At 37.2% G+C, this 120,582-nt stretch overlaps 2 protein-coding genes, 1 long non-coding RNA gene and 1 pseudogene across 3 annotated transcripts; 3 read left to right on the top strand and 1 right to left on the bottom strand.

The window, feature by feature from the left end:
* Nucleotides 1–918: 918 nt before the first annotated feature.
* Nucleotides 919–5,091, top strand: LOC140846766 (uncharacterized). Its single transcript, XR_012126166.1, has 3 exons — nt 919–1,143; nt 4,565–4,783; nt 5,011–5,091. It is a non-coding gene; the product is annotated as an uncharacterized lncRNA (long non-coding RNA).
* A 5,670-nt stretch (nt 5,092–10,761) lies between these two features.
* Nucleotides 10,762–97,010, bottom strand: LOC108388041 (SUMO specific peptidase 6). The gene is given in 24 exon segments (XM_073224299.1): nt 10,762–11,429; nt 12,969–13,119; nt 13,220–13,288; nt 14,467–14,555; nt 15,748–15,842; nt 20,435–20,865; nt 23,933–24,025; nt 24,982–25,104; nt 32,874–32,990; nt 33,119–33,228; nt 34,542–34,765; nt 35,717–35,911; nt 36,315–36,348; nt 40,300–40,470; nt 43,240–43,472; nt 50,252–50,549; nt 63,742–63,890; nt 71,827–71,897; nt 85,426–85,530; nt 86,536–86,592; nt 86,594–86,676; nt 94,691–94,751; nt 96,679–96,784; nt 97,004–97,010. Coding segments are annotated over 24 exon segments (3,315 nt in total). The 3' UTR covers nt 10,762–11,186.
* A 2,861-nt stretch (nt 97,011–99,871) lies between these two features.
* Nucleotides 99,872–101,687, top strand: LOC118970121 (small ribosomal subunit protein uS14 pseudogene; annotated as a pseudogene).
* Nucleotides 101,688–105,592: 3,905 nt separating this feature from the next.
* On the top strand, nt 105,593–112,420 carry SRSF3 (serine and arginine rich splicing factor 3). Its single transcript, XM_017643529.3, has 6 exons — nt 105,593–105,745; nt 107,425–107,632; nt 108,808–108,942; nt 111,093–111,131; nt 111,357–111,443; nt 111,621–112,420. Exons 2-6 carry the CDS (start codon nt 107,427–107,429, stop codon nt 111,646–111,648), a joined length of 495 nt encoding a protein of 164 aa, XP_017499018.1. The 5' UTR covers nt 105,593–105,745; nt 107,425–107,426; the 3' UTR covers nt 111,649–112,420.
* Nucleotides 112,421–120,582: the final 8,162 nt, after the last annotated feature.

Raw genomic sequence — 120,582 nt, 5'->3', positions numbered from 1 at the left:
CCATGTGGAAGATTCACTTTAGCATGCTAAAAGGCCCAGGCCTACGTGCTGTCTTTCCGCCTTCGGATCTGACCAGGTGATTCTGCAAACTGAGCAGCTTAGCATGCAGACCCAGCTGTAAACGGCATAGTAAAGGGCAGGAAGAATTCCATCTTGAAGATAAGATTGTATTTTAACACCCAGGAAGCTCAAGAGGCAAGATTCTTTAACAAGTAGACAATACCTCAGCCCACCTTGGGGGCTGGGCAGGCAGCCTTTTCATATACCCCCAGACCAAGATGCTGGTATCCCAAGGAGAAATCATCAGAGGAAGTTGCTTGTGTTAAGTTAATTCTAAATATTCAGAGACCACTTAACAAGTCCACACCCCTAAGCTTTTTTCACGTCCCCAAATATCCTCAGCTGCCTATAAAACCCCCTAGACAACGCACCACTACGGACTCTCTTGTCCCCTCCTGGTGTGAGCCGGGAGCTCTGTTCTTTTACTGTATCTCTAAATAAAAGCCTGTACCTTGCTCTCCTACCTTGACTGTTTGTGAAGCTCATTCTTCGGTTCCGCAAACAAGAACCCCGGCATCAGTATTATTCAAACTGTGGATGATACTATCAATGTAGTGGATTTTAGAGAGCATTTTTTAAAAAGAATAAAGCAAATTAATGCATCTTTTTAGAAAGTGTTAAGAATTTCTGAAACTTTTCTGTTGTGTGTCTGTGTGTGTGACAGAGAGAAAGTCACGCGTGCTGGGAGGGGAGAAGAGGGAGGGGGGCTGTACTCTATACAGAGAACTGGATTCTATACGGGAGAAAATCAAAAATACATTTATCAGTGACGTCACTGTCAGAGAGCGTGACGGAGAAAGGTCTGACAGCCGCTGCCCTGCCCAGGCGGAACGGGATCTGGCAGTCCAGGAACCTAGGCTTACTCTGGGCTTTTGGGGGTTGCTTGGTAACTTGAAGAAATCAGTCTGGAGAATAATTTCTCCCCAGGAGTCCTGTAGTTAGCCTATTTATAGCCAAGTCTACAATGATTTAAGAACAAAAACAACTCAAGGACTGTTATTATAATACGTTAATTAGTACCTGAAATACTGCTGGTAACAAGCAGCAATTTATTCCAAAGTCCACGACCTAAATGAGCAGCAGGTGAGGCGATGCTGAAGAGGAGGCGCGCTGGCTTCCTTCGTGTTTGCTGTTCTTTTCTCCCTCTGAGGACTGTAGGTGTCCCCCTCTGCGTGTCGTCTCCTCTGCCGCCCTCCGCCTCAGTCCTTGTCCTGGAACATACCTCGTTTTATATAACTTCCTCCCCAGGTCCCATATTTTTTGTTTACAGTAACTTTGTCACCCATTCTGATACTGCTTAGCCTGGCTCCTCAGAGGCATTCTTTTTGTATAAACATGGAAATTAAAAAATCTAAAACCACCACCCTATGGTATTATAAAATTGAATTATAATTATGTAACATTAGGAAGGAATCAGTGTTTTCACAGTATTATGCCTTCCCATCCAAGAACATGTTGTTTATGTTCTTGCATTCCTGCAGGTCCGATTTCATTTTGTCTTAGTACAAGAAAGCTTAAGTGCAAAAACAATGGTGAATAGTGCGAGAGCCTATTCATGATATTCATTTAATTAGTTTTAAGTATTTCAGCATTTAATACATACATATATATATATATGTATATGCTTTGAATAATAAATTTTATTCTTCTAAATCCCACAATGAAATAAAGTGCTCCATTTAAAAAATTATAGAATGTTGACTCAGGTAAACATTTTTCCCAACAAATAACGTTCTGGGAAAGTACCCTTATACAGGCCTCTCCCTGCCTGTGACTAGCACTTTTCCCCTTGCCATATGCATGCAAATCATAATCTGAGGATATTCTTTGTATAAACCTGTTGCCCATTCGAATGCACTTTACTTCCTTTACTGCTAAACTATTCAACAGAAGGCATGTCTCCTACCTACAATTACTTTCCATTCTTTTCCCCATTGACTTTTTCAACTCAAATTCTTTCTCCATCACATAGCATTTAGTACACTATTTACTAAGAAGTTATAGCCTGTATTTTAACAGATTCCTCCATTCTCATTTAAAGATTGTGTTATGAATAACTGAATTTTTTATATGATCATTAAATCTCCTTCAATATCTTTGACATAACAATTAAGCTAATCTATTTTCTGATATTGAACATCCTTGACTTCGGTTATAGGGCATTATTTATTTGCTATTACTAGATTCCTATTAGCAATACTTTGTCTTGTCAATCTTGAATCATAAATTACATAATCCTTAATTTTTTATCTGACATCACCTTTACTAGACTTTTTTATTAAAGTTACACTGGCCTCATAAATAAATTGAGGTTTTTTTCACTCATTTTTATGGCCTGGAATAGTTAAGCTCAGATTTAACTGTTCAAAAGTTCACATCCAAGAACTGATATGGTCTTTGTGTACTTGCAGGGGTAACTCTGTAACACCTTGCCGGTATCTAAGTACACACAGTGTGATAGTTGTCTGCTGCTTGAATTGGTTGTTATTTTCCAATGTCACCTACATCCTTCAAGCTTTCCAATTTGTGGTATTGGGTTTACATGTTAAAAAGACTCTTTTAAAGCCTTTCTGTATCTATGATATGTCTCCTTTCCCCTTTCTATTCTCCGATTTTTTCTTTTTTCCTTGATCAGACTCAAGAGTTTTTCTAATTTATGTTTTTCGAAACAGTTTTGTGAGGGTTTTATATGACAGGGTATGATAGTGTCGTGGAGTAAATTCTAGTTCATTAGCTTTTATTTCCTTTAACTTCCTCTTCCTAGTTTTTTGAAAAATTTTCATTTTATTATTCTGTTAATTTTTTAATTTGAGGTTATTTTTTGGGGGGGGCTTAAACCTATAAACTTTGGGTACAGCTTTCACAATCTTATAGTTACCAAGTATAATGAAGTAATGAGAGACCAGTTAAAGAAATAAATTATAACTTCAGAAATAAATAATAGGAATATAATAATTTAATATATGACAAAGATGGGAATTGATTTTAATGCCAAAAAGGAGTTAAATAAGTGATGTATAAAAAGAATACTTTCTATACAGATTTCTTCAGGAGAAAAGATATAAAGTTCTTAAGACTATAAAACCCATATCTTTTGCTGTACACAGAAGTAAATGTCATATGGTTTCATTAAGTTTTTTAAAAAATCTTGCAAGAAACACAACTATATGCACTATCATGAATTAAGAAGGAACTTTTTAGCCAAGAATGAAAATACAGAAAATACATAAAAATAAAATTTGAGCTATGGGAAATACACTATACACAAAGTCTAAGGCAAATAAATAGTAGATTATGAAAAGATACACTTACAGATGACAATGTAGTATGCAGAAGACTCAAATAGAAAAAAGAGACAACGGCTAATCCAATGGAAAAATGGGCTTATGATCAGCACAGCATCCACAAAAACATGCTCAGATTGAAACTTAGAATTCAGGGAAGTGCAAAACAGGTAATAGTGAAAACAGCAAGATATGCACAAGGCTTGCAAAATTAAAAATAATTGTAATACCTATTGCTGGTGGGGAGACAGGAAAATTATATTTTAAATAAATTGATGGAGGAAATGTAAATTCTTAAATCCTTTTGGAAAACGAGCTTGTAACACCTATAAAAATTAACAACACATGGGCTCTTTGATCCAGTCCCTGGGAATCTATTCCAAAAAAATAAAATGGCCAGCCTATAAAGAAATAAAATAGAGAAATATACTACATGCTCATGGTTGCAAAAACCTGGACAAAAGTGAATGCCCATTAATAGTGTGGCAGTCACTTACGCTGCTGAAAAATATTCCTGTCTACAATATGCTAAGAGCGCCCGACCTTGTTCCGTGTGAAACCAGCGTCACCTAACCAGGGCAAGCCGTGCGGTGCAGGGATGGGACGCACCAGCCCTGGGGGGAGGCTCGGGGTGCCCAGAGCCTCCCCCCAGGCCCCCTTCCTGTTCTGCCCTGGACATGGATGCTTGTGTCAACATAGAGTGCCCATCTGGGCAGCCAGGAGCTTGGGGGCAGAGCTGTTTGGACATGCATGCAGCATGGCTAAAGACAACTTTTTTGGGAGAGTAAGCCGTGGAGATTTTCAAATTGTTACTGTATACAAGACTGACAGAGTAGGAGAATGGCTAAATAAGTTATTGCTTATTATATCATTATTGTATTACTGACTGACTTTCATTATACCAGATAACTCACACTGATGTTCACAGGCTCTTGCTGAGGGATAAAAGATGCTGAAAAACGTTTATATTATTACCCCAGTTTTTATAAGAAAAGCAATTAATACCTCTTTATACATATATTACTATAGAGAAATTATATGAACATGGGGAAAACTATGAAAGAGTACAAAGTTGAAAAATAGGTGATAAAGGAAAAATAAATCCAGACTATATTTTTTAAAAAAGCAAAGCTGTATGATGTGATCACATGTCTGTTATGTTTAACTGTATTACAAATAAAGTATTAACTGAGTGTATTTGATCAAATAATTTCATTTAGTATTTCACTGGATCCAAGACTCTCCGATACTTCGTGGTTTCTCGGCCTTATCTGCACGGAGAGGTTTTCACACCCCCGGCTGGAAGAACTGCGAAGAAGGAATACATCAGAGTAGTTCTCAAAATGTGGTCATGCCTGGGAACTAGTTAGAAATACACATTTGCTGGCCCAACTGAAGACCATCGAGTCAGAACGGGGTAGCGGCCAGTATCTTATCAGGTGATTCTGATGGGAATGAATTCCTTATTTGATGTGTCCTTTAGAGGTTAAATTGTTAAAAAAAGAATCCATTATCAGAAATTTAGACATCTAAAATTGCTTATTAGATTGTTATTTTTAACATACTGTCCTCGCTCTGCAACTTCCAATGTGCAAATTCTTTTACTTTCAGTATAAATTCCCAATGATCAGATCTGATGGGCTTTGTTTTGCTTTTTATCTGCTAGGTCATATCACTCACTACAAACTGATGTTCCTTGAGATCAAGTGTCCATCCTACGACCAATCGGCTGCGACCCGACACGGAGGCAGGTGGGACAGCGCGGGCAACGGATGTTAACAGTTACAGGCACCCTGGGCAGCTCCCCAAGGGGCGTGAGACTGGCACTGCCCAACACACACCTCAACTAGTAGTAGTAACTTCACAGCCATAAAGTGCTTTTCTTGTGAAGATAATGGAATGCTGATATTTCATGCTAATTTTATTTTTATTGTTATATTTTAAAACTATAACTTTGATATTTGAAACTTCAAAGCTTTTTGATAGTTTCACATACTTCATAAGTAATTTTGTCTGCAAAGTCAGTTTTTTGTCATAACGTCTTTAGTTAATCATCTTCTGTCTGCTCTTCAGCTGCATATTTCATTTATATTTAGGTATCCTTGATAATCATTTGTTCATAAAGAAAAAAACACGCTCTGACTGGGACAAAGGGAACGAACACCTTCCTGTTTCCAAAGCTTGCCTCTGAAAGGGTCGTTTCATGAACGAAATACCCAAACTGCCGTACTATTTTAGCGTTCCCAGGACGTGGGCATGGCCGTGTCCTTTGCCCCGGCGGTAGGGCCTCGCACTGAGTGACTGTAGGGCAGCCTCCCACCCCTTCTTGCCCCCCTGCAGTGCTGTCACTACCGCCATCACGATCTTCTCAACGTTTCCTAGTCAGTCCTGTTTTTCCTTTGCTTGAAGTGTTTCAGCGATGTTTTAGGGGAATGGCCAAGATGCTGAACAGGGCTTCAGGGCCTCGGTCGGCCTTCTTGCCTCCCCTGAGCTCCACTTACAGGCCTTCCTTAAGGTTATTTTAAAATTTATGAAAATAAACTTACTAAAAGCATAGTTTGACAAATCTCCATACCAGTTTCCCTAATAATCAAGAACTGGCCACACTGCATCTCCATAAAAATATGCCCATCTTATTTATTTTCATCTCTTGTCTAGCCAAGTTAACATATCTTCTAGGGTAAGGCGGTGTGTTCAAAGCCCAGCCTTGCTTGGGCCAGTATTTCTTTCTTTGGATTTCAGTTTGTTCTTCTGTAACTGGAAGTAGTAACAGTGAATATATCATACAGCCATTGTGAATAATAAATGTATTTGTACATTAAAAACACTTAAAAATTGTATGGCACATAGTGTATGCTTAATAAACGAGGTCATTGTCACTTAGCACAAGTCACTCAAACCTTTGCGCAGCCTACAGGCACTATTCTTTTCTTGCCCTCTCAGACATTGTTTGGTGCATGTCTACCAACAGTTTAAATGTCACATCTTCAGGGAAGACTTGCCCAACCTCCCCAGAATAGGCTAAACTGTCTTACTACACTTTATGCTTTTTCAGCATGGCACTGATTTCAAATTATTAATTCGTGAGGTTGAGTAACACATGTCTCTCCAGTACAATAAAAAGACCCATGACGAGAGAATGGTATCTGTTTGGCTCCATTTTAAATTCCCAACACCTATGACATCGTAGGTACTCAAAACATTCATTCTATATTTCAGGATCAGTTTCTTTTCACCTTACTTGTCTGGGTAAAATTCTCTGCTGTCAACATGTATAAACTAATTATGACAATTTTAAGTTTTGTAACAGGTTTAAACAACTTGTTTTTTGAGGGGTTAAAAATATACTGAAAGTATATTAAGTTTATTAAGAATACTTTTTATACAGATTTCTTCAGGAGAAAAAAAATGCCCCAAGGTATGAAGGTTGTCTGCTGCACTTTAATTCTAAAGAAAAAGATGATGGAGTGGAAGTTGGGGGAGGTGTAAGCTAGCAGCTAAGGGATTCAGATATAAACAGAAGGAAAAGCCCCAGATAGTCTTTCAATTCACTTTCATATTTTCATACAATTTCTATTTTCATATGAGCTTAGGGGATTTGATGGCCGTACAAAAGATTAGTATCAAGTCTTTTTTCTGAGAATCCACTTGCATACAAGAATTTTTTTCATTACAATATAGAAAAATGTTTCCCATGAATTTCCCCCAGACACTAGTCACTTATTTTCAAATTTCCAAATCATATAGCCAACTCTTGTAAAATAAAATGTAAAAAAACCAACCTCAGGTAAGTTTCAAAAGCATCTTCTCTTAAAAGTTCAGTTCACAAACACCCCCATCAGTTAGCTCTGCTTCCTGATGGGCTGTATTCTAAGGAAGTTTAGACAATCAGCGTCAGGAGAGGATACGCCAAAGTCTACGTCTAGCATACCGTATCTTTATTTTCACTCATTTAATCATTCTGCCTTTTAGCACACTAAAATCCCCCAAATCTGTTTAACTTGGTTTAAATGTTTTCCAAACTTATGTGGCCACAGATATTATAAATATCCCTCAAAACTGGTTGTCAAATGCACTTTGAGTATTGCTAGTCTGGCTGCATTCTAAGCCAGAATTCTATTAAAAGAATCAAACAACCTTCACTGTTGTGGTCCCACAACTCCTGGTGACCACGGAGAGTTCAGAAACCACCCATTTAATGAATTCATTTCAGAACTGTACCGAGATGTCGTTTCATTTCGGAAGCAGGATGGCTGCCAGTCTCTGACCTTTCAGTGATGATTCTCTTCTTGACAGCGATTCAATAACCAGGTCACCTACCAAGCTCATAAGAGGAATTTGGAGGGAATGGGGGTTAAGTGGTATCGTAAAGCATTTGAGAGAAGAAAATGTAGACAAGCTTTATTACCTTCTTCATCAGCAACTTAAAAGCTTTCAGGGACAAATAGCAATCCCTTTCAATCAGTGGCTTACTACAGATAGATACAGAATTACTTATGGAATTACCCGAAAATACACAGCACCGCTGGGCGTGAGGCCCTAGGTGTATATAGTTTGAAAAGCTCACCAGGTGATTTTGATGCACATTTTAGATAAAAGTCCTTGTTTTTGATAATATGCTCCTCTACCCAATTCATTTGCAATAAGGACAATTTAACTATTGTTTGCAACAAACAGTAAAGACTTTTAAGCTTTCAACTTTTTTCTGTGTCTCAGGCCATGGGTCTGTGGTATTTTTTGGAGGGAAAAAAGCCACTGCACTCTGGTTCCCTTGCAGTGGTTTGGGGCACTGCACCATTATCCCTGGTCTGGCATTAGAGTCAGGATGGTGGGACTACCTTTCTCCAAGGGACACATTTCTTCCACTTGATCAACCAATTACTTCCTCTGTGGTTAAACTTAAGTTTTGAAGAGTAGTTTTCATCACCCTTTTTCTTCTTCCTGGGAGTAGGAAAAAGACAAAATGTACAAGAAGGCCTGCTAGGGCGTTTCAGAGATTTCCTGATACAGTCTGGTTTTGCCTTTTGTGAGTTCTGTTTTCTTACTGGTAAAGCATCCCCGTGTACTCACTCGGCTAGACAATCTGCAGTGTGCCCCAGTTCCCCTCTCCCTCTCCTTTTGGCCTCAAAGCCAAGCACAGAGCAGCCTTGTTATCCGTCTCTTCTCGGCACACAGCACACCACCACCTCATCTCTTAAAGGCTCTGCTCCTTCTCACCAAGTTAAGCAAGCCATCGTTACATTCCAAGAGCTTTATTCCACTAACTCTTGATCAAAAATACTAAAAAACATTATTTATTATTCCTGTTCAGTGAATTGTCTGAGACTTTAAACAACTTCTGATTTCTGGGAAATTAAAACTTACTCTCTTAATATCTCACATCTACAGGGATCATAGTTTTCTTAAAAAAAATACTGATTTGCTAACTTAAAACAAGATATAATTTAGGTTATATGATCCCTTCAAATAAAACCTCCGGTATTTAACTGACTAGTAGTTTAAGCACAAACTACTATGCTGAGCTGATTCAGGTTTATGTGAATTTGAAATGATACCACTAAGTTCTCAGCTGCATGAGCGACATCAAAGGGAGAGGACAGCGAGACGCCGCCCTCGCGCCTGGACTGCCGAGAGCTCAGACACATACACATTTTATGGCAAGTAATCTGAAACTCTTCTAAAAATGATCAACTGTTATTCTATCCAAGAAGAAAACAAATACAGCAGATCTATCTAATTAGTTAAGACACCAGATACTCTCCATACAGTTTCAATGTCTAGTAACAAACCTCTTAACTTTAAAATTCTGTTTCATGACTTCTAAGTACTCATAACACAGTTTAAAAGGTTGATATCCACTTTAAACTACACATAAAAGTGGCAGAGCACACAATCACCAAGCACATGGGCACATGCACCAAAGGTTCTCCAGTCTGGGAGGACAACGGGCAGTCTCCAAAGACAGATGCACACACACACTTTCAAACATAGACTTCTACATGACGCGAAAGAAATATGATCAAACAACTAGATACTCTCTCTCTAGAAGTTGACAGAAATCTGTTTTTCATGTCAAAACGTGACTGACTTTAGTGAGCCCAAGGGACAAGTTATCTTTTTATCTTACCAAAAACTAAATGTGTAAAGTATGACCATTAGAAATTAAAACAAAACAAACAAGCATTTCAGAATAGTTTTTTTGGTACCTTCAAATTCTGACAAAACACAGCACAAAGAAAGTCAAATAAGTCACTTTTGCTCACTGTTAACAGGGTTTTCTCTTAAAAAACAATTTCCATGTTTTTGGGTCCATACTCAATAAATAATAAGCTCTTATTTCTTCATATCTGAGCTAACAGACCTAGAGTATTCCTTTAAAAAAGAAATAATTCTATCAAAAATAGGAAATGTTACAATAATTCAATGAAGTAACAAATCTATAATTGATACCACTTCTGGTGACCTTAAGTTTACACTTCATTGTTTACCTTGATGAGTATGTCTCAATAGACTTTTTCTGGTTGCTGTTAACAACACCCCATCCATCCCATATTCCCACATAGACTTTATATTAAACTCAAGAAAATACCCTAAAATGTTGTGTGCAATGCTAGACTAAAAATATAACATAATTTTTGCTGCTGATAAAAATAACCTTCCTTTTATTCTCCACTTGTTACAAGTGCATTTTAAAATTCATTATTTAAATGAAATTTTAAAAATAATGACTTTCAAAAATATATTTCAAGTCTCAAAGTTTCTTTGAAAGGGTGTAAAACATTTGAAAAGAATAGTTTCAGCAGACATAAGCAAGATCCCTATGCAGTTCTACATCCGTCATCAAAACCATCATGTCTTAGTAATTTTAAAGGGGAGTTCAAAAGGCAGATTTTTTTATGCATTGTGCAATACAGTACTTTCACACGTAAAAATAATTTACACTAAAAAACTTAAGCCCCAAAAGTCTGTTTATCAAAATAACAAGAACAAATGAGCAATGAAAAAATAGCAAAAGCCATTATAAAAAATAGTAAATTCCTATTTCAATTCCTGTGTTCACAGATTAAAAATGTTTATCAGCTGACTCTACCACACAGGTTGTAGCATACTTCAAGCTATGATACAGAAAGATAATGTGGGATATTTGAAATTCAAACCACACTTACCAAAACAGTTTTAACCTGAGTCTTTGACGTCTTCAGAAACACCCTTGACAACATGTGATAAACACTTAGCAGTGTTTATGTGATAAAGTATAGTTATCACTTAGCAGGATAATTCAAGGTTAGTTTTCTTTGAATTGCTCTGAATAGTGCTTCTTAAATATTTGTGTAGAATTATAAATATTTTTTTACCTTTTTGGGGTCTCTGAACACAAAGGAGTTTATGAATTAAAAATCTGTCATTTTTTTCTGGCTACACAAGCATGATGTCTTTCTTGTTCAAAATGCCTTAGATTTAATCTTACTTTCCTATTTTGAGTAATTTTAGAATAAATGCAAGAGGTCAAAAGGGTTATCATAGATACTCAAATATCCCCATGAAATATATCATACCCACTGAGGAATTTAATACAAGTTCACTGAAGAATATCAAATTAATCATTTCCTCCTATAAATATTTTCTTTTCATTTTGTGTTTAGAAGTTGCAGTTTTAAAGTACTATTAACAGAAAATACATAACAAAAGCTTCCTAACAAGTGAAAAAAATAATTATAAATGCTGGAAAAATTGGCCTCATTAACATATTTACAGACTTTTATTTAATGCATACTCCATTGGAAATTAATTACATGACATTTATACAAGCATTAACATTTCCAGATCACTGAGTAGTGAGCGCTACCGTTCTTCACTATCTACAGCCCACGCTGGAGTTCGCAGCTTCTGGAGGAAACTGACGAGCCCCGGAAGCGGGTCAGTCGGAGATGCTGAGTGCGGGTCCTTACGCTGCTGCTTCTCTCGGCTCTGATCCTCCTGCAGCTTTAGAATTATGTTTCTGATTTCTTCTCTTTTTGTTCTCATTCTTGAGGGAGGAAACCAGTTTGCCAAATTCATAGGTAGGTCAAAATTGAGAACTGGATTCTGCAGAGAAAAACATCAAATGCAGATTAGAAAATTACGGCAAGTAATATTTTAGTTTCAATCATAAAAGCATTCCAGAGTTAAAAATGAAAAATCAAAATCTGATTTAGTATTTTACTCATTATCTATCACAAGCCAGGGCATTGTGCTGGACACTGGTGATGTGAGGCAGTTTCTGCCTACGGACCTTATCATCTAAATCAGGGATAAGTGAACTACGGCTGACCAGTGGGCCAAGTACGCCCACTACCTGCTTTTGTAAATAAAACCCTACTGGAACACAGCCACACTAACTCATTTACATGGCGTCTGTGGAGGCTTACATGCCATAATAGTGGAACTGAAGAGGACCAGAGACCACACGGCTGCAGAGTAAAATATTTACTACCTGGCCCTTGATAAAAAGGTTTGTCAAAAAAAAAAAAAAAAGTTTGCTGATCCGAGTCTAGATAAACAGGTAACGACTAAAACAATCTGATACTTTTTTTTATGAGGGGAAGCATGGAGTCCTTCAAGAACACATGTCTGGGGGCTTCACACAGTCCCTAGAAGAAGGCTGTTTGCACTAAGACCTGACCGAGTAGGAGGCAGCCAAATACGGAATGACAGGAGAAGGGTGCTGCAGGCCCGGAAATGGCTCTCCAGGCCTGGAGGCAGGAGGGGCAGCACAGCGTGGGACTGCGCGGCACGCAGGGGACAGAACGCAGAGCCGCGACGCTGGGCACGAGGCTGGAGCTGGATCGATCGCGCGGCCCACGCTCTGGAGTTTGGTCTTCCCCCAACAGCGGCAGGAGTTAAAGCAGAAGAGCAACACGACCGGGTCTGGGTTTGTGAAAACCGGAAGGCAGCAGGCGCAGCTGGAGGCTGGGGGGCGCTGCTTGGCGTTGGCAGTGGCGTACTGGGCCTGGACCGGGGCCACAGGGGTGGACATGGGAGATAGCAGACGGGGCTTGGTGGTACACGGGTTGTGGACGAAGAAGAGGATGCTGTCGCACAACCGTAAAGAGCACCCAGGACAGGGATGCGTGGTGCTGCGCCTCCCAAGTCAGAGAAGAGAGTGCAGAGGAGGGGGTGGCCAGTGGTGTCAGGAGGCCCTGGGGGCACAGCCCAGTGTCAGTGTAAGGGCGAGAGTGAAGCCAGACTACAGAGATCTGAGGGGAAAGTGGGGTCTGTGGAAATGGACAGCGAATAGAAACACCTCCAGAAATAAATGTATCTGTGAAGGGGAAAAACGAGGGGGAAGGAGGCAGTCCAAATGAGGGGACGGGTTTCTTAAAGTCAAAAGAACCAGCGGACAGGGAGACCCGATCAGTGGTGAGGAGTGAGGTCAACAAGCCTTGGATCTGATGAAGCACAAACACAGTCTTTCTATGCCTTAAAAATTCTCTGTTTTGGGAGTTTTTGCTCCCTAGGATAATTTCTGAAATGGTAATTTCTAGACTCTTTAAAATACTTGGTTACGGTATTTTTTACACTAACATCAAGTCAAATACACTACTTTGTTATTTATTATATCTGATCCAACACACTGAAACCCACCTCAAAAAAGCTCTCCACGTACTGCAGGATGTACACGCCGCAGTCACTGAAGTTGTCTTGCTGGGGGACCTTCAGATTCGAGCCTTTCATGGCATCTTTGGAAAAGCTTCGTTTGCTTCCTTTTTTAACGTCCCACTCCACCTCTAAATACCTGTAAGAATGCATGTTAGTAAGAATACACATACATAAAAACAGACCGAGCCTCTCATTCCCAGCAGAATATGAAGTATGGGGTATGGTTTTGAACTTACTCTCTTAGAATTTTTACAACATTTGACCGAGAAGGGCCTCTGAGTGAGTCCATCAGTAGAATACAAGGTCTGCAGGGTACAAATGTCCAAATATTAGTACTTCATAGTGTTAAAAGGCATAAAAAGATGTACATTAACAAAAAATTTAAAGCCTTCAAAATTCCCTTTGTATGCCTCAGTGAAACTCAGGGGAAAGAGTAAATAAACCTCACAGACACCCCCCACCAATATTTAAAAATCTAAGGTTATGTTAAACACTAAACTATAAAATATTAATTTACATTTCACTAAAGTTCTATAGTTGGTTCCTAAAAACACTTTAAAATTTAGGAGAAAGTCAAAACAATTATGAAAATTTGAACATCACCATATTCCAAATCACCAAAAGTGGGACCATGGAGAAGTAAAAGAAAAATAACCCTAGTTTTAACTAAAACCCATTACAGGTAACAAAACAGGTAATCATAACATAAAAGAGTTAGGTTAGAATACAGTGTGTTTTGCAAGACTACTTTAGAAAACTCAATATAAATAATATTCAACCTTCAAAATTTTGTTGTAAACCCATATAAGTGAGGAAATCTAATACAGTGCAAAGGGTCTTGGAATGTTTAAAGATCTAGCTTCTTCCTGCCTACAATTTTATACAATTTAGAGATCTCTTTATAAATGAAGTTTGCTTCTCAAAAGCTATTAATGGAATTTCACCCAACATTTTCTACCAAAAAAGTTCAAAGAGATGAAGTCTAGAAATAGGTAATACTTCATCATGTAAGAAGTTTGGAGATCCTGGAAAGATGTCAGAACATGTAATTCTGAGAACCAAGAAAACAGACTCCCTTACTAGGGGTTCCCACCTCATCATGCCCTGTCAGGACTGCCTCGGGTCACTCCCCAGCCCCACACAGGAGCTGTGGACCCAGTATAAGCTCTGATTCCCTTGTTATGGATTGGAAGGCAAATGATAACTCTTTGTCCTTTTCTGCTCCAAATCACCATATATCCAAAAGGAAATGGTTCTCTGTGGAGATGTATGTGTGCACGCATGCACATACATGAACCAAAACGACTGTCTGATCTCCCCAATCTGATCCCTGGACAGCGGGCATGACTCAATTTTCCTTACCAACCCTGACTTTTGCTTAAGTACTTGTTTGAATAAACACTGTTCCAATTATGCTTTATCCTGTGAGAGTACATAAATAAAAATTATCACATAGTTTGCAAGATATACAGTTAATGCTTACTGTTTACAGATAGTAGGCTTTAAATGCCACTGTCCTATTTCTGAATTGCAGTTGTTGTCAGCAAGGAATCCATCATCACTGCTGTCATCCTATGAAGAGTCTACTGTCAGTGCTGAAAACAGTGTGAACGACTGACAACCTAACAGAGCAGCACTACTGAGGTGATGAGACATTAGAACACGTGGTATGTCACTTGATTCCTATTATCTATGCTACACACTGACATTTTAATGAAAAGAAACTTCTGGTAAGAAGTATACGAAAAATTGGTACATCTATTTACTCAGCCTCAAATAAACTTTTAAATACTGAATATACTGTCGCTGATTCTTCTACAGTCAAATATTACTGCTCTTTTAGGTATTTTTATAGAAATACAGTTTACTGGCTAAGATAGCTGCTTCATAATAGGACATTAACGAATTACAGTTATTACTCTTTTATGTAAATAATTTTTTCAAATAAAATATTTAAAGGGATTTTGAAAACAGTTTTCCTTGACAAAACCATATATCCACTTCACTTGAGAGACGACAGGTTAATGATACTGCATCTTATCTACTATCCTGAATGTAAAACAAAGAGTTGTTTTTTATTCCCTGAGAAAGCTGTGGCAACCTTAGAAATGAAATAATCCATAGTAGAAATAACGATAATTAAGGCTAATAATACTACATATTGTTAGATGAGCTGGTCCGCACAACTGTTCTGATCAAGGACAGGCAAGTAAGTGCTCATTGAAGACCTTGACCACAATCTGTGTATTGCGTCTGTGCATGTTGGGAAAAAACTCTCTTATTTCACGGCTCCTGCCATGATACATGTACCTTAAACTGGGCAAAAGAGAAAGAACCACTGGAAAAGTGAAAAATATATATAGTTTTGCTCAGTCATGCACTACATAATAAAAAATTTAAACATCTGCCTCTTGAAGGTTAAGTGAGACCAAAGTGTGGCCCATAAATGCTTTAAAGGAGCTGAGAAACGGGTGCTGGGGGTGGGGGTGGCTATGCTGGGGTAAGATGATTAGTTCTATATTAAAATTTTCTGAGGTAATATCAGTTTAGCCCACAGTGACCCAAACCAAACCAGACACCCCAAAACAACACTAACACATTTATCCTGGCAACTTCTGAGTCGAAAACTGAATTTGTACTTTGAGATGAGATACGTATCTAGAAGGCATGAGCTACTGGTTGAAAGGAATCACCTATAGAACTCACAAGAAAAACTCTTCATTAGATAAACTATCAGATCTTTTTGCCAAGCATTAGGTTTTACCTGGTTATCTTGATCCTCTGAGAGGTCGATGAGCTCATCTTCAAGCATTTTACTGCCTTCGGCTGACTCGTTCAGTCTAATTTTGCTCAAGCCATCTGCATCAGTAAGAAACATGTCATTCAGGAAAGGACATGTATATACCTTACAGCATGTGGTGTGAAAATTAGTGCTAGCAGTCAAGTACTTAGTCATTATGGATACAAAATCTGTCTTAGCATGCAGTATCACAAATGTAAGCTACTTTTAATAAAAACCTGGATGACAATGTCAATTATGGAGCTGTTTCTGCTACTGAGACTCTAAAATTCATTACGATTTAAAAACTGGTACCAATTGTTTTAGTGGCTATAGATATTTTTGTATAAGATATGCCAGATATTTAACTAATAACAAAAGCTACAGTAGTCTGAAAACAACCTCAATGTCCAATAACAGGAATAGTTAGCAAACTGTAGAATATAAAATGGAAATAGTGTACATTTCAAAAATCAAAATTGGAAAATATGGAAAACTATACAATACAGGGTAAAAAAAAGTAAACATGATTACAATTAAGCAAAACAGGCTTGCTTTTGGACAAATAATAAAAAGAAGCTAATCACACAAAATGTTTCCAAAAAACGTTAAGACTTACATGAAAATAAAGAAACCTGAATCAGGGACTTCAATTCCAAACATACTGTTTACTATAGATCATACCACTTCCAAGTTTTAAAAAGCACAACTTTAAGGTATTTTAGGCAGGATGAAATTAAGTTTGGTATATAAGTTATTAAAAGGGAATAAAGAATATTAATATAAGATGGGATGGGAAGACAGCAAAATAAAATGTGCTCCTGAAAGTGTACATATATACAACTAAATGCTGTAATCTGCAACATACCACATAAAATAATCAATAAAATACTACAGCAAATCCTCTTGTTATGCACAGAATAGCCTTTTCAATTTATCTTTTTCAAAAAGCTGTATTTTTATGTTTGTTTGATGCTACAATACGTAGATTTGAATAAATTTGTCCAAATCATCAGGCAACTCAGAAAGGGTCAATTACAAACAAGTTTTTCTAGCGGCAAGTGTTCCGATCTATAGAAACTTTGTCATGTAAATATGAACGTTATACATATTAATGTATGTACATTTCAAAAAAGGGAGAAAAATAATGCAAAGGGTGTAGTCAATTCCTTCAATTATTTTAGTTCAGTAAAGGAATGTCCTGGTGCAAACTGAAAAGGAATCAGTCCCAGTTCCCGAGAGCCTCTACTACAGTGACATCATGTGGAGGTGCTGAGTGGGGTTCTAGAGTTTACACACACACACAGTTTTCGTGTACCACAGCAAAGTGGCTCTTTCTATGATGCCCAGCTGAGAAAACAGCAAATGAAAGTAGTGATACCACACATTAGTATTTTCCTACTGATGACCTTAAAAACCGAATCACTGGGATATAAGTCCATCTCTTGACAACAGCATGTTATTTGACATGAGTGGTCAACACTGCGAGTTATGTGTTCAATGGCTAAAATAAATCCTGTCAACTCTAACCCACACCAAACAAATAATTATTGAGATATGAATCGTAATCGAAACTCTTACATGCTCTTCTGGTCCTGAGTGTTAGTGTCATCACCTTGCACAGGACAGCCTGCTCACCCGAGGCAGTAACAACACCTCTGGGAGCACTCTGACTGAGCGTGCATTTAGGGGAGTGACCCCTTGGAAATCTGAGGACAGCCTGGGGCCTCATTCCTGAGAAATGTGCAGGCCTACTCTGAGCACTGCTTGTCCATCTGTGGGATGCTGTCATTACTGGGTTAAGACAAGCATTAAAAATAATAGAAAATATCAGTGTATCACACACAATAAAGATAAATTAATTTCCTTTAAGGAGATATAGTGGATATGGTTACACACACACTGAAAACAAAAACAAAACTATGTTTTTAAAAGAACCATCTGTTTTATGTGATTTAAATCACATAAAACAGATGGTTCTTTCCTTTCATCTCCACTAGGATCTGTGAGGGTATCTACTCCAATCTAACTGACTACTCGTTGACTAGAACATTACCTTGCAGGAGAGGGCCACTAGGAGTCCCTAGGGTTTGGATATACAAAGCCTTAGGCTTTGTCCCATTGCTTTAAGTCATGCACTTCAATCGGAATTCACATTAAAGTGTATGAGATTACTGATCAAAGGAGAACTTTAAAAAATAGTTCTATGGAGATACAATTCACATACTATACAATTCACCCATTTAAAGTGTACAATTCAGTGGTTTTTGGTATATATGCACATATGTGCAACTATCTTCAAGATGTTTTAAACCTTAAAAGCAAGCCCTGTGCCCTCCAGCCATCACGCCCTTCTCCCCACATTTCTGCCCTCCAACACCCTGCCAGCCCTAAATAGCCACTAATGTACTCTATAGATTTTCCTGTCTAGGAAATTTCAGACAAAGGGAATCATATAATATGTGGTTTGGGGGATGCCTTCCACCTAGTATACTGCTTTTGAGATCCATCCACCTTGTAGCACATGTCAGTCCTTTGTCTCTTTTCACTGCCTAATAATATCCCACGGGATGAATATACATTTGATTATCCATTTGTCATTTGATGGATATTTGGGTTGTTTCTATCTTTCGGCTATTACAAATAACACTGCTATGAACATTCATGTATATGTTCTTGTATGAACATATGTTTTTATTTCTCCTGGGTGTACATCTAAAAACAGTTTCTAGGTCACATGCTGACTTTGTGTTCACCTTCTGAGGAGCTGTCAAACTGCCCTCACAGCGGCCGCACCATTTTGCGTTCCCACTAATAATATACAGGGGCTCCGATTTCTCCACATCCTCATCAATACTGACCAGGTTAGTGCCTGACTTAGTGGTTCCAGCCACGCTACTACAGGATTGAGAAGAATCTCGCTGTGGTTCTGTTTACACTTCCCTCATGACTAGTAATGTCCAGCATCTTCTCATACACTACCTGGCAGGGCTGTTTCAAAGGGAATGAGAAAATGGTGTACACCGCCTTGAAGGCTGAGTCTTCAGAATGCCCAAAGTAGTAATTAATCCCTATCATGACTGTTTACTGCCTCTTTTAACTTCTTTCTACTCAAGTACTAAAATACTAAAACTGAGAAAGAATTGCTACTTTGCCTATCTTCATTTCATATCCTGCTTGAAGAAACAGACTGGAAAAGAAAGTGAGCTGGAAAAGAGGAGGTATTTCTCTGCTTGTTTTTTGGTGCACTTTTTTGTACCATCTGCTAAATCTCCCCTTCCAGCCTCTTACCATGTGCCTCCCTCAGAGGGGCAAAGATCAGCCCTCCAGGACTCATGGCAGCTTCTCAAGAGCTTTCTGACTTACTGAGCTGGCAGAGGTATCAGAAGTGTGTTCAGCAGTTACAAGTTTTGATAAAGGTTCTTTCTGAATTCCTGATTTTTCAAGCTTTATACTGATTTTGAACTCCAAAGAAAATGTATTAGACTTATTCACTTTTTAATAAGTTTATAAAGCACATATTATAGCATGTTATGGGTGTTACAAGACCATTTTACTTTGGGTTGGAGAGATAACTATACAATTGATTAGATATGAAATTTAAGTATTTGAAGAGAAACCTGAGATATCTGTAACTAGTGCTGGGAATGTTGAACTCACTCAAAGAAAAAAAGCAGTATATTAGAACTCAAGGTGAATAAAAAAGCAGAGGTTGGACCAGTATCCTTCTTTACACTAAAAAATCCCAAGGAAGAGGGCAGAATAAGTAACTAACATTTAATTTGAATGTTAACAACTATTTTGGAAGAGAAACTTTAATTTCTGCTTATTGCCACTTGATCTCAATTTGCCCATCTGTAAATTGAGAAGACTGAACTAATTTGTCTTACTTATCTAAGATTGTCCAACTACTATTTATAATTTCCTGTGAAATAAAAAATAGATTGAGGTTCTTATAAATGGGAAATGTAGACCTTGTGGTACAATTTTAGAACTGTGCTCTAGAGGAGGTGGGGAAGGAGATGGACTGTAAGAAGGCACAAGGGAATTTCTGGAGTGATGGGAAGTTCTAAATCTTGATTGTTGTAGTAATTACATGACTGTATGCATTTATCAAAGCTCACTGAGCTAATCTTATAAAATGAGAGAATGTTACTGTAAGTAAATTATACCTCAATCAATCTGGCTTTAAAAAAACCTGCACCCTGAGAGCCAGGAAGGACGTGTGAAGCAGTGGTGACGGGGTGCCAGCCTCCCCTTCCATGCTGGAAGGCGATGGATGTCACCCAAAAATGAAACATCAGAATCAAGGAGCAGCAATATGTCACTTAGAAATGTGGACAGAAATACCCAGGAATCCAGTTGAAAGTGTTTGCTTCAGGGGAGAAGTGGAGAAGCTTTTAGAGCTTTTTAAGGCTTTGGATGTATTTGACTCTGTAATCTATGTACCTATATGTAACTATGATTTTTAAATCTTTAAGTTATTTTTTACAGTAGCATTTGTTCACACCTATTGGGCTGTCTTGAGTTTTTTTAATTGTGGTAAAATACACATTAAAATTTATCTTCTTAAACATTTAAAAAAAACTGCACCCTGAAATCTTAATCCTGTTTATAAAAATATCCAACTTATTTGGAATTCCTTGATTTTTTCAAAGTATTAGAAACATACCTGTATGGTGCATAGAACTTAAATATTCATTCTGTAGACCATTCTCACTTTTACTCCTATTAATAACTTTCTGGCATGCAGATTCTTCTTTATTCGATTCTTCATTTTCACTTGCAGTATGATTTATCTTTTCCAGACTACATTTCACACTGCACATGTTTCTCTGATAAGGAGGGTCACTTTCTTCCTGTTCAGCACTTAAATCAATTACATCTATGCAATGCTTTCTCTTTAGCATCTTCTTAAATACAGGCTTGACAGAAGAGTTTTGTGAACAACTGTCCGTTTCACTGGCTGAAGGAGAATAAATACAACTATCCTCTACAGTTGGACATTTTGGCATGACTGTATTTTCATGGTAATGAGGATTAGGTTCATACTTTGGTTTTTCCAAACCAGGGAAACATATAACAGCCAAAAACCAGTGTGCACTGTAAAAAACAAATGAAACTACTGAATACATTATTAGAAAAGTTTATTCTATTTGGCAACAAATATCAATTGAAATGTTTTTTCTAAAACTTTTGTGAACAAATTAAAAATGCCCAATATTTTCAATTCTGAAATTAATCCATTAAAAAAACACTGTTTATATGGTCATTGATTTATTAACAGAATACAATGTCTACTCAAAAATAACATAATTTTTGTTAAGAATTATGTATCCTGCATCCACTTTTGGAAGTGATCCTTTGAACCTTTTCTTGCTTTCCCAGTGAAAAATTCATCATTTTTTTCAGGCAACTTAACAACATGTAAATTATATCACTCTAATTCATCATTCCCATTTACCTTCCCTCTGGCTTATTCATGTCAAAGGACAGAAAATTAGCCTCAAGACCAAATTAGTCTAATTAGACTGTATAATAGTAAACATTTTGTGAATCTATTATATATAATATATAGCTTTTTCATCACATCTGTGTTTTTATTAATAAAGTAGGAATTGCTTAATACTGAAGATATGAAATCCTTCCTTGTCCAAACAGTAGGCCATGGGCCATGAGTAAGACACTGCACCACTGAAGTCGGCTACTGCCCACTAACCCAGGAAGAACTGCGTAAGGGCTCACTACCTGCTCGGCACGGTGTTATGTGCTAGGACAGGTCGTCAGAGAACTTCCTAACTGAGTGTATTTGTCATATAGAAGGGTGTCCAGTAGGTATTTGCTGATTGGAAAAACGAGTATCTTGACATGGATAAAAGTCATTCTGTGTTCTCATTTCTGCAAAACGCTAACTTCCCTGAGGTAATACTAAAACACAGCATTGGGTCTTCAGCAGACAGCCCAGGCTGAAAGGTCCGAGGCTGGCTTCAGGGCTGTGAGGCCAGAGGGAGGAGGCCTCTCTCTGTCAAGGGGTCAGCGTGAGCGGGCTCAAGGGGGGCCGGGCAGTGGGCGGGGCAACACCAGCTGCCTCCGCTTCTCATGGGAATACAAGGAGACGGAGCCACACCTCTATTTCAGAATACTAAAATGTGGAAAAGCGTGTTTTAAAAATTGATTGAATACAGTATAATACAGGGACTTTGTACCTACAGCTGTAACCTAAGTCTAACATATTTAACATTTCCGAGTTACGACAGACAATATGGATAAGCCATACATTTTCTGCTGCCTCACCTAAAAACCAGGGAAACTCTACCTTCACCCAGCTGAGAGGAGAAAGCTGCATTAGAGCCACTGAGGCCAGTTCAGCCTCTGAGAGCCAGAGCTTATATTTTGAGTCCTTTAAACAGCAGCTACACTGACCTTGAATCAACAATGAGAGGAGAGGCTAAAACAGGTAATTTCACTTATCTTATGATGTGGATTAGATTTAAATGTTATATTTCTGCTCCTTGTCAATTACTGGGACAATTTTTTAACAATAGCTTATAATCTTTCAAGTTTAAAGAAGTTAATGCCACCAAGAAAATTGAAAATAAAATAGATGACTAGTATATGGCAGCCTATCTAATATAATTATTAGTGTCTATGAATATTTATGGCTTTACCTCTTCAAAAAAAAGAGCCCTCATGCCTCATGCTGGAAGGTGACCCTTCTGTCTAGAAAGGGCACAGGTCTCCTCCTAGTCCTTCACAGGACAGTACACCTTTGTTCGCCACCTGTCACCAAGGTGAGAGAAGCAACATCGGCAGCTTCCGTCTGTGTGAGATACAGCGACCAAGTGGGGCGCACCTGGGCTGCCCTGAATTCTATTTCTATTGTGAATTTTCACAGTTCATTTCTGACAAATGCTGTGTATATCCTCCCTCTCACCTAGCAAGCAGCTCACACGTTGCTTTGTATGACAGATTAGTGTCAAAAAACCTTATTCTAAGGAGCATGAAGAAATCAAAGGTTAGTTTTAAACTTTATTATGATACTATGTTTGACTTAAATATATAGCTTTGAAGAAATTGGGCTTTTTAGCCATAACCAAATGTTTTAACCTAGCTCACCTATCTTTGGCTGGGCTTATTAGCACAGATTTTATGATAAAAGCATGATTTTTAAATAAACAGACTTTGATTATACTACAGAACAAATTTGCTTTTGGTAGTAAGAATAAAAAAAGAGCACATTCAGAAGCAAGCCTGGCATGGCTAGGCTTATCAGACATAAACAATCTTACAGAAACCAACCTCAGACAAGGTTACTCTGCACCCATGATAAAATGAGAAAAAGAAGGCCATTTTCCAATTTGTCTAAGCAGAGACAAACATGAGGTCACCGTGGAACCCCCAAAATACCAGCTATCTCCCTTTTTCGCTAAGTGAGTGAGTGCTGGCTCTTTACCCAAGTAACCACTGCTTCCTTACACCTTCCCCCAAATCTTCAAACCAAAGCCCACAGTCTGCTGTATGTTTTTCAAACACACTTTCCTGAGGGGCTCCGCGGTTGCCCATGGTGTGTGTTCTCCCCTGAATAAGTAATAAACCAAAGTTATCTTTGGCTGGAGGGCATGAGAAACAAAACCAAAATGAAATAGGACAACTCTCAACTCTAAATTATATAATAATACTATTCTACATATCATTGTGTCTCTAATCACTGAGGGAGAATAACAAAATGTTTATCCCATTTACTCCTAAAATCGTTTCAAGAAATCAGCTTTCTGGTTTTCAACTTGAGCAAAGGACAGAAATCCTTTGGTTTCTTCTTTTTGTTTAAGAGCCAAAATATATTTTAGAGATTCAAATACTGTGACCTAATCATCTTTTTTGTATAGTCTCTATAGGTTGTTTGCCAGGCCACAGAAACACCATTTTTAAAAAGTGACATTATTCCACACTGAATGAATACAATGGATTAGAAAGATCTGGCCCAGTGTTGTAAAATTCAGTACTGTACATGAGTCACTGCAGAACTCCATTAATTTTCATAAATAAGCAGCACACATACAGAACTATACAAATTTCAGACATAGGTTTAAAGATGGATGAATTCTTCACCTCATACACACATTTTCTAAAAACTGCCATCACATTCAACATAAAGGAAATTATGACTCACTCTTCATTAATGGGTACAAAAATAAAATCCTTCTCAAATATATCTACATGCCGGGTCCACGTTTTAACTCTCCCATGTCGCTTTTGCTGGATTCTGCAAGACAAGAGAAAAACTATCAAGCCTCTGAGATGTGCTACTGCTTGGGTTTATATGCAGCAATTTGTAAATACGAAGATTTAGATGTTAACAGAGCAAACAGTTGCATAACATGATTTAACAAGTTGCGGGAAGGAAACCGAACATCTGAGATGGAGCTAGGAGGCGCGAAACTGCTCATGACCGAATCTGGAAGAGAGAGACTGAGTTCCTGCTCCTACTCACTCGGTGGCCCGGCGGAGCCGGCACTCAGCTGTACCACATAGTGCACAGCACCCCACCCTGCTGGGGGCACATCAGATGTGCACCCTGGGATGACTGAGGGAAGAGCGCTGGAAAAGCAGGCATAATTGCACATTACAGAGGAGGACCAACTAACCCTGAGAGGCGCAATTAGCAATCTGTGAAATAGTAGAAAATATTAGTTATATTACACAGAGCTGCCATCAGTTCAAGACATTTAACAGCACATTACGACAAAAGAATGTACCAACTCTGTGCCTTTGACCAATCACCATCGAGCATCAGAGCCAGACACAGTCACTGCAATGACAGGTCATCAACAAAGCAGCTCAGGTCTAACACACAGAGTATTTTTTCCTAACAGGTCTTATAAGAATTATCCCAAGACCTTATTAAAAGTACAAATTCACAGGTTCCACTCTTAGGTATTATAGATGGAATACCCAGAGGAAAACAGACTAACCTGTATTAATTGAGTATCTAAGTAACTGTTTTTAAACTATCAGGCATATTTGGAAAATACTGATCTAGATATTAGATCTAAAACCTTTATGAATTCAAGGTATTCTTGAGGTTTTATAATAGTATGAATTATATTGATTTTGCTAATTGATTATAGAATTTAAAAACTGCCTAAATACAAACAATTTTACTAAGTTGAACTCGAGTGTCTTATTACATCTGTTGAATATTCAAAGAGATTGACTTACGACAGATTAGTTGTTTCATGAAGATTTCTCCTCTCTCTCTGATTAAGGTGTTTATAGAAAAAAGAACTGAATATATGTATTCGGTCAGCCTCTTCTTTCTTCAGTTTTTCAAGCACCAAGTATCTATTTTATAAAAAATAACTCTAAATATAGTATATTTAATAGTTTATACTAAAAATAGTCAAAATGATCAAGTGTCTCTTATGCACATCAATTTATTCCTTACAACTGAAGTTATTAGCAAAGTTTACTTCATATTCTTGACAACAATAATTACCAGATTACTCTCAAGTAATGAAAAGTGGTATCTGAGAGTAAAACTATGATCTGAAAGAGCCAATCTTTTAAAACAAGGGTACATTCATCAAACACTCATAGCAACATTATAACAACCAAAAATGTAAATGACAGAAATGCTCATCAACTGATGAAAGAAAAAATAAAACGTAATTTATCCAGAAAATGGAATATTATTCAGTAATCAAAAGGAATGAAATGCTGATCATGCTATTACAACAGAACCCTGAAAATATTATGCTAAGTGAAGGAAGCTCGTCACAAAGGCCCATAAACTGTAAGACTTTACACATAACATGAAATATTCAGAATATGCAAATCCACACAGACAGAAAGGAGAAATAATTGCCTGAAGTTGGAGAGCTACTGCTAATGGATTCTGGGGTTCTTCTGGGGGAGGAAAATGTTCTAATATTGACTGTGGTGATGGCGGTACAACTGTCTGAATATACTAAAACCCACTAAATTATAAACTTTACATAGGTGAATTGTATGGTATGTGCATTGCATCTCAAGCTATTATCTTTGTGTAATGTTTAGTTTTAAACAGTTAATAAATGATGCATATTCTGGTTTTTACAAAAAAGAAGAAGAAATAGAACCTGCACAGTGGTAAGGTTGTAACAATGACTCATGATAGGGACCTCGCATGAGTTCTAGTTTTCCCTTGCCTTAGTTGTTCCTCTATAGGTCTATATCAGAACAAACAGCACTGGTTCTTTACATCACAAAAGTAAACTATGATATGGTAAATTTGTCTATGTCCCAAACTCCCACAAAGGAGTTATGCAAATTCATGCTTATAACCATATTTTTTATTAAAGTGAGGACAGTCTGAGAGCCTTGTGATATCTGCACAGAAACAGCAAATGTCCCAAAGAGCACATCTTCGAGATGTGTCACTTTTATCATATTTGTTAATTATAAAGCTCAAGTGCTGATGAAAAAGATGTAACTTGCAGACTTCTTGCTTTAAGACAACTCAGTGTGGCCCCACAAATGATATTATAAGGCAATGAATCAGCTCATGACAGTTTAACACAAACTGCTGACTTCTACAATAGTATCTTCAAATCAGAGCATGTAGTGAACAGATCAGATTTGAATTTAGGGAGACCGATACCATAATGGAATAACCATGCAGCTTTTACCAGCCCAAATTACAATGGCCCCTTTGTAAAACTAAAATAAATAAACAAAGTGCTAATTCAACTTAAAAAGTTATTTGTGATTTAAGAAAACCAACTTTCTACTTTCTACATAAACAAATCCATGAATGTTAAAGTAATTTGTTTTGTCTTTCTGTTCTGATAAACATACATAAACCTTTCTGTGACTATTTATAGGGGTTTAAATATATATAGTTCTGGATTTTTTATATATGTGTGTCAGAACTACTGATTTTAATTAGAATAGCTATAACTCTCAATTTAGAACTAAAGGGAAAATCCAAATTTATTACAAAAAACTTGTGGGAATTTCTCCCATTTATGAGCATTTTTTCTTCCAGTGTATAAATCACTTAAATAATGATGTCATGGTAAAGCTGTTCATTTGCCATTTCATAAAAGTAGACAATCTAACAATCAAATCATGACTTCTTTAAATGTAGGATGAAAAGATGACTTTAAGGTAATTTGCAACCATATGTAATTTAGAAAGTAATTTTTACTAAGATAATTTTCTTCTTTGCATTTTGTTAACATTCTCCAGATGCAAAGCCCTTCTACTTCTTGCAATTTAGGCATTTATTTAAATGTCTGTTCCTGCCTTGTCAAAAAGGAGGAGCAGTTCTGGTAGCAGCCATCTTACTTATTTTTAAAATGAAGTTTTAAAAAAAGTTTCCTCTTTTTAACTTCTAACAAATATAACAGATTTCTTTCTAAATGACAGATTTTGTTAGGTTTTCTTCTTTATTTGGAATACTAATTTGCATCAGAAAGGCAAAACTTGCAGACAGTGTAATTTTATTGAAAGAAATTTGTTTTAAAGTATAACTATAAAATGTCAAGAGGCCTCCTGAAAATATAAAGAATTTCAAGAGTATAAACAAATGACTATAAAATATCTACTGCAAAAAAAAGTGTAGATTATTTAAGTATGAAATAGAATAAACTAAAATGTAAACAAAATACAGGAGTTTAACCTGTTTTGTAGATTCAACTATGATTTTGAAAGCAAAAAGAAATTTTTTAATGTAAAGACATTAAACAGGTTCAAAATAAAGGGGTGAAGAAATACACATTGTGCAAACAAATCAAAAGAAAGTTAGAATAGCTACATTCATTTGGAAGTAGGCTTATGAACTAGGATATTGTCAAGGATAAAAAGAAATACTACATGATAAAAGGATCGACTCTGCAAGACACAAACCTATATGTGCCTAACAACAAAGCTTAAGAATACATAAAGCAAAAACTGCTAAGATTTGAAAGGAGAAATAGATGTATCCACAATTATTGTTGGAAATCAATAACCTTCTCAAAAGCTGACAGAACAAGTAGGCAGAAAATCAGTGAGGACAAAGGGACCCAAACAGTACTATCAAAAAATTTGACATAAATGATATTCACAGAGCAACACTTCATCCAACAAGTTTTGTTCACTACATTTGAACTTTTCAGTAGCTTGGCTTGTTAAGGTAGTATACATTAGAATTAAGAGAGAAGACCATTTTTAAAAATTATGGGAAAAAAAGCATTAACATAAAATTTCCAACTGGACCATTTTTAAATCTAGTTCAATATTGTTAAATATATACAAGTTGTTGTGAAACCGATCTCCAGAATTTTATCTTGCAAAACTGGAACTTGGTTATTAAACTACAATTTTCTTTTCCACTGTCCCTCAGCTACCAGGTAACCACTATTTATTTTCTTTTTCTATGAATTTGACTACTTGAGATACCTCATTAAGTGAATTCAGTATTTGTCTTTTTGTGACTTATTTCACTTTGCATCATCTTCCAGATTAATCCATGTTGTAGCATGTGACAGGTTTCCTTCCTTTTAAGGTGAGTATATGCTGTATTTATATATATGCCACATTTTCCTTATCCACTCTTCCATCAGTAAACATTTGGGTTGTTTCCATCAAGTATGAACAGTGCTACTGTGAATATGAGTGTGCAAATATCTCTGAGACTCTACTTTAAATTCTTTTGGATATATACTCAGAAGTGGGATTGCTGGATCATATGATAGTTCTAGTTTTAACTTTTTGAAGACCCATTATATTGTTTTCCATAGACTCTAGACCATTTTACATTCCCACCAGCAGTGCACAAGGGTTTCATTTTGTCCACATTTTCGCCAACACTAGCTTAGTTAGTTAGTTAGTTAGTTAGTTAGTTAGTTAGTTAACATAGTAGTCATCCTAATGGTATGTGGTGCTCAATGTGGTTTTCATTTGTATTTCTCTGATGACTTATAATGTCAAGGATCTTTTCATATGCTTGTTGGCCATTTGTATGAAGTAACATCTTTTGACTGAGCTATCAAGAACTGTTTGAACTTGTCCTTGAATGTGTCTCTTAGGTCTCAAAGGTGTCTACATCTGCAAAGTTAGGCAATTAAAGTCTAGAAAAGTTTTTCTTGCCAGCAAATCTTTGACACATTTTATAACATACTAAACTTATTCCATTACCATTAAATTTTGTAAAAGGAAAAGCAGTGCCTTTGAGAAGGGGATAAGTAGAGTTACATAAATAAGAATATATTACCCCCTGATGTTAAGTAGACCCTGTTGATGGTGGTATTGAGTTCTTCTATATGCCCTTGATGATTCTGTCTAGTTATTCTATCAACTGTTCAGAGAGAGGCATTGAAGTCTCCAGATATATTATGGATTTTCCCATTTCTCCTTTTAGCTCTATCAGTTTTTGTTTCATATATTTTGCAGCTCTGTTGTATGGCACATATCAGTTTAGGATTGCTAAGTCTTCTTGATGGATTCATATCTTCATCATTGTATAATGTCCCTTTCTATCCCTGGTAATTGTCTGTTTTGATGTTTACTTTATCTGATACTAAAATAGTACCTCCTGCTTTCTTTTAATATTTACATGGTATATCTTTTTCTACAATTTTCCTTTCAACTTGCATATATCATTATCTTTCAAATGAGTTTTCTGTAGACAGGACATAGTGGGGTTATGCTATTTAATCCTTTCAGCCAATTTCAGTCTTTTAATTGATATATTCAGTGCATTTAAATGGGATGTAGTTAGTGATGCACATACTATTTTCTAGTTCACTTTCTCTTTCCTCTGTACTCTTCATTCTTTGTTGAGCTTATTCATTAAAGTTTTTGTTATTATAGTTTCAGTTCTTAAATTTCCTATTCTTTTGTCTTTATATCCTTCTAATTTTCCACATTTCACACATGTTCATAATTTTTCACTGAAGAGTTTTTATTTTTTTTATGATGGATATCTTACAACATTGTCAGGTAATTCTAACATCTGTCCCATCTCAGTGGAGACTGTCTATTGATTGTCTTTTATCATTCAGTTTGAGAGCTCTCTGGTTCTTGGGTGAGACAAATACTTTTCAGTGGAAATCAAGACATTTTGAATATTAGGAGACACTGGGATGTCACTTAATTCTTGTGTTCCAGTAGGCCTCCTCTGGCACCACACCCCAGCGGCTGCAGTGAGCACCACCTCATTACTGTCAGGTGGGAGGAGAAGTTCAGTCCACCATTCCTATGAGAGGTGGAGAGGCTCCAGGCTACTGGCGGTGCAAATGGGAGGTTCCCCAGTAGGCCTGATGGGGGAGGGAGGGAGGGAGGGATCTCTCAGTATCCCCTAGGGACCAGGGTGTAAGTCCAGCTTTACTCAACCCTAACTAGCTTAAGGCCACTGTGACCTCACAGCTCCCCTCCGCCCTCACCTGCCTGTGCCTCTGCCGTGTTGATACCCCTGGACGTGCCCTCCTTTAACACCTCACCTGCCCTCAACAGCACGCTGTCACTTTCTGGCCTCTTCCTCTTGCCTCTCAAACACCTTCAGGATTCATTCATGGGGGCAGCTTTCCTCCCTGTCTCTCTCTTAAAATCTACTCTCTAGGTTCTGTCTATAGCTCTTTTTCTCATTCTGTGTCTGTACCTAAGTAATTTCATCCATCCTCATAATTAAAGTACCACTTCGAAAGTAAAGACTCCCAGCTCTGTATGTCACCAGACCAGAACTCAAGTGACCTCCAGAACCACAGAGTCAACTGTCCCTTTTGCAGAAGCACTGACATTTAAAGGGTAACTTGTCTCCCCCTCACCCAAACCTGTTCTGCTTCTGCAGTCACTGCTTCACTAGAGGCAAAATCACTTTGCAGGTCTCACTCATCAGAAAAGCAGGAGTTATTTGGCAGCCATTTCCCTCCTTAATATCCATTCAATTAGCCCTGGAGTTTTGTTAAACAACTCTGTTAAAACACTTCATTATTTCTTCTTCACTCCAAGTAAAATGTCTTAGACTTCTTATATCACCTTAAATTTCCTTAAATCATATTTCATCTAGACATCCACAATGAACATGCTTCTCAAAATTATCTTGAAGAAACCCAATTATGATATCATTTCTCTGATCAAAACCTCTCGCTCCTTATAACAAGGTTTTCTTTTCCCAGACTGTGGGTTGCAACCATTAGTAGACTATACAATCAATTAAACAGCTTTTAATAACTACGTTTTTAAAAAGTACTTGTTTTATGAAATATGTTTGAATAATCTAGAAAACCTGGAGAGCACTAGACACCGACAGTTGTTTTGTTTCATGTACACACCCATTATATATCACAAACCAGTAAACACATACAACTTTATACATGTATAAACACACTGCACATACATGTATATGCATGTGTACACTGGGTCATGATGGAAGCTCTTCCAGGAAGGCCTCTTGGTCCCTCACATTTCCCACCACCCCCGCAGAGAATAAAACATTACACTTCTGCTGTGTCTCTACCATGTTAATGCTTGTCAAAGCTTTACTCTCATGTTTGTGTTCCCTGTAAGAACATAAACTGCTAACACAGGAGCTGGCACACAGCTGCAACTTGGTGAACAATTTATTGAAGGAAATGACTGAAATCATACTTCTTTGCTTGCTCAGCAAACTAATATCTAATCTAGGACAGCAATTTTTTTTTATTTTGGTATCATTAATCTACAGTTACATGAAGGACATTATGTTTACTAGGCTCCCCCCTTCACCAAGTCCCCCCCACATCCCCATTCACAGTCACTGTCCATCAACATAGTAAGATGCTGTAAAATCACTACTTGTCACCAAGTTCACAGTCACTGTCCTTCAACATAGTAAGATGCTGTAGAATCACTACTTGTCTTCTCTGTGTTGCACAGCCCTCCCCGTGCCCCCCCTACACTATACATGCTAATCGTAATGCCCCCTTTCTTTTCTTCCTGCCTTTATCCCTCCCTTCCCACCCGTCCTCCCCAGTCTCTTTCCCTTTGGTAACTATTAGTCCATTCTTGGGTTCTGTGCTTCTGCTGCTGTTTTGTTCCTTCAGTTTTCTTTTGTTCTTATACTCCACATATGAGTGAGATCATTTGGTACTTGTCTTTCTCCACCTGGCTTATTTCACTGAGCATAATACCCTCTAGCTCTATCCATGTTGTTTGTGAATGGTAGGATTTGTTTTTTTCTTAGGGCTGCATAATATTCCATTGTGTATATGTACCACATCTTCTTTATCCAATCATCTACTGATGGACATTTAGGTTACTTCCATATCTTAGCTATTGTAAATAGTGCAGCGATAAACATAGGGGTGCATCTGTCTTTTTCAAACAGGAGTGCTGCATTCTTAGGGTAAATTCCTAGAAGTGGAATTCCTGAGTCAAATGGTATTTCTATTTTGAGCATTTTGAGGAACCTCCATACTGCTTTCCATAATGGTTGAACTAATTTACATTCCCACCAGCAGTGTAGGAGGGTTCCCCTTTCTCTACAATCTCACCAACATTGTTGTTTGTCTTTTGGATGGTGGCGATCCTTACTGATGTGAGATGATATCTCGTTGTGGTTTTAATTTGCATTTCTCTGATGACAAGTGATGTGGAGCATCTTTTCATGTGTCTATTGGCCATCTGAATTTCTTCTTTAGAGAACTGTCTATTCAGCTCCTCTGCCCATTTTTTAATTGGATTATTTGCTTTTTGTTCGTTGAGGTATGTGAGCTCTTTATATATTTTGGATGTCAACCCTTTATTGGATCTGTCATTTTCGAATATATTCTCCCATACTATAGGATACCTTTTTGTTCTATTGATGGTGTAGGACAGTAATTTTTAAAAGGCTTAAAACACTCTGACAATAACAACACAATAAGCTATCATTTATGGTCACTTTTCCTGGTACTTGACATGTGTTGTTATTTCATTCTCACAATTCTATTAGATACTGTTATTATTACCATTTTTAAAATGAGGAAACACAGAGACATAAATTACTTCCCAAATGTCACACAGTAAGTAGCAACAATGAATTAAAACCAATTTTTTACTCTAGAAAACAAAATTATACATTACAGAATGTTAAAGATATGCTAAAAGTTAGTAGAAAATTAACTTACTTCAAATAAAAGTCTATAATAATATCATTTAAAAATTCTCCTTCACTTAGACAGTACAGGTCCTCATTAGTAACAGAGATACCTCCCTTAGCTGGAGGTGGTGGGTAGACTATCAATCTGCAAAAAAATTTAAAAACACAAGCAAATAAATAAGTAAATATATATGCAAACACACGTGTGTATAACTGAAGTATAATAAAACAGACAAGAAATTCAGAGCATTCCAAACATGGAGCAACTCTCACTTCTCTACAGGGCCCATGAAGATGGTGTGAGTCTCTCCGGTTTCTTCTTCCTCATCAAAAAACTGGAATTCTTGTTTGTTTTTAAGTTGTATTTTAGATTCAAGGGACACCTGGTGAAATTCAAATCATCAATTCACAAAGTCAACTGAGAAAATTTAAATAGAGCAAGCACAAGGCAAGGAAAATGAAAATATGAATCTAAAAAGTACATGTGCTTTTTAACAATTACAAACAGCAAACAGGCAAAACCGGGGCCCACTCCCTTGGCACCCACAGCTTCTAAAACAGCAGCACTCTTCCCACTTTTTAACAATGGTTTTCTGGGTTTTGTCTAAGATCTCTACTATCAATATTAAATGAGATCATGTGAATAAAATCCAAAGAGCAGATACCCTGTTTTTTCTCCCAGGGGTGGAGGTCTGTCTAAACTCAGTGGCGCAGCCACCCATGGGGTACAGAGCTGAGGCCCGGGGAGCCCAGGCCCACGAACGCCTCCTCCAGACACAAAAACAAGTCTGTGGGCGCCGGTCACTGGCATCTGCACCCACCGCAGCCTCAGGCTCCAGCCACTCTTTTCTCTCCCTGGAACCACCTCCTGAGGCCGGTTCTGCCAGTGAAGGGGAACACCTCCCCTCCCTTCCTCTGCTCTTCTCCTTGACCCCCTAACTGTGTCAACAGCTTTTTTTCTGGTGAGGCCTTGCTCAACACCAACATGCACCTGATTTCCAAGTCTGTGCATAGGTTGAAAGATTTTAAGTATTTCTAAAAGTGAGCAAAATTCACCTGCTGTAAAGTGGCACAGAAATTTAGAGTATTTAAGTCACATTTGTGTCACTTAACATTATACTACGTGTTACAGTGGTACTGAAGCCCTTGGTTCAGATGGATTCGAGTTACCTATTGGATACATATATTGACAGTCAAGATCAAACCGTATATATTCTTCACTTGCCAAGCTTTCAAACACATATATGCATGTTATATATAAATGTACAATGAATGCACTGGGGACCAAAATTCCTGTATTTATATTGAAGCTGATGGCATCACTGATAACAACTAGCAAATTTAGGAAACAATAATAATCGGTTTGAATATAACCCTGTTTGTAAATGTAGGCTGAGAGTTGGAGGTAAAGAGAAAAGGATGAGAGAAAAAGAGACAGAAATTAAAGATAAGAATAGAGTGTGGGAAGAAAACTAAAAATGCCTATACCAAGTTCTATTTGCGACACAAATCACCTACCCACCATTCGTGTTTTGACAAAAGTAGTTTACAAATGACATATAAAAAGCAAGTAATTCTGAAATGGAATTATTAAAAAGATCTAATTCCAAAATGAGAGGTAAAATAATGTAACATATTTCCCTTTCATGCTGTCCATCGTTTAAAAGTACATTGAAAAATTTAAAAACATAATTACATTGTTTTGGTTTTCCTCTTGTACACAACTTTCTTTGATGCTCTCTTCATACGTCCTTGTACAGGCAACAAGCTTGCTACTGGCTTCTTCAAAGGGAATTTTCGCAAAAAAATTGGACACATTATTCTTTATACCAATTTCAGTAATGATATTTTCAAACACCATGTTGGCCTGAGGATCTAGGCCATTTTGAAAAATTAAAATGATGTACTGTTCTTCCAAATCTGAAAAGAAATCAATATAACTTACAAGTTTAGAAGGAAAAAATAAGCAGACATTAGAAAAAGAGTAACAACTAGGTATTTCCAAGAGTATCACGAGAAAACCCAGTGTACGTGCTCCAAGCAATGGTGGCACACAGTGGACGCACACAAGCACTGGACCGAGGACCGGCCAGTTTCCCCTGACAGTGTCCCCGAGTTCTGAAAGGGGAGGAATTGCAACACCCACTAGCGGCAGCTCAAGAGCCAGTCTATTCGTGGATGTAACTAATTCACCTCATCTACCAGAATGCAAATAGAATTATGGTTTTAAAAACACATCAATTAACATTTTTGTCAAAAACAAATAAGAAACTGCCTTTTTGTTCCATCACCTCAGAAATTAACTGCAAACACTGCTGTCACTGACGCGCCAGCTGTAGCGATCATCCTTGATCCATCAGGAAGCGGAAGCAGCAACTACCGCTGAGCATTTATTTCACAGCTAGTCGCGCGGGGCCATAAATGGTAAGAAGGGAAGGGAAACAAACTAGAGAACCACATCTGTTGGTGACAGAGGATGAAGACCCATTCTTTGAACTTGCAAACTTCCTATTCAAGCCAAGTTTCAAGGCCTCCAGATTTGTATGGTTGATTTATACTTGGCACTCTTTATCAGTTCATTTTTAAAAAATTCATTTTACTCTGATTATATAGTGTTCAAAAAAAGAGTGCAAATCTTTTCAGTTTTAACCTGTTTTGAAAACTTTCTAAATGGATTAAGTTGGTTTTATTTTCAGAGCTCCCAAAACTTGTGGACTTTTCTCCATCTGTTAATGGGGGCAGTAATATCTACCTTACAAGGTCCCTGTAAGGACTGTAGTAACACGCACCAAAGCATCTATCAAGTGCACACTCACGTTCTGCTATTCAGTGTATTCTATGGATTACTATAATCTGTTCTACATGACTTACTTGCCATCTTATTCACTCCTTTAAGATCACTCCACATATGATCCTCCGCGTTCACTGGCAGCTGCATGATCAGCTTCTTATAAACTGCTGGTATTGTCTGGAGAAACACTACTGGTAATTTTCGGACATTACACCATTCACATTTAGTTAGATCAGAGGTATTTAAAGTAATCGCTACACGATCACTTTCTGGTTCTGGGGGAAAACAAATGGAAATGGAACGGAGTCAATTATTAAGAGGGCAAAATGACAAATGCAGGAAACTGAGAAAATACAAGTTTAAAGTTAAGCACATATTCATTATGCTCTGTAAATAGTAACTCTAGCGGGAAATGTAGAAAAATCTTTTTAACTATTTCAAAGAAGCTTCTATTTTTTTTCCAAATTAAAAGAAGATTCCAGAGAAGTATACTTATAAAATTAAACATAGGTTTTATGATGTTACAGAATGAAATTATACAGATACACACCCTTTGTTAAGATAAATGTAATAACAAATCACCTCAATGAATTCTATGAATATCATTTTAATTTCTATTCCTGTAAAGTGTTTAGTGTAAACAAAGCTTTAGTGAATAAAAAGACATAAAAAGCTTACCTTCTATCTGTATCTTGATAAAATCTAAACAAAACTAAAAATAAGATATATTAGTACCGATCATATACTTGTGAAGATTTTGCTGCCAACTCCTAAATGGCATGTTATTTCAGTCTTAAGACTACAGAAGGCAGAAATGGAACATCTACCATGTGCTTAAATATGAGCTATTCCCCCCTCCTAATTCTCTCTCAAAAAACATGGGCTTCCCCTTTTGTATTCAAGTACTTAGAACATTTTTATTACTGCTTCCCTTTCAACTTCAAAGAGATGTTGAGAGAATATTACAACAACCTGAATATTCCATACCTAGATTTCCTGTTAGTATCTCACCATACCTACTCTATCATTCTTTCTATGTATGTATATGTACATACTCCCTTTTGCTAAATCAATACACACATATCTCAAGAACAAGGGAATTCTCCTTTGCAGCCCAAATATCTTCACCACATCTAAGAAAATCAAGATTAACCTCACCTGACATAGAGTTCCATATTGAAATTTCCCAGCTGCCAAAAATTGTCCTTTATTGCTGTTTTAACTTTTCCCCAATCCTTAATTCTATCAAGATTATACTACATTTGCCTCTTTTGTCTACTCCAGTCTAGATCAGAAACCTGCCTCCCTCTTTTCTTCATGACATGGCCTCTGAAGAGTTCAGTTTAGGGTCTACAAAATGTACAACATCCTAGACTTGCGTTTCCTCAATTTTAAACTCAGGTCACTCTTTTCCAGCAAAAACCATCACATCAGTGACAATTTTGTACCTCCTACTTTATCACACTGGAAGGCAAAAGATGTCAGGCTGTCTCACTATCGATACAAGTTTAATCACTCGGCAAGACAGTGTGCCAGGACTTTCCACTGTAAAATACACTTTTCCCTTTGTAATTAAATAATAATCCATGGAGAGATACTCGAAAGATTGTTACTTTTCTTAGTAATACTCTGTCCAAATGTTTTAGCATCAATTGAAGATCTTGTGGTCTGAACTGGCTATTGCTGATGATTATAAAATGTTGATTTTCAAACTTTTTTAATATGGAGAAGACATAATTAGGCCTAATATATCCTGAGCTTATTATACTCATTTTGTGTCTACATAAGAGAACTGAATAAAGAGATAAGAGCTTCAAAATGCATTAAAAAAAGTAAGTTGGACACAATAATTCGCAATCACAATATAAGTCAGTCACAGGGACGGTAGTACAGCATGGAGAATACAGTCAATGATCCCGTAACATCTTACTGCATAGATAGTAACCGCACTAGAGGGGGTGAGGGTTTAGTAATATGAGTAACTGTAGAACCACTGTGTTGTGTATTTGAAATCAACATAAGATTATATATCAATGATACTTTAATAAAACAAAGGTAATTTGGATTATCAAAAAAAAGTAAGTTGGATTAGTATGTAGTGGGATGAACAGATATATGAAAAGCAAGTCTAGGAAAATGGTAATGGCAGAAAGTAGCTGGGATTTTATGAGTGCTTACTTTAAAATTTTTTTCAACTCTGTTTGAAAATCTTCACAATGTAAAAAAAGGAAGCAAGAAAATACATAATAAATTTTAGTAATTATTACAATAATTGCAAATTCTAGAATGTCACTAAACGCAATTTCTAAAGATTGTGTTTGAAAGTAATATGTTACTTGGTATTACTGGAAAGTAACATTAATTGGGGATATCAAGAAAGGTACTGTAGCCTGGGAAACACTCAACACACACAGGAGCAGAAGTTACATGCTTTAAAAGGTCTATTAGATAACTCAAAATATGGCAATAAGGATGACTTAAAAACTAACATGGAAGCATTTTAATAAAATTGTTGCAGGAAATGTAGCGGCACAAGATGTAGGAATAAAAAGAAGCATGTCTAAGTATTTGTCATTCTAACATTTGTGTATACCTAAGTGATACCCCCAAGAGCTTCTCGACTTAAGCTGCCATAAACCTTGATTTTTTATCTTCTCAATTTTCTCATTGGAAAAATGAGGAACTGCATTATATTCCTAATAATGGAAGCCATTTTCCTATTAAACATAAGTATTTAGTTTTAAATAACATTAGCTTTTCTAGATACTGCCAAATTCTAATGCTGAGGGGATTTAAAATAATTCACCTAGTAATAATGATACATTTAAAATAGTAAATGATTAAAAAATGTCTCAGATTAATCATGACAAAGCAGATAAATTATTTCACTACCAAATGTAAGTATGTTATGCTAAACAAGGAACTGTCAAATCATTTTTTAGCACACTATCTGCAGAATGTACAGATCCACTATTCTTCTCTTCCTTCATCAAAGAATGTTCTTTTGGAAAATCCTATAGAACAAGGAAGGTTAATACCACAGACTGAAAACTTCTACACTGTAAGCACAACTATTTTTTGGCTGAGATATTTCATTTAGCATTTTTAACAATAAAAAATCTGTATCAACACATTTATATTTTACATACTGTCCTTTAAAGTAAGTTCACAGTTTTCTTCACTAGATTATATAAAACCTAACTGGTAACTGTCATGTAAAAAGCATTATGTTCAAACACTAATATAGTTCTTGATAGGTAGCCTTGAGACTAAATACTCAGCTTTTAGCTAAATGTCTAAATTACCAGCAAAATCTTGATCATACTAAAAAGTCCTGAATAACTGTTAATTTGGGAAAAAGCCATAAAACTTACATTTTTGAGATATAGTGACACAGAATGACATTTTTGTTCATTGACAGAAGCTAGGAAAAATAATCTCTACTATGAAGGTTTGTAACAAAACACAAACTTCATAAATTCCTGACAATACTGACAATATGTTGCAATGTTACCAGGCAATTAATGGATAGACATTCTATGCATAATTTGCTCTGAGTCTCTGGAGTACTTCTGAAATGCTCTAGCTCTAGGGTTTAAGTTGTGAGTAGGTTGAGTTTTTGATGAAAAAAGAAAAAAATGCTAGTTTCTCACACAACTTTCCTGATAAGAAATCATGCCCACATTTCATTTTCTCCTAAAAACTAACATATAAAGTTCCCCCCCCCTTCTGATCATATTGTATCCTAGAACCATGATTCCTAGAAAAGAAGTACTACTTATCAAGATTGAAACAATAATAATAAAACCACCGTTTAACTTTCCTAATGTGACACAATGTGCTTTCTGGAAGACAGTGTTTTATGTATAAAGGATAATACTAGGAGACAGAGTGTGGGAAAATAATTGACAACAGTCAGGGAAGTCAAGTAAAGGCATTTAAAAATAAAGCTTATAAAATAAACTCAGTGCTACAGGGAGACTGACCTACCAACAACGTACAGATACTCTGGGAGGAGGAAAAATGATGACTAAGAAGGCTGGGTGATGACATCATGTAACTAAGAGGACATTACATTAAATCTCCTCTACAAGAAGCATTAAAATTTCAGTCAGGAAATCCACATTTGAATTGAATTGGGGGCAGCAGACTAGTAAGTATGACAGGTAAGAAAAAAGGATCACAGAAGTGCAGTGCCTCTTGGGTGGCCATTGTAGTTCAATCATCTGTTTCTAGGAGTCTTAGAAGACATTTTCCAGCAGACCCCAAAGCTTCGGGATCCTCTTTCTCCCATTACAGTTCTTTAAGATACTCTCTTCATGCACTGAATTGGTCTAAGAATGACACAGTCACACACTAGGGGGATTTCTAACCCAGGAGAACAGCATCTTCCTAGGATGAATTTGTCACTAATTTGAACATTGCATTTTGATTAATTTTTTTACCCACTGATTTTTATAGTGAGGAACTATTTATAACTTTATATTACCCTTTTATCATTCATACTTGTTTATACTTTTAAAGCAATTTGAAACCTTGAAATAATTTTGATCTATTACATTAAGTATTTCAGCTTACAATTTAAGAATATTACACATTAGCTTTAGCCATGGAATTTTGCCTCTTATAACTGGGACAGTAGAGACCTTGAGAATGTACTTACAATCACAGGCTCTATCAATAGCCGGAAGAGTGTTCCCACTTGTATGCTCCGACAATTCAAAACGATGCTCTCAAAGGAACTCGGGCAGTTTAAAGTTACAGGATCAAGTGAAGCTTCTTGAGAAGTCACCTTGCGACGTTTTAGAGGTGTGTTGACAATAGAATTACCAAACTGAAAAGGGAAATGTTCACGGAATAAGTCACTAAAACAAGGCCGCCAACTAAGCATACACAACGCAAGAAGACCCGCCACAGAGAAGTGTGGTCATCAGGACGTCACACAGATTCACTGTAGCACGTCAGATGGGGTACACCCCCTTTAATGATCTAATCATTTTGAACATTAGTAACAACTCCTTAGGTTCTGGTGTCCGACACTGTAAAGCCAAAGAAAGGCAAGAGTGGCTGCCCAGTGAGCCACCGCAGAGCAGCAGGGCCGCACCAGGCCCCACACAGGGGCGCGCGGCGGGAAAGCTGGCGAGTAACTGGCACTGCGGGTGCCTTGAATTAAATCAGCAATTCTTTAGAGAACAGGTAATTTAGGGGAATGGTCATTTACATTACAAAAGAATGCTTCTTTATATATTTAAGGATGTTAAACTACTTTATCTGTTAAATTAAGCTTTCAGTCACTTCCAAATGTAAAGTAATCATAATATGATATTTCTCTAAGTATGTAATTTAAGCGTAACTAAAAGTAATTGTTAAAAGCTTTATTATTACAAGGATAAAACATACTCCTGTCAGAAAACAAGTGGAAAATCATCCACTACATCGAAATGGGCACTTATCCTATTCTCCCATTAGAGACAAGGCTGTGATCTATAACCCTGCAAAAAAACAGGTATTAAAACAAAATGCTATATATATCACACACACAAATATTTATTTCTGTAAACTGCTTTTTCAGGTTTAAAAGTTTATTATGAACGTTTTCTCAGATTATTAACAGAAACCTATTAGAAAGGTTTAAAAACTTTTTTTAGCTTTGGAATTAGTTCTTCACATGAGACATTATTTAGCTCAACACAACACAGATAACTGGGGAGCTGCTCCAGGGGACCCCACAGCGGAGGGGCCGAGTCTAGAACCGGGCAGCCCGCACCGTCCTGGGGAGCCTTAAGGGCTCTTCCGCGGGCCAACATGAAAACTCCTTCCCACACGTGCATTGTGGAAATCCCTTAGTTGGGTAGCACCCCCGGAGGAGGAGGGCTGGCCCCCTGAGACCTTTCTGACCTCCCCCCAGGAAACACTATTCTCCAAGTAGCATTTCTGCAGCTAAATCCTGGTGTATATAATTACTGCCAAATTGCACTCCAGCATAGTTATGCCAGTGTACTTACCCAGTATTCCATTTCTCCAAACACTAACCAAGATGAGATATTATACTTTTGAAAATTTCAGCTAATAAAATAGTAATGTAAATGAAATTCTTTAACTCCACTGGCAGGTCTTTACTTTTTTTAATTCTATCGTTTGCTTTACTCATTTTTCTACAGTTTGCGTCTATAAAGGACCGACGCACACTGTGTCACATAGTTCGCTCTTTATTCCCATTTGCACTTACATCAAATTTCCGTTGATGGTGTTTTGTGCACTATTCTACACTTTCCTTTTAATCAAATATATTTATCACTTCATTTACTACTTCTGCTTGTGCCGCAATGTCTGGAAAGGCATTCCCCAAGATTATAGTAAAAACAGTAAGCAATCTTTTTTCTATGATAATTAAAGTTACTTTTTGTTTTTCATTTCTTATGGTTCTCTTTTTAGCAACAAAGTATGTATGTTTCTATATTTTTATCAATATTCCAAAATTCCTGACATATATATGCACATATATACATGTATATATACTTCTTCACAACTTTTTTCTTAAAAGTTTTTACAAATTTAAGAAAAATATGCATGTATTTCCGCATCTGGGTATTCTGATTCAATAGAACTGTATAAAAATCTTAAAACATTGACAGAGCTCTAATTTTTATTGTCAATGGCTGCAAAATAGTTCACCATATGGATGTGCCGTATTTCTTCAGCCATTTCCACACTAACGGGCAATTACTTTTCCTGCAGCTGTTCTGCCAATAATCATGTTTATAGACACAGTCTTACAAACTGGAGGGGGATGATTTCTTTGAGATTGAGTCCAGGGAATGAATTATTTGGTCATTCGGTATACATTCAAAAAAATTTAATACACGCCATTACACTGTTTTCTCAAAAGGCCATTAACAACTTTCTTTTCCATCAGCAAATTAGCAAAGTACCCTTTCCCTTGGATTCTTGCCAGCAGTACATTTTAATTGATTTTATATTGATTTGGAAGTCTGTCAAGCATATGGTTGTATCTCATTTTCTCTAACTTGCACTTCCTTACTTATCTGCACTTTTCATGTGGGAGTTTATTATCTGAATTTTCTCCTCTTTTTGACTATTTCTTTTTTCATTTCTTTTTCCCTCCAACTTTTAAGAGTTGTCTATTTAGAGTTATTAAAGCAGTTATAATACTTGCATTACAAATAGCCCTCTCTAGATCTATTATCTGTTATATAGTTTCTGTTCTTTTGCCATCTAACAATTTGAAATTTTCATATAGTAAAATATAAAACAGAACATAGTCAAACATCATAGTAAAATACATCCAAGGTAAAATGACTTCTCCCTGTCCACTAGATTATATGAGTACACTTTATAGTTGTAGTTTGCTGTAAGGATGATGGAGTTTCTTCTTGGTGAATTTTTTACACTTTAAGTCTTTAACTGAAAATTATTCTCATGCATTTTTTAATGTTCTTTCAAATAATCTTCCAAGTGGAATTTTAAGCCCCACTTAAAGAACTACTCATCTTTTTCTCCTATGGATGCTGCCTATCGACAAAAAAATTATATTCCCAAAGGGAGACTTCATATGAACAATGTCAACCAACATGAAAAGCACCTGGTCTCTCATCCTTGCTTTCCATGGCAGCAGGACTAAGTTTGCCTCTGCGTCCGCAGGGCGACCCCCCAGCTCCTGCTCCGCTCCGCAGGGGTTCTCCTTTAGGGCTGCTTCTGCTTGCCCAGTGGACGGTGCAGGGGAAGAACATGCTGAATCAGCAGGTTGGGGAGACACGCTTTTTCTTCCCTTAGTCCTGTCATTGTCATCATCATCATCATCACTGGACAAAATGACTATAAAGAAAATGTTAAATACTTCAGGTGTTTCGTTTCTGTCAGTTAAATACGTAAATACATTACCAAGGTGGAAGGTAGACCAAATTTGCTTTGGATCTCCTCCAGATATGAGACTAATAAAAATGAATGAAGATAAAATAAGTTCTCTCTAATGAAAAGTTAAACTTTGAGGACAGTTAAAAATGAAGAAAGCATAAGAACTGGCTTTTTTTTTTAACAATATGCAAATATGAAATTGATTCTTAGTCCATCACCATCATCCACACAAAACACAAAACATACAGCAGAAACTAAATGTTCATTAGTAGGTCTATTTTAGAGTTCCAAAAATCTAAAATATGAAGATAATTTGCATACACACTGTTCACAAAATAGCACTTCAAGTGTATATGAAACTCCATGTGACCAAGTAATTTTATCTCACCCAGGAAATCACTAAAATCATCAGGCCTTGGGAGAACTTAGACCAGTGCCTAATGTTAACTAGATATTGAGAAAATGCATGCGGGCAAGACATCACAAAGGTATTTGCTCGTACACCTCAGTCATTACTGAATCTTACCAAACCTGCAGAGCCACCCTTGAGCCAAATCTTAAACCCTTACCCTGGTTTATAACGTACAAAATCCTGACCCTGCCTACTACTCCATTCTCTCATTCTACTCCATTTTCCTCTCTTTATGCTCCAGACACTCTAGCTATTTATTCTGTTCCTCAAACAGCACAAGCTTATTCCTGCCTTGACTGCAACTCCCCTAACACTTTGTAGTTCTGTCATAGTATCAGCTTAAATACCACTTTTTGACTGACTAATCAATCTGAATGTAAGCACACAGGTTCTTGCTTATTCACATCATCTGATTTAAATCTTGTGTTGTTTTTTGTTGTGGACATTTATTTGCTCTTTTGTCTCTCCCCACTGCATATACACTGTAAGGGATCACCTGGTTCACTGCTCCATTCCCAGTCTAAACTGTGCCTCGTAAAGAGAAAGCATTCAAAGATCACATGCTGTGGAATGCATGAACTCATAGGAGTGGTTTTCTTTTTTAGTATCCCAAACATAAATGCCTAATTGATAAGTTCTGAGTAATTACATACCCCAGAGAGGCTTCATTGCCACATAATTCCACCTGTCTTATTTTGCTAAGCAGTCTCAAAAGCAAATGCTAAAACTGGATCTTTCTTAAAACTGGTACTTTATTATTTTATTAACAGAAAACCTAAAAGGCCAGATTAGAAGGTCTAAGCAAATTTGTACATATTTGAAAGTGAGGGCTTTGCCACTTGCTAGCTGTCTGCCTCGGTTTCCTCTCTCTGAAACTGGGGACTATAGTGGTACCTAGTCAAAGGACTGTTGCAAGAACAAATGACTTAATAGGTAAATAAATTAATAACTTATTTTGCACAGTGCCTGACATATGTAAGTTTTTAAAAAGTCCAAGAACTGCTTATGTTGTTTATGAAAAACCACAGAAATAAGCGAGGCTTAGTGTTCTATCTACAACTACTTTCATGGAAAGCAGTTATGCTTCAAGGGCATTAAACCTTCTGTATCTACTGTATCAAAAGTTATTCTAAAACCCCAACTGCTGCAACAGACAGCACCGTACTACATGATTGTTTTATTAACTTAAAATAAATGAGGGTTGTGCTCAATGTCACCAGAATTGCAAAGCAAACGGAGTGTGAAAGATGACATTATATAGTTTAAAAAGTTAACTATAGCTGCTTTAATTCTATGTAAAACACACATTTTTCTCTATATATATCTAAGATTTAGGTCAGGGTCTGCTAAGAACTGAATTGTGTCCCCCCCTCAAAATTCCTCTGTTGAAACCCTAATCCCAATGTGACTACATTTGGAGACAGGGCCTAAGAAGAGTAATAAACGTTAGATGAGGTCATAAAGGTGAGGCCTCAAGGTGACAGCACTGGTGTCCCTGTAAGAAAAGAGAAGAAACCAAGAGATCATGCTTTTCCTTGCTGTGAAAGGACAGTGACAGGGAAGCCATCTGCAAGCCAGGAAGAGAGGCCTCACCAGACACCAATCCTGATGACACCTTGATCTTGGATTTCCAGACTCCAGGACTATAAGAAAATACATTTTTGTTGTTTAAGCCACTCAGTCTGGGGTATTCTGTTACAGCGGCCTGAGCAGAATACAGGGTATCTTTGTACTTAGATTCCAAACTTGTCCCCAGAGACACCAGCATGTCTTCCTCCTCACTAATTCACTGTTCAGAAGCTCCTTTATCAAGAATGCCAGATCTACCACCTAAAAAGTACCCTTTCTCACTGTGATGCCAACAACTGCTGCTCCCTATCCCCGGGTGGGCCTCACTTTCCACTTGAAATTCATGACTCCTTGAGACACTGCATATTTCACTTACTATTTAACCACCCAGGACAGAATAAAAGCTTCATGATAATAAACTATTTTAATGGGAATACAAATTTAAAAATTATTAAGTATATTAAAAAAACAGACTTTGGAAGCAGAAAAATCTGTTCATTCTAAACTCCAATAGTCCTATGCATAAAATATTTAGAAGTCACTCAATGTCCTTAGGCCTGGGTTGCCTCATTTATAAAATGCAGTGTATTAGTACCTACCTCACATGATTGTAAAAATAAATTGGTTAGTGTAGAAACCTTTATCACAAAGTACATAGCATGCAATAAATGATATTCCTATCATATCCATACTACTAATATGAAATGTTCTTAAAACAGAACATATTTTTTCATATACTTTAATTAGATGTACTTACTTATACTTTTTAGTTTTGTTTTTGAGCAGGGGAGGGGAGTAAACCTAGGTTTTATGGTTTTAATTCATTGTTGATATGGTTGGTGCTAGGTTAAGCTCTGAATAAATTACCACCTCAGAACCACATGAATTTATCTTTGTTTTATTATCAACTTAACCCCCAATCCTGGAAACCTCCTCAGGATGTTAAAAATTTGGCTCAGTAATAATGCTCAGTAACTGCCTAATAAATAGATTTTTCATCATTATCTTACCATTAAAATACAAAAACCTCACCATTATGAACAATTCAAATGATATTAACAGTATTTAATATTGCATTGGTACAACACTAAAATGTATAATAAAATATCCATTAAATACCAACATCATCATAACATAATGCTGGCTGGACAGCTATCATACAGTAATTCTTTTTTTAATCAAGTTCTTTTCAGAAAATAAGCTAATGTACTGGTATGGGCTAAGGTTTTTATATTCAATTGAATTAAAATAGAACTTGAAATGTTTCTGAAGTTTAAAAAAATCTTAATTTTACTCCCTTTATTTGCCAGTTTTCAGAGTAATGATTTAGAACCTTAAGCAACCTCTAAGGGTAATCAATGGAGAGCCTTTTTCTTTTGGGGTTAGTATGGGGATATTGTTATTAATTAATTTCAATGTATTTGATGTATTTCAATGAACAGTAGTTATGATTCCTTTTGTGACCTGAATAGACATATTACTGGTCAGTGGGGGCCCTTTCATTTTAGTGCCTGTGCCCTTCAGACATGCCCATAGTACTTTCTGGCAGCCTCTATGCTTGTGAAAAGGCGAGATGATCTAGGTTATTCTCATCTGTTTGTGCCCCAGACCTGGAGTCAGTCATTTCTCTGAGAAGCTTGGGTTATTTTTAGTTGAAACTGTTTTTAAAAAGTACCAGTATTGTCAACAGGGCTGTTCATGTATAGACCAGGGTTGCTTAGCTCTCTAGGCATGTGCTGTGGAGAAAATCAGGAAATTATTCTCTATATAAGAGAAAATATATAACAATTTTGCAGTATTTCCAATTCAAATTTAAAGTTACAGGAGTTTTACTTCTTTGATTTCACTTTTGCATTCCTTTTCTCTAACAATGAATAAACTTAAGATTTCTTTGCAGTTCTGTTTGACCTTAAAATATATACCACAGTAGGAATGTACAGCCACAATGTTTTTATTTGAAATGCATTTGAAATATTCTGTATTAAAAGCCATCAACTAAACATATGATCAGGTTCATTTGTTTCATTAAAATTTTCTTTTAGAAAGAAAGAAAGAAAAGGGGGATTACTCCTTGATAGGATAAAACTATTGGTAAATCAAAGATCAACGCATGCTTTAAATATCCTTAATGTTGATCACTTAAAGGGTGTCAGATGATCAGGTATGGAGGTACTCTTTTCTGATACTATTCCTTTCTCTTAATAAAAAAATAAAATAAAAAAAAAAAGCAGTCCCTGTGTGCTGACCTCCAGTGAGTTCTGCACAGTGGTATAGAGGGCATGTCAAAGTGTGGGCAAAGGGTCTGTTTGTTTCTATGCAGAAGATCAAGGCCTAGCTTGGATACCCAGAAAATGAACTAAGATACGATATGAGGAGGAGCTTCCGGCATCAGCACTCTCTGGAGGACTCGTGCCGGGGGATGATCATCAAAAAGTCTCCACAGGGATCCGGGCGATGCTGCGGTTGTGGCTGCGTCCACCCCACCGTTTCCTGGACTTGCCATTGGAATAAGGAGGGAGATGTCTAGGCTGGCATGTGCATACAGTGAGACAACGAATTTGACCGGATCTGTACTGTTGGAACTCAACCAGGAGTTGGGAGGGGTGCAAGTTGTAGCACTCCAAAATCTTATGACTATAGACTATCTACGGTTAAAAGAACATATGGGATGTGAACAGATCCCAGAAATGGGCTGCTTTAATTTGTCTGATTTTTCTCAGACTGTTCAAGTACAGTAGTACAATATCCATCATATCATAGACAAATTTTCACAAATGCCTAGGGTGCCTAAATGGTTTTCTTGGCTTCACTGGAGATGGATGGTAATTATAGATTTGCTTTGTTTATGTCACCGTATTCCTATTATGTTAATATGTGTGTGCAAATTAGTTAGTAGTTTAAAACCTATACATACTTAAGGTACTCTACAAGAAGATATGTCAAAGAAATAATCAATCCTCCCATGTTTTCTTCCTTATGCTACCTCTGTAGCTTTTCTTCTTCCTTCCTAATTACAACCCTTAAATAGAATTCGTGCCTTATATCGAATTTACCGAGTATCATAATTCCTCCAGGTGGTAAAGATACCTCGAGACAAGTGCTGGGCATAGAAGCCACAGGGCATAAATCTGCAAAGAAGTAAAAAGCTAACCTTTTCAAACAATATGACTTCTCTCTCACTTACCAACTTTACATCTCCCTGTATGGCCCCGGAAGATGACTGGTTAGCCAGAGACGGGTAAGATTCCTCAAGGGAGGAACAACCTAAGATAGGCACAGTCGCAGGGGGGCCATCAGGTGAGAAATTGGGGATCAACAGAGGTGAGGCTCAGAACCTCATCCCCCCTGCTTTGAGAGAAATCTTCTTCATCCGTGGATGTTTTGCTGCCCTTATCAAGCTTGGATTAATACTTAGTCCATAGGCACACACCTGATCATCTACATTTGCCCTCTTACAGCACTGAACTATGTTTTCTACCTTTATCTTGCATCTACCTACCACTTCAGCATTTTATTAAAAATAAAAATAATAATAATAATAAAGGGATAAATGTGGGATCAACATATAAATCAAGTATAAAAATCAAACGAATATTCATATTTGACCTGATAGTTTATAGTTCATAATGTGTGATCAAAACCGAAAGTTTCTGTGATGACTGCCCTTGTACTGTTCACCATGTAAGAATTTATTCACTATGTAAGAATTTGTTCACCATGTAAGAACCTGTTCGTTATGCTTCAGAAGATTGGAGATTGATGAGAATTAGGCTTGAGATGGATTAATGATTGTACATTGAGCATTGACCCCCCTATACTGAATTTTATTGTTGTTAACAACCATTTGATCAATAAATATGAGAGATGCCCTCTCAAAAAAAAATTTTCTTTTAACATTTCTGATTTAATTTTGTTTTATGACCATGCAAAACATTTAGATGGTTCCAGAGTCAAATATATAAAACAAGGTATATTTAGAGAAACCTAGCATCTATCCCTAATTCCTACATTGTTTCTTCCTTTCCAAACAGCTTCTTTTTAAAATTTGGTATATTTTTTCATTAAAAAAAAAAGTATATTCATTCTTGGTAGCATGCTATGCACTGTGCTCTGCATCTTGCTATATTTACTTGATTAAAGATCTTGGAAACCACTCTACACAACATTAAATGAGATCTTTCTCCACTTTTACAGCTACAAGTGCTATACATATTCAACCAGTCCCTGGCTGTTCCCAATTTTCTGCTATTTATTACCTAAGACTGCATTTCAAGGATACACACATATGTATACATGCGTAGGGATAGGAAAAAGATGTAGGGGAGAAATGAAAGTGGTAAGGGACTTATTTCCACTGAGTCCTTCCTATGTGTCAAATACATCACTGGACTGCGGTAGGTACTTTACACATTGTTCTATTCACTCCCTCAGAAACACCCTCAGGCAGGAACTTCACCCATTTACAGATAACCAGGCCAAAGTGAAAAAGCTGGGCATAACAGGCACTTATTCGAGACAGGGGCAAAGGTCTGTCAGTGCCCTTGGGTTTTTTCTATGTAAGGTGGATAGGATGAGAACAAAATCAATTATTTTCCAACTACATGGATAGTTTTAATTGTCTACCCAAAATCATATTACATAATTGACACAAGAAGATACCTATTAAAACTGTACTTCTCAAATATGTTCATGCTCACATTAAAAATATATGTGAAAAATACTGGACAGATAGAAGTACTAAATGGGGTAAAATACTTACTTGGATCATTTAGGTCCGACAGGCTTGTTTTCCTTTCTTTCAGGGATGTGATTCTGGCTACTTTTGCCCAAGGTAAAATGACTTCCCCATTTGTGTGCAAATAATTCTGTCTACTATCATCACAATTCACAATAATATTAATTGGAACCTTTCCCACACTGTTGCCATAAAACTTCCTGGGTGGTAATGCTGTGTTTTGTGACTTCTGTCCTCCAGAATTCTGATGAATTGATGTTCTTAGTAATGGTCCAGTAGATTCACTCAAAGTTATAGCTTCTCTGCAATTTCTTTGCAAATCCTTAGGAAAAAGAATACCACAACTTTGGCATTTGGTCTGATTTTCTTTTTTTTTTTTCCACCTTTTGGATAAAATCCACATTGTTTAGAAACTTTGAGTTCCAAAAGAATAAAAGAAACAAAATACTTTGGTATTTTATTTTCAACATTACAGAATAATGAAAAAAAAATCTCAAAATAAGTCTCTCACTCCCCATCATCACCATCAAGGCTACCATAATATCCTGAATACATGATACTACTGGGGGTTTAGTTATCAGAATGCTGAAAGGAATTTTCAAGAGCATCTAGTCTAGCTATCTTCAAATTAGACTATACTCCTCAAGGGCTGTATTTTCTAAGGCACACAGGGCATAAATAGCCTTAAAGGAATCAATGTCTAGGTCCTCAATTTCCACATAAAATTTTCAAAAACTGATTTGATTATGCTTCTGATGTCAAGGAACCTGCTGCCACAACTTCTCTCCTATTTAAAGAGAACTCTAAGCCTTTCTTCCATTTTGAATATTACAATGGCACATTGCTTTAGGTATAAAAACCATAAACTAAACAAAAGGAGAATTTTAAATGTTGGAAAAATGAATCAATTCTCAGTTTTGGTTGACAAACACTTCTTACAAGACAACTGTTTTCTAAGAGTGCTTCAGAATATTTTGAGGAAGGCCTATCTAGGTAATAATTCCAAGATCACTAAAAAATGCTTTTTAATGTTAGAGTATCATCCGATTTTGTGCATATCAGTTAGGAGTTCAAAATATTAAGTGATCCCACTATAATAAAAACTTCCCACATTCATGAACTTATTTATGTGAATAAGTTTCTTCGGCACTTACATTTGTGAAGAAAAATATGAATAGATGCTGAATACTGTCTCAGGAGTTAACATGATATTTATCAGTGGACACATGAAGTAAATGACAGAAGTCAATGTCTCTAATTAAAAGATGAATTTCTGATCATTTTAGTTTTTATGTCAATAATGACTTATCAAACTTTGTACCAATATATAATTTTAATCAATAGTGTATGGTTAATAACCTAAATAACTCAATCTAACAAATTTTTTAAACACTTTCAGCCTTGTATCACAGGGAATGGGTAAGTGGATAAATATTTGTGTAACAATAAAATGACAGACTGAGATGATAATTATCAAGTGTATGGTATGTGGATGCTACCAGATCCATATATGAGGAGAGCGACTTAACCATCCCATTTAAAAATGTTACTCCTTTCACTGCATCAATTATTATATCCCATGGGATCATTTAAATTTGGGATGAAAAATGTTTACTGTCAACTAAAAAATACATAAGAAAAGACACAATTGTTTAAAATTCCCTTCGGCCGTTCAGGTGACAGAAGTCCTCAAGTGCTTGCAGGACTGACTGGTAGGTGGTAGTTACACGTGTACACATAAGCAACAAAATTCAGCAAACTGATACTTATGTTCTATATTGCCGGGAGCCATGCTACTCAAGCTGTGTAGCAAAGCTCAGGCTGGAGGAAGACCCCCGCAAATCAGGGGCCTTCGCAGCTGGCTTCCTCTATTACCCACCTTGATTTTGTTATTTTCCATTATACTATTGGCTTTGTTTTTACTTGCATTGTTGCCAAAGGCTAAACTAACCTTTGCTAAGCAGCACAGAAAAAAGATGAGAACATAAACTTCCCAAAAGCTTTTCAGGACAGTGCTCCTGAAGAATAGAACACACAGGGGCCAAATGGCAATCTGAGCAGAAAGTACTGAAACCTGCTGTTAGTTAGTCAAACATTGACCACCCCATTTCCACTGAGAATGCCCCCCTTGTTTACAATGCTAGTGAAACTAGTGATGGAAAGTTTTCTAGGAATAGAGTTATGAGAGAATATTGAATAGAATAACCCTGTTGACAATTAATCATCTCATGTTTTCTTCCCTCTACTACTTCTATAGTTTGTTTTTCTCCTTTCCTAATTACAGCCCTTTACTAGAATTTGTGCCTCATACGTGAAATTACCTAGTACCATACTTTTCCAGGAAGTAAAGATACCTCAAAACAAGCGCTGGGCATAGAAGCCACGGAGCATAAATCTGCAAAGAAGTGAAAAACTAACATTTTCAAAGAACATTACTTCTCTCTCACTTACCAGCTTTACATCTCCCTGTATGGCCCCGGAAGATGGCTGCTTAGCCAGAGACAGTTAAGATTCCTCAAGGGAGGAACAACCTAAGATAGGCACAGCCGCAGGTGGACCATCAGGTGAGAAAAAGGGGGCCAACAGAAGTGAGGCTTAGACCCTCACACCCCCAGTTTTGAGAGAAATCTTCTATACCTGTGGATGTTTTGTTGCCCTTGTTCAGCTTGGATTAAGACCTGGTCTGTAAGCACAAACCTGATCATCTACATCTGCCTTCTTACAGTTCTAAATCATGCTTTCTATCTATATCTTGCATTTACCTACTATATTAACATTTTATTAGATTCACATATAAAGTATAAAAATGAAATGAATAATCATACATTATATTTGACGTGATTGTTTATAGTTTAAGGTTTGTAGTTAAAACAGAAACAGTTTCTATGATATGAATGCCCTTGCATTGTTCACCATGTAAGAACTTGTTTAGTCCCTGAAGTAGGGGAGTCATGGAGACCTGTGTAGCATATGTTAGGGAGATTTTAGTATCCACACAGAAGAAAGAGAAATGTAGATAAGAAGAAGAAATTTAGTTTGCTACCTACTGTGCCCTATAAAGAAGTATAAGGTGAAGATATGAGTTTATGATTTTAGATTGATTATAAATTTATTAAAGCCTCTAAGAATATTTTTGTGGGAAAGAATCCTAGCTAACTGTGGCACTAGGTGACCTGTATTTCACCCTGAGATGATAGACTCCATAGTTGCTGCTACATACTGCACGCTCCTACGGTTACATGCACTACTTAAAAACTATGTTGCATAGAAACGTAAAACACAATAGAGCACATGATGATAGGAAAAGTTTCAGTCAAGGAACAGAAAAACAATCACCTGTCTTAACGCTTGACCAACCATGAATAGATTAGAAAGGAAAAGAAAGAAAAAAGCTTGCCTATACTTATTAACCAACTGCCTATACTAATTAATCATCAGAACAATAAAAAATAATTATATCCTTGTGCAAAATGGTATAAATAAAGCTGTTATCGACACTTTGTTGAGAGACCACCTCCATGTGACTCCGTGTCCTGTCTCTCCATACGCCGACTCTGTCCTGCACCTTCGGGCATCCCACCCCTAGGCTGGAGCTGGACTCCCGCACCATATATTTTATTCTATGTAAATTTGTAACTCAAAGATATGTAGGAAGTATGCAAACAAATCTAAAGACCGCTGTTTTAGTTATATCTCCTTGTTTTAAAGAAGAAACAACTGATAAAGAAATTGTTTACCTTGCCCAACGTGATTAGTAACAAGGCCCTTCCACTATACCATGTTACCTGTTCAAGAAGCTAAACCAGGTAATGAACCAAGCTTTACCCGTGGCAAAACTGAATTTAGCAGAACTATCAGCTCAGGTATAGGGTGAAACTCTCAGGGCCTGGTGAAGAACAATTCACAGGTATCTACAAGGGAAACAATTCCCCAAGTTGAGACAGGGCTGTGAGACCTGTGTGCCTAACGCAGAGTGGAGAGCTGATACCGAATGCCTGCTTCATTGAGAGAAGGCCACAGAAGGGCCACGTCTCACCAGGACTGAATCCATCCTGCAGGAAAGGCCTGCGATGAAGCTGTGATTCAAAAGGATCGACCTGATCTCCAAATGCCCTGACTGCCCAACGACAGATTTCAATGATCCTTAAAGAAAGACAATGAAGTCCAAACACTCAGTAGCAGCTTAGCATATGTGGACTATAAAAACAGCATGTCTCTTTCTCTGCTAGTATATAGAAGAATTCAGTTATGCTATCTGTGGAGTCTAGGTGTAAGGAGATTATTTTTCTCATAGCACTTTCAATAAGGCTCTGTGTATTAGAAAGCACAGGTAGCAGGTAAACTGTGTGAACACCTGATTAGACACAGATATGGGACAGATGATCTGATTCTCACATTTTGGCCTACTGCCAATCTGTGAGGGAAATAACAGAACATTTAAATGAAACACAAACAATGCTCCTGGCTGGTCGTGTCCCGCTGAGCCTGAAAAGGAAACCTGTAGAAAGGAGTCCCCCTTTTTGAAATACTACATACATACTGCCCTGTATGAAATACCTAAGAAAAACCTGAACCCCACTATTCCCGTGATGTACAAAGACGTATTTCCACCTCTAGCTAGGTTATAAATTTTGTGGTACACCAAAACCAAAAAAACTTCAAAGTCATTCATGTAAGTGGGAGATAGAGCCCCACTTTTCACCACAGTGGGAGTCAGCTATGTAACCACCCAACTGTCTTTCAAGAAACTGAGGATATAATCAAGCTGGGTGTGACTGGCTGCAATACTTTAGTGCACACAATAAAGATGAACAGGACATATTTCAAAGACAAGAACTATGGAAGAGCAAAACTTCCATGTTTCCTTGTATAAAATTGATACTGAAACAGAAAATGCACATCCCTCCTATTAAAATTTCCAAAATTGAAATATGGCAGGAAATACAGTGTGAGCTATTATCATATCCTTCTATCAGCTAAGAACTACCTTAGAACCATCAGTAACAACTAGGAATACAATGCAGATCAGCTGAACTGAACATGGTATTACATTTTTCATTATAAAAACTAGAGATTAAGAATTTTATCAATCTAGCAATCTAAAAACTAGAATCTCAACACTCCTCAATAACTTTTAGTAAAGTATGTATAAAGTAGTAAATTTTTGTAACAATTTTGTTAAGTATAATTTCTTTTGAAAAACAAAGATTAGTCTCATTTCCCCCTTTTGGTCAGTGGAAGACTTTTACAAAATAAAATAAATCCAAATCACATATCACATACTGTCTGCCAGTCTCTACACATACATAATAACCAATAATACTTAAGAAGAATGAGCCTTTGGTAAGACACCACTGAGACAATGTCATTTTAGTAAATAACTTGACCTTGTTTTCTTACAATAAGTACACAATGTGGAATACCACAGGCTAACAATGGACAGAAAAGCCACTAAGCCTGCTCAAAAATTAAAAATTCCATACAGGGTGGCTACAATCTATTTTTCATCTTCATTAAGAAAAGAGTAAGAGCAACTGGCATGCTGGTAAGGAATAAAAGAAGGAAGGTTTATCTTAGATGTTAAAAAACGTTGTTTTCATCTGGCATGTCTAGTGGAGGAAGGACGGTGTGCTTAGAGAGCAGCCCTCTTCTTTTCTCCTCTCCCCTGCCTGGGCCAAGTAGGAGCCCTGCAGTGGCGATGCCAGCATGGCGGAGGCCAAGTGCAGGCTGGCATGCCAGGAGACAGGTCACGTACAAGGTAGCAGAGCAAATGAGGAAATACACTGGTGATGACAGGAGTCAGGTTTCTCTCCATCACGAGAAGGGAGTGACAAACATGCAAATTAGAAAAAGTCAAGAAAAACACTGTGGTGTTGAAGCATAACGGGAACTCCCAGTGTGAACTCACGGATTTCCATCTGTGCTAGACATTCTCTCTCACAAATACACATGCACGTCCATTTCCCAGCTGTCCACTGCAAGGGCCCAAGAATGACTGGCAGGAGCAACGAGCACAACCAGAGCCCAGATCCTCCTCCACTTACAGGAGTAACGGCTCCTCAGAGAAATGCAACTCAGCTGAGACAGAGCGAAGACAGTCTAGACCACCTGATTATACTAAAAAGTAAGTATCAAAGATGGTGCATACACCGAAAAGGAAGAGCAGCCAGCAGGAAGAACTTCCCAGGGGCCAAGCCTGGGGCGATCTGGGCACCAAAATAAGGACAGCCACAGGATACAACTCTGAGTTAGACAACAACTCACAGGTCTATGGCAGTTAAGGAAAAGCCCCACCTTACAGTAGGCATATTAATAAATGAGTTTAGAAACACCTACTAAGTAACTAGTGGGCAAATCTAGGTGAGTACATCTTAAGATAAAAGTTATGTTATCAGGAATGTAAAACATCACCCTGCGCCTCCTGATGTGGTGCAATGATAAGCTTTTACAGCATCACATATGAGGTACCCTGAAAAATGCATAAATCATGACGACTCTCCAGACAAACCCAACCTAAAGTACAGCGTAAGTGGCCTGTATTTCTCACAAATATCAAGGTTATGAAAGATAAAGGGAGACTGAAGAACATGACAGTTAGATGTGACATATGATCCTGAACTGGATCCTGTTCCCATAAAGAATATTAATTGGGTGAAATTTAAATGGAGCTTATAGATCAGATGGTAATTCCATGCTACTTTAAAAACTTTGACAGTGCACGCTGGTTATACAGGAGAATGTTTTTTTACTAAGGAACCATACACTAAAATCTTAAGTGGTAAATGGTATCATGCCTGTAACTTATAGTCAAATGGTGTAGAAACACACACACACCCAGGTGGGGCGGGGAGGTGGGAAGCAGGTAAAGGGAGAGAGAACAATAAAGCAAATGTAGAAAACTGGGGAATTTAGTAGAAGAATATGTGTGGATAGCCTATTATTTTTCCAATTTTTCTGTAAATTTAAAATTATTAAAAAAATTTCTGATTAAGAGAAATTATTTAGAGTATGCTGCAGGAAGGTATTGATAATTTATTTTGAGAAAAATATACATTCTAGATTTTGAATAGTTAAAAACAATATCAGAGGACGAGCCAAGATGGCAGCATGAGTAGGGCAGGGGAAATCTCCTCCCAAAACCATATATGTTTTTGAAAATATAACAAATACAACTATTCCTAAAAGAGAGACCAGAAGATACAGGACAACAGCCAGGCCACATCCACACCTGCGAGAACCCAGTGCCTTGCGAAGGGGGTAAGATACAAGCCGTGGCCTGGCGGGACCCAAGCGCCCCTCACCCGAACTCCCAGTGGGAGGAGAGGAGTAGGAGTGGGGAGGGAGTGGGAGCCCAGGACTGCTGAATACCCACTCCTAGTCATCTGCACTGGAGCACAGACACATAGTGCGTGGTGTGCTGGATATTAGGGAAATGGAACAGTAAAACCTGCAAGCGGGTCCCTGCAACCAGTGCTTCTGGGACAAAAGTGCTTTTTGAAAGTCTTAAAGGGTCAAGGACCCCACAGCTGGACAGAAGCGTTCTGGGAGGACACTCAGCTCAGCAGTTGGGAATCCCGGGGAACTCTGGGTGCCCTCATCCCCTGGGAGGCAGTCCAGCTCCGAGGCCCCTCCTGGCAATAAACAGCGTCCCACCCACTACCCCTCTGGCATGGCCCTGCCATAGAAGGGGAGAAGCCTGAGAGCTGCCACACCCACAGCAACTGCCTGGAGCCTCCACCGCAGTGGCCTGGGCCAGAATCAGAGGCCCCGTCAGTGGGCAGCCACCAAGCACAAGCCACTAGAGGTTGCCGTTCTCACAGGAAAGGAAGGCGAACAGCAAGCAAGAAGGGACTTTGTTCTCCCAGCTGACACACGCACCAACTGCCCACAACTACCTCTATCACCATGAAAAGGCAGAAGAATTTGATCCAGACCAAAATCACAAAGACAATCCCCGAGAGGGAGCCTGGGGAAATAGATTTAACCAATCTTTCTGAAAAAGAATTCAAAATAAAGGTCATAACCATGCTGATGGAGCTACAGAGAAATATGCAAGAGCTAACGGATAAAGTTGGAAGGGAGATTATGGAAATAAAACAATCTCTGGAAGGACTTAAGAGCAGACTGGATGAGTTGGAAGAGGCCTTTAATGGAATAGAAATCAGAGAACAGGAACACAGAGAAGCTGAGGCAGAAAGACATAAAAGGATCTCCAGGAATGAAAGAATATTAAGAGAACTGTGTGACCAATCCAAATGGAACAATATCTGCATTATAGGGGTACCAGTAGAAGAAGAGAGAGAAAAGGGAGAGAAAGTGTCTTTGAAGAAATAATTGCTGAAAACTTCCCCAAACAGGGGGAGGAAATAGTCTCTCAGAAGACAGAAACCCACAGAACTCCCAACAGAAGGGACGGAAGGAGTACAACCCCAAGACACATAATAATTAAAATAGCAAAGATCAAGGACAAGAACAGAGTATTAAAGGCAGCTGGAGAGAGAAAAAAGGTCACCTACAGAGGAAAACCCATCAGGCTATCATCAGACTTCTCAACAGAAACCTTACAAGCCAGAAAGAATGGCATGATATATTTAATGCAATGAAACACAAGGGCTTTGAATCAAGAATACAGTATCCAGCACGATTATCATTTAAATATGAAGGAGGGATTAAACAATTTCCAGATAAGCAAAAGTGAAGGGAATTTGCCTCCCACAAACCACCTCTACAAGGTATTTTAAAGGGACTGCTCTAGATGGAAGTACTCCTAAGGCTAAATAGATGTCACCAGAGAAAATAAAATCCCAGCAAAGAAAGCAGAACAACCAAATAATAATTAAAGGCAAAAATTAAAATAAACTACCCGCAAAAGCAGTCAAGGGAAACACAAAAAAGTATAGAATAAAACACGTAACATATAAAGAGTGGAGGAGGATAAATGAGGGAGAGAAATAAAGAATCATCAGACTGTGTTTATAATAGCCCAACAAGAGAGTTAAGTTAGACAGTAAGATAGTAAAGAAGCTACCCTTGAACCTTTGGTAAGCAGGAATCTAAAGCCTGCAATGGCAGTAAGTACATATCTTTCAATAATCACCCTAAATGTAAATGGACTGAATGCACCAATCAAAAGACACAGAAAAATAGAATGGGTAAAAAAGCAAGACCCATCTATATGCTGCTTACAAGAGACTCACCTCAAACCCAAAGACATGCACAGACTAAAAGTCAAGGGATGGAAAAAGATATTTCATGAAAACAACAGGGAGAAGAAAGCACCTGATGTTGCAGTACTAGAATCAGACAAAATAAGACTTCAAAACAAAGAAAGTCACAAGAAATAAAGAAGGACATTACATAATGATAAAGGGGTCAGTCCAACAAGAGGATATAACCATTATAAATATATATGCACCCAATACAGGAGAACCAACATATGTGAAACAAATACTAACAGAACTAAAGGAGGAAAAAGAACACAATGCATTCATTTTAGGAGACTTCAACACACCACTCACTCCAAAGGACAGATCCACCAGACAGAAAATAAGTAAGGACACAGAGGCACTGAACAACACACTAGCACAGATGGACCTAACAGACATCTACAGAACTCTACACCCAAAAGCAGCAGGATACACATTCTTCTCAAGTGCACATGGAACATTCTCCAGAATAGACCACATACTAGGCCACAAAAAGAGGCTCAGTAAATTCAAAAAGATTGAAATTCTACCAACCAACTTCTCGGACCACAAAGGTATAAAACTAGGAATAAATTGTACACAGAAAGCAAAAAGGCTCACAAACACATGGAGGCTTAACAACATGCTCCTAAATAATCAATGGATCAACGACCAAATTAAAATAGAGATCAAGCAATATATGGAAACAACTGACAACAACACAAAGCCCCAACTTCTGTGGGACACAGCAAAAGCAGTTCTAAGAGGAAAGTATATAGCAATCCAGGCATATTTAATGAAGGAAGAACAATCCCAAATGAATAGTCTAAAGTCACAACTATTGAATTGGAAAGAGAAGAACAAATGAGGCCTAAAGTCAGCAGAAGGAGGGACATAATAAAGATCAGAGAAGAAATAAATAAAATTGAGAAGAATAAAACAATAGAAAAAAATCAATGAAACCAAGAGCTGGTTCTTTGAGAAAATAAACAAAATAGATAAGCCTCCAGCCAGACTTATTAAGAGAAAAAGAGAATCAACACACATCAACAGAATCAGAAACGAGAAAGGAAAAATCACGACGGACCCCACAGAAATACAAGGAATTATTAGAGAATACTCTGAAAACCTACATGCTAACAAGTTGGAAAACCTAGGAGAAATGGACAACTCCTAGAAAAATAGAACCTTCCAAGACTGACCAAGGAAGAAACAGAAAATCTATACAGACCAATTACCAGCAACGAAATTGAAGCGGTAATCAAAAAACTACCCAAGAGCAAAACCCCCAGGCCAGATGGATTTACTGCAGAATTTTATCAGACATACAAAGAAGACATAATACCTATTCTCCTTAAAGTTTTCCAAAAAATAGAAGAGGAGGGAATACTCCCAAACTCATTCTATGAAGCCAACATCACCTTAATACCAAAACCAGGCAAAGAACCCACCAAAGAAGAAAATTACAGACCAATATCCCTGATGAACGTAGATGCAAAAATACTCAACAAAATATTAGCAAAATGAATTAAAAAATACATCAAGAGGATCATACACTATGACCAAGTGGGATTCATCCCAGGGATGCAAGAATGGTACAACATTCAAAAATCCATTAACATCATCCACCACATAAACAAAAAGAAGGACAAAAACCACATGATCATCTCCATAGACGCTGAAAAAGCATTCGACAAAATTCAACATCCATTCATGATAAAAACTCTTAAGAAAATGGGTATAGAGGGCAAGTACCTCAACATAATAAAGGCCATATATGATAAACCCACAGCTAACATCATACTGAACAGTGAGAATCTGAAAGCTTTTCCCTGAGATCGGGAACAAGACAGGGATGCCCACTCTCCCCACTGTTATTTAACATAGTACAAGGTCCTAGCCACGGCAATCAGACAAAACAAAGAAATACAAGGAATTCAGATTGGTAAAGAAAAAGTCAAATTGTCACTATTTGCAGATGATATGATATTGTACAAAAACCCTAAAGACTCCACTCCAAAACTGCTAGAACTAATATTGGAATTCAGCAAAGTTGCAGGATACAAAATTAACACACAGAAATCTGTGGCTTTCCTGTACACTAACAATGAACTAACAGAAAGAGAAATCAGGAAAACAATTCCATTCACAATTGAATCAAAAAGAATAAAATACCTAGGAATAAACCTAACCAAGGAAGTGAAGGACCTATAACTTGAAAACTATAAGACACTCTAAAGAGACATTAAATAGGGCACTAACAAATGGAAACTCATCCCATGCTCTTAGCTAGGAAGAATTAATATCATCAAAATGGCCATCCTGCCCAAAGGAGCCTACACATTCAAAGCAATCCCTATCAAATTACCAACAGCATTCTTCAACAAACTGGAACAAATGGTTCAAAAATTTATATGGATCCACCAAAGATACCAAATAGCCAAAGCAATCCTGAGAAGGAAGTATAAAGTGGAGGGGATCTGGCTCCCCAACTTCAAGCTCTACTACAAAGCCACAGTAATCAAGACAATTTGGTACTGGCACAAGAACGGACCCACAGACCAGTGGAACAGAATAGAGACTCCAGACATTAACCCAAACATATATGGTCAATTAATATACGATAAAGGAGACATGGACATACACTGGGGAAATGACAGCCTCTTTAACAGTTGGTGTTTGCAAAACTGGACAGCTACATGTGAGAGAATGAAACTGGATCATTGTTTAACCCCATACACAAAAGTAAATTTGAAATGGATCAAAGACCTGAATCTAAGTCATGAAACCATAAAAATCTTAGAAAAAAACATTGGCAAAAATCTCTTGGAGATAAACATGAGTGACTTCTTCGTGAACATATCTCCCCAGGCAAGGGAAACAAAAGCAAAAATGAACAAGTGGGACTATATCAAGCTGAAAAGCTTCCGTACAGCAAAGGACACCATCAATAGAACAAAAAGGCATCCTACAGTATGGGAGAATATATTCTTAAATGACAGATCTGATAAAGGGTTGACATCCAAAATATATAAAGAGCTCATGCACCTCAACAAACAAAAAGCAAATAATCCAATTAAAAAATGGGCAGAGGAGCTGAACAGACAGTTCTCCAAAGAAGAAATTCAGATGGCCAACAGACACATGAAAAGATGCTCCACATCACTTGTCATCAGAGAAATACAAATTAAAACCACAATGAGATATCACCTCATACCAGTAAGGATCACCACCATCCAAAAGAGAAACAACAACAAATGTTGGCGAGGATGTGGAGAGAGGGGAGCCGTCCTACACTACTGGTGGGAATGTAAATTAGTTCAACCATTGTGGAAAGCAGTATGGAGGTTCCTCAAAAAACTCAAAATAGAAATACCATTTGTCCCAGGAATTCCACTTCTAGGAATTTACCCTAAAAAAGCAGCACTCCAGTTTGAAAAAGACAGATGCACCCCTATGTTTATCGCAGCACTATTTACAAAAGCCAAGAAGTGGAAGCAACCTAAGTGTCCATCAGTAGATGAATGGATAAAGAAGAGGTGGTACATACACACAATGGAATATTATTCAGCCATAAGAAGAAAACAAATCCTACCATTTGCAACAACACAGATGGAGCTAGAGGGTATTATGCTCAGTGAAATAAGCCAGGCAGAGAAAGACAAGTACCAAATGATTTCACTCCTATGTGAAGTATAAGAACAAAGAAAAACTGAAGGAACATAACAGCAGGAGACTCACAGAACCCAAGAATGGACTAATAGTTACCAAAGGGAAAGGGACTAGGGAGGATGGGTGGGAAGGGAGGGATATGGGTGGAGAAACAGAAAGGGGGCATTACGATTAGCATGTATAATGTGGGGAATGGGGAGGGCTGTGCAACACAGAGAAGACAAGTAGTAATTCTACAGCATCTTACTATGCTAATGGACAGTGACTAATGGGCTTGTGGGGGGCACATGATGAAGGGGGGTGCCTAGTAAACATAATGTTCCTCATGTAATTGTAGATTTATGATACCAAAAAAAAAAAAAAAAGTCCACATCTACGTAAGACCACCAAGAATCAATGTGCATACAGGAAGGGGAGGGAAGCCCTTCTTTATAGTTCTTATTATGTGTGTGTGTGTGTGCAATAAACTTTGAAAAGTGTGCCAAATAAATAAATAAATAAATAAATAAAACAATCTAATGAAGGTAGAAAAGTTTGCCTGTGTAATTTCTCTAGGTCTCATCTAGTCCAATAAGATAAGGTCACCTAGAATTTAATTAGTAAAAATAATATTAAACATATCAACTGATGACAAAAACAAGTAATTTCCCCACCCACCTCTAAATCAGTCAAACATTTTTTTTTAGCAGTCGACAGAGGAGGTGAAGTAGACTGATATGTTGTACTGTGACGTTTTTGTGATACTTTTCTTTCAATTTTGGACTCCAAGAGTGATTCAGATTCTTCTGTTTTCTTCACTATATGATCTAAAGGAAGGAGAAAAAAACAAAAGTATTGAAATTAAATTTTATAAATTCCTCATGACCTTTGCTATGAAAAAATGCTAATGTGTGTTATTCAAATCATTATGCTTGGGTTAAATAATGTTTCAACATGCGCAGTAAAGGACGACCCGAACTTAGGTCAGAGCCTCCAGCCGCGTTTGCCGCCCCGCTGAGCCCCCCACCCTGGCCAGGGTCACCTGGGGCCACCCACCAAGGGCACCGACACCCCCTGCAGCTGGTTTCGTGCTGCAAAGGAGCAGAGCACTGCCTGCACAGAGTCACCCCAACCTCCCCCCCACACATTTTCTTCTAAATTACTTATTCTTCTAAGTTTAGTAATGAGAAAAATTTGAATTCAAATGTTGGGTACAACAGTTTTGAAAAAGAAAAGCAAACTATCCCCACCTAATGATTTTTTAAGTTTAGGAAACACAAAAGACAATATTCCTCATTATTTTTCACGTAAGTTCAAAAATTTTCACTTAAGATATATAATTAGGATTTTTATACAACTTAATGAAGTCCAAAACAGGACAACTTACAATATATCACAATCCGACCTCATTAGCACAGATCTAAGCACACAGACCAAACATGCTCCTGACATCACGGCCGCAGTCACACACCCACGCGGCCCCGGCTCGCTGGGTACTTTTACTTCTCAGTCTTAAATGTCCTCTTCTGGTTTTTCTAAAGATTATCTACATATAAAAATCAACCTTATCTAGTATTTCTGAGTTTGATGTGCGGTAATGTGTTAAAAACGTTATGTAATAATTACCTGCGGTCAGTGTAATCACCGAGTTCCACTAAGTGATTTCCCCTACTCAGCCTTGGCACAGTTCAGCCACCTTCATTTTTCTGGACACCAAAACTAAAAATCCAAATAATCACTGACCTCTCCTTGCACTTCCTTCCTCATATCCAAGGGAATTCTAATAGTAATAGCTTTGGAATTCCTTCCTTTCTCTCCAACCCCACAGCCACTACATTTCAGATGTTTTACTCAGACCTAAATTGATCTCCTTCACTCCAAATGACCTGACACAAAAGTGTGACCATCGTCCAGTACTTAAAATCGTTCAATGATTCTAGTAGTTAAGGAGAAAATTCTGAACGCTGTCTCTTGGCAAGCACTGGTCGTCAATACCCATCTGCCATGCAAACCAACCATCTCAGAAGTGCGTTTCTCCAGGGGTTTTTCTCTTTCACCCTCTTCATACGTGCTGCTCTCTTCAAAGCAAAGTTCCTGTCTATCTAGTAAATTCAAACCTTCCTCTGTGAAGAGGCTCCCTCTGCCCAACACGAGGCACGATTAAGCGCTCCTGGGGCTACCCCAGCACCTGCTCCAGACTCCGTCAGCACCCACTTGCTTTTACTGTAACTGTGTGCACCGATCTGCTTCCTCCCGTTACAGTATCTGTTCTCAAAGAGCACAAATCATGCTTTAGTCATGTGTTTTCCCAGTGCTAGAAACAGCACAATGTAAGGGCTCAGAAAATGTTGACTGGATTCATGAATCACATGACAAAAGGTAAAACTATACAACATATTTAAAAAAGACAAAACTACATGAGTGGAAGGGATGCTGTTACTATGTCACCTCTTAAAATGGCTGAAGTTTGCCACACAGAAATACTGATTCACTCAGATCTGGAAACATATGGACTCAGCCTCCCCAAACCTGCTACCAAGTACTAATGCCTGAGGTTGCAGAAAGCCGCTCCAGTCCAGAGCCTCCATGTGGTAGTAACCACTACTAGGAGGGCCATCTCACTTCTTAGGCTGGTTACATATAAAAATCAGTTTCTACGCAACTACAAAACTAGAATGCAGCACTAAATAAAAATGTAGGCAGACAAGATTTGGAATTCAGAAAATATACACAGTTATCAGGAATACACAGCCAATTATTGGCATAATTTAATTTACAAAACTGTCTTAAAACATTTTTCCCCCCTCCAAGTTTCTTCGGCCTTACAAACTAAACTTTTTCGGTACAGAAGAGAGCTTTCCCTTATAAACATATTTCATCAGTCTTGTAATCCCCATAGTATCTTGGTGCATCATTTTGCTCAAACATGTATCTGTATCGCTTCTCCGCCAGGAGCCTGCCTGCAGACTGACATTTAAAAAACCATTATCACTTCACTCCTGATCACATAAACACCCTATTCTCTCCACCACAGCTGTCTCATCATGTCTGTGTCATATTTTCTCAACTTCCTATCATTATTAACAAAGGGGGAAACAAGTGCACCCAGGTTTTGAGAGAATCTGAAGATTTTTACTAATAGAGAAAAATTATTTTACAATCTTGATCCCAATCTTGAACCCTTAACAAGGTTATATACAAGGTTCTGAAGGAAAAACAAATGGCAAAGAATGACAATAATTAGGAATTCTAAGAAGAAACTTTTTAAACCAATGTGACATGTAGGTATGGCAAATGATTGACAGTGTATGGGAAAGCAGATCTATAAAAAGACAGTAAGCATAAAAAATTAACATCAGAATTAAGAATATCTTTAGAATTCTATCTTCTATAGAAAAACAGTTGAGAAGATTATGGTAATTCAACGGAAAATTAGCTAATCTCAACCTATAGGCAGAAAAATAAAATGGCAAAAGACTTAAAACTTGACTGGTCCAGGAACGACAAATGCTTAACAAAGGGCTCATGGAGGTTTTACGAGCTGATCATGGAGGTCACTGTAGCGAAGCCATGACACAGCTGCCAAACCCCCACCACACTCCTCCAGGGAGGGACCTGACGCGAGATCTGTGTGACAAGCTTGCTTTCGCTGAACGCCTCTTTTAAGGATGAGAATATAACATGTTCACCCAAGACCGCACAGTAGAGTAGGAATAGCAAGACTAAGATATTTCCTGCTGGATTTCCTAGCTAAACATCTTATTTCTAGGGATTTGATGTAAAAAAATAATAGATCAAATACATAAAATGAATGTGCTAGATTAATTATAACATATAATATTGAAATACTGAAAACAATCTAAATCATGGTAAATATAATGGGTTACCATGCATTCATTAAAAAATGATTACAGAGACTTGAACATAAAACTGTAAATAAGTCTACCATAGACACCCTCATCCATTTGATTTTAAACTTCCTTTAATTCAGTTTTCCAGGTTGATTTTTCTCTGATATCCCACTATCTTTTTTTTTTTAATTGAAGTATCGCTGATATATAATCTTACCTTGGTTTCAAAGATACAACCCAGTGGTTCAACAGTTACCCATATTATTAAATCCTCACCCCCTCTAGTGCGGTTACTATCTATCAACATAGAAAGATGTTACAGATTCAATGACTATATTCCCCATGCTGTACTACTGTCTCATGAGCAACTTCTATTGTGATTGCAAATTATTGTGTCCCTTTATCCCTCTCACCTTTCCCACCCACCTACCCCCTCAGTGACCACTAGTCCCTTCTCAGGTCTATGAGTCTACTGCTGTTTTGTTCATTCTGTTTTGCTTTGTTTTTATATTCCACAAGTAAGTGAAATCATTTGGTATTTGTCTTTCTCCTCCTGGCTTACTTCACTGAGCATAATACCCTCTAGATGAATCCATGTTGTTGTAAATAGGAGGATTTCTTTTATTTTTATGGCTGAATAATATTCCACTGTGTATATGTACCACCTCTTCTTCATTCATTCATCTATTGATGGACTCTTAGGTTGCTTCTATATATTGGTTATTGCAAATAATGCTGCAACAAACATAGGGGTGCATATGTCTTTCCAAATTAGTGATTTTATTCTCTTCAGGTGAATTCTCAGAAGTGGAATTACTAGGTCATATGGTATTTTATTTTTAGTTTTTTGAGGAACCTCCATACTATCCACAGTGGCTACACCAATTTACATTCCCACCAACACTGTAGGAGGGTTCCCATTTCTCTGCATCCTCACCAGCATTTGCTTTTTCTTGTCTTTCGGACATCCCACAATCTTTTAATGGGATTACACAAACCACATAATATAAAAAAGGAGAAAAGCAAGTTAAAGAACACTATAGTAGTATGAATGCATTTTTTAAAAATGGGTATATATGCATAAAAAAGTCTGGGATGTTACATATTAAGATGCTAATAACTGGTCAAGGGTTACTGGTCCTGATTGGTAAAGGGTGAGGGGATATTTTTCTTCTGTGTATAAGTTAAATAGTGCTAAATCAGGTGATTTAAATTGTAACCATAATGTAATTACACTACAAATGCAATTAAATGTTCATTCAGAGACTGTGTATAGTGTCTATTATTCTCTTTGACAAGGATGCAAAGAACAGGTGAGAAAGCAAGAAGTTTAAGAAATGAAAGAAAAGGTAGGGGAAAGAATGAGACATCTTAATTTATATGATTATGTAACTGTTATTACTCTACATGTTTAGAAAATATATAAAAGGACCAAACAAAAAAGCAACAGGAAATGTGATCTGACCAAAGATCATACTTGTTTACCAACTTTAATTTTATCCTAAAGAGATGCTTATCAATGTTAATAAGTACTGATACAGGGCTATAACTTATCAAAATTCATATTAAGTGCCACTTAAATGCAAAATAAAGGGAAAAAAGGAAAATAGAGAAAATTACCTCAGGTGGTAAGAGCTACAGAAAAACTGATTCCTTTTTAGAAAAATATTCCAGGTGCTATGCCAGTAACTACAGATCCTAGGGTTTGAAATCTCAATGTTTTAAAAAAAATTAAGGAAATACTAAAATATAATGCAATCTTGCAAATATATTCTGTGCTCATGGATAGGAAGAATTAATATTGTCAAAATGGCCATCCTGCCTAAAGCAGTCTATGGATTCAAAGCAATCTCTATCAAAATACCAAGAGCATTCTTCAAAGAACTAGAACAAATACTTACAAAATTCATATGGAACTAAAAAAGATCCCGAATAACCAAAGCAATCCTGAGAAGAAAGAACAAAGCTAGGGGGATTATGCTCCCTAACTTCAAGCTCTACTGCAAAACCACAGTAATAAACAATTTGGTACTGGCACAAGAAAAGACCCATAGATAAATGAAACAGACTAGAGAGTACAGATATTAACCCAAGCATATATGGTCAGTTAATATGCGATAAAGGAGCCATGAATATACAATGGAGAAAAGATAGCATCTTCAACAACTGGGTTTGGGAAAACTGAACAAGCTACATGCAAGAGAATAAAACTAGATTATTGTCTAACTCCATACACAAAAGTAAACTCAAAATGGATCAAAGACATGAATGTAAGTCATGAAACCATAAAACTCTTAGAAGAAAACATAGGCAAAAATCTCTTGAACATAAGCATGAGCAATTTTTTCCTGGACACATCTTATTAGGCAAGGGAAAGAAAATAAAAATTGAACAAGTGGTACCACATTACACTGTAGAGCTTCTCTACAGTAAAAGACACCATCAACTGAACAAAAAGGCATCCTACAGTATGGGAGAATATATTCATAAATGACATATCCAATAAGGGGTTAACATCCAAAATATATAAAGAACTTACGTGCCTTTCAACACCCAAAAAACAAATAACTCAATTAAAAAGTGGGCAGAGGAGCTGAACAGACATTTCTCCAAAGAAATTCAGATGGCCAAGAGGCACATGAAAAGATGCTCCACATTGCTAATTATCAGGGAAATACTAATTAAAACCACAATGAGATATCACCTCACACCAGTTAGGGCGGCCACCATCCAAAAGACAAACAACAACAAATGCTGGTGAGGATGCAGAGAAAAGGGATCCCTCCAACACTGTTGGTGGGAATGTAGATTAGTTCAACCATTGTGGAAAGTAGTATGGAGGTTCCTCAAAAAACTAAAAATAGAAATACCATTTGACCCAGGAATTCCACTCCTAGGAATTCACCTGAAGAAAACAAGATTCCAGATTCAAAAGGACATATGCACCCCTATGTTTATCGCAGCACTATTTACAATAGCCAAGAAATAGAAGCAACCTAAGTGTCCATCACAGATAAATGGATAAAGAAGATGTGGTACATATACACAATGGAATATTATTCAGCCATAAGAAGAAAACAAATCCTACCGTTTGCAACAACATGGATGGAGCTAGAGGGTATTATGCTCAGTGCAATAAGCCAGGTGGAGAAAGACAAGTACCAAATGATTTCACTCATCTGTGGAGTATAAGAACAAAGCAAAAACTGAAGGAACAAAACAGCAGGAGACTCACAGAACCCAAGAATGGACTAGTGGTTATCAAAGGGAAGGAGGTTGTGGATGGTAATTGGGGAGGGAGGAGAAGGGGATCAAGGGGCTCTGTAATTCACAATCATGATATAAGTAGGGCACACAGGGAAGGCAGCATAGCACAGAGAAGACAAGTAATGACTCTAGCATCTTACTACGCTGTTAAGACAGTGACTGCAATAGTGGCGGTGGGGGGACTTGATAATATGAGTGAACATTGAAACCACAATGCTGTTCATGTGAAACCTTCATAAGATTATATATCAATGATATTTTAATTAAAAACAATGCAATCTTTATGCAACAAGACCTGCAGTATTACTATAGCATTTCTCCTATGCCCAAGTAAACATAGAAGCTACAAAGTTTAGAGGTTGAATATACCAATATCCTTCTCCTGAAATTTATAGTTATTATCTGTGTAAATGAATCATAGATACATATATACAGTTGACCCTTGCATGACCCGAGTTTGAACTACCTAGATCCACTTATTCATTAATTTTTTTAACATCCATATAGCCCCTGTAACTGGCTATCAGGCAGCAGGTTCCACTGGTGATATGATCAATAGAAATGGAAAAAGAAAAATACTGTGCACAGTGGTCTGTCCAGGGATCGAGCCACAACTGCGGTGTTATTAGTGCCGCCCTCTGACTCACTGAGCAACCAACTGCTGTCTGGACCAGAGAGGAGCTCCAAGATCTAAGGGCAACAGGGGAAGCAAGTTCCAGGCAGGAAACTAGAGGAAGGAGGCTGGGAGTCTTTGCCCCGCCAAGTGCAACCCTCCCATTTTTTTCTACTTTTCTACCCTTTTTTGCATGTGAAGTTGAATGACCCCTTTGGTATACGGCAGGCTGTTACTAGTTTAAGGGGAGTCAAATTTTATCCATGGATTTTCTACTGCAGGGGGTTCGTGCCCTTACTACATATTTGCATCAGTATCAGTGATTTAAAAATTATTTTAATGCCAGTGTAAGTTTCCTTTCTTTTTTTCTTTTGGTATCATTAATGTACAATGACATGAGCAACATTATGGTTACTAGACTCCCCCCATCACCAAGTCCCACACACACACCCCATTACAGTCACTGTCCATCAGCGTAGTAAGATGCTGTAGAGTCACTACTTGTCTTCTCTGTGTTGCACAGCCCTCCCCATGTCCCCCCTTCCCACCTACATTATGTCTGCTAATCGTAATGCCTTTTTCCCCTTTATCCCTCCCCTATCTAAGTTTCTACTTACAATTTTTTTCCAACATCTTGTATCAGGTATGGTCTTTTTAAAATTCAGTGGTTACCCAATGCGTGCTCAATTTTAGAATCAAAACCATTTAAATCAAGAAAATTACATGACAGAAAACTGTAACACATTCAACAAAACTTCAAAGCTATAACCCATCTACAGTTAATATTTGGATCTTGAATTTAACAAAAAAGCTAATATAATCAAAAAGATTTCAAACTGTAATCACCTGAATGTGCAACGATTCTGATGATTTCAGGTCACAGTTAAATTTCCAAACCAGTTACAAATGTGATTTCCCACATATTTCTACTATGCCTGAGAATATTCTAAAGCTGGTATCATATCTATTTCTACCTTTCATACAACTACTTAAAACCCTTCAAAGGTTTAACAACTGAAACTGTACACTTACCCACACCTTGGGGCCGACATAACCTTACAGGATTATTTTCAAATTTTTGGACATGAGGTGGGTATTCATTCCTAGAAAAGGAAATTTATAGTTTTATTCTAACAGAAAACATTTTTCAAAATGAAAAAGTTGATGGAATACTTAAGTTTTTAAGAGCAAATAATAGCCTCTTGCCATATAAAAAGCAGTACTATAAAATAATAAAACTATATTGCACAAACATACTAAGTTTAATACATCTAAGATTGCTAGGGGCAGTGACCATAGTTCATTTTGACTGTCGATCTATGAGAGCCCACAGCAGGCAGACTTTCAAATAAATATTTAGTAATAATGAATCCAAATTACTATCCTTTCCAAGTAGTCACTTTGGGAAGTGACATATTTATTCCCCCAATGCACAAAACTTTGGAACTTTTCTTTTGGAACTGACTTCATAATCAGTTCATAAAAACCGCATTTAAAGAAAACTCATAATACTTTATTATCAACATACTTTTTCCGTAAAAAGTCACTCAGCTTAATAATACTCAATGTGCCTAATTTTGCTGTGAATGTTTTTTAGTTGTTGAAAAAAAATCTATGAGTAAAGGAATAAATGGTGCATAAAACACTCACCTTGAAGACAATTCCAAAATCAGAACAAAAAATGGCATGTTACAAAGTCAGCAATCATAGAACAAGTATTTTAGTCTTATGATTACATTATGGGGATATAATTACATTTAAAATATTAAATTACATTGTCCCATGTCATATACAATTGATTTTCAGAATTTTGAACACAATCCATATTAAACAAGGATTTTAAAAATACCACTTTAGTCCAAATATATACTTTGAGGAAAAGCAAAAAAAAACAAAAACAAAAACTATAGATAATTGTGACATAAAAGCACTGAAAAGGAGATCTGCAAAAAGTGCAGTAGAGCTCCACAGCCACTTTTCCACCCTAAATTAAAGCTTCTAAAAACATTCCCTTCAATATTACTCAGCCATAAGAAGAAAACAGATCCTACCATTTGCAACAACATGGATGGAGCTACAGGATATTATGCTCATGAAATAAGCCAGGCAGAGAAAGACAAGTACCAAATGATTTCACTCATATGTGGAGTATATGAACAAAGGAAAACTGAAGGAACAAAACAGCAGCAGAATCACCGAACCCAAGAATGGACTAACAGTTACCAAAGGGAAAGGGACTGGGGAGGATGGGTGGGAAGGGAGGGATAAGGGCGGGGAAAAAGAAAGGGGGCATTAACGATTAGCATGTATAGTATGTGTGTGTGGGGGGGCACGGGGAGGGCTGTGCAACACAGAAAAGACAAGTAGTGATTCCACAACATCTTACTACACAGATGGACAGTGACTGTGAAGGGGTATGTGGGGGGGACTTGGTGAAGGGGGAGAGCCTAGTAAACATAATGTTCTTCATGTAATTGTAGATTAATAATAAAATAAAATAAATAAAAAATTAAAAAAACATTCCCTTCATTTCTCCAGGGAATTAAAAATAAGAATTTATTCTATAATTTGTAAATTCATTCACATTAGTGATTATAATAACAAAGTGAAATATTTGATTAAACCAAAATCCTGAAGGCATTTTCCTGTAAGGCTTTCAGAGTCATGCTGTGTTAGTCAAAGTCCTAAATTGCACAGATGCAAGTGGCAGGAGAACAAGATGAGAGTAGACAGAGTGTCTGTAACAGCTGTGAGCAAACAGCGTCATGTGCCAGGTACAGTTCTGAGTGCTTTGTATCTATTGTTACTTCAATCCTCACAAGACCCTTAGAAGTATATGCTGTTTATTAGCACTTTATAAACGGGGGGGAAGCTGAGGCCAACGAGGTTAATTAACCTGCCCATTGTCACACAACTACTAAATAACAACACCAGAATCTGAATCATGGTAAACTACACCAATTTCTACATTGTCTAAATTTTAAGATTCATAAGGATATGAATTATGAAGATGAGAATTTGCCTTAAAGACAGGAGCACTACCAGTGAGTGCTATGAAAAAAGGTAGGTTTATCAGCTTCTAACTAAATTAAGCTTAAAATAAAACACATTTTTTATATTCCATGCAGTTTCACACTACCATCTCTTTAAATCAAATGATCGATTTTTTAATCTCTAATTTTTATTAACTGTCCACTTTGGAGAAAGACAGACACAAACTTCAAAATTCAACACAGGCAATGAATCCAAAGCTAAATATGATGATACTGTTAAGGTAAACTCCAAAAACTCCAGGTAGTGTGTATTTTTAAAACAGCTGACAACACAAACAGTACATATTCTTTAAAACTACTATAGATTATCAGCTAAGAAAATAATCGACAGAGTGGCCACAAAATCTAGACGTAACAGGTATGTTGGATTTCTCAGCTCCCACCTGTTTGACTACTTATCCTAGGGTGTTCTGGGATCTTCTGGGGTGTGCCATAGGCACAGGTTTACTCAGTAGGGACGGACATACACCAACTAAGGCTACGAATCACAGATGTGCAGGGGCTGATGAGAATGCTGCTTTAATGCTCTGTGCTCTTTGCCGTCGGACCTAGTGCACTGAACCATGAACTGCTAATGAGGAACAAGCAGTGACTGTATCATGTAGCATCCATGACCCTATCATGTCCTGTAATGTAGTGTTAATAAACTATTATGCATACTTGCCAACATTTCCACACCTTATAGCCAGTCTGTATCCAATATTTGCTACATTTCCCTACACACAGAAATAAAGTTGTATATTTAAAAGTTCATTATAATGAATAAGTTACAGAAATATAAGCATATCTTAAGTTGAATTTCAAGATAAAAGTAGCATTAGTTTGATAATTAAAAGAATTTTCCAGCCATAAGTTATCATGTGTTCTTTAAAATTTTGTTTAAAAAAATGGTTTGTTAAGTGATCAAAAATCAAATTTTACATTAATTTCTTGGTTTGAGGTTTCCATCATTCTACACATACTGAAATTTCAAACTCCAAACTGGTATGAAGTTCAAGTGTGGGACTTAATTCCTCAGTGGTTATTTTTTCTCACCTCAAAGAAGGGACAGAGAGGTGTCCATGTCACCTGTCATCTACAAGGTAAAACGATTCTTTTGCTTCTGAGGGTGTTCTGAGTAGAAGTTTGAGAGAAAACCTCACCTTAATGGACACATTTTACAAGATGTACAAAATAGCTGAAGAACTTTTTTTTCTTCTGTGCAGAATTAACATCAGACTGCCATGCTCATTAAATGTTAGATAGGCCTCAGCCCTCAGTCTTTTTTAAAAAATAAACTTAGTTTTGGAATTATTTTAGATTTGGCTAAGAGCTGAAAAGACAATTCAGACTTCCCTAATATACCTGTCCCAGTTCTTTATAATGCTCATTAGAACACCTTCATGACCATCATGTCACAAAAGAAATAGCACATTACTATTCACTTAATGCCAGACTATTAGAATTTCATCAGCTATTTCACTAACACCCCTTTTTTGTTCCAGAATCCAATCCAGGATCTAACTACACTTGGTTATCATGCTTCCTCTTTTGTTCTGCAATCTTACATTGTTTTTCATGACTCTGGCACCCGGGAAGATAACTGGCCACTTAGTTTGTAGAATGCCCCTCAGGGTGAATCTGTCTGGTGTGTTTCTCATGAGCAGACTTAGGTGGTGGGTTTGGGACAGATCACGGAGGTGAAGTGCCCTTCTCATCCTGACGTTATCAGGGATACATAGTATCAACACAATTTATCTCCTCAACCTTGATCATCTGGTTAAGGTAGTGTTATGCAGTTTCTCCACTCCTAAGTTACTAGTTTCCTTTTATTAGACCCTAATTGAAAGCAAGGCAGTCAGTCTAGCCCACAAAAGGGATGGGAGCAATAAGCTCCACTTCGTGAACAGTAGAGTATCTACATGTATTATTCAGAATTCTTCTCTAACAGCTGCCCATTTCCCCCAATTCATTTTACACAGCTTGTAAAATCCTAGGGCAGCTCAATAAATAAAAGATTAATTCAATCATTTACATCAATGTGATTCATGAACATTTATTTTATACTTTAGGTTATGATCCAATCTTGGAAGCTCTTTCAGCTGGCTCCTGAGTCCCTGTGAGGTGACCTCATTCTTTAGTTTACTCTAGGAATATGTATGTAACAAAATTTACAAGAATATGGAATACTCTGCTTGTCTGTCCATAATTCTTGTACAGGGGCCATGAAAATCTTCTCTAATACATGTACTGTTGAAGCAAGTACCCTTTTGTTCCCAAGCATGTGCCCGGCTTCTGACATGACAAGATGCTTCACACTGATTTTGCTCTCCCTACCCCACCCCTGAAATCAGCCACTTCCTATCATTAGAGAGTGGGGTTAGGAACCAGGATCTGGGTGCTGGGTATGTTTGTATTTTGCTTGGTTTTAATGATAGCTCTTTTTATTAATGTTTTTATTGCTCTAACTGATCTCAAAAGATGAAAATTTCTGTAAGATGTATCAAATGTATTCATTTTAGTCAAAATCAATTATTCCACACTCACGTAACTCATAAATCAGTGTAATTTTCAGAGATGTATTAAAATCTCCCACAGTTGTACTATAATCAAAAACTTTGCATTTAAAATATTTTAGGAGAGTTTTACACATTTAGGTGTTACTCTTGCAGACTGTGCCCGTTACAAAAATACGCTCCTCCTATTTAGTGCTTCTAATCCTTAATTCTATCTCATTTGTTATTACAATTCTGCTTATTGTTTGTTTGCATCTCTTGTAACTCTAAACACTGCTTTTCTTACAAAACGTTTTGTCTGACTCTGTAAACAATACAGCTGGCTTTAATCTAACCAGTTTGTCTTTTATAAAATATACTCAACCTAATCATAACTACAAGAGATTTCATGTTTTCCTTTCACTTCATGAATTGCTTGATTTTTATATTTGCATTTATTATTGTTTCCTCTTTCCCCTATTTGTACTGGATTGCACAATCATTTGTTTTCCCCCCTACTTAACAGTTACCCTTCCTCTCTCAACCCTATTCAGTTGTGAAGTTTTATCCATTAACATGTTATCAAGAATGCCAACTATTTTCTCAAGCAAGACGCTCTACTGCATCCTTATTGGGACGAGATCTGTAAGATCCTTGTACTTCCCCACCTTACCTCTCCGGGCCCTCTCCCCAAAAAGCCTTCTGCCCTTCTGCCTCCCCAACTCCTAGGTTTTGCTTGAGGCAGCTCGGAATACTGGGCCACAGGCTAGTACTGATTTTCCTTCATAGCACAGCTCTATTTGAAAGTGGAGCAAGCTCAGCCTTGAGTGTCTTTAGTCTAATTTGTGCCAAATTATAAATCATAAAGATTTTTTTTTAATCTCAAAGATTTATCAGGTAATGACACTTCTTTACCTAAAATGTCTCGAAAATTTCTAATGAGTGTACTTAATAAAAAACCCAAACCCTTCAGATCCACTGACAAGTTTATTTTATGGTCTAGGTCCTGGCTGACCCTCACTAAATTCACCTGATAACATTTCCCCTTTGCTTCCAGCTGAAGCCATAGGGGCCCTTCTTTCTGTTCTTTGAACAGCTAATCTCCTTCCTGCATTGGTAACCTAGCACCACCTCCTCCCCGTCCGGAAAAGCCATCTGTGATCACAGCATGGCTGACTCCTCATTTATTCCTTGCTTAAATGTTACTCTGCAGAAGAGTTTCTCTGACAGGCAGTCTGAAGGGGCCAAGCTACCATTACCATCCCATTCAATCACCTTTCACCCAGGACTCGTCATTTCATGTCTCCCTTGTTCATTATCAGTCTTCGTGCATCCAAATGTTGACTACAGGAGTGCAAGGGTCTTGTCTAAATACTTGGAGTGAGTAAACATGTATAACTGAAAGGCAGTAAGCAACCAGAAGTTTATTTATCAGGTCAAATAATTGTACAAACATTCCTGTACAGGGATGGTAATGTCAAGACTGAGCCTCTGGCTGCCATGCAGAGCCGTCATACAGTAATTTAAAAGGAATGAATCTGCCACCTGATACACAAGTAGTCTACTTCACACATCTGAAAGGCACCGTAAACTTGTATTTGTTGTTTGGACGGTTTGGTTGGGAACTGATATACCTGGACTCCACTTTTACTGTCTTACTTCCTGCTCTCGTTCTAGTGTTTCCATAGTTAATCACTGTTTTCTTCACAGTATATTTTATTGTGCAGCAAGACAAGTCATTCTTTTCTTCCCCATTTATTCTTCTTTTAAAAGAGTAACTGTTGCTCCTCTTGAATATTTACACTTCTAAATAAACTTTAGAATCAACTGGCCAAGTTTCTTAAAATAACAAAGTCCCTAAGATTTTGACTAAAACTGCGTTAAATTACTTTAAGTAGCACTGGTATCAAAAAACCAACCAGGAACATACACTATAAAATGCAGATTAGGTTCTTTAGATACAATTATAAACGGTTTTCACATCATTAATTACTAGATATTTTAGTTGCTACTGTGAATTAAATTTTTTTCTTTCCAATATATACTCCAACTGATTAGAGGTGAAAATGAAGTAAATTTAATTATTAATACTATTAGTCTTGTAGCCTGTCATCTTGCTCAACTCTTACTTCTAAGGTTTCAGATGACTCTATAATTCAAAAGAAGACAGTATCATCTAAATATAATTTCATTTTCAGATCTTGAGACAGCAATTTTCATATTATAAATTGGTACCACCTCTCTGCAAAAACAATTTTGCAGTACTTTATCAAGAGTAAAAACGTTTGTGACCTGGCCCAGACTTTTCCCAGAGACTCATTTTGAGATGCATTTAGAAACATATAGGCTAAGTTGTTCATCAGTGTGTCATATAATAGTGAAAAACAACCTGAAATGGGCTAATGGGTAAATAAACTATGTATATCTGTAGGACAAGCTATTATTCAATCATTAAAAATCATTTTTAGAAGGCAACAGGAAAAATGGTAGGACACACTGTCAGGTGAATATTCAAAATAAGATGGGAAAGAAATCCAACAAGAGCCTAATAATGTAATTTTCCATTTTGTGAGCTTCAAAAAAATTATAAAATCTCCAATTATACTTGTCTTTTCAAACACATCCTTTACATAAATGTCTAACAGTTTGTGTAACTTCTTTTATTACATTCTTTTCACCTTTCTACCATTTTGTTTCAAAATTCTCTATAATATGCACATACTTTTTACAACAAATGGGTCAACAGATTATTTATGGAGGAAGAAAAACTCAGTTCAAATCCCAGATTAAGTATTCCTGGTCACTGGTGCCACGACTTAGTACCATGCTCACGACTCGTCCGTCCACGAGTCAAAAAGGGTTTGAGTCATTCAAGCCATGAGAGTCACCCACAACAAAGAAAAATGGCAGCAATATTTTTTTTTTGAGTTTTCAAGCTCTGGGTATTAATATTGTTATTTATTATTTATTTCAGATTGGTTTTAAACTTAGACCACACCTTACTGTGTCCAGTATACAGTACAGGAGGAAAAACCTTGGAAAATAGTAATCATTCACAACTACCTAACTTGTTTATTAGATAAACCTTCTCTTATAAATAAATCATTGACTTCAGAGATTTACAGACCCTTGTGTTAAGAGATAAAGATAAAGAATTTTCTATTACTCTTTAAAGATTAGAAAAAAGATGTGGCTTAGTGTTCACAAGATGGGAGGAAAAGCTTATGTAAGAAGAATTTACAAAGTAAAATCTACTGGTGCAAAAGTACTTCTCAGTTTCTCTGACAAAGCTGAACATAAGATGATTTTAAGTAAGGACCCAAAGGATTAATGGGCCAAGTTCCACCTAACAGTACCTAAGCTGCTGAATAATGTACTCAAGTGTATTCATTATAAGACATTTTATAAACAATTGCTGCTTCATATCTAGTCCCTGGTGGTAATCTTATTATAAAAGATGGAAAGAATTTCGGTAACTATTACTATTACAGAAATGTCAAATTTTACAGTGTATAAGTCAGTTTTAAGTAATCAATTTACTTTTTCTTCAAAAAATTTCCTTAAAAATTGGGCAAATGTTATTCCTGTTTTAGAGTAAGTGATGTGCCTACTGGTATTGCCGCTTGCTTACCGTTCCATTTTCTGATTCCCGTTACAGTATTATTCTAACTAGAATGTAAGCCCAAGAGGATAGGGGTTCTGTTCTGCTCACAGAAGAGTGCCTGGCACATAATCACTGAAATATTTGCTGAATGTATCAATTAATAGATTATCAATTAATACAGTACCAATTAATACATTAATACATTTCTGCTACAGAAAAATGAGTAAGAAGTCAAAACACTGGAAAAAAAAACAATTATAAACCCTCCAAGGCTATTGTGAAAGAGAGAAATACTCTAAGATCTTTATAGTATTCTGATAATAGTATAATGATAATTTCATCTACTACAGCATACAGGAAAATATTTGTTTATTTGTACAAGAGTCTGTTTCATACGTTACTGTATGAAGAGCATTTAGTGTATATTCTTTACAGTTTTATTAAAAACATCTTACTAATGGCCCTCCAAAAAAAGTCACTTATGACTCAAAAATTTAAAAGATGTAAGTATCTGACAAGAAATAATGGTTTATTCAAAGAGAAAAATAGACATAATGGGAAAATAATTTTTCTGTCCGAGGAGATAGGTAGGTAAAATACTTATATAATCCATCCATAAAACATGTAATTGTGAATCATTTAAGAATTATAAAATATGCATAAACTTTTTGCTGACAGGATCATCTTCAAATTTGTATTTCAGAAACTTGGTTTACATAAAGTAAGATGGAGTAAGTGCATGTATTTCATAGAGTTAAAATTATATAATTTAAAAAAAGTAGAATGTTCCTTCCTTTGACCTTCAAAGATTATATGAAAAGTACATATGAGTTTAAAAGAAGGGCTGTTAACTTGTTTTGGTGGGGAGGTCTCATAAAAAGCAAAAGTAAAAAAAAAAAAAAGAGAGAGAGATACGTATACATACAAAAATTCTAAATATGTACATTGAGAGAAGTCTTAGGGACATTTGCTTTAGAATAATTATAACCATTCACTATTTAAGGAAGTGTGTGTTCTTAAAAAACTCACTTCTATGTTATTTACATTAACATTTCTGTGTCTGCTAGTGATATTACAAAGGGAACAAACAGTGATCATAAAATTCTGTTTAAAATGTTTGGGTCAGAAGAGGAGTAATCTGACGGTCAGAGCTTTCACTCTGAGTTTAAGATTAAGATGCTCTAATTCCCTCCTCCCTCACTCTACTGAAGTGTAAAAACACAACTATTATCACTAAAATGTAACAAGATTTTAATGAAAGCAACTTTACTAATGCATTAAAATACTCTATTTTTAAAAATAAGGTGGTCACAAGTCAGTATGAATTTACAATAACCATTAATGGAAAAATGCATACTAAGAATTATGGTGAAAACACTACCCACATTAAATCAAATACCGGGTTGTACTATCACTGGTTCCTTTTATTAAAATAATTAACAAGCTCTAATGATAAACTCTAATTCAATGGATACTTTTCAAAGCATAAAATAATCTGATATCTTACTGTTATATCCATGGTCTAATTTCATCAATATTAAGCTTACCTTTCCTTTTGGTCCAGATAGCTTAAAACATAAAAAAGAAAAAAAATGTAAGAGGCAAGACCTCATTTTTGATACAGCATTGTAGTTTTAGTAAACTGCAGTCAACAGGCAAAACTCTATAATTTATTTTAAACACATTTTATATATATACTACATACTATGTTTTGAATCTTGTCAGATATGTAAATTGCTCTTCAGTTTTTGTCAATACAGAAAACAATTTATATCTAAACATATCTTAGGAAGAAAAAGGATGTACAAAGGTATGAAAAATTCTTGAAAGAGCTTTATTTAACCAAACATTTGAGGATTTATGTTACAAAGTAGTTATGTGAATGGTCTTCAGGGAACAATACAATATCCTGAAACTAATAAAATTTTAGTGTTTCTAATCATGTTATCAGATATGATTATTTGCTTCTGAGTAAGAAAGAATTTTTTTTATAAAATTGAAATCTTTACACAAAAGCCTTAAATACAATATATGGCTTGAGACATGGGAAAGGCCTGGGATTTAAAATTATGGCCTCTAATGAAAAATCCTGTGTATAAAGATCCACCCTTTCCACAGTTCATGGATAATCTAAAAAGCTACCAACACCAATCACTCAAGAGCAAAATTTAAAAACCCTAAATTTAGAATAAGATTCACATCCCTGGGTTATTTCTGTTTATTATTAAAGAAACTAAATATTCAGAACTGAGTGTAAGCAAAACATAGTTTACAAAATTCCCATTATTAACTTTTGTATTCCTATCATGTGGAGTACACAAGTAAATATCAACTTAATCCTAGGAAATCAAGAAAAGGAAACACAGTAACTTGGTTTTACATAAACAACACTGAAAAGAAACACTTATTGTTAAGAGAAATTTTCAATAGTAAGGAAAGGAATTATTACAAGCTTACAGGACTACTGTATTTGAAATAATACCTTTGCTATTAAAAAATGAGATAAGCTGCTTAAAATAAATTTACATTGGATAAATAACAGAAAAATGAGGGAATGTTATCACAACCCTATTAAAGTATGTGAAACAAAATGTAACATGAAAATTTAAATATAATCAGTCTTATCATACATATTTATTTCTCATGGAGTTATATTTCCAGGAAAAGTAAAATGAAAACAGAAGGTTAGGCCTAAAGATGTAACCTAGCCATTTCCAACTCTGCATTGTTGTACTCAAGAAATGAGAAGAGTTTACTACTGTTTTTTAAACTCACCTGTATAGAGAAAAGAAAATGGGTAGAAGACAGAGTAGCAGTAGTAGAAGAAACAGGTTTGGTTCTTTCCAATAAACCAAGGGAGTTAGGAAGAAAACAAAAAACAAAACAAAAATATATATACACCCATGTTCATTTATCTTATCCTTGAGAAAAATTAATTTATTTATAAAAATAAATAAATAAATTCATTTATATGACATGATATCTAATTTTTAAGTCATGGCATTTCAACAAGATTCCTCAGTGTTTTTATTACCAAGTCCTGCCCTAGAAAATCTTACATATTAAAAAAAAAGCTTTTTAAAAATTGGGAAGGAAGCTATTATTACTAATGCTGGACTCTAAAAAACATCAACTTATATTCTTATGGAACTATTATTCCATTCTTGAACTAGTACTATACTAACACTCTTAAAATTAAAAATAAAAGGAAGGAGAAAAAGACAGACTGATTCTGGCATCATGACCTGATTTAGGGCTTCAAAAATTGTTTCAAAGTAGTGCTTTTCCTTAATATTAGATCTTGCTTCTTTGAGGAGCCCATTTTCCCATTGATGAATCATAGGTATATGTATTATCATACATATATGTATATATGCATATATGCTCTTGTAGATGTTCCCCATGGTCCTTATAGGTATGATGTGCTTGTTCTCATATCTCACTAAAGAACTAAAAATCATTCAAAATGCAGGTCTGATCTACTTTAAAGACACCTCAAGAAGAAAAGAGTGTATGAATTACTGAATGGTGGTATTTCCTTTTAATTTCAAATAAAAGGTTGAGAAAATAAAAAATCAGGAGAAACTGTAAAAGCCAGTTCACCCACATCTGAGGCCTAACAACCAGGCCGACACCACACTAAATACAACAAAAGGTTTGGTCACAACCACTGTCAGAGAACCATCTCCCTTCACGCCTCAGGTGTGATTTCTACTGCACGGAGTGTCCTCTTCCAGCTAGTACACAGCTTCAGTACCTCCTATGTGAATTTTTCACTGCTTCCTTCTCTGTGAATCGTCCTACACATACACTGTAAACATCTACTAACTGCACTTACCACCTAAGCATTTATTTTCCTGTCTTTCTGTCCTCTATCCTAATCAAACTTGAGCTTCCAGTAGGAGTCTGCCATATTCATCTCTGACTACTCTGTCCCTCATCTATGCCTGGTCTGTAGTATAACATCACTCACTGTTTATGAAGGAAGAAAACTGCCATATTTTTAAAGATAGTCACACTGTAGTAGGAAAAAGAAATGTTTATTCTATAAATAAGAGACAAGCATCTGCAGAATCTGTCCTGCTGACATGACTCTTCATGGTTTTCTTACTGGCTTAGTTGTTCTTATCAAGTATTTTCACACAACATTGTTCCCTTACATGCAAATTAATTCAGGTTTTTTAAAAAAAGAAACAATATTTTACTATTAATTATCACTTCCTATTAACAGAATCTAATCTTTTAAGCAGATGAGCAATGATACACATGCATGTATTATATGTGCTGAGACCTAGGACAAAAAACAAAAACCAATTTCCAGACTGTAATCAGTTTTTAACATTACCAATTAGGAAAGGAGGGATGGGAAGAACAGGTCACAGTGCAAACAGTTCCAAACTATTAAATAACTTCAAAGGCAATAATAATTTTAGTTGCAGAATATATCACTTGATTGTAAGTTATAAATCAGTATTTCAACTTGGACCACATTTTTAGAATATCAACAAGACATCTACATCAACAATGGATTCTATAAATGTGAGCAGTGTGTGAGAAACAGTGTGTGTCCCCCAACCCAATTAACTCTTTTATTATTTATTCTCATGTTTGTCCCACATGCAGGCCAGAGGACCTGACTGCTTCTGTATTTTACAGAAAGGCAACCCTATTTTTTGGTATATCCAGTAATTTCTTTCCCTTTTTAGTTGTATTTCTCAAATATCTTATGAGAAAACTATGACAAAATAGTATATTTAAGCAAAAGAAAGGTTTTCCTATCCTAAAGTATAAGAAAGATTTAAGATTTTTTAAGTAAAAAATCTACACCATAGCAAATCTATGTAAATAACAAATATAGCAAGGGTTTTTAAGAGTTAGGACACATTTTATGAGTGAGCAGCATCGTAGATTGCCATTTTTAAAAAAATGAAGAACAGCATCTAGCATATATACGAAATTTTCTAATCTTATTAGATATAAAAAATTTTATGCAACTATTCATAAGAAATAGATTATTATTATTATTTATGTAATTGTTGGAGCTTAAGAATTTCTTAGTCAACTGAAACTGACTCAAAATGGAAATTCAGCTTAAATTCTAAGGTTCAAGTAGTAGTTTCATATCAATGAGAATTTCTCAAGCGTTTAAAAGTAATAATGCGATTTATTTTGAAAATATGAAATCCTATAAACCTTATAAAGGTAATAACTGTAGTTTTACTCACACTTCTCTATCCAATGTTGTAAAATATCAGCCTAATTTAACCAGGATATAATAAAAATAGCATGAATTTTACTTAAAAAGTCTCTACTTGCAGAATGTATTTATTCACAAGCAGATACAAGAATAAAATTCTTGGACATGAATTATTTCAGAGACATGAATCTCTCTTTATAATGGAAACACAATAAAGTTCCACAAATAAAAAGAAACAGTTAAATACTCCTATTAACAAGGATGGTTTTGTATACACTGAACAAAGGTAACTGGAATCCTTACCTTTGGGCTGCGATTTTTACTATTGGTATGTGAGCATTAGCATGATGAAAATGTCTGCCATGAACCACAGTTGCAGAACATAATGGCGCACTTTGTCTGTTCTCACTGCAGATGCAAGAAACAAGAATGATCTGAACAGAAGAAAATTACATACACATATGCCAAATAAATCTTTCAAAACACAAGCACATGTATAAAAAACTTTTACTTTAAAGATACGTTTATGGATTAACCCATTGGCCTTGTTACTCTGCCCACCAGGAGTTACCCACATTGTACATTTGTGTCTGAAATGTTTCCGATACAGTTCATGAAAGAAAATAGAGAGGACACTAGAATATAAATAAAGAATTCTAAATGAATATTTTCAAATAAGACTTCCTATATATATTTGGATATATTTTCTCTCCTTATTCTCTACTTAGGGACTATCTATAAGAAAGGTTTTAAACTATGAGTATTATTACAGTTTTCTTGTATGCCAAAATAAATATAAAATACGTTATTGTTAAAAAAAAACAAAGGTCCTAAATTCTACTGGTTCTGCCAATGACTCGAAAAAGTGACCTTGCTTCTAATATACCTTGTTATCTATAAATTGACAAAATAGAAATGAAATGATTTCCAATCCTATTTCTGAGAGATTTAACAGTCCAATATCAGTAACAGTGGCTCACTCTGAAAACCACTAGAAGGGTGGGTTATATTAGAAGAGAAGAGGAATAAAAACTCTTAAAAAAACAGAAGTCCCTCACTGAGATAATCCTGGTAAGCACCCCCTGAGGAAGGCACCCCACACCTCCAGCGCACAGTCTTCTAGTACTTCTTCAAGTACTAGAGATCTTTAAGGACGCCCCAGATTTCACTACCTGTACCCAAGTAAGTTCATTGTAGAAACCCTAGCCTGCGGACATTCTTGGGAAGTAACAAAATGACTGCTGCGACTCTACCCTCAGGAGTCAGGGGACCCGCACCCTGGGGCCGCTCCACCTCCCGGCCCTGCGGACAGTGAAAAGCAAAGGCATAGGTTGGGCCAACTGGCCACAAAGGAAGCTAGTCTGGGGTATTAAATTTATCTTTTCTGTTGAGTGTGTGGTCGAGCGCCTATACCTCAATTTCTTATTGTTGCTCAACATGTTAAGTCCAGTTGGGTTGCCTTTCAAAGACTAAACTCTCAGTCTTGTTTCGTCTTGCACATGTCTTCCAGGGATCACCAGAACTAGTAGGAACAATGTCAGACTGACGATTTAACTGTGAAAAGATCCATAAATGTTAGAGTCAGTCAATGCCACAATATGAAGACTTATCTGAAAACCCACTTACTAAACAGTAGTAAAAATGTATCAACTACTGGGGATGGGGGAGAGGGAGGGCACTGGCAAGGGTCTGAGAGTAATTCCACCGAATGTCTTCTTTTCCTAAGGAAAACACAAATATGTGTAGGAACACTGATGTTGATATTACTTTCTTTTCTATCTCTAAAGATATTTTTGAGAAAATTTTAGAGAAAAACACAAGGGATGAGGGTAGCAGGTCTTAGTATAGCTCTTTCCTGAAAGTAAAAGATAAACATTCATTTGCTTAAAAGGCACTGCTATCAACAGTACGGTATAGCCAAATACAGCAGAAAGCTGTCCTTTCACTGGCATAAAAACTTACACACAAGCCAGAAATCAAATGTCTTCATACTTTCACAGTCACACATGGTAACGTCTGTGTATCAATATCAAGCACTACGGCACCAGAATGGCCCATTCCTTGGGAAGCTCTTCTCAACAAGGTAACCCACTCTTATTACATTCATTAAGAACAAGACATTTAAAAGCTGCTTTCAGACTCATTAGGACAAAGGTCCTCAGTTCTTAGTGACCAATTACCCAAGACATCCAAAAATTCATCCTTATCTGATTCTATTTTTGAAACAATAACCAAACTTTTATTTTCTGTTTTACTCTCTCAAGAGAATATGGGCATAAGAAGATAGCGACTTGGCTTCCCCATCCCCAAACATGATCTCCACTGAAACCTAACAGTTTCTTTAAAAAATACCTCCCACAAAGAAATTCCTCCTGAGGACAGAGTTCTGTACCATTCTTGTTTTTCCGCCTATCTGTATTTCAAAATTCTAAGACCTGTTTCTGATAAGCTGCTTATCAGTTCCTCCTCCTGGTGACATTAGTTAGTAATCTTTAACAGCCATGTATTTCAGACATGTCCACTTTTGGTAATGACAGATTAGTAATAAAGAAGATCAATTTTCCCATCTGTAAGTCCGGGGAGAGGAAATCCCAGGGCAAAAGACCTCTAAAAATTGAAATCAAAGGGAGGAATAAAGCTTAAAACCCGTTTATTGCTTACAAACGGCAGTCCACCACCGTCTCTCTCTCCAGTGCTCTGGGTGAAGCAGCAAGCCAAGTCCGGCCCCTTAGACTGTTAGGTTCGGACGCGCCCTCGGTTGCCCAGGTAACTACCGTATGACTCGAAGATGAACTCTCCACCCCCGAGAATATGCAAATGAACCAAAGCCACGCGAGATAATCTGAAAATGTTACAATTTTACCCACACCATCCCTCTACTCTCTGGAAATAACTAGAAAAGGTGTGTAAAATACAAAAAAAAAAAAAATCTGAGGGCTACCGATACCGAGGCAGTGGAGAATTAAAAATTAATATCAGGGACAAGATTCTCAGAGATCTAAGCCCAGATGTGTATTTTCCCTGGGGCATCTGTTGCTTCCAGAAGATGTAGTTGAGAGGAGAGAAGGTAAACTGAACTTACAACAGACTCAGAAGTAACTAGGGAGAAAAAAAAGTGGAGTTGAATATACACGAAGTTTGAAGAGCCTTGAAAATACTCAAAATCTGATTAGGATTATAGCCTATGAATAAGGGCAAATCAGAACTATAACAGCCCTCACAGAGACTGAAATCTAGCTTTTCCAATCATCTCAATCTCCAGTTCAATTAAGGTCTCAAATTTTGGAGTAAATCAGAATTAACTGGATGGTTTATTAAAACAAATTGCTATGTCTGATCGTTACAGTTTATTCTTATTCAGGAGGTCTGGGGTGGGCCTGAGAATTTGCATTTCTAGCAAGTCCTCAGGGGATGTTGACACCGCAGATTGGGGTCACATTTGGTGAACCATTGAATGAAAGCGATCTGAGATTGCTAATGCTCCTAATCACTAGCCAGAAGTAGACATATACCCTTTAGAGGATGATAATATCATCTTAGGCCTCAAATTATCTCTGATTTTTCATATGCAGTATCTACCATTCATAAGCAGACTCATGAAGAAATGAAACAATGTGCTCAAAACCAAGAGCAACAACTGGTAACAGAACTATAGGAATAAACATAATGGGGCCAATAGACTCTTTCATCATTTCTGTTAGTATATGGCAACCCTTTTTCACAGAAAGCATAGTGTGATTGTGGAAAGATAACAATTTAGGAATCAAACAAAACAATTTGTTTTGGCTTTTTAGCCAAGTAACTTTCCTTGTAATTATGGGGTTATTTTCACTTGTATTAACAAAGATAAACAAAAATGCCTACCCTAGGAATTCAGTAACTATTAGTTCCCACTCAGCTAGAAACACAGATTATCTCCAATTAGAAAGCCCAGAAATTATTTCATCATCAACAATTGGTCATTAAGTTGAATTCAGCTGAGAAAAATTAGGCTTATCCAGCATCCAGTTGCTCACTGTGACCTCAGCCTATTCCCATGCTATTTTTTAAAAAATGCCCCAAGTCAATGTTCTCAAAGTGTAGCATCTAGACCAGGAGCAGTAGCATCCTTTGGGAACACCTTAGAATGCAAATTTCCAGGTCCTACTTCAGAGCTCCTCAATCAGAAACTCTGGGAAGGGGTCTAGCAATCTGTTTCATCAAACCTTCCAAGTGATTCTTCTGTAAATAAACACTGGAAAGCCACTGCTCTATAGTGATTTTGATATATACCTTGTTAAGAATCTCAGAATCAAAAAGTTTCCATGAAAGATGGTCATATAATTTCATCCCTTTCTATACAGGTAATTACAGCAACTAATATTTATTGAGTGCTTAGTATGAACAGGCATTATGCTAAGTACTTTAGAGTTAATATTTCACTTAATCTTCATTTTTATGCATTTCAGTAGCTCTTCAGATTGGGAGTCCACAGTCACACCTAAAACATCAGGTCAGTTACTTGATGCTGAGGAGTGACAGAATCAATCCATTCCAATTCCCACTGCAGTTCTCCTTCCTCAACAAAATCTCTCCAACCATTATGTTATTTAAATTTTATTGAAACCCTATCCCTATGTTATAAAGATCACTGAGCTTAAAAAAGCAAGGTAACTTATCCAAACTAGGCAAATGGATTTGAACAAAGGCTGGTCTGACTCTAACGCTTCTACACTGCATGAGGAATTTTTTAATTCTTGTAGAAACAAGAAGCAAAAACAATGTTATTCCAAAAAAAGACTCAAAATCATCAGGATGCAGAATTCCTCAAAATCAAAGGAACTGTATTAAATATTCCTTCATCTAAATGTAAAAAGTTAATTCCTCCTCTTAAAAATTGGGTCAAGCCAAAATTATCTCACTGGATACACAAGCATGTAACTCAGCCAATTCAACAGTATTTCTGATTAAGTGCTTACACATTTTCAAAAAATTTTTTCAGAAGGCATTTGGGCATAATAGAGAACAAGAAGCTCATCATGAAGCGACTGCAACTGCCAAATTCTTAAATTTCTCTATTCTGTTGCATATAGGTTACTATCAAAAGCTACATATACTTTAGTCAGCAAAAAAAACACCCAGTATTTCTACCTTTGCCAGATAACTGTATCTCATGAAAAATATTTATGATATTGTCAAATTGTCTTTGAAAAGGTTCCTTACAATCTGTTACACTAAGAAGTTAGCTGTGTGTCTTGGGGGATGGAGGCAGGAGGTAGACACTCACACTATAGGAGGAGCATAGTATGTAAATCTGTAAGATTTTATCACACAATTATAAACTTATAGGATGCAATTCCAGCTGCCAGAAAATTAAGAGATAACTGTTGAATTAAGTACAACACATAAATTATTTTAGATGCCTGGCATATCTACTTCTCTCTGCCTAATTGATAACTTTTATTTTCCTTCATTTTCTTTGTGCTTTTAACTTGGTACTCTACATCAAACTTGCACTGTGTGGATTACATAATTCTCCAAGCTATCCTATGAACTGGATATTTATTGCAGGCCAAAAATCTGATATTCTGTCTGATTAAAACTACTTTATAATATATGACATAATCATAAAAGCTGTATGTTTGTTTCAATTAATTATCAACTGACAGTTACTAGAAATTAAACTGCATAGGAACAAGACACTAGTTTGTTTTCCTCTCACATCTAGAACACTGTGCTTAATATGTATTTCCTGCATGAATGAATATTTCATTGGGACTGTTGGATGTACAAAAATTAGTAACATGTGGTATCTTCCATACAAACATAAGACACATCAGTTAATTAAAAAGCAAGTATTCAGGAAATTTAGCACCTAAGAACTTCAGCTAATAAAATAACTTTAAAAATCTACTCAACAAAAAAATAAAAAATAAAATAAATAAAATAAAAATCTACTCAACAATTAAGAGACATTGAAACTGTATGCTAAAGGCATTTAAACTCTTAAAAACAAAATGGAAACTAGTTTTTAAAGAAAAAACTATAGATGCTATGGAAAAAAACAAAATTCAAAAGAGAACCAATAGAAGTTCTACAACTGTTAAAGGTCACTGAAATTTTTTAAGAAATGGATGGATTAAATAGTAGATTAAATACAGCTGAAGATTAAAGTTAGTGAATTGGAAGACAAAGCTGAGGACATTACTTAAAATATGATACACGAATGATTTCTCTCTTTGCCCTCTATTCTTTTTTTCTTTTGTTTTCCTTTTATATATAAAATGAAGGTTAAGAGATATTAAAAAAACAATGGTATTATTATGTTTAATAAAAGTACAAGAAGAATGTGGAGAGGCAATATTAACAGAGATAATGACTAAAATTCTTTCAGAATTAATGAAAGACATGCATCTTATCTAAAGAGGCATGATGAAACTGTTGAAGCCCAAAGGCAGAGCTCATTCTGTGAATCACAAGGGGAAAGAATACTAAAACGCTCTGAACCAACACAAAGGCTTTTTCTCTTAATTCCACGCTCATTTTCAAATGGAGAAAAGGGGCTACATTAGTTTGAAATAATGATCCATATGGACTTATTTATTATTCACAAGCCATTAAAAAGCCAGGGATATGTAAACCTCTGGGATACAAAAAGACTTTCTAAAGGACAAACAGGCATGGATAGTTTTAAGGAAATCAACTCCTAAATCCTCAATATACATTTTCACAATTTCTTAAAACTGATTTACTTTAAATCTCATATGTAGGAAAGGCATCCTAAATATCTCCTTTCCCATTTCCCCTTTCACAACACACATATTCCACTTTACAGAAGAAAGATATAATTTTACAGAAGAAAGATATAATGTCTACCACCTGCTGAAATTAATAACTGGAACCTCTTGGTTCATGTCTTTCTGTGTTTTATATATATTTCTGCTAAAGGTGAATCACAGGTTAGACACTGGGTGTTCTGGACCACAGTAGGATTTTCTTAATTCAACTATACTAAAAAATGGGAAAGCAAAAGTGATGAAAATTTTCATTCACTAACTTTGTATCTTCTACTCCAATTGTTATCAAGAAAAGCATTATCCCAAAGAGAAAATCAAGTGAGAACAACTCAAAGAAAGCATAAGCTTAAAGGAAAAAGGGCCAAAATCTGCTGTGCCTTCTTACCTGGTAAACACAAGTCTGTTGAAACCAAGGCCATATTTTTCTACATTAGAATTCTGAACTGAAATGGTTGTCATGAAGATGCAAATTAACATGCATATTTAAAATGAAAACAGATTATAGATAAATGCAAAAAAAATACAAAATGTTTTATTAAAATTATTGTATTAAGAAAGGCATCCTGAAATTTACAAGATTTCAATTTTTCCCATTATATCTGAAAGTATCTGGTAAAATAAACAAATAAATGTAACAAATGTAATTACTAGCCACTCGTTAAGTCTTGATAAAGCCATTTTAGAATATTCTCCCCAATTTCAGAAAGCCAGTGACTCAAATGACTACATTACAAATTATTTTTAACTTTTAAACATTACATTTAATATGTGAATTTTGGCAGTTAATAAAAAAGGAAAAACTGAATGATAATGCTAGACTACAACTCTTTCCATATCTATCCATTTATTATATGACCAAGATTTCTCAGCACTTGTATCTAAAAATAAGTTTAAAAGGAAAATGCTGCTGAAAACTTTATTCTAGTAATAAATAATACTCATGAATACATGAACCAAATGAATAAAGAAGGAAAAATCAACACCATCCATTTTAAGAAATACACTCCCAATATAATTCTACACAATAGGCTTAATTATTATAAAAATCCAGGTTAATGATAATGATAACTCAATCCAGTAAAATAAAACTAATGCTTAGACCCTTAGTGACAGAAATGGTTTTTAATGTTAAATTTCAGTGAATGTATATCTTTTTATTACAGTAAAGTATAATAAGGTAATTAAAAGAATTTCAATTGCATAAAAATATATCATATGAAATTAAAATATGTGCATGAAAAATATGTACACAAAGTTAAAATGTGTGGGAAAATTAAACAGAAATATGAACGTAAGGAGAAAAAGGCCCAATATAAAATTTCTGACTGTTAAAAGAGTACATGTATTTTAAAAATAGACGATACTGAGTACCAAATCAGAAAGATCTTTACAGACCACCAAATGCACATAAGTGTAGTGTAAGTTTGCATAATTGTACAACAAATAATTTTTTAAAGCAATTCTTCAAAATAAAATACAAAGTCAAAAAATAAACTGAACTGTCATCCAGCTGGTGGAATTACTAACCAGGAATAAAAAATTTCACCTGACTTTAAAACACAGTAATTTAAATATACATTTCTAGTGGAACAGACCTGGTGGTGTTGCCACCAGCAACAATCAAACAGGACAAAAAAGTTTTTAAGTCATTTTCCTAGTAGCCACACTTGTATTGGTATTGTGAAATTCATTTATGTACCGGGACAAAGCAAATTAGCAACTAAGTTATCATTAGGAACCAAACCACCAAACTCAAAAGCCATAAAAGAAAAAAAGATACATTTGACAACGAAAGAAAATACATTTTCTCCAAGGCACTAACCACCAAAAGAATAGTGAAAAAAAAAATGGTTAGCAACTACTGTCACAGCAACAGGTGAGTTTCTCCAAAATACTGCTTTAATTCATCAAACCTAGAGAAACCATTGTGAGATGCATTATTACATATATTAACATGCAAAAATTAAATCATATCATGCCATCATTATAAGATACATCTATATAGATTTCAGAGATGTCAATGTGAAAAAATGTGTCTTAGACTCAATATAAAAAGAAATTCTGTGAACCAGTAATACTCTAAAGACAAATGGAAAAATGGGCAAAGAATATTAAAAGACAATTATCAAAAGTAAATAACCCCACATGTGAAAAGGTGTAACCACACTCATAATAAAAGATATGCAAGTTAAGGCTACATTGAGATATTATTTTATTTTTTACTGGCAAAGATTGAAAGGTTGATAACACTGTAACACAAGTTTGTGGAAAGAGGCATGCTCAGACATTGCTGGTAAAAGTGTCAGGTATAAAACAACTAGAAATGTACCTGTACTGATACAGCAGATCTATTTCTAGGAATCCATCCTACAAATAGTAAGCCTGCATGTGTGCAAAATAACCCATACAGAAGGCTAATTGATTTAACATTATTTACGAGAAAAAGAAAACATCAATACACCATGAATATCCTTCAATCGAGTGGCACTGGATAGTTATGGTACAGCATGCAATGGAATACTATGCACTCCTATATTAAGTGAAAAAAAATAAGAGTAGAAAAAGCATGTATTATAGTGTATGCTACCAATTGTGGTAAGTATAAGGGGTGGGGCAAAAATACACATTTTCTTTGTAATGTATAAAATACCTCTGATGGGTTAAACAAGAAATTGGAAATGCCATTTTTGTCTCTGGAGTAGGGGAATGGGTGGCTGGGACTTGCATAAAAATCTTTTGAGTTTTTGCTACATAACTTAAAATTTTTTTTTAATTAAAAAGGCAACACTTGCCTTTTTTCCTTTTGAGGTCTCAGAATCCTCATCTTCATCTACACTGAGTAGATTTGCCTCACTACATAGAAAACAAGAGAGAAAAAAAACTTAAGTGACAATTAAAATCCACACATCAAATTCAGTTTTACCCTCTTTGCTCCCCTAATTCAGGGATCCGCAAACTTTTTCTGTAAGGGGCCACAGAGTAAATTTTTTAAGCTTTGCTGGCCATATGGTTTTCATTTCAACTATCCATTTTTGCTGCTGTAGTATGAAACCAGCCACAGGCTATACGTGTGCATATGCTCCAATAAAACAATTAACAAAACCCAGTAATGGGACAGATTGGTCCACAGGTCATAGTTTGTTGATCCCTGCCATAAATGAACACATACTTTTTATTTTCTTAGCTATGGGTTTCATATATAGTCAATCATTTTTCCTTTGTTTTGGATTTTAAATTAGGGAAAAAGGATAGAGAAGCAAAAACAGAAGGAAAAAACTGATAAGAAAACCTTAGCTAAGGAAAAGAAGGTAATTCCAATGTTACTACCACAGTAAAACAGTTACCTGTCTGCCACTCCTGGAGAATTTCAACCCTTCACTGAAAATCATTGGCCTGATATTCTAAAAGACCAGACTGATATATCTACCAACTTCATTTAATCTCAACACGTTCAAAAGGATAAAGATCCTGAGGATCCACTTATAATGATGAACCAGAGAGTACAATTCAAAAATGAAACACTGAACAGATAGCATTTTAAAAGACAGTTTTGTTTTGTTTTTTTACATATTCACAACAAATCCTCTAAGTAAAAAATTTAAAAAACCTTCTGAATACCAATTCTGTTAAGCTATTTTTAGTAAAATCCTAGATAAGATGTTTGTTCCATTACCGTTTATATACATCACAACTTTTTTAATGCTAGTAATTCTCTCCTTCCATTTTACAAAAATGTTTAAAAGGTGGTATACTTTCTATTCAATTTGAGATTTAATACAAATTTTTCAAAACTACATAAATACTAAATGCTTGTAACCAAAAATAATTTTAAATTAAAAAATAAAGAAATGAAAGAAGACCATAAAATACCAATTTGAAGTGAGAAACTTAATAGTTCAAAGCTCTCCAAGTAAAATTTCACTTCAGTTCAACATCTCACAGGGGAAGGCACATGAACGATGAGCGGAGCTGGTGCCCAGACAGAGGTGAAGCACATGCCGTATCTGGCCAGTACACTCTGAATGAATTCCATAAAATTTCTAAAAAATGTACTTGTAGTTTGGGTAGAATTTAGCATACATACATACATATATAGTCTCTTAATTTGCTTTTGCTCTGGCCTGTGGAAAATGGAGCAATAAGCCAATAAACTGATAGCAATGCTGAATTTGTAATACAAATCTCACTATAGGCAAATGATCTATTAAAACTGTTATTTAAAATTTTACATAGCAGTCATTCCACATATGTTAACAAAGTGTAATGAACACTTTGCTTAACTTCTGTTTGGGTCAACACCTGTGTTGATCATTTATAGTGTTTCTGCCTTCTTTGGTGGGAATCTGATCTACAATGAATGTGGGTTGGGGAGTGAAGAAAGATACCACAGGACTTAAAACTTTTATACAAAATTCAGGGGTCTTAATCTGGGTTCACTTACCATGATAAAATGGTTTTTTTAATCAGAGCCTGAACAGAATGCCATTATATACATATTTTAAAACAACAATTTCTGTAATTGGAAATCTGTAGAATGATCTTTAATCATAAGGTCACACGTATTACCATGTACATATTTATACTTTTCAAAAGATGGAGAAATACAACAGCAAGAGTACTCACCAGTGAAGAACTCCTTTTTTCCTTAATGCTACTATAAAAGAGTTCAGTGCTTTCTTAAGTAAATACCATACGCTTAAAAATATTTCCATAAAATAGAAATTGTTTTTCTAAAGAAAAATTTCATTCTCATAAAACATGAGTGAAAAAAAATTCTTACTCTTTATCTGTATCTCCTTCACTTTCTTCTCCATGATCAAAGCTCCAATTATTTTTAAAACCTCTATCTGTCTTAGATTCTGATCTAGCTAAAGTTGAAACAAAAACTGAGATAAGTATTCATTTATTTTTGCAAATTTACAGTTGTCCATATCTGAGTTTGCTAAGAAAAGAGCTCAAATTAGTAAGATATAATGAAAATTGGGGGTGCAGGGTAGAGGATGGAACACATGAATATGTAGGAAATATATAAAAATCAGCCTGAAAAACAAACACACACACCCAGGAAGCCTTTCTAAACAGCCACAATTTCTGAGCATTGTTACTTTCCATTCCTCTAGTTATCACCAGGCTCCAGAGCTAGACCTGGGGTTTTGAATCCCATTTTCCTTATTTACAAGCTGTTGACCTTGGGCAGGTTTACTTAACCTCTCTGTATCTAGTTTCCGCTTATTTCAAGTGTCACAATTACATTTTATACATCAGATAAATTCCAGAGAAAGCCATAGGGTAAAAATTATTGTGTGTGTTGTGTGTGGAGAGGGGAAGTTGCTGCATGTAGAGACAGGTATTTGGAGGTGTGGACGGCAGGGTAATAGACTTACTCAAATGCTCTTAGCTAACTCACAAGCATTCGTGGTCACGTGACACTGCCAGCCTAGGAGAAATCAGATAGTTAACTGATGACTATTGGAAATGAAATTATGGACCAATTTAAAACGAAAATTTTAAAGCCAGATGATATTTTAAGTATTTTGGATCTTTACTTTAGTGAAAAGAACTTTTATTAGTTTTCATTAAAATACAGTCATAGAAAATTAGATCACACAGAGAAACAAAAAGCTAAAAGAAAATCCTCAACCATCTCACCACCTAGAGGTAAAATGCTGTCATTCTGATAAATAACCTTTCCTAGTTTTTTCTGTGTCTCTCTATATATATATACATGTGTATACATACATATGTGTGTACATATATAGGTGCATACACAGACATATAACCCTTATATATTTGAAAAATAGTTCATGCCTACATTGTTCTGTCACCTGTGTGGGTTTTTGTGGGGGGTGCTATTGGAGGAAGGGTTAAGAATAGTTATGAATCCTCTTAAAACCCATTAAGGGCCACCAGTCTTGCCTGTTTCCTTATGTAAGAATATAGTAATTTATCCTCCATTTGCCCCATGGTCCCAAGCACATAAGCCAGTGAGAATTATGCCTGGGCCTGCCTGGGGCTTGCTGGGTTTACCCCGCCTTATCTCTAAGCATCCCGACCCTCCCCCAAGGCAACAGGCCTAGCGGGTCCGCCACAGTAAAAGGCACCACACTGCTGCCCTTGCTCTCTCTCTGTCTCTCTCACTCTGTCTCTGTCTGTCTCTCTGTCGCTCTCTCCCTGTCTCTCTGCTGCCCTCTTTCTGTCTCTCTGTCTCTCTGTCTCTCTCTTTGTCTCTGTCTCTGTCTCCCTGCTCTCCCTGTTCTCTCTCCCCGCCCCGCCCCCTCCTCTGCTCTCTCTGTCCAGCTGCTCTCTGCTGCTCCCTCCCTCTCTCTCTCTCTCTCTCTCTCTCTCTCTACCCCCCACCCCCTCTGGAGCAGCCACTCTCTCCTTCAGACAATAAAGTCTCTTGCGTGGGTCCGTGTCTCCTGAGTCATTCTGGGTAAGGAGGGTCGCGGCGAGATACCCTTTCACCTTACATACATGATTCCTATTTGTCGATTCAGTGTTTCCCAATCTTTTTGATTCTGTGACACACTTTGAGAGTCCTAAGCTTTCCCAGAACACAATGTGGTGAATGAAATGTATATCTTGAATAGAACCATAAACTATAACCTGAAATGAACAGCCCTCATTTGCTGGCCCTGCCCCTTAGACTGTAAAAAAAAAAAAAAGAAGAAAACAAGAAAACCTCATGAAACAAGCTATAGGTTTTTGTCTGGAGGATAAAGCTTTACTGGATACATTTGTAATTTAAATTCTAAAATAAAAATGTGTGGCGAACAATTAAAAGCAATTAAAACATGCTCAGGAAGGAGACCAGGAACAACGGGTGCGATTGCTCGGGGTCTCTTCCTCACAGCCTCTCTCTGCTCCTGGACCAAAGCCTGAGGATTGCTGCAGAGCCTGGGCAAGTGTGGGGAGGGCTGGGGACAAGAGCTTTCACATTCATTTCTGATGAACAGGTATTGTCTTCTGTGTGGCAGGCTGGCCTGTCTCAAGGAGGCAGGGATCTTGTGACTGGCAAAGAAGGGATTCAGGAAGAAGCTGGGAGCTAGCCTGTCTCTTCTGAGTTGTTGAACATGAATGTTCTGTAATCTATAGAATGTTACATTATGAATGTAAGTGGAAGCATAATTACTCCTTTTCTTCTTCCCTTCCTGCTTTCTTGTGGTTTCTCATTTCTTTGCCTTTTTTTTTTTACTTCTTAATTATGGCAAATTTCAAACATATAACAAGTATACAAGAGATAATGTGCCCATGTACCCACTACACCCAACTGCAACAGCTCTCAGCTCACAGTCAAGCCTGTTTTATCTGTAACCCCAATTCACTTCCCCCATCCCCATATTACATTAAAGCAAATAATATTATTTCATACATATTTCAGCATTTATGTCTAAAAGATAGGGACTTAAAAAGTCATAAGCACAGTATTATAATTCTTTAAAAATTAATAATAATTCCTTAATATCACCAAATACATAGTCAGGGTTCATATCCCATATCCTGGTCCAGGGTTGAAACTCTGATGTATTGTATCTACAGGTGTGATTTCTTAGATGTCTTAGTTTGGGCTGCTATACCAAAGTCCTGTAGACTGGTTTATAAACAGCATAAATTTATTTTTCACAGTGCTAAAGGCTGAAGCCCAAGATCAGGGTGCCAGCACGGTCAGGTTCTGGTAAGAGCCCACTTCTGGGTTGCAGCCTGATGGCTTCTCTGTGTATCTTCACATGGCTAAAAGAGGGCTAGAGATCTCTCTGTCCTCTTCTTATAGGGGCGTGAACTAACATGTGCCTGGCCTCTTTCACTTAGCATAATGTTTTCAAGGTTTATCATGGTAGCATGTATCAGTACTTCATTCGTTTCTTTAACTGAATCATATTCCATTGTCCGTATATACTACAATTTGTTTATCCATTGATGGACATTTGGGCTGTTCCTACATTTTGGCAACTGTGAACAGTGCTGCTATGAACATGCATGTGTTTGAGTACCAGTTTTCAAATCTCTGGCGTATATACCTAGAAGTGCAATTACTACGTCATAAGGTAATCCTATGTTTAACTTTGTGAAGAACTACAAAACTTCTCCATAGCAGCTGCACTATTTTACACTCCTAGCAGCTACCTATGAGGGTTCTAATTTATCCACTTCCTCACCAACATTTGATATTTTCCTTTTTAAAAAAATTGTTATAGCTGTCTTAATGGTGTGATGGTATACCTCATTTTGGTTTTGATTTGCATTTTCCTAATGACTAATGATGTTGAGAATCTTTTCATGTATTTGTATACCTTCTTTGGAGGAGTAAGTGTCTGTCTATTCAAGTAGTTTTGCACATGGATCATTTGTCTTTTTGTTGTTGGATTGTAAGGGTGCTGTACATGAGTCCTGAGCACTAGACTCTTATCAGATATATGGTTTGCAAACATTTTCCTCCCATTATGTAGGTTGTTATTCCATTTCAACCCAAACTTTCCAACACCAACTGGTATACTGCAATTCAGTTTGTTATTAAGACGCCCAGAGTTAACATCAGACACATAGGCTTAAGGGCATTCTTCCCAACAAGATTGTCTCCATTTCAGACACCAGCCTCAATTTCTGGGGGTATCCAGGCCACCTGCATTTCTGAATACATGGCTACAAATCTAAGGGTTCTCACAGGCCCGTAGGTTCAATAATTCATGAAGATGACTCACAGAACAAAGAAACCACTATATTTGCTGTTCCATTTTCATTATGAAAGATACAGATTAGGAGCAGCCAAATACAGAAATGTATGGGGCAAGTTTGGGAGGGTCGCTTCAGTGTCCTCACCTCAGGATGCATCACCCTTCCAGCAGATCAATGTGCTCGTCAACCAGTAAGCTCCACTGAGCTTCAGAGCAGAGATTTAATGGGAGTTTCATTACCTACACTTGATTGATTAAATCACTGGCTACATGACTGAACTCAATCCCCAGCCCTCTTTCCTCTCCCTAGAGGTAGGGCTGGTTCGAAGTCCCATATTATATGTCCTTACTGTGTTTTTCTCTGAAAGTCTCAGAGAGCTGCTATAATAGCATGTTAGACAACATCCCCCCTCCTCCACATAGAAGGTTCCAGGTGACAACTTATTTTTCAGAGGTTGGGGGGTTCTTCTGTCTGGAAAGGAATAATGATCAATTCTGGTGTTTTGATTAATATTAAATTTATCAAAGTTTCAAATTCTTAAATCCAGTTCAGTTTGTACAGTTAAGCTAAACTTCAATCATTGTTATTTTGTTTTCTAAAAATCTGATTTCTTTAATAAGATCAATAATTCCCACAGGCCTTAGACAAATTTTTAATTGAATCAGAAGTTAAGCAGAATTTCCCTAAATAATTAACCTTATTTACACACTTGACTGATTTAATTCTTTAAATACTATAAGCAACATTGTAAGTTTAATGTATTGAGTGTGAGTCAAGCATGTAATTTTAAGTATTCTAGTAGCCATAGTTAAAAAGTATAAAAAAACAGATGAAGTTAATTCTAATAATATATTTAACTCAATACAACAAAAAATATTTCAACATGTAACCAACATAGAAATCAATAATGAGGCCTTTTTCCTCACTAGGCCTGTGAAAGCAACTTGGGTCCCCAGCAGTTCTCCCAGAGCCATCTGAGAAAATTTGGCCAGGGTTCTCATTCTTGTCACTTATGATCAAACTGCTACAGTCTGAACCGGAAATACAGCCTCAATATGTGGTGCCAGTGTTTCCCATCAGTAAGCGGAGGATATAGCCTTTAGTAAATTGGATTAAGTGAATGTCCCTGAATAGATCATCCAGGCTATGTTTAGTTACCACAGAAACAATGTTAGCTCTTTGTACATAAAATAAAAATTCCTCAGTTCTGGGAGAAAAAAAGAAAAGGAAAAAAAAATTAATAATGAGATATTTTACTGTTTTTCTTTTACACTAAGTATTTGAAATCCAGCATGTATTTTACATTTTATAGCACATCTCAATTCAGATGCAAAAAGCCACCTATACCTAGTGGCTGCCCTACTGGACAGCACAGCTTTAGGTAGTATCCTAGTCTTCTCTGCCCTGCTCTGTGCCCTGGGAGGCTGACCTCCTGGTTTTCTTGCCTGCAGGTTTCCAGATGCTTTGGGCAATAGGAGGCACCACTAAGAAATGGGACTATAGAAAGTGAGTAACCCAATTGTTCCACCTCTGACTTCCCCTCTTCCACCTCCAAACTGGGCTGCCCCAGTTCCTCTACCTATGTTCACAGTGGCCTCTCTTCATAGCTACAGTGCTTAGCTGGTTCTGGTAGCCCTGCTCCCTTTCTATGCCCCACTGGGCCTAATAGCTGCCTCTGGGAGGACTCCCTCGTTTGTGGGTTTCCTTAACCCTGTCCATACCTCTGTAAATAATTACCTTTTCAGTTAACCTTTTGTTGAGTGTGTCAATCTGCTTCCTGGCAGGCCACTGAACTAAGTAGTTAATGAACTATATATACTGTTATAGTCCATAACTATTGTTATGTTATGTAATAAATCTTTTAGATTTTCCTTCATGGATACTTGAAGTAAAGTACAATATTTAAAGTATTAATTCTTTTACATAGATATTAATGCCTGGCCATCAGTAACTTTTTTCCCTAAATTAGGAAAACAAGTACTTAGTGAAGTAAGTGATGGGTGAATTTTAGAGTTGGAAGATATCTTAGTGCTGTAGTTCTTGACTTGAGGTAGAGAAAAGTTTGGGTCAGTAATTCCTGTATTTAGAATATTTCTGTTTGCAAGTGACAGGAAAAAATCAATCAAAGTAGTCTGGGTAAATCGGGGGAAGAAATAAGGGAACTTGTATGTTCAAATAACTGGGAATTCCAAAAATGGAAACAAGGTCAGGGCTCCTTAGAGTTGCAGGGCTGCTTAGTCCCCACCTCTCAGCTCTCTCTTCCTTTAGATTGGGTCCGTAGGCTGCTTCTTCCTTCCTGGAAACAGGATGGCTGCCCTGGCTCAGGACCCATCTAGCCAAGAGGAAACGAACGCACCTCTCCCTGGCTGACCTAGCAACAATGCTGTAATTAACAACTGATTGGCTTGACTGGATTACTCACCCATTCTTGAATTAACTGGGGTAGGGGTGAGGGTTGGCTGAGAACTAGAATGATTTAATTAATGGGGGAGATCATGTCTCTAACCCCTGAAAAAGTGGGGTGTAGGGCCAAACCACCCATAAATCAGTAACATGTTTTACTAAGAGAAAGGTAGTTCACCCAAGAAAATCATGAGATGTTCACTACATCTGATCCCATTCCCAGTCCCACCAAGAAATTCTCATCCGTCCCCTTGAAGCTTCATGTGGTTTTAGGGTCTAGACAAGAGTGGTTTTAAAGGAACATTAAAACATTCCATGATTTAAATGGATAATTTAGGTGGCTGCAGTTACCAGAATATGGGAAGTGTTTGTGGATGGTCAGAGGAGAATTTAAAATGTGTTCAGGAATACAGTTAGGGTGACTAAGGGCTCCATTGAAAGATGCATGCTACACTAGCATTAAACACACAAACAAAAACCCAGAAAATATGATAGCAAAGAATGGGATACTGAGATGTGGGGAAAAAAACATTTAAAAAGAGCCAGTACCTTTGAGCAGAGATTATGCCAAGTGATTTAAATATATTTTTTCTTTTAAGTAATTAAATAATTAAACAAATATGAATTGATCGCCTGCTGTGTGCAAGGTTCCTTTCTAGGTCCTGGGTGACCACAATACACAAAAGCTGAAGTTCCTGTGGGAGGAGACAGCACACAACAACCCTGTAAATCTGGTATTATTAACCCGTTTTAGAGAGACAAAATTTACGGAGATAGGCTAAGGGATTCTTCTCAAAACACTTTGGCAGGAAGCAGCCCTGGGTATTTGGTCCAAATCTGGAACTATGTGACTTCAGTGTTTGCTTTGACAGAAGAAAATAAAATTAAAAGAGGAGAAAAGCTTTCACAGAGCAGGAGAGCAAATAAAGGCAAATATAAGTGTGCCAGAAGACAAAAACATTTAAAGAAGGTAAGAAAAGGAAGAAAAAGAGAAAGGGTTTGCTAGATTCCTCCCTCATGTGGAAAACACCCCAGGTAAAGCTAGCACAAGGCCTGGCTCAACAACTGTATAATTTCCATTCCCACGTTCCCCCGCAGTATGAAGTTCTCATTTTATAAGTGAGAAAATAAGGTTCAGAGCGATTACATCCTTGTTGTTGCTGTTTTTCACTGTGGATAAACCTTTTAGAGCCACATAGGAGGTAAGGCTTCAAAAGAAAATATCTCGGAGAAATAAAACCTAAGTAAACAATTGTCCTGTCTTTCAGCTAACCACTGAAAATACAGGGTTTCTTTCTTTTTTTTCTCCTTCAAAGCACATGTGGATACATTTTAGCACTGTCACTGGATACATTTTAGCACTGTCAAATTATAGTGAAAGCGAGTAGGAGAGTAAGCTTGAAGACACCGGATAAACTTCCTACTTGAACTCAGTGTTCGGGAGAGGGAGATCTTGGTGATTTTTTTTAACACAATCACGGGATTTCTCTCCCAGTCGTTAATTATTCCTGTGGCTCTTGTCTTCGAGCGAAAGTGAAAAACTGGAAGATTTTGAGTGGCCTACGGACCCACCCCACCCGCAGGTCAGCACAGTACTTTCTGAGGAGAAAGGTCAGAGGTACCCTTGCAGGCGTTTGTCTGAGGCCCAGAATTTAAATTCATTCTTCTTCAGGAACCTCCTTTTACTGTTACTTGCTAAAGGTGCGTTTCCGGATGGCGTGACCTGTCTTGTTTGCTGCTGAGTTTCTATTAAACATTTTAAGAGGCCGGAATAATGACGCTACCGTCTTTGCCAAATCCTGCAGTTGGGGTGAGAGGCAGGAAGCCAGCTGGAGTCGGGCAGACTTTCCGGATCTGGCTTTTGCCTGTGTGGGACCTGGACGGGTACAACCTAGTGGTGGCTCGGTCACAAACAGCAGTGGCCTTTGGAGTAACTCTGAAGCGTTTTTATTTATTTTTATTAAGGTATTATTGACATACACTGTCATGAAGATTTCACATGAAAAAATGTGGTTACAACATTCATCCATATCATCGAGTCCCTGCCTATACCCCATTGCAGTCACTGTTCATCAGTGTAGTAAGATGTCAGTCACTATTTGCCTTCCATGTGCTACCCTGTCTTCCCCTGATCCCCCCTCTACACCATGTGCCAATCATACCCCTCAATCCCCTTCTCCCTCCCTCGCCCACGCCTCCCCTTTGGTTGCCGCTAGTTCCTTCTTGGAGTGTGAGTCGCTGTTTTGTTCCTTTGGTTTTGTGAAGCGTGTTTTTAAATGCAGTGATCTCAGTTCCAACCTAATAGCTCACAGGGATTAATGAGTTCACCCAATACCTGAATCTTTTTAGGAGCAGATGGCTATAGACGCAGTGTTTGGGAGTGATAGCTGTGGTGGTATTAAACCGCAATTTATCCGAAGATGAGAAAGAAGGAACTGAGGGTAATATGGAGTTCCGCAACGGAGGAACTGCACCCGAGGGAACTCAAGGCCTGAAGGAGGCAACGGCGCAGCAACGGACAAATCCACACAACGTAGCTCGCTGCGTTTGTAGCCGTCACGTCACAACCTTCTCCGCCTCTCATTGGGCGAGCCTGTTGAATCATGTGATCCAAGCATGGCATATAAATAAGGGCGAGGAGAAAGCCTTAGTCCGCCATTTCGTGGACGTCGGGTTCCGGGAATCTTCGGCGGGAGCCGGGCGGGAGGCAAGCGGACGACCTATCGAGGGTGTGTGGATTTGAGCCTCCGCATTTCTAACCCCAGATCTCGGTAAGAGCCCAGCGACTAACTGAGCGAAGTGGAAAATGGAACTTAACCAGTACCGAGGTGGGGCGAGGCCCAGTGGCGGCGCCAGATTGAGACAAAGAGCCGCCGCCGCCATTTTGTGACGTTCAGCATGGGGCGGTGGCGGTGGCCCTCGGCCCTTCAGAGGATATATCCCGGTCTTAGGGTGGAGGTGTTTGTAGCCCCTCACTGTGGGGATGAACTGGGAAGGGGTTACCCTAGAGTTTGGGCGAATGGGGAGCCGGTAGCCGAATGGTACACCCAGACCGCGGTCTTTGAATTTATGGCGCCTTTTTTTTTTTTGGCCCACGTTTTCTTAGGAAGCGTATCAGGGTTTTTTCTCAAGTTGCTAATCAAGACTGGATCTTTCGATTCGTATTAAGTGATTTGTATACTCACCTTTATTTTCATGTTATTTTAATTTTTATAAGTAAATTATGTTTTTTAACCGACCTTCGTTGGGCAGCGTTGTTCTTGTAGCTATTTCTCATTAATACGTAGGCCTGAAACTCATGGCAAAGTTTGTTAAAGCAATCACCAGTAGCTAGGTGTCCGAACTCTTGGGCACGGGGTGGGGACACGCAAATAGGATGTGTCTGGACTGATTTTATTGATTCGTAAGCCCAGAGTGAGAAGAACGAGGTGTTAGGAAAAAAGCCCTTCGGCCTTGTTATTGGTTAGGTTGTCCTTTAATGCATTTGAAACTGGCTTACAAGTTACCTGAGGTTAGCTTTTAGGTATTGAAGATTTTTCAAAGATAAGCCCCCAAAGTGAGTGAATTCTTGAAATAATTTTTCCCCTAAGTGAAATTAACAAAGGATATGTTTTTAAATTACAGGTTTATTGGTATCTAGTACATTAATAAGGTTGTGCAACCGTGACATCTATTTAGTTCCAAATTATGTTACCCACTAAGGAGACCTATATTCATTAAGCAGCCGCTTCCATTTCCAATCCTTGCCTTCCCCCGCACTACTTGGTAACCGATAATATGCTATCTTGGGATAGTTCATCATATTCGGTGGAATTGCATTGTGTGCACTTCTGTGTCTTAACAGCATGTTTTTGAGGTTCATCCACGTTTGTAGCCCTTAACTCCCGAGTAACATGCCGTTGTAGAGATTACTGCATTTTGCTTATCCGAGAGACATTTAGCCTTTTTTTGGCTGTTAAGAATAGAGTTAAAATTTGAAAAGCCTTAACATTTTTCGCTGCTTGAGGAATGTAGCTCGTTAAGTTTTGGCTTACGAGGCACATTATCGCTTTTCCACTGGTTTAACCTCTGCTGTATTGTTTTCCATTTTTGGTTTTTGGTTCTCCGGGACTTGTTTCTGAACAAGTTTTCCTTGTTTTCTAAGTGTTTTGAGATTAATTGAAATAATAAAGCCTTTAAGTCGGTGCCCAGACTCCAGGAAATGCTCCTCCGGTGTTTTTTCCTTCTCATTTTGCAAGAATGCCTTTTTTTTTCTTAATGAAGTTTGTACCTGGCTTCCCGACCTTTAGCAGTACTGATTAAGGAGAAATGGATGTTTCAAGGGTAGTACTTTGGTACTTTGACATGTTTGGTTTTTAGTATGTTCTGTCCTAAGGATCTGTTTTTCACAGCATAGATTTGGGAAAATGATTAATATTGGGGGTGTTTGGGTTTTTTTTTTCCATTACAGAAATGCATCGTGATTCCTGTCCATTGGACTGTAAGGTTTATGTAGGTAATCTTGGAAATAATGGTAACAAGACTGAATTGGAACGAGCCTTTGGCTATTACGGACCACTCCGAAGTGTGTGGGTTGCTAGAAACCCGCCCGGCTTTGCTTTTGTTGAATTTGAAGATCCGCGAGATGCAGCCGATGCTGTCCGAGAGCTAGATGGGAGGTAATTAATCAGATTTTTACTAAACGGTGAATAATGTTGCTTGTAATTTTTTATATTTAAAGTTTCTAGGATAAGTGGATTTTAGATGGTTTCTTGGCCCTCTGAAATTGATATTACTGGATAGTTACATAGACCTTTTTTTAATTGTAAAGAAAAGGTTAAAAAAGAAAAAACAGTTTGACTCAGTTTTTTCCATGAAGAAAATGAAGTTTAATGGTCAGTTCTTGGTGGGTGGATAGCTGCAACTAAAATGTGGTTGAAACAATTGAGTCTAAATTCCCCCACAAAGCGTCAGCTGTGGTGCTGCCTGTGAATTGTTTCTAAAACAATTGTGGAATCAAATAACTCAGAATTGTTGTACCTGGATGATGATTACATGGGGGCTTATCATACCATTATCTTTTAAAGGTGCTTCAAAACTGTGGATAGTATAGGTCTTGCTCTTTGGCTGATGATAACACCTGAGTCTTACATACAGTTATCTAGTGTTTTCCACCCCGGCGATTGGAAACCTTTGGCTTTCATGAAATCAAGGGAAACCCCTTGAGATCCAAGAATTAGAGTCTTGAGGGTTGGTTGTAAAGCTGTATAAAAGCTCATTTGTCTAAGCAGATTTACAGAAAATTTTCCAGAGCCCCACTTCCCCACCTACTGACCAAATATGGTGGCTCAACTAAACTTAATGGTTGTAGACTAGTGAGAGGTGGGGATAACTCTCAGCTCTATTCTCAGATGCAGTTTCTTAAGTCAAGTGTCCTGTGACGATTTGAGGGGGAGAAAGAAGGTGATGTAAAATGGCCAAAGTGCTCTGTCTTGTAGTAGGCTGTCAGGAAGGGAGACCAGCAAATACAGGGTAGGATCAGTAAACAAGTGGCTCGTGCCTCAGGAAGAAATCTTTTTAGAACAGGATGTACAGATACATACAGTTCTTTGAAGATGAATTCAGGGGTTTTCATGCTTAAATTGCAACTGTTAACAAATTAACATTGAACCCATGATCATACTGACCAACAAAGCAATGGGATGGAAGGAAGTTGGTTTCCTTAGGAAAAATAAGGGAACTCTAGGTTATGGATTCTGTGACATTCAGATGTGTTATTTGCAAAGAAGCAAATTAGTACACATCTCTTAGAAAATCGGTTTGGCTGCTTTAAATTTGATTGTTCCACTCCTAGAACGCTGTGTGGCTGTCGGGTAAGAGTGGAACTGTCGAATGGTGAAAAAAGAAGTCGAAATCGTGGCCCACCTCCCTCTTGGGGTCGCCGACCTCGAGATGATTATCGGAGAAGGAGTCCTCCACCTCGCCGCAGGTACTTGAGAGAGAGCGTGCTTAGAGGTATTGGTGTAATGGAGTAGCTAATAGGAGCAGGTATTTCTCTTAAGTTTGTTGGTGGGTTTTAAACTGAAGAATCAGGTTTTTATCAACCTGCTGGGTGTAGTTTGGGGTATGTGAGTTGTGCTGAGTGTTGGCTTTTGTCTTTAGGTCACTTCATGTTGGTAGTCAGTAACTTCTATCTTGGATCTGTCTTCTAGTTCATCTTGTAGCTGCATCTTTCCAAGTCTTCCCTTATACTTCAATTTAGGCCTTTTTCCATTTCTTGACTCCCTAAGTACAAACATTACATTCAACTCTAGCTCTTCACGAAAATGTTTTCTACTATTAGCACGATTGTAATATTTATCAAGCAGGCAGCTATTTTAATGTTACAACAGTAAAGTAGAAATCATTCTGAAACTAACTTAAGTCACTGACCAATAAAGGGGGCTAAAAAAGTAATCCCAGTCATCTGTTCTTCAAACCCAAATAGGAAAGAAGTCAGTTTTTTTATAGTTGAAAATGGCATCATTCTTGGACCAGGCAGTACTGTCTGGATGCTAACTCCACGTCTCCTCAAACCTCCAAAATAGTTTCTATAGGACTGAATTTACCTCTTACAGGTGAGTGAAGTCCTAGGAGATAGGAGTTCAAAATCTTGCCCCTTTTGCTATTTTGAAAAACAAAACAACACACTGTTGCCCATCATAATAAAGAGTATTTGTTAGCTAAATAGATGGTTGTACTGATGGCTTGTTTTTCATTTTTTTTTTGTGCTTTTTGGTCCATCTATTAATAAAAATGAACCCCGTTACAGAGTCACCATCATGTCTCTTCTCACCACCCTCTGAGTCTGCATTAGCCAGTCAACTAGCCCTTTCAGCGTCATGTGACCAGCGCGCCCCATTCAGCTTGGCTGGTGTCGTTTCACATGACCCAGGCATGGCCAGTCGTCAGGTTGCACCGCCCTTTGGTTCCCGAGCATGCTGTTTTCTCTCAGCCTTCTCTCCAACCTTAACCAAATCGGCAGCAGCCACCTCGACCGCCCACACATTCCTGGCCAATCAGCTCAGCTGTTTATTTACCAAATGTCTTCACAACAACTACAGCAGCAGCCTTCGGCTAACAAAAAAGCAGGAAAAATCCACAACACCCCCTTCGCCAACCAACTAAATCCAACGCAACATCTGGCAAAACCTTTTCAGCAAATTCTTCCTGGCCGTCAGTCCGGCAGCCTCACCTCACCATTTCTAGCTTGTTGAAACCCAAAACTAGTAAGTTTTTCCTGCTTATACAGTTTACTGCTGGTTAAAATAAGGAGTAAGCGGCTTAAAGTAATTCTTTTTTCTGGATCAAAGGCTGGCTGTGCATAATTGAATGGTAACGTACATATATATTGCTTGAATAAAACTTTTAAGGGTGATAGGGAACTCATAATGTAACTAGACCTTCAAGTGGAACTTATTTGCATGTGTGAGATGCCAAACTAAAAATTTTAATGACTCTAACAGATTAAGCTTTCCTTTCTAGCAAAAAATTGGTTGAATCCTATCACCTTTAAATGGTTTTACTAACAGTTTTCAAATTTTTAAATTTTGGGGGTGAAGTGGGCCAAGCTAAGGTAATTTTGATAAGCCTAAACACACTCTTAAATGTGACGATCACAAATGCAGTTCTAATGTAGCACTTAATGGCATCAATTTACACCTAGCGCGTTTTCACAAAATTACACTATCCACCTGGTACCTAAGTCTTGTCATGGACTTAAAGGTTTGCATGGGTTCCAAATACTGGTTTATGGTACTGTTTTTGGAACTACTTGTGGGATTACATTTTGGTGTGGTGTTTGGGTAGTGAAGTTAGATTGACATGAAGTTTTGCATTGGACAGATCTGCTGTGAAGCATTCTTTGTTAAAGTGAATCCATGGTTGGAATACCTGCTTTTCACTTGAGCTTTTGGTTCCTTAATCCTTCTGTGCCTTTTTTTTCTTTTCTTTTTATTTTGTTTTTATTTTTTTGGACGATGGGTGCCTTTTCTTCGGCACATTCACTGGGCCCAACAGTGAGATTCAAAAGTTGGGAAATGCCTCACGCCATAAATACTAATTGACAGTTAGCCTGATTTTCCTGTTTCTGCTTTTTAGATCTCCAAGACGGAGAAGCTTCTCCCGCAGCCGGAGCAGGTAAATAATTACCTTTTTGGGCCACATTCTCAGAAATGCCCGTTTGTGCTTTTCCTAAGCTGTTTTCTAAATGACTTGGTTAATGGTAATAAACCAAGTGGTTTATAGAGCAAGAGCTAAAGTTTGTAAGAATCAACTAGCTTTTAGTTTCTAGAGACTTCTTAGAAATGTGTTCTTGTATATAGTACTGACTGGCCCTGTTTTTTATTTTTCCTCTGGCTTTAGGTCCCTTTCTAGAGATAGGAGAAGAGAGAGATCACTGTCTCGGGAGAGAAATCACAAGCCATCCCGATCCTTTTCTAGGTCTCGTAGGTAAGATTGCTAATGACTGGAGACATTCAGGACCTTTGTGTAGATGGAAGTACTAGAAATAGAAATGGGTCTTTCTTCTTAAACCATTTTGATAAAATTGTTACAACTTTGACCATGAAGTCAAAGCATTACCACATTATGGATGTAACTTGTTCTTGTTTTGTTTTGTTTTTTAAGCCGATCTAGGTCAAATGAAAGGAAATAGAAGACCAGTTTGCAGAGGAGTGGTGTACAGGAAATAACTTCATTTGACAGGAGTATGTACAGAAAATTCAAGTTTTGTTTGAGACTTCATAAGCTTGGTGCATTTTTAAGATGTTTTAGCTGTTCACATTTGTCTCTCGGAACAGTGACCCGTAAAGATGTAATTCTCTATGGTTTGAAATGAATCATATGAGGCATGTGACATCAAGAATTGTTACTCTACAATGTTCCCGTAAACAATTGAATTTTCTTTGAATCTTTAGTCTCACATAGACTGATAATAGACCTCTAACTCCTGCCCAGCTAAAGTGTGATGTTTAATATTGGAAACAAAATTGGCAAAAAAAGACTATTTTTTTTTCCATGGGTAGGATATGGTATGCAGCTATAGGTGAAACAAGCAGTCTTTAAAAGCTGCTATGAACACAAGCCAGCAGGTAAAATTTAAAGCTGTACCATCAATTATGATTAGAGGTTTTTTTTAAATAAAAAAAAAAGAGCCCAACTAGTCTTCACACAGAGCAGAGGTGGTCTACTCAATATTGAATCCAAGAAGTTTTCAAGAATTCACCTTCGTTTTAGGTCATTAATTCCTTATGTGATTGCTGTATATTGGAAATTGGAGACTATTCAAGATACCAATGTCCTGCCAGTTTAAGGGTACATTGTAGAGCCCAAACTTTTGAGTTAACTGTGCAAGAATTTCTTTCATGCTCTCATTTGTAATATGTTCTGTGAGAATCCTTGGGATTAAAGTTTTGGTTACAAATTGCTGTTTAACCTGAAAGCCTGTTTTTCCTTGCAAAACTGAAATATGTGAGCTTGGTACCAAGTCCAGGTATAACATTCCTATTGGAAAGCCATACTTATATTTTCTTGTAAACTGCTTTTGAATTAATAAAATATCCACATAATTGTGTGATAGTTGAGCCCACTATTAGCATAGTTCTTGTCCTGTGGAAAGCAGTTGGTTACACAAATCTTACTTTATAAAACACAGTTGAGGCTTTTGAAAAAAGGGAGTTATTTGGTTGTCATCTGATCTTAGTACTTAACATTTTTTAGAAGCCAGTTCTGAGTCCCGTAATACTCTGTGACCAAGTATAACAAGCAACCTGATACATGATAGCCCAAAGTTGCCCATTAAAAAGTGGCTTTTATCATTAGCATGAGAACTTTCTACAAAGCTTTAAAAATTGCTTCCATTTTAGACATTTTGAGGTGTTGCATGGGGCTTCTAAATTGATCCATCATGATGTAAAATTCACTATATGGTTCAAATGTAACAGTGCAGAATACAGAGGCATGCATAACCTTCCTCTTAGAAATCCAGAGGAGTTTGTAATTTCAAATTTTTGTGCATTTAGATTAAATCATAATTCAACAGTCTTGTGGCTTAGTTTCCTTAAGTGTGCTATTTAAAGATAGTTTTGGATTGTTCTGTGCTGACTTGAATATGAAAAGTCTCATTGCATTAGAAGTTCTGTAAGGATATTTTTTAAGAAACAGATTCTGAACAGGCTATTTCCAGTGCTCCTTAACCTTTCATGCAAATACCAGTAAGGGAGAAGAGTCATTGGTGTCCGTCAGGTTCAGTTATGGGCCCTGATACAGAAGAAACTCTATAGACTACCCTGCTTATGTACTGGGAACTCTGGCTCTGGGCCTTTGGTTTTATGGGATTTCCTTATAGCCTAAAAACTGTTCATTAAAATCAAGACAAAATAGCTGAGGTCATGAAAGTAATACAGTGTATCAGTAATTACACTGCACTTGTAAAGAGACATTGATGCCAGCATTTTGGGCAGTAATGCAAAATGCTCAGTCTTAAATGAAAGGATTTCTGTTGGGCAATAGGTTGTGTGTGTAATGTGGCTAATACAGAGCCTAAGGCAACCTTGGCTTCAGGGAGTTAATCCTCACTTAGTGTCCAAATTTGGTTTGGACTTAAGGTTCAAACCAAAAAGCCCCCTAGTTCATTAAAAAAAAGTAGAAACTGTTAAAACCCTACATTGCACAGTTATATAGTAACTATTAAAAGTTTGAAGTCACTATAATTTCTAAAACATCCTGTTAGTTTTGTTGTCAGGCATCCTCAGTTAAACATGATACTGATAACAGTCAAAACAGACTTGATACAATGACTATAGGTGTTGAAGTCACTGTTAATTTTTGGTGATAATTTAAGGAAATATCAGGACTTGCTGACAATGCTTTCAAGAATAACGGTTTGGTTAACTTATTTCTGACCTCATGTCTTAAGTAGGTGAAGATGAGAAATTTTGGTTTATGAGATGTAGTTACCGTTTATATACTTTCACAGTTTCTTAAAAAGTCATGTTGAGTAGATAGCATCTCCATTAAGTTAGACTGACCCATACGTACCTGGATGGAGAGTCCTGGTTGCTTTTTATTGTATAGTCATGGTTCATAAGTACAGTGCATCTTTATCAGGGATGGTGTTGGTCATAGAAATTACTCAAGATACAGCCTGATTTCAGGCCTATCAACTCAGTTTTCCAGGGTGGTCTAGTTTGGTGTTACTTGGAATTCTAGGTGATTATAAACATTCCGGGTTATATAAGAACCACTGGTTTAGTACTTTTTCCTAATTTGCTTCTATTTTCAGAATCCTGAACGTGATTTAGATGTCAAGATCTAGATGATGTCTTCCAGTTGTATATTTTTGTATTAGACTGTTGCCTTCTGGTTTTCCATTTTTTTGAGAACATAAAAGATTTTTATAATTAAAGTAGCTGGAGAAAAACTGGGTTGGAGTATATTTTTATCAAAAAATCTTAGTGTAGAATTCAGTATATGTCCATACATATTTTCCATCCTATTAAAAGATTCATTGGCTACTTAAAAAGAACTCAGCTTGTAGCACATGAATTGAAAATTTGTCTTTGGATAAATCTATTTTGTTCATGCCAACTTTTTCCTTACTGGGATGGCAGAAATTTGATTGGGTGTTAGACTCAGTACTCCACTTTCTCTTCAATCATCTGGAAAATGCTAACAGTCAAGCTGTTTACCAGATAAACTTGAAGTATAGGTGGAGGGCATTACTTTTCTCAAATTGTTTTTCCTTCATTTGTTCTGACAAAACCTTGTATGATTATTTACTAGTCTTAACCTGGAGTGCCTGTGTTGTAAGTCAGTACATGTATATGCTTAGTCTTGAAGTGAAAGATTTGTGGAAATGGAACCGTTTGCTTCTTAATCTTACCTGGAGAAATTCTGAGATGGAGAATATTTCACTAGAGCAAGATGGAGCCTTCCAGCAAAGTAGACTATAGGTAATTTCCCCTTTTTTAAAGTCCTAGTCACTTGTGAATGGGCACTTTTAGTATTTTAACCTCATTCAGATTTCTTTTGGGGAAAGTTAGCATCCTTTGAGTGCTTGATTTTTATTTGCTGCCAAGCTCCAAAACTTGAGTCTTTCAAGGAGGAAAGTTGCTTAATATTTCTATATTGCTGTCTCTTTGTATGTGGTGTATAGATCATTTGGGGGAAAAATGGAAATGGTCACTAATTTAAAGGGAGAAAAACCTCTCAGGAAACAATTTTCTAAACCCTTTTAAGTTGAGGCAACTAGTAGCCCATTCTAGCTGGCTCTGACACCAGAATTCTGTGTGAAGGAAATTTTTTGTTTATAAAAACTATCTATGTTCAGTTTCAACAAGAGTGCTTTACAAATAAATACAAATCAAACATTGATTTATCATTTAATTCTTGTGTCACCTTCCCCACATGGCAGAGCACAGGCGCTTTGGGGAATGGGGTATATAGTGGCGAGGCACAGCAACAGCCCAGAATGTAGAAAAAACATTTGATGTTAAATTGAAGTTCAAAATGTTGAGACCTAAGCCTTACTAAATTTGCTGTTCACCCATTTTAAATTAGAATAATTTGGAGTGTTGGTCTTAGGGCCTACGTGCCCTAAGATAAAGGCTTTTGGGCCTGGGGTGAGGTGGTGAATATAATTGAAGGCCCTTTGGAAAACAAGTGAATTGAATCAAATACCTGGGTGGTGGGGCAACTAAAGATAGCATCCTGGGTTAGGAAAGACTATGTAAAGAATAGGTGAATACATACCTTAACCATAAAGAAGAAATTTAGAGGGCAGGAGCAATTTGCAACTGCAGTAGGGTTTTGGAGGTAAGATTGAAGATGCTACAACTGAATTTGAAGTGGTTCAGTCTGATTTTTGACTTGTTTCAACCTTAGCCTTACTGCTAAATGGGTGTGGGATAACTTGTCCAGCTTTAGTACTGGCAGGGCCAAATTGGGAGTGTTAGGCTCACACATAAAATGACTGGTTTAGGTAGCACAGCTCTCTGGGCTTACTAGGGGCAAGAAATGGACTGAACTGTCAGTCCTGGTTGGACTTGGCAATCTAGTAGTGCATTTTATAAGTAGGAGTAGATGAATATTGCTTATTTGGAGAAGACTACACTAAACCTTTGACAGTATAGCTGTCTTTAGGATGCTGTTAAGTGTTAGGATAGTTGGAGTGGTCAGAAAAAGAAGTTTTACATAGGAACTTTGCCCCATTCCCACTCAAGCCAGTTACGGCCCTCAGGAGGGAAGATTTTGTGTTTATAGGTTGTCAGACTGTACAGGGACTCCATACATGATTTTACCACTTGAGAGGTATCACTGGTAAGGTAGAAAAGTTAAATCATTCTACTTAAACAAGTAGTGTATTCAGAACCCAAGCCAGTTTTGATTCAAAAGCTGTGTTTTATTCATTTTTCTTCAACCTAATGAGATGCCATTTGTGATTCTGTGGTTGTCAGGAGTAGGGCCTGTCTGTAAAACCATGGTCATGGTAAAAAATTGTACATAAATTGGAAAATCCCTCCAGTCTCTTCCTAGAGGTAATTCATTAACATTTTCTCTAGAAAGTTAGGCAATGTGATGAGCAAATATTTATAAAGCTAGAAAATGCTGAACATGTTTCCAGCTTCTCACACATCTGAAGTGTAGATAAATCTACCATACATTCCATCATCTGAGCAGGTACCACAATTATTAGCAGACAGTTAAGGCATTTATTGGCAAAAGGCCCACCCTGTCTAGGGCTCATGCCCATTTGTCAAGGACAAAGCTGTGCTAATGTGGGTGGGTTGACATTGATTCTGTCCCTGTTTATTAATAGGCTTTGTCATGGGCATGCTTCTAAGCTATGACTAGTTGAAACGGTTATGTAAGTCCTAGTCTTGACCCCTTCACAGTTTGAACCCTTTGAGGAAATGTGAGAGCAACACTGATAAGTATTGCATTTTCAACTGAGGACTGGTGAACATCAGAGTTTTTAAATCCAGCTTTTTAGAGAAGTGTGCAATTCGTTTTATAAATGGAATCTCCAGGGCTATGCCTCAGAAGAATTCTATGGCTAGACAAGGTTGTTGGAGATATGAGAGTGAGCACCTCTGGTTTCAAAACCAAGTGTTCCAAGTTAGGATTGATTCTATGGTGCAACATTTCTTAGTTGCTGGGGAAAAGTACTGATGTGGGTTAAGTGGGCCCATTTGAAGTGATCACTTAGATTTTGACAGGGGACTTGGTGATTAAAGCTGTCAAACTGTCCAGCAGCTGCAGTCTATTGACCTGGAAGAATGCTCCATTCCTTTCCTCAGGTGATTTTGATTAATTCCTAGAGGTGGATGGAAGGAAGGCGTTTTAAGTATTTACCATATGCATCATCCAAGACTGGTTCCTGAACTGGAGCGAACTTTCTGGACTTGGCAGTAGTTGACAAAAAAGAAAAGGATTCAAAAGGTATTAGTTGGATGTGATCATTTGATCATCCTGCTTTATTGAGGAAGGAATTAGAGTAAAGAGAAGGCTTAACATGTAGTTCAAAGTCAACACCCTAGCAGTGATTGAGCTGGAATGGTGTGACCTAGGTTGTAGGACCAGGTGTCGATGAGCAGGAAGGGGCCTTCCAGAGTCCCAGTGCTACATTGAGAGAGAAGAAGGTGAATTTGCTCAGAATCATGGAGATACCATGGCAGAGCCAGGACAAAAAACTGCCCCAATAGCTAACCCAGTGTTTTGGAGCCAGTATCATGTTAAGCTTTTAGGCTTCAAAGCTAGTAGCCAGGGTTTGAATCCTGGCCTTCTTGCTTATAGCTCAGTGACATTGGACCAGCTCTAATCTCTGGGGTTTCATTTTTCTCATCTGTATAATGTTAATAGGAAATCACTGCTACTAGTTAGTATCTTGAGAATGTAATGGTGTGATGCATTTATGTCACCTAACGGCATGGCATATGTTTCACTAAACAGCTGTTGTGTGGCAGGCTCACACTGGTATGCAGTAAGCACTCAAGAAATGGCTTTTAAGTTGGATTCACTCCTTTTGGTGCTGGGCAGGCAAGAGTATGGTCCAATGCATTCTTGCATTCCCTAGTACGTAGAGTGTGTTTCCACAGACTCTGGTCCTTAACCACTTATCTGTTGTCCAGTTGAAGGGGACATGTGTTTGAAGGGTCCACAATCAAGCAGGACATTTGTAGTTATGAGAGTCTGGGCAGATTTTAAGAAACAGGCTTCTGAAGGCATAGGGATATGCAGGTAGGAAAGATAACCTGAAGGATTAAAAATGTTAGATGGTTCCTCTTTAAAAATAGGTTTTCAGTTTAGGCCAGCCTTATTTAAATTTACATCTTTCTGCTGTGTGCCTGGGTCAAGTCACTTACCTGCCTTAACTTCTTGTAAAGTTGGGGATGAAAGCCTACCTTAGAAGGGTGTTGATGAATCCATGTGTCAATGTTTTATTTCTGCCTTTTGCTACGCATTGGAGTCACCAATTGGAGAACTTTTGAAAACTAATACCTGGGCCCCATCCCCAGAGGTTCTGATTAAGTTTATTTGAGGTGGAACTTGGCATCCGTAATTGAAAGTCACCCAGGTAAGTGTAAAGAGTGGTCGGAATTAAGATCTGTTAGCTGATCCGCATGGTCCTGTTGGTTCTGTCTTCTTCCTACTCCAGTTCCTGCAGGTGTCCTGTTCGTCCTTAGTCTGGGACCTCTGCCCATCCCTGTTATTGCCTCTTAACCTGGCTAGGGGAGGTGGCCAGGTTCTACTTATAGAGGCTATGGAACCGGACTGAAAATTCCCAGCATTCTTTGAATGCCCACCTTGATGTCACCTAGAGCCGGATGAGATCCTTGTCACCAGAAGGTGCTGCTTCCCTTTGCTCCTTCATTCAGTACACTCAGCACTGGTGTGGGTGATAGCCCTTGAGCAGTGTGGGAGGGAAAAGGTAGACAACCAGCTAGGAAAGGAACTAAAATTCAGTTACTTTATGCTGAGCACATGTATGGTGCTTTTATTAACTCTGTGATGATGGGGTTATTTCCCATTTATTTAAGAAGCTGAGAGGGACAGTAGTCTCCAGCCTATCAGACTTGTGCCCCCTTTCTGTAAAAACAGTATATTGTAGTGATCCTTGGCTATTCTGAAATGAAATCCATTTTCGGTGTTACTAAAAAAAACGACGAAGACTATAAAGAAATAAAAGAAAAGCAGTTTATAAAATGGCTCTGTAGGTATTAGGTATGACTGCTAAAGACATAAGAAATGAGATGTTTGAAGCTATTGCGTACTTGTCCTACAGGAAAATAAAGAGTGAAGGCCCATGTAGACACCAGATTAAAAACTAGAGCCAATAGTTCAACCACTGTGGGAAGTAGTATGGAGGTTCCTCAAAAAACTCAAAATAGAAATACCATTTGACCCAGGAATTCCACTCCTAGGAATTTACCCTAAGAATTCAGCAGCCCAGTTTAAAAAAGACATGCACCCCTGTTGATTGCAGCACTGTTTACAATAACCAAGAAGTGGAAGCAACCTAAGTGCCAATCTGTAGCTGAATGGATAAAGAAGATGTACATATACACAATGGAATATTATTCAGCCATAAGAAGAAAACATCCTACCATTTGCAACAATGGATGGAGCTGGAGGGTATTATGCTCAGTGAAATAAGCCAGGTGGGGAAAGACAAGTGCCAAATAATTTCACTCATGTGGAGTATATGAACAAAGAGAAAACAGCAGCAGACTCACAGAACCCAAGAATGGACTAACAGTTACCAAAGAGAAAGGGACTGGGGAGGATGAGTGGGAAGGGAGGGATAAGGGGGGGAAAGAGGCATTACGATTAGCAGACATAATGGGGTGGGGGGTGGGCACCGGGAGGGTTGTACAACACAGAAGACAAGTAGTGACTATAGCATCTTACTACCCTGATGGACAGTGATGGGGTGTGTGGTGGGGACTTCATGATGGGGGGAGTCTAGTAACTATAATGTTGCTCATGTAACTAGATTAATGATATCAAAAAAAAATAGAGCTAGAAAGTGGTGGTAGACCAGACTTGCCTGATGAGAGAAGGGGACATATGCTTTATTGGAGTAAAGAGAACATGCCAGACAAAAGAAGCTGAGCTGGAGAAATGAAGTACAATATTCTCACACAAGAGTTGAACCTTAAAACTAATGTCAAAAAGAACTCCCCTATTTAACGTGGGGCATGGGGAGGGTAGTAAATGAAGTGCTTGTCCATTGCAGTTAAGGAGGCTTATGTGAATCAATACATGAAATGTGCTTAAAACAGTCGCTGGCACAAATACTGTTTAAGTATTAAGTTTTATAGATAGCCTTTGATAGAAGGGGAGTAACTGGATTGGGGAAAATTTAGTCCAAATGCAGAGGGTAATTATCCAATTTTTTTCTAGACAGTGTCTATTCCATTTAATAATTCTATAATGCAAGCACTTAATATTTTATACCTATAGTTGGTTCAGCCCTGTGGACATGGACAGTTGTGTGCCAGACATTTAGTATCTCTGTCCCCTTCCCCTAAAGCTAATGATGCTGTCTGGCCAGTGACCACCATTAAAAAAGGAAAATTCCCAGCCA

This window comes from Manis javanica, chromosome 16 (assembly GCF_040802235.1).
Source record: "Manis javanica isolate MJ-LG chromosome 16, MJ_LKY, whole genome shotgun sequence".
In the NCBI taxonomy this organism is placed as follows: Eukaryota; Metazoa; Chordata; class Mammalia; order Pholidota; family Manidae; genus Manis; species Manis javanica.
This window is presented reverse-complemented; position numbering and strand designations above follow the sequence as displayed.

Coding starts and splice junctions, on each gene's coding strand:
- SRSF3 (XM_017643529.3), top strand. CDS start 107,427: ATGCATCGTGATTCCTGTCCATTGGACTGTAAGGTTTATGTAGGTAAT. Junction 108,943..111,092: donor AGTCCTCCACCTCGCCGCAG/GTACTTGAGAGA, acceptor TCTGCTTTTTAG/ATCTCCAAGACGGAGAAGCT. Junction 111,444..111,620: donor TCCTTTTCTAGGTCTCGTAG/GTAAGATTGCTA, acceptor TTGTTTTTTAAG/CCGATCTAGGTCAAATGAAA.